This window comes from Rattus rattus, chromosome 5 (assembly GCF_011064425.1).
Source record: "Rattus rattus isolate New Zealand chromosome 5, Rrattus_CSIRO_v1, whole genome shotgun sequence".
In the NCBI taxonomy this organism is placed as follows: Eukaryota; Metazoa; Chordata; class Mammalia; order Rodentia; family Muridae; genus Rattus; species Rattus rattus.
The window spans coordinates 149,718,305-149,860,138 of NC_046158.1; the positions used below are offsets into that span (position 1 = coordinate 149,718,305).

Sequence of the window (141,834 nt, forward strand, 5' to 3'; positions counted from 1 at the left end):
ACTTGGGGTGGGTTTGAGGTTTTATAGCCTCCCCAACTTCCCCTTCTGACTGCCAAGCTACCTCACACTCCTGCTGCCCACCATTATTGGCTGTATCAATCTGGAACTGTACACAGAAATAAACCATTTTCCCCCTAAGTTCCTTTCGGCCATAATATGTTATCGAAGCAACAGAAAAGTATCTGAAGTCTTGGCCTCTTTTTCTCTGGTATTTTTTTCACTTCAGACAGCCTCAAGGTGTTGCCCCAGTTGGCCTTAAACTTGCAGTCCCTCCTGCCCCAGCCTCCCAAGTAGCTAGGATTACAGGCAGCCTGTGGTGCCAGGCTCAGTGCCATTCTGCCAACACTGATGAAGCATTTACTTTCTCAGCGCTCTACTAGACGGAGAATGCAGGTGATCAATGCTGGGAGCTACGAAGAGGCTGAGATAAACCTGTGTGCAAACGGGCAAGATGGCTTTCTCCAAGGCTCAGGGATCTTCAAGGAAGAAGCAACAGGAAGACCGTAAGAGTCAGAGGCGGAGGATAATGCAATAGGGCAGCCACACACGTGAACTCAGAGACTGACAGCACCCACAGGATCTGCTCAAGCTCAAGACAGACAGACAAAATCCCGGCATAGATTTAGGAGGTAGGCACAAAATCCCAGCCCTCCCTGAGGAGCTGTTGGCATTTAATAGCTGCCGAGAGAGGGAGCTATTAAATGTCCGTTTTCTTTAACCATACAACCTACCAACCAGGTCAACTATATATCAGGCTCCAAGTGTATGTAGCTGCATGTCTTAGTTAGGATTTCCATTGCTGTGAAGAGACACCATGACCAAGGCAACTCTTATAAAGAACATTTCATTGGGGCTGGCTTACAGGTTCAGAGGTTCAGTCCATTATCATCATGGCAGGAAGCATGGCAGCATCCAGGCAGGAATGGTGCAGGAGGAGCTGAGAGTTCTCCGTCTTTATCTGAAGGAAGTCAGAAACAGACCAACATCCTCAGGTAGCTAGGAGGAGGGTCTCAAAGCCCACCCCCACAGAGACACACTTCCTCCAACAAAGCCACACCCACTCTAACAAAGCCACATTTCCTCCTAATAGCGCCACTCCCTGGGCCAAGTAGATTCAAATCACCACACTGGGCAACGCAAACAGAACTTGATTTGTGGGGAGACGAAAAACAGAAAACTCAAAGTTGGATGGTAAAGGAAGGGCCCATGGAGACGGTGGCTCTGGGAGGAGTTAGGAGCATGGATATGATCAAAATATGTTAAACTTATATTAAATTCTCAAAGAATTAAGGAAAAATTGAGATGCAAGGTCTCTCACTGGCCCTCACATAGTCTCTCACGAGAGTTATCACACCGATAACTTTGCAGGGACGAGGCAAAGCCAAGGTGCAGAGGAAGAGAGAAAGCCACAGCTGCTGCAGAACAGCCTGGCCAGGGAAGAACTCCAGGAAAGGGGCACAGGGGAACTTCTGCAACAATGTAATACTGTGAGCCCGAATGAGGTATTGTGAGCTATGCAGGCGCCTGTGCGACCAGGCTGACAAACAGCCGGAAGACTGACTGGTCCATTTGTAGGTTCTGGAGTCAGGGCAAGCGTGAGCCTCTAGGATTTTCAGCCAGGAGAGCGGGTGTGGCAAGTCGGAAGAAGTAAAGGTCAGTACAGCTTCTTATCTCTGTGTCCAGAATTATGTACAAAACACAGTCAGGGGGTTGGGGATTTGGCTCAGTGGTAGAGCGCTTGCCTAGGAAGCGCAAGGTCCTGGGTTCGGTCCCCAGCCCCCGGGGAGGGGGGGCGGGAAGCAAAACACAGTCAGATGGAGCTCAGCTAATGCTGTCAAACACAAGGAACAATGTGTCTGGGGGTGGGGGGAGACGGATAAGGATCTGGAGTGACATCTTTAAAGGGGAGTATTCCAACTGAGACCCCAGAAAGAGAAGAAAGAGGACCCTCGAGTAGTAGTGGCAGAACATTCCAGAGAGAGCAGGTCCTTGATGCATGGCCTTCTGAGATTCTGGAGAAGAAAAAGAACCGGGTCTAACATCTGGGAGATGTCAGCCCTGCCTCTGCCTTGCCGGTCACCTGTGTGGAAACCCTACAAGTGTCTACTTCTCTCTGGACTTCATCTCATCATTTGAACACTGAGAAATAAGTTTGAAGACACAATCTAGAGGCTGGTCCAGCTATGGCATCTGGGGAGTAGGAGACTTTGATAGGCTACACACTTACAAGGTTTTGGGACTTAAAGGAAAAATCAACAAGGAGGAGTCCACTAGGCAGTCCTGGGGGTTGGGGGTGGGGAGAAGTGAGACCAGAGGCTCTGCCGCTCTGCCGGTCTTGTTGCTGCCAAATGAAGATGTTCAGTGTCTCCCTCTGGTCCGCAGGAACAAAGCAAGGTGGCAACCGCCCAGAGTGCTCGCTCACTCTGCTGTCAGCAGCCCTCAGCCACTGCTGCCTCAGAAATAAATGGTCCCCGTCAGCCACTGAGGAGGTGAACTCGGGCTTTGAGATGGAAATGAAATAAGAGGGAACGGAGCCCAGAAACAACGCAAAGGAACGCGGGAATCAAAATCTTCCACTGCAGCAAAGCCGACTTTCAGGATGGTACAAGCAGCACTGACCTTGAATGCAGGGACCTGGGCGCAGAGCTGGTGCCTGACCCGGGAGCGAGCGGAGTGGGCTGCACTTCCGACTTCTGACCCACCCCTGTGGGAGGGAACCTTTGCCTTCCTGTGCTCCCCGCCCACTAGGCCTGCCCCCTACCTACCGGCTGGATTAAGGACTCAAAGCCTTGGGCCTCTCTTCCACGGGGGAGGAGGGGAGATGACCGTCCGGGATGGAACAGGGTAGAGAGCAGCTCTCCCTTAATTCGGGGTGAGGGCTCAAAAGAAGAACAAAAGAGCGCAGCCAGGTCCTTCTGCCCTCCTGGCAACCACAGCAGGTTTGTGATCCCGACCATAACCTTCCCGTCCAGAAAACAAGGAGAATAATAAAATCTACCCTGTGTGGTCGTAGATTTAAAAATCTTAGAAGAGGGTCAGTCAGATGGCTCAGTGGGTAGTCGCTTGTGGCCAAACCTGACGCCCTGAGTTCAATCCTCAGGACCCACGTGTTGGAAGGAGAGAACTGACTCTTGAAGTTGTCCTATGACCTCACAGGCACGCTGTGATACACACATTCCCAAATGCACCCACAGGAACATAAGTATATAATTTTAAAAAGTGTGGGGGTTGGGGATTTAGCTCAGTGGTAGAGCGCTTGCCTAGCAAACGCAAGGCCCTGGGTTCGGTCCCCAGCTCCGAAAAAAAAGAAAAAAAGGGTGTACGTCTCAAGAGGCAGATGGGTACCTGTACCACAGCTGCTACCGTGATAGAGTTTTTGTTTTGTTTGTGGTTTTGCTGGCTTTGTTTGTTTGTAAGATCTCTTTACCTTTTTATTTTTTGTATATAGGAGTTTTACCAGTACTCGTGCTTATGCACGACGTGCATGCAGTGCCCATGGAGGCCAGAAGATGGCGTCAGATCCCCCGGAACTGGAGTGAACTACCACACAGATGTTGGGAATGAAACCCAGATCCTCTCTAAGAGCAGCCAGTGCTTATTACTTCTGAGCCATTTCTCTACCCTTGTTGAATTTTGAAACAAGGTTTCACTATGTAGCCCAGGCTGACTTAGAACTCCTGGGCTCAAGTAATCCTCCTTTCTCAGCTTTGGGGGATGGGGGGCAGTGGGGGGAGGGGTAGACGGGCCCTGGCTTAGGTCGTTCCCTTAGGCTTAGGTCGTTCTTCAGTAAAGAACCACTTTATGTTCCAGTTACTTAGGGTTGTCCCTGCAGGTAAAGGCAAGACCACACATCAGCCAAGAGGAGACCATGAGACTATACATATGGAGTAGGTTCAGAGCAAGCACCCTCATGTCCGGCTTTCCCTTCTCCCATCAGGTGTCCCTCCCTCTGAGGCTGCACAGGAAATCACTTGTTCAAGGCTGTATATTGTCTCCCTATCTTAAAAGTGTCAAATCACTATCGGGGACTTTTCTGAAGCAGCCCCCTCCAGAGGCTACGTGTCTAAAGTCCGGTCCCCACCCTCATGTGTTACTGAGGGCCAGGCAGGCATCCTTTGGGTGCAAGAGTCACACCTCCCAGCTGGGTTAAAGCTGCAGGAACCCTGGGCAGATTGAACCAAAACACCCTGGAACATGGATATGGGCTTGGGCTGGCGGGTGGGGGGGTGAAGGCTGGAGCTGGGAGGGAGAACTGCAGGCAGGAGGAAGAGGGGCTTCAGGAGTGGGGTTGTCAGGACTAGAGAGAGAGAAGCCACCATCCTCAGAGGGGCTGAGGGGAGCGGGGAATCTCACGGCTGGGTCCTGAGAGGATGTTCCCAAACACACATAGCACTCTCTGGAGGAGGGTGCTGTCAGGAAGGCTGCTGCATGGCTGAAGGCATCTGGAGACAGTGCTGGAAAGGTCTGCGTGGCGTGGGACTTGAGGACATCACATCTCGCCTGCAAACCATACACTGCACAGACCACACTCAGCACGGCATCCCCTGCTGGCTCAGTTCTTGCCGTGATAGAGGCCCCTAAGGGATGTCTGTCGGGTGATCTCGTGGATGAAACTGAGGGACAAACAGCAGAGCACTGAACAGTAGAGCCACCTCACGCCTCCCAAACTGCACACTGCCAGGAGAGAGAAAAAATCACATAGAGATCCCGTCTGCATGGGGTGACATTTTGTGGGGGCGCGCCAGGAAAAAATACAAGTGATATCCCTAAACAGCTGGGGCCCCCAAGGCCACAAGAGAGACTTGGTATATCTCTCAGAACTCTAGTGGAGGGGACTCTTAGGTCGTTCTAGAACCAGAGTCAGAGGTTAACCTTCCCTAGAACGATGAATGGAGAGGTTCAAGTTGCCAATGGAGCATAGACTGAACCTAAACTTGTTCTCCTGAATCCAGCCCAGAGTTGCTCTTTGTTCGTTCATTCATTTGTTCGTTTGTTTACTTTGAGGGATAATGTCTGTCTATTTAGTCCTGGCTAGCCTGGAACTCTGTATCTAAACCGGGATGGTCTCCAACTCGCCGAGATCCCCCTGCCCCAGCATCTCCAGTGCTGGAATTAAAGGTGTGACTATTACATCTGACTGTAGAGCCCTTTTCAAAGAACCCAGGCAGGAGTTCAGGAGTCAGCCAGGGGTCAAGAGCACTGGCTGACTTGCTGAGGATCTGAGTTTATTCCCAGCACCCACAATCAGGGAACTCAAAACGCCTGTGACTCCAGCTCCAGAGGGTCTGATGCCCTCTTCTGGCCTCCATAGGCACTGCACTCACACGTGCATGCACACATACACATAAATAAAAAAGAAAATAAATAATTTTTAAAGATTTACTGTTATGCTTTGCCTGTGCACCATGTATACCCAGCACCCGCAGAAGACTGAAGAGAGTGTCAGCTTCCCAGAAACAGGGGTTACAGATGGTTGTGAGCTGCCCTGAGGGTCCTGGGTACTGGAAACTGAACCCAGATCCTCTGCCCGAGTAGCCAGTGTTCCCAACCCATGAGCCATCTGAAGTGGAAACTTCTGGTTTGGAGAGTCAGTTGTGTCCAGTGATGTTTTGCTGAAGCAGACACAGGTGAAAGTGTGTTACTAAAGCAGACATGTGAAGGAACATTTCACCAAAGCAGACACAGGTGAAAGGATGTTTTGCTAAAGCGAGCACGTGAAAGGACACATGATTCTTCACTAACGACACGCACGTATTGGTTCCTCTTACATGGCGATGCTGAGCTCCACTTGTGATGATACCATAGAGAGAGAAACTTACCAAAGAGCTCGTGAGGTTCCCGCTGCTTCCTGTTGCTTCCGCAGACTCTGGGCGATTGGCAGAGTGAAGCGGAAGTTCTGGGACAGCCTTCATGTGGATGTTTGCTAAGACAGACTCACGTGGTGTTTGGCTGAGGCAAGACCCATGGTGAGGCAAGACCCATGGGAGGACATGGGAGGGAGGGAGCCTAAATAGGATTCAACGGACAGTGACAGCAGGCGGACGTAGCTAGCTTTGCAATGCTTGGTTGGTCTTGTGTCCTCACTGATCTTCACTCTGTTGAGAGAGACACGGCAGAGAACGTCTCCTGGTGTCCCTGCTGGTCCTGGCCGCTCTTGCAGACTTGTGTTGGTCTGGTTGTCTCTGCTAGACCGTGCCACCGCTGCCGACTCATGATCGCTATCCCGACACTCCTGAACTGGACGGCCGGTGTGTTTGTGAAGAGTGTGTGATGGATCGAACGGCCGCTGCTGATCCCTGTGAACTGAACTGCTCGTTTCCGGACAACGCTGGTTGGATTGGCTTCAAAGAACAATTTCTAAACAAGTTCACTTTCCCCATATTGTAATAACATTTCCTTTCCACTACCTCTGGTGGGTGGTGGGCTAGAAGGGAGGTTAAAGCATTTAAGAATTATTAATTAAAGTAGGTTTTGAACGAACTAAGCCGGGGGGGGCGGGGAAAAAAAAGAAAGAACTAAGCCAACAGCCATCTCATTCATATATATATTTTCATATATATTCATATATATATATATATATATATATATATATATAGAGAGAGAGAGAGAGAGAGAGAGAGAGAGAGAGAGATGACATCATGGTGGAATGCACCTTTAATCCCAGCACTCTGGAAGCTGATTGCAGACAGAATTCTGTGCATTCTCCTTGGCCAAACTGGTCTACATAGGAAGCTCCAGGATAGCCAGGGCTCAGGAGAGAGCAAGAGCAAGAGCCAGAGCGAGAGCGACAGTGAGAGAGAGAAGACCCCAGGCTGGAGTCAGGGTAATAAGCAACCTTGTAGGCTCTTCCAAAGAAATCACTAAGGAGAATTAATAGCATCTTGATGCAATATTTTAAAATATCGGGATTCGGTCCCCAGCTCTGAAAAAAAAAATATCAAAACTAATGCAAAATGATCGGTGTTGTGCTAAATCTCCAGGCCTGTCCTTGAGTGGGCCATTCTCACAAACTGCTCACACCCACCATGAGGGGTCTCGGGGCGACAAAGAAAATCCATGGGGTGAAGACTCTGGGTAAAGGAGCAGAGTGGGCAAAGCTCACAGGCCCAGAAAGGGGACAGAGTGACCGGAAGACAGGAGAGTGACAGGATCTCCTGGAGAGACCTGACTCCAGGCCTTTCCCTATAGCAAGCTGCACTCCTCAAGTTCCCGAAGGAGGCCCGGCACCCCCTCTAGCCTCTTCAGACTCCCCAACTCTAATCTGACCCAAACCTTTTCCTCTCGGGTGACAGATCAAAGCTTCAGACAGCTGGCTGTAGATAACGCTCGCTGCCTGGGGAAAGCAACCAAGGACTTGGTGACTCGCTGACAGTGGGTAGTGGATAAGAAGAACATTCTTAACCCGCTGACAGCAACTCCCTTTTAAGGCGAGTCCCGAGGCCTCACTCATGAGTCTCCTCCTGTCCCTAGGGATGTGGTGTTCGGTTTTCAGGGTGAGTTCAGGTTTCCGGGTCGGACTGGCATGGCTTCAGATATGGCTTTGCCATCCACCATGGGACTCTCGGAGATCTGCTAAGATGATCGGCACCGCTCTGGCTCCTGGGGATGTGGCAGTGACTTCAATGACTTACAGGATGGGAGATGGGCTGAGAAACAAACCATGGCCTCCCTAGCACTGCGGGTCAAGAGTTCAAGTGCATCTTCAGGTGGATCAAGTTCAAAGGTCAGCTTGGGCGTCAGGAAACCCTGTCTCAATCTTTTTTTTTTTTAATTAAATTAAATTCAATTTTTAATTAAATTTTTAAAAACCAAGTTTAGTGGTGCCCAAACTGTAATCCCAGCACCTGGAAGGGGGTGATGAGAGAGTCTGAAGTTCAAGGCCATCCATACATCCTTAGCTACACAACAGGTTCAAGGCTAGCTTGGGTTACAAGGAACCCTTCTCAAAAAACAAAACAAACAAACAAAAAACAAAAACAAAAACAAAAAACAAAAAACAAACACTAGCCAGATCTGCCAGCTTTTAAAAAGAAAAAAAAATGTCATATGAAATCTGATTTTTTTAATGTTAGCAATCAATTTCAAACTTATTAAAACTTAGCCCAGTAGAGAGACAATTAAAACAGGCTTGCGTGCCACAGCCCGCCTACGGAGCAAGTGTGAGCTTGTTACCTACAGGCCACCCCATGTGTCTGCACGCACGACGACAGTTTGGCTGTCATCTTCTCAAAAGGCCTACCCCAGCACCCTCGGCATCCGTCTCCACAGGATGACTTGGCCAGGGATGCTTCTCGGGAGGGAGATGAAGATAAGAACTGAAGATCTGGCAGGCAGCACAGGAGAGGAACTGCAGAGGGAATCCTTAAAAGGATTCCGAAGGCTTTTATTGGACGTGGTGAAGCAGAGGAGGGGATAAGTTCATAAATTCACCCCGAGAACAGTTTGGGTCTGACACTGTGTGGAGGTCCGGGGCAGAGGGAGGAGGGGGGTGGAGTGTTTGCCCCCGCTGGGCTGGGCTTTCGGTCTGCAGGTCAATCCCCCCCACCCCCCCAACCTCCCACCCCCCTCAGGTGCCCATGCTGGGTGTTTCCGATAGGCCCAGTCCCCTGGTCCTAAACATAAAGAAGCTAGGCTAGCTTTGGCTTCACAACCCATCTAAGTATCTCTCTCATGAGCTCTGAAGTCAGATGGAGCTGGGATAAGTCAAAGTCTTCAAAGAGCCCAGACCAGGGAACTTGCTAGAAGGGCCACAGGCATGATCCACTGGGTTTGAGGAATTCTCCAGAGGACTCTGATCACGGTAAAGTTTTGAGAACTTCTGCTCACATCCTGGTCCTGAGGTCCTCCACCGGGAAAGCTGTTGACTTGGCGAGGAGATTGGTTCTGTCATAGGACAGTGCTGGGTCCCTCCGACAACTATCAAAGAGGCTACTCTGAAGTTTCCCCACGTGGAAGCTGCCGGCCAGAGGGAAGACAGTGCAGTCCTTGCTTGGGTAGAGCATGAGGCTCAGAAGAAAACAATTTATTTGAGAAGGCAGGGGCCTGATAGAGCACCAAGGACCAGTCATCTTTTCACCATAGAACCCGGGACCACTGGGTCCCAGAGGCAATGGAGAACCCTTATCCTGGCCTCTGTTATGTCCCTCTGGTGCACTGCCTCAGGGTCTCTGCATCTCAGAAGCCTTTGTTTATCCCTAGTGAGGTATCTTTGCAAATCTTCCAAAGATGTGGTCCTCTCAGCTGCTAGCCCTCCTCAGGAGTCCGTCTTTGTTCCATCTAAGAGCCCCTCCCCCACTTCGCCCTGTTCCTGCATTTCGCAGCCGCTTCTCCTGGTGTAGACACTGCAGAAGCAGGAGAGTTCCTGGGGCAGGTCCTCAGTTGACTCTCTGACTCTGCCATCTGTCTCCACCCACGTGCTGAGTGAACCCAAAGCTTACACCCCCGAGCCAAGCTTAACCATCTCTGTAGAGAAGCCCCAGGCAGAGCCACACTCGCTCCTGAGCTTGGTCCCGGAGTCCCTCCCACTTCCCTGACTGAGGAGAAAGGACCAATCAAACAAACGCCCCAAGGTGACTCCCCCTCCTCTCAGACGGCGCTCTCACCTAATCCCAATGCCTCCTGCGACTTCCACCAACTCAGAGGTCTCCAGAGTCCACCTCGCCCTCCCCGGGCTGCCGAGAACAGGACCCAGAGACTGCCAGACTGGGTCCCACCCGAGGCAGTGATCAACTATAGCATAGGGGTCACTCTGGGACACGGGGCACTCATTCTTTGGCTTTGGTGACACCTCAAAAGTGGTGCAGGCCCTGGACCGCAGGGGCAGGTAGGGCCCAAGGCCACCAATGGAGAAGGCACAGGTATGGGTGGTGTGGTCCCCTAGAAGGAGATGTTCAGGTGGAGAGCGCGTGGGGCTCCCGGGCTGCCACACATGAAGTGCCCTCGAACGTCATGCCTGCAGTGCCGGTGAGAGTTTAACGAAGGGTCCACGACTTGGCGTGAGGTTGGATCTCCTAAGGACAGGAGACAGGTCGTGTGGCATTCTCACGATAGAGACTCACATGGGGAATGAGGCTCGGGTCCTGGCACTCGTTGACTAGGATAGAAGAGCGCCACGCACGAACCTCCCACGACCTCTGCGAAAACTGGAGAGGTGGCTGAGCCTCGGGCCAGGAGCCCTGGGAGGAGCAGCGCTGGGACTTAAAAGGTCACCACGGGAAGGCAGGGGCCTCAGGGCGCAGGAGATGGTAAGGGGAGGAGATGGTTGTGGGCGGGATAAGGAGAGTGTGGAGCTGCATTCCGCTAGGACCCAGCGTCCAGGAGGACTCTGGGCCGGGTCAGGGTGGGTGGCATCGCAGTGGCCGGTCCCGCCGTGGCTCCATCCTCCTCCACCTCCCCCTGCCGCCCGCCCCTCTCCCCGCCCCGCGCGCAGTCCCCTCCCTCCGTCCCGCCTCCTGCCCGGCCACCTCCCTCAGCTGCTGCCGCGCGGCGCTGCCGGCGCACTTGCAGCCCGGCGGGCACCAGGAGGCTGAGGCGGGACGGTCAGGGGTCCGAGAGCGCAGTACAGCGGCCCGAAGACCAAAGTTTGCCAGCAGCCCCGGCAGGCCAAGCAGCTCCCACGCGCTGCTTGCTGGCCCCTCTAGCATTCTCACCCCGGCATCGCTGCGCCGGGGGACAGAGCTGCGGCCCGGCTAGCTCCGAGGCGGGGACGCCGCGACGGGAACTTAAGGTGGGAACTTCGCGGGCTGCAGCCTGGCGGGACCCTGCTCCTGCAAGCGGCGCTCCGGGATCTGCACGTGGCCGCGGCCCCGGTGCCCCCCTGCAGATACCTAGGAGCCCTGGAGAGGCCGCCTGGGCGATGCGGGGTGTACCCACATGGCCGCAGTTTGGTCCGACCGCGAATCCTCTCCAGGGGTCCCCGGAATGCGAAGTGCGCTTCGACTTTGCATGCAGGGTTCTTGGGGTCCCCCGGGAGGAGTTGGAATGCAGGGGAATCTTTGACTTGCTGGTTCACTGTCAATATGCACGGAAGGCAGCACCCCCACCAGCGGGCCTCGTTAAGTCATTCATTAATTAGGAACTCAGTGAGGGCTTATGGACAGCCTACTGTGTGCAAGGCCCTGGTGACAATCAATGTTCTGGGGCCTTAGCATCTAGTAGGAAAGTTAGAGGTCTCCTTAACCTCAGTGTGCCTGTGATGGGTGGCCCGGCTTTGCTCACAGTTTTGGGGTGTGGATGGAAAAGGGACGAATTCCTTCATTTTCTGAGTTGTACAAAAAATTGTTTGAGCACCTGCTGTGGGCATCTCACTGTACCAAAGACTCAATGTGCATCCATTCACTTATTCAATGGCCAAGGTGGAGATAGGACAAGATGGGGGGAGAGGCTGAGACTCAGGCCCGGCCTCAGAAGGTCACAGCCTGCCAGGGTGGCCGGCAGCAACAGCACATGTGTATAGCAGCTTTAAGGTCAGCATAGCGCATTCACCCCTAAGGGGGGTTGATCCCTGGAAAGGAGGAAGTGGGCTCTTAAAAGCTCTTTAGTGGGGGTGGGAATGATGATGGGGGCTGAGAAGGTTCATCCAGTGTTAGGGAGCACAGCCTCCTAGTGATGGGGTCTATAAGCTAAGCTGTCACTTCAGCACATGTTTCATTAACCGCTTGCGATTCAGATGTACTTAAGGGGGGCTAAACACCTGAGTTCCCCAAGCGGATAATAGGTGGGAGGCAACCCCATATTTACCCCTCCTCGCTGACACCTGAGCTAAGTGCACGGGAAGGTGAGAGGAGGGGGTGGGGACGGTCTGATTCACTAGAGAAGGGAGGGCTTGGCAGACTCTATAAATCTGGGTAGATATTCGCTGGGGTCTGATTGACACCCCCTATCTCTCCAAATACACACACACACACACACACACACACACACACACACACACAGAGTCACTGTCTGGTGTCTCTTCAATAAACACACCTCCCTGTTAAGTGGAGCCCCAGAGATTAAGGCAGTGGGGTGTGCAAACGGTGGGTTCTACCTGTGGGTCTTTAAGCTTTTGTGGCTCTGCAGAAGCACCTGCTGGGGGGAGGGGAAGGGAAGTGAGGCTAGGCATGGAGGCTTGGCCCCAAGGGATTGCTCCTACCAGCCCAGCTCTGAGCCAACCCATTCCAGTGGAAAAATGTCTGCTGTGGGACACACTCCAAACCCACAGGGGACAAGTGCACCAAAAGCAAGTCACCCTGAGCCTCTTCCCAGACCTGGAGGACCCGGGCTGTGAGCGCCCTGCAGCTTAATGAGGCAGACTCCTGTGGGGGGGGAGGGGGAGTTGAGTTCTGTGCACCGGGTTAGCACAGGACTCTGGCAAGAGGTAAGCCATCTGTCCCAGGGACAGAAAGACAGAGATGTTTCCTGAACACAGTGGCTCACAGGGGCTGCCCTCTGAGACTCCACTCTGAGTCGGTTGCCTAAATCCAGAAAAAAAGAGAGCCCCCTCCCCATCCCTTCCCATGGAAATAGCGGCTGGTGATGCTGCCCAAACAGAACTAATAAAAACAGAAGGGCTGAAGGAGGTGCCAAAAGCCTTGGTATTTTTACCTGGCAGACTGTCCTTAGTGAACAAAGTCAGCATATGAATCTGCCACAGGATCTGAACTATGTTAGCCTGAAGTTATCCCTGCCCCAGGCCAGCACCTACCCCAGCAGACAATAGACATAACATCCCTTCCTTCCCGGCCTGCGGCCGAGCCCTGTGAGCAGGCCAGCTATCGGGTGCTGTCCCCAGTCCCCATCACTCCTCTGTGTGAGCCTGTGTTCCCCAACTTCTGACCACAAAAAAAGCAAAAATGAAAGCCGGTTAGGTCAACAAGCAAGCCTGAGGACCCGAATTTAATCCCCCAGTACAACAAACCAGGCATGGGACCCCAGGGCGGAGGCACGGCCTGATTAAAGGGACTCCACAACTGGCCCTGGGGCTCAGTTGTCTGCCAAGCCCAGAGAAAGGCCCTGCTCAAAAACAAGTGGACAGAAACAACTGAGGTTGTCCCTAGGTACAGCTGAAACACCACACACACACACACACACACACACACACACACACACACACACACACACACACACACACACACACACAGGCTCGCAAAGAAACTAATACAAAACATGTTCTGGCCACAGTTTTTTAAAGCTCCTGGTAGAATAACAGTATCCATTTTGCCAGCAGCAGAGGCAGGTGGCTAACCGACAGCCTGCCTATTTGATACACTTTCCCTCATTTTGCTTTAGGTGAGGTATGAGGAAAGGAGCCCACCTCCCAGCATGGAATTCCCTGGGGACTTTGACCCCGGCCCTCAGGAGACAAAGCTGGAGTGTGTGGGAGTGATGGACGGCAAGTAGCAAAGACAGACTTCCACAGGCAGCAATCCTGAGGGGAGAGGGCAGTGTGCAAGGACCCGGGGAGCCTGAGAGCTGGATCCATTATAATTAACGACTTAATTGGGGGTGAACGCAGAGTGGCCAGTCTCTGAGTCAGCCCAGCCAGGAGCCCTAATCCTGACGATGAGGCTCACAGGAGAGATGAGAGCCACCTGGGGACTGGGAAGAGAAGGGAGCGAGCCTCAGGTCCCCTCTCCAAGTTAAGGATGGGAGTCCCAAGGGACAAACCCCGACACCAGAAGCTTAAGAAACAAATGCTCTAACTTCTAGAAATCTGCCTACGGTGTCCTGTTAGGCTCCCACCTTTCATAAAGTGTTCCTCAACATCTCAGAGTGTGAGGAGATAACAAACTCCAAATCTTGTCTTGCCCAGTAACATCTTCTGGGGAGAATCCTCTCCCCCATACCTTCTCCAGGGCCCAGAGGCCTCCTGAATTCCTTGGCTCATGGCCGGGCCCTGCCGTAACTCCTGTGAGTATGGTCATATCACTGGGGGCCACAGTGATGACCCAGAACTCAACAAAAGCAGGGACTCGGTTGCTTTTCCTACCCTGATTGAGTGCAAATATGAAGATGGTGCTGTTTCCCATCCTGCATAGTCACCTGCTTCTCCCTGTCGCCAGGGGACATCTGTCCCTGTCCCCATCATGGCAGTAGAATTCAGGGATCCCGCAGACCACTGCAGTCTCATACTGCCAGCCACGGATGCTTGTTTCACTGAACCTCAGTTTCCCCATATTGTCTTTTAGGAAACAGTGCAAGCCCCTGAAGTTACGGTCCCAGCATCACACCTTGGGGCTTACTGAGTTTGCCGTGCAGGGACATCTAGAGACTCACTGTTAACGGACAGGTGTTCTTTCTGCTCCCCACCTACCCTGAAAAAAGATGCCAACATTTCCTCCGAGGGGACGAGCTAATAAAGTGGGGGTCAGATCAGCAGCCCCTGAACAGGCCCTGGGAGGCATCTTAGGGGTCAGGATCAACAGGCAGCAGTTCATGAAACCCTTTCATGCGAGGACTGCAGGGCCAGAGAGCAGATGATGTCACTGATGGCTACAGAAACCTCTACTGCCCTGCCTCAGAGCAGCTGTGCAAGAGACACCATTGCTCTCATTTCAAGGAGCAGGAGAAGGCTCTGTGAGAGCAGTGCTCTGTGGGTGTGAGTGGCTGGCGTGAACACAGGATCCTTCATAGGAGCAGTGGCCATGGTTAGCCACGTCAGGCACAGACATTTTGTCCATCGCAACTACTCCCTTCCCAGATCTGGACACCCTCCCCCTTGAGCTAATACCTCTAAGCCCCTGGTGGACCCAGTGCTACTTAGAAGTCTCCCTCTAAATGAACATTCATCTTTGGAAATGTTTGCTGGGCCTCAGTTACAGCTCCCGAGTCCTATTTTCCTTCCAGGAGGAAGGACAAGAAACAGCCTCAGGGCTGCCGTGGGTCTCTGGACTCCTGGAGGAGAATGGGATGGAGGCAACCCCAAGGGAGACAGACAGAAGGCGCAGGGGGTGGGGCATTCTCGGATTCTGCAGTGTCTGCAGTGAAGCCTTAAGATACCACGCTGGGCGGTCGGGCAGGAGGCTCCTGGCAGCTCTGGGTTCTCCCAGCATTCATGGAGCCCTCCCTCCCCTCTTCCAACATGGTGGTTGTTGCTGAAGGAGCCAGTAGGTTCCAGGGCCGAGGGAATCTCAGAGGGAGACCAGGATCTGGTGTCTCTGCTGAGCGCCCACCCAAGACGATTCCCAAGCTTTATGGCTGCTTGTGCTTTTCGTTCATCTGCTGTGGGACCCACCTGTTCACCCCCTAACACGCTTCCTCCTTGACGGGAGCGGGCTGTCTTGTCTCCCTGGTTTTTCTCCTCCCTTCCGGTTCCCAGGCCTGGTCTCCCCACCTCCCTCCAGCACATGTTACACACAGATCCTTCTGTGTGTTTGAGTCCTAGTCGGGAGTAATGTGTCCGTTTACATAAATAGCACCGTGCTGTAAACTTCTGTTGCTTTTCCCACTTGGCTCGTGCTTTAAAGATCCAATTGTTTCTCTGATCCTACACAGACTCGCATCTTCTGTCTCTTTCTCTAGCAAGATTCACCAAACCCGGTCCCGGGGGACGGACGCTGGGAACGTCCCACTGCCTCAAGTAAGGGGGGGGCATTCTTATATCTTGTTCATCCCTGGGATCAAATTCCCACGAAGCAGACCCCCAGTCAAAGACTTTAAGGGGGATGGATAATTTGTCAGTATCTCCCACCACCTCTGTGGGCCCAGAGCTGCCCCAGAGAAGGGGAACAGTATTCTTTAGTTTCCATAGCAGCCTAGAATGGCCTCCCTCCAGTCCTGGGCTATGGGAGTCAGGTGGTCCTGAGTTCGAATCCTGTCAGGTCGGTCTAGGGGAGACACCCTTGACTGGTGGGTGGCGATGGACACTTGTCAGATCTGAGACTGAGAGGACAGGTGTCTGCAGACCAGGCACTGGGCCAAGCGCATCACTTAAGTCTTCTCTTCTCCACATCAAGTGGGCAGGAACTGTTCACATCTTCATTTTACAAATGCAGCAGCCCAAAGCCATAAAGCAGCCAGCCTATCTCAAAGCTAATGGGCTCTTCTGCTCCATTCCACCCCCAAGTAAGCAAACCAACTGATTGGCCCCTGGGGAGGGAGGCCCAGCTCAGTCTCTGTCATCCCTGTATTTACTACCCTCCCCATCTCCTCTTCCCCCTTCTCCTCCTCTTCTTCTTTAATAAGGTCTTACTATACAGTCCTGGCAGACCTGGAACTCACTCTGTAGACCAGGCTAGCCTTAATTGCACAGAGATCTGCCAACCTCTGTTTCCTGAATGCTGGGGTTAAAGGCATGTGCTATTTTGTTTTTGTTTTTCTTTTTCTTTTTCTTTTTTTTTTCCCCCGGAGCTGGGGACCGAACTCAGGGCCTTGCGCTTGCTAGGCAAGTGCTCTACCGCTGAGCTAAATCCCCAACCCCAGCATGTGCTATTTTGTATGCGTATTGCCTGCACTGAATGGTTTTAAGATAACCCACCTCGGTGGCCTTGTGGTTCTGTAAACCACAGGTTTAAAATGGGTCTAATGGCTAAAACTGGGAGCTGGTGAGACCACATCCCTTTCTGGTTATTCAGGAAACCTTTGACTTATCTGTCTTAACCTCTGTTGGCTGTCCACACTGGCTCCCAGCTCCTCCTCTGTCTTCCAAGCCACTGGTAGCCTACCTTAAGCAACATTCCTCCATCTGTAGTCTCAGGCCCTCCTTGCCGGGAATTGGATGTGCCCTCAGTGACTCATGTCTTCCCGATGTATAACTCCTGTGGTGTCTGTCTGCACTGACCTCTGAGGTCAGATGTGGGGGACTTCAGTAGAGTCCTGGGGTCTGGGTACTGTACCCAGGTCAAACTCCTGCCTCTGTACTTCGAGATAACTCTGCTAGCCTGACCCCTCCCTGGATCACACACTGGTCAGGTCGGCTCTGGCCCTCTGACCTGCCTGTGAGATTCTCCCTCCTGCTGTCTCTCTCCTACACTTAAGTCGCATCCATACTAGTTTTTTTCAGAGGCTCCTTCTCACTCTCGTCTGTCTCAGCGCCACCTACTGGCCACATCTGAAATCACGCTCCTCTTGTTAGTCCCCTCACCCCCGCCCCGGTTCGCCTCCCCCACCCCCATCCCCCAGAAGCCCACCCCTCAGTATCTTCTGCCGGCTCTTCCTCCAAGCCCGCTGAAGCCATGCCAGCCCGAGTCCCCTCCACTTGTCCTACCCTTGCTCCTCTGTTCCCACTGGCGTGTCTTGACCCCCAAGTCTGCCCCTGACACTGCCTGAGAAGCCCTGCCTCACATAGATCATTCAGCAAATCAGTCCGACAACCTTCCCAGTGAGCTCTGGCTTGGAGGAAACTGTTATCTGCAGCGCTCGTCAACCACCTAACAGCCTGCTAACTCCGTGTAGGAATCCCAATGTGAGCAGGAGACCCAGTGAGACGCTAATGGGGAAGCTCTGCCAGAGGGCAAGTCGGGGTGCAAGGAAGACTCCTGGAGAGAAGAGGCTCATGAATGAGCTGGAGCTGGGGAACCAGGCTCCCAGGCTCCCAGGCTCCCAGGCTCCCAGGCTCCCAGGCTCCCAGGCTCCCAGGCTGCTGTTCTAGCCAAGCAGAGCAAGGCTTTCCTCTTGTCTTTGGTGGCAGGATGAAGTGGCAGAGTGAGAAGCAAGACACTCTTGAAGCACCTAAAGGGATTGTTCCCACGCCTCCAAGGGATCCCGGCAGGCTAGCCTGAGGACATGGGTTCCAATTTTAGGAGAAGTGAAAAGCTCTCAGCCGATCTAAAATGCAGTCATCAACTTCAAACAGGTGCAGCCTAGTTTCCCAAAACTCCCGTCTGTGAAGCTACAGCCTTCCCAGAGAGCGAGATCCGTGCTAAGCTGTTGCCGCACCTGTGGGGAGGAGGCCCCTTGAAGTGAGCACCCTCCCTGCTTGGGTTCCCCTTAGATCAGCTGTGTATTCCTGACCCTAACTGGATCCCCTGATATTGGAAATGACAGTCTCCACCGGCACTGTTTGCTTCATTTTTTTTTCCTTTTGTTTTGAAATGGGTCTTCCTGTAACGTCCAGTGGCCACCGCTTTGTTTTGAAGTGCAAGAGCACTGCTCTTGCCCCCAAAGGGAAGAAGAGACTTTAGTCTGAAGGCAAATCTCAGTGGCCCTGGCCTGGGGAAGCAGATTGAAGTCTCCCCAAACACTATGTCCCACTGTGAAAGTGGTCGTATGAGATCTTAGTAGCTACAGAAACAAGGAAAGATATAAATCAAAGTATCTACCAAGCACAGCAGTGGGGGCCACAGGTAGTGAATCAGCAAATCCAGAAGGTTAGTGGGAATGTGTTCTGAGGTCTCCATAGTCACGAGGACATTAGGTCAGACATGGGTGTGGGCAATGAATGGCTTTCAAAGGGACTAAAAATAACCCAAGATAATTGGTTCTGGTCTGCAACATTTTAACCGTCCATAGTCCTCCAAGTTCAGTCATTTGGCATCATAGAATATCTAACACGGGTTACAGCCTCCTCCCCCTCTCCCCCACCCCTCTGTTTCTTTTTCTCACCTGCTTTTTCATTTCACAATAGCAAGGAACAACCTCAAACTTACAACTCTCCTGCCTCCACCATCCAGGTGCTGGGGTTATGGTGGTGCAGCACCAGCCCAGTTTCTGTAGTGCTGAGCATAACCCAGGCCTCTCCACGCTAGGCAGGGCGCCCCACCAACTGAGCTATATCCCGGGATGTTTCATTTACTTCATTAAGACAGTGTCTCTGTGGCCTGGGAGGTGGTGGCTCAGCAGTTAAAAGTATTGGCTGCTCTGTCAGAGGGCCTTGGGTTCAATTCCCAGCATCCACACGGCAGCTTACATCCATCGGTCACTCCAGTTCTAGGGGATCAACTATACCCAGGTTAGGCTCCTGCCTTTGTATTTCAAGAATTCTGCCAGCCTGGCCCCTCCCTGGACCACACACTGGTCAGGTCTCTGGCCTGTACCAGTGCCAGGCGGTCATGTACATGAGTGCAGGAAAAACGCCCATACATGTAAAATTTTTTAAAAATTAAATTATCTTTAAAAACAAAAAAAAAAAAAAAAAAAAACAACCATGGTGCAGGCCTTTAATCCCAGCACTCAGGAGGCAGAGGCAGGCACAGCTCTGAGCTCGAGACTGGTCTGGTCTATAAAGCAAGTCTCAAGACAGCCAGGGCTACACAGAGAAAACCTGTCTTGAAACAAACAAAACAGTGCCTCCGGGGTTGGAGAGACGGCTCAGCTCTCAAGAGCTCTCTGGCTGGTCTTCTAGAGGACCCAGGTTCAACTTCTAGCAACCATATGGCAACTCGCAAACGGTCTATAGTTCCGACCCTTCCGTGGGCACTGCACGTTTGCTGTGTAGACGTGCGTGCAGACCAAACACACATTCACATTAAATAAATGTTATTTTAGATTGAGGTTTCGCCGCATATCCCATTCTGGCCTTCAACTCGGTAATCCTCCTGCCTCAGCCTCCCAGGTGCACTACCAAGCCCAGCTGTGGATGATGACCTTAAAAAGCCAAGTGTCACCTATGCATGACAGCACAGAACTGAGGCAGGGGGATCACAATTCTGAGGATAACCTGGCCTATGTAGTGAGAGTGGGATAGGAGGGAGGGATATTAAACTTTTGCTACTTTTCTATGGATCCATTTAGTTTTAGAAAAGTCTTTGGAGTAACCCAAGGTCTCAACTGCCTAAAGTGCAGGAAGGAAGCCTGTGAATGTAGTAGGGTGGGGGTGAGGGAGGCCACGGGGAGCAGTGAAGACTGCAGTAGACTAGAGCCAGGCCTACAAGGCAAAGCCATTTCTCAACTGGAATTCGGGCCACGAATACATCTTTTCGCATGAAGTTGCTTAATTACCAGAAGTATTTGTGAACCAAGCTGAGCCCACGAGCCGGAGACAGGTCAGCCCCCTCATTCTCTGGGTGTAGATTGTTCACTCTGAGGCTGGGAAGGAAGGAGCTCGCGGTTGCTGATAGTCTGACCTTTGCTTTCTAAAGCCGGCACGTGCTGCTGCTGGTTTATGCACAGTAAATGCTCTCATCCGGCAAGTGGCTCGTGGAGCCTTTGCACTGCTGGGTGCAGGGATCCAGAGACGAATCAGGCGTGGTACCTGCCCGGGGAGCAGACAGTCCACAGAAGTATCCAAGCTTGCATGCAGATAACCGTAAAACTGGATACACAGTGGGGCTAAGAGCGTGGCTCCATGGGTAAAGTGCTTGTTGCTGCAGCATGAGCACTGAGTTCAAATCCCCGCCTCCCACGTAAAAAGCCAGGCATAGATGAGTGTGCCTGTAGCTCCAGCATTGGGGGGGATGGAGAAAAGCACATCCCACGAGTTCACTGATCAGACAGCCAGGCGGAAGCAGCAAGTTTCCGGTTCAGCGTGAGGTCCTGACTCAAGGCATGCATGTATGGGAGGGAGCATGTATACACACACACACACACACACACACACACACACACACACAACAGGGGCCTGGAGTCCCCAAGGTGACATTTGGCAACAGGAGAGCAAATCGGGCCCTGTTTTGATATTCAGACATTTCTTTGCCCGCTGCCTCTTTTGAACCTGTTTCCTGTCTGTGTGAGTGATAAAGACGTTACGATAAATGCTATTACAATAACCAGCCAGGAGTGAGCACCTGGCCAGTGTCAGGCACTTTGTCCTTTCTGATCCTGTGCTGTGGGTCACTTGGTTTAAACCCATTTCACAGGTGGGTGACTCACCAGGACTATTTGGTCCAAAAGCTATCACTTCAATACCAGAGCCTCTTCATCCAGCGTTCAGGGCACTGGGGGCTAGATGACTTCAGTGGGGGCTGTGGTGGGCACTGCGGGCTGCTGAATTAGCTGCTCCCCTGGCCCTTCTGCTGGAAGCTAGAACTCGCCAATGGGTCACTCAAAACTACCTCAGGCATTGCTGCATGTCCTGTGTGAGAGCCACTGGCCAAGGCTAAAATGTCTCAGCTACGCCATTAGCTGGGCTAGGGGTGAGCCTCTGCCTCCAATTCCCAACACCAAGAAGTCAGGCAGGTGAAATGGCTCAGCAGGTCAGGCGCTTGTCAAGCAAGCCCAGTGACTGGGTTCCATCCCCAGAGCTCACGCGAAAGCTGGTGGAGAGACTCAGCTCCACAAAGCTGTCCTCTGGCTTCCATATACTCACACACGCACACACACTTGTGCACACACAGATGCACTATTGTGCACACACAGAGACACAGTCTCACATACACACACACGCATCCACTGCACGCGTATGCACACACACTCATGTAGAGTGCTGAAGAACACTGGCTTCTCTTGCAGAAGACGGAGATTTCAATCCACAGCACCTACCTGGCAACTCACAACCACCTGTAACTCTGTTTCAGAAGAACCTAACATCCTTGAACTTCCGACTAACTTCTCCACACATGTGATACGCATATAGACAAGTAAGCGCACACACATGCATATAAATAAAAATATGTAAAACCCACAGTACTATCTTTTAAAGAAAATTAAAGTACATACTTCCACAATCAGTGAAGGTCTCACTTAAGCCTCAGGGGTCACCAAGGATCTCTCCTCCTTCTCTTTCCAGGCCCAAGAGGGATGTGAAGCCTCAAAATGACCCTGTTACCGGGAGACAACTCGGACTATGACTATAGCGCTCTAAGTTGCGCCTCAGACACCTCCTTCCACCCAGCCTTCTTCCCACAGCGCCAGGCCATCAAAGGCGTCTTCTACCGCAGGGCCCAACGGTTGGGACCGCAGGACGACCTGCACCAGAGCAGCTCACTTGGGGACCGCAGGCGACAGATCATCATCAACGTGGGTGGCATCAAGTACTCACTACCTTGGACCACGCTGGATGAGTTCCCCCTGACGCGGCTGGGCCAGCTCAAGGCCTGCACCAACTTCGACGACATCCTGAGCGTGTGTGATGACTATGACGTAACCTGCAACGAGTTCTTCTTCGACCGCAACCCGGGGGCCTTTGGCACCATCCTCACCTTCCTGCGGGCCGGCAAGCTGCGCCTGCTTCGGGAGATGTGCGCCCTGTCCTTCCAGGAGGAGCTGCTGTACTGGGGCATCGCGGAGGACCACCTGGACGGCTGCTGCAAGCGCCGGTACCTGCAGAAAATCGAGGAATTTGCTGAGATGATGGAGAGGGAGGATGAGGAGGAGGTGCTGGACAGCGAGGATCAAGAGAGTGAGGGTCCGTCCACCAGCGAGGGTCGCCTGAGCCGCTGCATGAGGAGGCTGCGTGACATGGTGGAGAAGCCACACTCAGGGTTGCCTGGCAAGGTGTTTGCCTGCCTGTCCGTTCTGTTTGTCACCGTCACCGCCGTCAACCTGTCTGTCAGCACCCTGCCCAGCCTGCGTGAGGAGGAGGAACAGGTAAGACCGGGAAAAACTCTGAAGACTGGCTATAACTTCCCTAGCCATTGTCACTTTTCCTGCGAGGCTTCCCCTCACCGCGCTAGCTGAACAGCCTCTGTGGTTCTTGATGTCATACTGTGTGGGTGTTTGTATCCATCTTCTCTACCTCCCTCCCTGATAATATGTGAGTGTCCTGGAGCCAGCGGCTGTGAGTGTCCGGGTCTCTACTGCGCCCCCTACTGTCCTAGCCTAGAACAAAGCCCAACAAAGAGACCCGCAGCCTCTTCTGCAGATTGCAAGTGTTTGGATGATGAGATCTTGACTTGCCTGCCTCTGAGCTGGGCACATTCCAGAGGCCATTAAAACTGACCTCACAGACCCATCCTCTCTCTCTCTTCCTAGCTCCCTTTTATAGCAACCTACCAAACTTATTTCCTTAGTCATGTAAACAATTATTTTTAATTTATAGGTCTGTGTGTATGTGCATGGTCCCACAGTAAGAAACTGCATGTAGCTGGCTGTGGTGGTGCTCACCATCAATCCCAGCCCCTCGGGAGGTGTGAGTTTGAGGCTAGCTTGGTCTACAGAGCAAGTTCCAGGGCAGCAAGGCTACACAAAGAAACCTTGTCTGGGAGGTTGGGGGAGAGGTATTGCCTGTGAGACATTTATTCTTAGTCTGACATAGGCTGCGCTATCAAATCCATGGGATCTGGGGGAAGGGCTCTGCTTCCAACTTACCTACCGTGAAGGTCCTCCTAGAACTCCATAGGAGACATGTTCTCCACCCAGCAGGTAAGGACACTGAAGCAGACCGAACAGTTTGCCAAGTCTAGGTTCACAGGATCCATGGTCTGTATACCCCACACAGCAGCTGGGGACCCACAATAACCCCACAGAAGTACATGACTGACCTGCCCACAACTCCCCCAAACTGGACTTGAGGTCTTCAGAAATGAGGTGTTTTCCATGTGGAAATACACCCTTGGCTTTTCATACTGATGACAGAGACACGACCTTGGTGAGAGATGGGTACACAAGGGAGGTCCCCTGGACCTCTGGGTAGTGACTCCTGTGACCACGTGAAGGAAGGAACCAGGTACACACTGTACAGACATTTGAGAGGAAGTCTGACAGTGTGATGTGAACACAGATGCCAGCCGCATTAACTGAGTACCAGCTGGAGAGAGAGCCTGCGTGTGCTAAGCCTTTTGTGCTGTTTGACTTAATCTTTTTTTAAATGTATTTATGTTATGTATATGAGTACACCGTAGCTGTCTTCAGACACACCAGAAGAGGGCACTGGATCCCATTACAGATGGTTGTGAGCCACCATGTGGTTGTGGGGAACTGAACTCAGGACCTCTGGAAGAGCAGTCAGTGCTCTTAACCACTGAGCCATCTTTCCAGCCCCTGTTTGACTTAATCTTAGAAGTTCTCATGAGGGAGGAGCCCTTCCATCTACAGATGTCATGGTGGATGTGGTCATCCCAGCTGCATTTACAAACCAGAGAGGATTGCTGGCGTGTTCTTACACACCAAAGGTTTTTTAAAAGAATCTTAAGAACATATTTCACTAACAAAATTACATTGTCATAGGGACTGGGGACAAGGAGGGAGGGCTAAAGCCAGACAGTCGGAACCTGAAAGCCACCTCACCCACTCTCGCTGCATAGCTGTGGGAGACTTACTAGACCATGCTGTGCCTCAGTTTCCCCACCTGTTCAGGGGACTATGAATGCTGTTCTGAACATCCAGTTCAGTGAGGAAGTCTACATAAGGGGATCAGCACCGAGCCTGGCATGTTATTTAGTACAGATTTCGTTTTAGCTCCATCGTTTTGTGAGACAGAGCCTTGCCATGCCAAGTTGGCCTGAAACCCACAACAACCCTTCTGCTTCAGCCTTCTGAGTAATAGATTTATCACCACCAGCTCCAATACTCTTGGCCCTAATTTTTTTGAAGATTTATACTATTATTTTACATGTATGAGGTGGGGGAGTGGGGACTCTCATTCCAGCAGAGAGTGCTGGATGCCCTGGAGCTGTAGGCTCTTATGAGCCACCTGACGTGGTGCTGGGAACTGAACTCGCTTCCTCCTGAAGAGCAGTATGCACTCTTAAGCACTGCGTCATTTCTCCACCACTTCCCATCCCCCCACCACCTTGTTCCTAAATTTACCAGTGTCAAAGCCACACTGATGGAACTTTTGCCACTGTTTTGTTCTGAATTTTCCATGTGGTGCTGGAGGTGGAACGCAGGACCCCACAGGCTGGGAAAGTGTCCTATCATTGTGCATATGCTCCCAATCCTCATAGCACTTCTTTTTTTTTTTTTTTTTTTTTTTTTTGTTCTTTTTTTTGAGCTGGGGACCGAACCCAGGGCCTTGTGCTTCCTAGGCAAGCGCTCTACCACTGAGCTAAATCCCCAACCCCCCCTCATAGCACTTCTTTTTTTTTTTTCTTTTAAAAACTTAATACTCTTTTTTTTTTTAAGATTTTATTCATTTATTATATATAAGTACACTGTAGCTGTCTTCAGATACACCAGAAGAGGGCATTGGATCTTTTTACAGGTGGTTGTGAGCCACCATGTGGTTGCTGGGAATTGAACTCAGGACCTCTGGAAGAGTAGTCAGGTGCTCTTAACCACTGAGCCATCTCTCCAGCCCCTCATAGCACTTCTTTTTAAATGTGTGTGTGTGATGTATGTACATGTATGGGGGGTGTGATGTGTGTGTAGTGTGTGCATGTACGTGCATATGTGTGGTGTATGTGTGTGCATGTGGTGTGTGTGCAAGTATGATATGTGTGATATGTGTGCATGAGTGTAATGTGTGTGCATGCATACATTGTGTGCATGTCTGATGTGTGTGCATGTGTGATATGTGTGCTGTATGTGATGTGTCTGTATGTATGTGCATGAATGAGGTGTGTATGCACGTGTGAGGTATGTGTGCATGTGTGGTATGTGTGCATGTGTGTGTGTGATATGTATACGTGTATGTGGGGTTATGTGTGATGTGTGTGAGTATGTGTATGTGCATATGTGTGATGTATGTGCATGTATGATGTGTGTGCATGTGTGATGTGTGTGCATGTATGGGGTGTTTGTGTGTGTGTGTTTGCATGTGTGTGTATACATGCATGTGGTGTGTATGCATGTGCAAGAGTGCACATGTGCAGGAATGTGAGTGGAGGCCCAGAGTTGGCATCATATGTTTTTCTAATTGACCTGTGCTTTTTTCCCTGAGGGGGGTTCTCTTACTTGAACCAAGAGTTTGCCGATCCTGGCTAATCTGGCTACCCAGATTGCCTCTGGATTCTGTCTCTGCCTTCTGAGCAGAGACTGCAGTGGCTCCCACACCTTCCTAGATTTTACCTGGGTCCTGGGGATCCAAACACTGACCTCACTTTATCCCCTGGATCACTGACAGCATCCTGTTATATCTTTAAAAATCAAATAAATAAACCAGGCAGTGGTGGCATGCCTTTAATCCCAGGACTCAGGAAGCAGAGGCAGGGGAATCTCTGAGTTTGAGGCCAGCCTGATCTACAGAGCAAGTTCTGGGACAGTCATGGCTACACAGAGAAACCTTGTCTCAAAACACAAAATAAACAAACAAACAAACAAACAGGACAGGGTCCCGGGAATCTATGATCCCAGCACTGGGGAGGTGAAGAGGGAAGGGTCAGGAGTTCTAAGTCATCTTCTACCACCCTTTATTGTTGCCGTGTAGCCCTAGCTGTCCTGGAACTTGCTCTGTAGACCAGGTTGGCCTTGACCTCACAGAAACCCAACTGCCTCTGCTTCCAAAAGTGCTGGAATTAAAGGCATGTGCCACCATGCCCAGCCCTGGCCTCCTTTATGTCAGTGGCAATGATCTTTGGTTTTATTTGGGGACCATAGGATTCATTGTGGCACCTGGTCATGTACCTCAATGTGCACACATTTGAGGGCCTACTGTATACAGGCACTGCAGGGGAGACAGTGACCAAGACAAGTCTTCATACTTCCAAGTATATTGGTCTTAGCTGGGTTGGCGGTACCCCACTTCATAACCACACAACAAGGGGGCTTGTGTGAAAGGCCTAAACATACCTGGGGCCTCAGGTGGGCTGCACTCCAGGAAAGCTTCCTGGAGAAGGAAGACTTCCCACCCCAGAAGTTGGAGACCTCAGAGTCCCCAAGTCAAATCACAGGTCCAGGCTGGAGTGCATTATCAGAAAGACAAGACCACAGAGGTCCTCTGAGGACCTAGTCACAATCAAGAACCTTTTCCGCGGCTCTCAACCTTCCTAATGCTTCGACCCTTTAACCCAGTTCCTCACATTGTGGTGACCCCCAACCATAACATTGTTTCTGTTGCTCCTTTATAACTGAAACATTGCTACTGTTGTGAATCATAATGTAAATATTCGATATACAGGATATCTGATATGGGTTCCCACAAAGGGGTTCTGATCCACAGGTTGAGAACCACTGCTTTAGGAAGTCTACTGTTGGGACATCTGCAGTTCTCTAGGGCTCCAACCTCTTGAGGACTGTGTGCTGGGAGGATGCTAGCTGGGGGTGGGGCGGGGGTTGCAGGCCGCCTGAGTTTCATGGGATGTATCTTCCTAGCACCTCTATCAATATTCTGCAGTAGAGAAAAAGAAAAAAGAAAAAAGAAAAAGGAAGGTGGCTGGGTGGTAGTGACCCACTCCTTTAATCCCAGCACTTGGAAGACAGAGGCAGGTGGATCTCTGTGAGTTCGAGGCTGGCCTGGTCTACACAGAGAGAGTTCTGGGACAGCCAGGGCTACAAGAAGAAACCTTATCTCAAAGGAAGAAAAGGAAGAATGAGGGAGAGGAGAGAGAGAGAGAGAGAGAGAGAGAGAGAGAGAGAGAGAGAGAAACTGGACAGAGGGAGGAAGAAAGGGAGGGAGGGAGGAAGGAATGGGGGCCAAGCAGGGGAGTGACCAGGGGCTGGAAGGGTGGGACCACCTAAGCTGAGTTAAATAGGAAGTCCTGAGAACTGGAACCTGGAGTGGCAACTGCCTGGAGTTAGGGATCAATGGCAGCTAGAGAGATGCCCTAGGGCCTGGTGGCATGGAGGGGCAGGGGAGCTGGGTGTCCCATTTAGGCCAGAGCCTTCCTTGCTGACTTGCTGGTGTGATCCCCGCCCTGTGCCTCCCCAGGGCCAGTGTTCCCAAATGTGCCACAACGTCTTCATCGTAGAGTCGGTGTGCGTGGGCTGGTTCTCCCTTGAGTTCCTGCTGCGGTTCATCCAGGCACCCAGCAAGTTCGCCTTCCTGCGGAGCCCGCTGACCCTCATCGATCTGGTGGCCATCCTGCCTTACTACGTCACACTGCTGGTGGATGGCGCTGCCTCCAGCCGCCGCAAGCCAAGCACCGGCAACAGCTACCTGGACAAGGTTGGGCTGGTGCTGCGCGTCCTGCGGGCGCTGCGCATCCTCTACGTGATGCGCCTGGCCCGGCATTCCCTGGGGCTGCAGACCCTGGGCCTCACCGCACGCCGCTGCACGCGTGAATTCGGGCTTCTGCTGCTTTTCCTGTGTGTGGCCATCGCTCTCTTTGCCCCACTGCTCTACGTCATCGAGAATGAGATGGCAGACAGCCCCGAATTCACCAGCATCCCGGCCTGCTACTGGTGGGCTGTCATCACCATGACAACCGTGGGCTACGGAGACATGGTACCCCGGAGCACGCCGGGCCAGGTGGTGGCTCTGAGCAGCATCCTCAGCGGCATCCTCCTCATGGCCTTCCCGGTCACCTCCATCTTCCATACTTTCTCCCGCTCTTACCTGGAGCTCAAGCAGGAACAAGAACGGGTGCTGATCCGCCGGGCCCAGTACCTCATCAAAACCAAGTCGCAGCTCAGTGGCATGTCCCAAGACAGTGACATCTTGTTTGGAAGTGCCTCCTCAGACACTAGGGACAACAACTGAGGCGAGAAGACGCCCCCTGCCCTGCCTGCCAGCTGCGGCTTCATGCATTCACCGCCACTAGAGCCTGGAAAAGGACTTAGCGCTTTCAAGTCCAGCCCTGGCCTGGGACTGACCTGAGCGAGCCACGGCACAGAAAGGATACATGCCACATCTCCAAGAGTCCCCGCCCTCCCTCTAAGCCCAGAAGTAACAGGGAAGCTAGCTCGAGCCAGTGCCTCACCGACCTGGCTTCTCGGCTGCTTCTCTCCCTAAGAAGCTGACCGGCCCCATCCCACCATGTAAAGAACTTGTGCAGCAAAGTTCTTTGCGCACTGAGAGACTGCCTGGCGGAAAACACATCGGGCAGCCACATGTGACTTTAGTGTTCATCCACGGAAGGAGGAAAAAGCCTGCCACTGGGACTTTCAAGGAAGGAGCCGTGTCTCTTAGTGAAAGGACCACGTTGACGGGGTCCCTGGGCGGGTGGGACACTGGCATGATGGGAGAGAAGCAAACAGACAGACCGTTAAGGAGCCCACCACGGACGCTGTTCAGGCTCCTCCTGCTCCTGCCTCCTGGGCTAGTCCTTCATGCTTCTTCCTGCTCACACTCTCCACAGCCTCTTATGCCTTGAGGGCTCTCTTTTCAGACTCCACTCATCCCAGCCGGGGTGGGGGACACCAACAAGCCGGTCATCTCTGCTGACGTCAAAGGTGAAATCGCTTCATTCCGTGGTTTAAAATTAGTGAGATTTTAGCCTACTCCAATTATTTTAGTATTACCAAAAAAAAAAAAAAAAAGAAGAAGAAGAAGAAAAGGACTTTATACCCCTTACCTGAGCCTCAGTCTAAACCCACAGTGGACCGGTGCTTCTGGCAGGGGTGGCAGTCCCCAGGAAGTCTGGAGAGTGTGAAGGAACCTCCTCGATGCCCTCAAAAGAAGCCACTCAAGAAACGTAGTTTGGGCACCAAGAGGGACCCCAGGCCAACCTAGAAGATTCCATCTCAGACTGAGTCCTGGGTGCCTGGCACTGAGGAGCCATTGTGAACACACATCCACACACGCTCATGCATAGACATGTGACATACATATACACACACACCCATGCACAGACATGCACACACACATGCATACATACACGCATAGATGCCCGTCCGCAGCCTCCTGGGTGCAACCGCTTTCCTTCCTGCTTCCTCCTACATCCCAGCTGTCTTCTTCTCTGTCCAGCAGCAGAAATTGGGTTTTGAGACATGTCTAAGCCTGATTGCGAGCCGTGTAGCCCAAACCCTGCCTGCGGACACAGTCTCCACACCTGTTCAGACCTTCACCAGCCCCTCCTACCTCCTTCAGACACACCCAGCCTACCCTGCCTCATTGTGGGCCCTCACATCTGCAGAGCCCTGTTGTGGGCCGCATGCGGAACACTGCGTGACTTAAGGGTCAGGGTGTTCCCTTCACGACCTCGCTGTCCTGAGCACCCCGCAGCTTCATGGTTTTCTCCATTCCCTGCTGGGCCTTCTTCGCCAAGTGAATGTGCTTTAGTCCTCTCTCAGCTCCTGAACTCTTCTCTGTCTCCCGCAGGACCAACCGTGTGTACCGGCAGGTCTTAAAGCGGTTCCCTGCTGCCTCCCAGGGCCTCGTTCAGGGTCAGCACCTGCCAGGTGCTCAGAAAACACTTATTAAAAAAACAGGAGAAAAGGGAAAGAGCAGAACGGAACAGAGATGGGGAATCCGTCTATTACTGCTTAGATCCAAATGTCCCCAACAGTCTAGAGCCATACCACCCCAAATGTGCCTGATCTCATCTGAAATGTCACCCAGAAGTTCACCTGGCAAAGACTTGGTTCCCATGCAGCAGTGTTCAGAGGTGGGACCTCTGGTAACGGGATCCCAAGGGCCCTGTCCCCATCAATGGACCAACCCATGATAAACTCACAGCTTCAATGGCTCCTGGAAAATAGAAACATAGAGGGGGTGGGACCCTGTTGGAGGAAGTCTATTATCAGGGGCACGCCCTTGAAGGGTATGCTGCCCCCAGATAACTTCCTCTTGCTTCCTCTCTGGTTCCTGGCTGCAGTGAGGGAAGGACTTGAGTTCCAGCAAGCTGGCCCTCCTGGGATGCTGCACCTTGAAGTGGGCCAGAACCAATGGAGTCAAGGGACCATGGTGAAACCAGAAACCAAAATAAACCTTCCCTCCTCCAAGCTGCTGGCCTCTGGTGTTTTGTCGTAGCCATGAAAAGCTGTCTGTCACCGTGTTTATTTTTAACATTGGAGGCTGTGGAGGTCCCTAGAGCACCTCCACCTTCTTCTCCTGATCTCATGGAGAGACACAGCCGTCTCTGCCGATGGAAATCGGCAAGTAGGCAGAATGGAAAGACCATGCAAACCCCCAAAGGACCTCTTTAAAAGTTCCTCCGACACCTGCTCTCCAGTGACTCAGAGCTACAAAGTTACTACTAATTAACACCACCTTCCCTGACCCGGCAGGTGTTATAACCCTGCACGTCCTCATCGGGCTAGCGCCTCAGAGTAGTGGGATTCCTCTCACCCTCAAAGGTGGCTGTGAAAGACAGCCTAAAAATGCACTGGGCCCAGTGTACTGGGGAGCCTTCCGAAGTCAGAGTGAGAAAGGAAATGCCACTTGTCAAGGAGGAGCCCCTCAAAACTGAGGACAGGGCCTGGAGTGTGTGGAGAGGCTGAGGCCTCAGTGGCTGGGATCTCTAACCTTCCCTTTGCAGGCCTTGCTGTGTCCTGAAGCCTGGGTTGCCACCACCCAGGACCTGGAGACAAGGGCTTCAGATTCCACCCACAATGGAATAGACTCAGGTCTGAAGTAAAAAGCAGGGCACCCGGGACTGGAGAGATGGCTCAGTGGTTAAGAGCACCCGACTCGGGGCTGGGGATTTAGCTCAGTGGTAGAGCGCTTACCTAGGAAGCGCAAGGCCCTGGGTTCGGTCCCCAGCTCCAAAAAAAGAACCAAAAAAAAAAAAAAAAAAAAAAAAAAAAAAAGCACCCGACTGCTCTTCCAGAGGTCCTGAGTTCAATTCCCAGCAACCACATGGTGGCTCGCAACCATCTGTAAACAGATCCAATTCCCTCTTCTGGTGTGTCTGAAGACAGCTACAGTGTACTTATATATAATAAGTGAATACATAAATCTTTAAAAAAAAAAAAAAAGCAGGGCACCCAGGACACCCAGCAAACTGTTCTGGAACAGAGGGCAAATCTCCAGGCCAAGCATTTTGTCCTCTTAGCCAGGGACTTGATGTCCATGGGCCATCTGAGGCTACAAGACAGTTGTGATGAGAGATGCATTGGGCCGGTGTGATCTATGCCTTGCCTCACTTGGCTGGGCCTCTGTGCCGCCCCTGACAGCCTTGTGTACAAATTTTGGCTCTAGGACACTTGGCACCTGGCTTGCCAAATCGGCGTCAGTCGCTAAGTCACATGGTTGTCCCCTTCTGGGACTTGTCAGGCACTTCTCCACAGTCACAGCAGGCTAGAGTCTCTGAGCAGCCCTAGACCAAAGTGAGGCCAATGGTATCACTCTTTGATACCAAAGGGGGGGAAGGACCAGCAATCAAGATGCCGATTCATTAATGCTTCCAGCTTTAGGATTCACACAGTGCCAAAAACACACGATGAACAACATGTCAGGAGCTTTCATAAAAACAGATCTGACTTTGGCCTCCTCGATACTTGTTACCATCCTGTGCCAGTGCCCTGATGTAACCAGGTGAGACACTGTCATGCATCAGAGCCTGGCTCCAGAAGCGGGAGACAGAGGAGGGAGTTGAGGGATGTCAACATCTCAGCCGTGGGCACCGCATCCATCCTTACTTAACCTTTTAGAAGGATCAGGGGCCATCAGCAACACCTCACAGCAGCCAACCCCGGGGACCAAGGCCTGATCTTTGTGAGGTCCGCATGGTGACAGGAAAAGAGAGATGGTGAATAGGTGAATTTGGCAAAAAAAAAACCAAAAAAAAAAAAAAAAAACTGATGTTGGTGACAAGGAGGTCGGGGAGGCAGAACACGGCCACTTATGTATAGACAGGTGATATCTATTCCTAGCTACTCCAGAGGCAGAAGCAGAGGATTATAAATTCAGTGCCGGACAGGACCCCAGGGACTTCAAGACCAACCTGGGCAACTGGTGAGAGTCTCTCAAAGTAAAAGGTACAGTAACCGTTGGGAGTAGTCTCGGGGACATGGCATTCACGAGACCCAGGCTTCTAGCCTTAAAACCTCTCAAAGTATTTTATTTATTATTTTTGTTTGGGTTCTTTTTGTTTTGTTTTGCTTTGCTTTGAGACAGGGTTTCTCTGTGTGTATCCCTGGCTGTCCCGGAGCTAGTTCTGTAAATCAGGCTGGCCCCAAACTCACAGAGATCCGCCTGCCTCTGCCTCCCAAGTGCTGTGATTAAAGGTGTGCACCACCACTGCTCCTCAAAAACCATTTTAAAATGTCAGTTCAGAGAAGGACTCACAAAGGAAATTATGCTAAGTAGAGAGAGCAGTGATTCAAGCCGAAAGAAGGGCTGGCCTAAATGCCCAGAGGTAAGGATAATTCCACCAGCCTTGGAGAGAGCCCAGGGCAGACACACACACTGCTGGGCCCCCTCAGAAGACAGTTTATGATCTTTTCAGGCATTAGGGCCTGGCCCCTGGCTCCTCCCAGCATCCTTCTCTGTGCTGTCCCACCTTCTACTACCTTCCCTCACCTCTCCTTAGGTGTCATCTCTCCTCAGGTGTCACCTCTCCTCAGGTGTCACCTCTCCTCAGGAGCTCTGAGGTGCGACGGGCTCTGCCTCTCTGGTCCTCCTGTCTCCTCTCATTCCTGCCCTCCTCTCATCCACAGCCCTGGGACTCAGTCAGATCTCTCTCACATCTGCTCAGAGCCAATCCTGCCTGACACTCCCACCCTTGCCTGTGAAAGACCCATACCCTCCACTCCCACCCCACCTCCGCAACCATTGCCTGAGCATTTTCTCCTCAGCTACACCCACCTCTTCTCTAGTCACCAAAGACCAAGAACAGTTGCCACTTTCAAACCCACCTCCAGAGCTCTGACCCAACCACTTCCTGGGTAGGGTAGCCACCTCAGCATATGGTTCCCATGCTGTGAGCATTAGAATCAGGCATGAGGCAACTAGGCACAGACCTTCTGACCCGGAGACCAAGCCTGCTTGCTCTTCTTCACCTGGTCCTCACACAGAAGCTACAGAGAAAGCCCCACCCCCCCAATATGGCCTCCCTGTACCTCACACCTCCCCTGGAGGAACATGTTACTCTCCAGCGACATGCTCTCTCCCCATGACATGCTGACCCCTCATGCTTCAGTAAAAGTCAAGCCTTTGTTTATTTAGTTCATGGTGCTGGCCATAGAAGACATGGTCTCGCCCATGCTAGGCGGGTCCTCTACCCCGGGCTTCCTTCCTTTCCGGCGTGTTTTTACTTTTTGTCTCAAGACAGTCTCGTGAAGTCCAGGTGGACTTTGAACTTGTAAGTCCCCTGCCTCAGCCTCCAATATTCCATACAGGTCTATATGACAGGACCTATAGGCCCAGCTTAAACCTATATTTTAAACATCTCCTGACCCATCTCTAAAACCATCATTAACCAAATGATACATTACACAGTTATTTACTTGTGATCTTTCTGTCCCCCTTGACGCTCAACCTCTGGAAGACAGGAAGCTTCTCAGAGCAGCCTGTCTAGGACAGAGCCAGGCCCGCCCTGGCCCAGCTGTCCCTGGGCACCTGTGTCACAGCCTCCATCCTGTGAGGGTCACTGTCGATCAACTGTCTTTTGTGTCCAATCAAGTGGATGAAGGGTGCCGTGGGATTAGTGTCCCAACCATAAAACAGCTTCCTGAAGTTTCTAACTTGCTTTTCAGGGGAAAAAAAAACCAAAACAAACAGAAACAGAAACATGTTGTTTACCCAAATGACCTGGTAAATATTCAGGCTTGGCTTAAAATAGACTTAAAGTCACCAGCTAGCCCTTCTGAGAGAGAGAGAGAGAGAGAGAGAGAGAGAGAGAGAGAGAGAGAGAGAGAGAGAGGGGAGATGTGTAGGGCGCAGGCTGTGAAAGGTACTCTGATTATTCGTGGTCAAGATAGGTCGACTCCCCAGAGACCCTAAAAGGGATAGCAGGCACATTCCCAGTCTCCCAGGAAGATCAAGGCCTCAGGTAGCTGCACCGGCCCCCACAGACCCCTGTAGAGAGGTTTGAGACAGACCAGTCACGTAGAGCAATGCCTCAAGCTCCTCCTTCATAGGTGAGGACGTGACCACAGGTTACATAGGCTCAAGACAGATCAGTCGTAGAAACAGGACCACACCCTCAAATATGTCGATGAGGTCTTCCAAGCTCTCAGGCCAAACCAATAGGAAGTACCTGCTGTCAGACACTGACCCATCCAATAACTGTATTAAGTATCATGTTCAGGATTAAAAATGTGCAAGAATTCCTCCATCGTCTGAGAGCTTCTGTCGTAAGAGCTGTTAACACTACCACCACTTGTGGAAGAGATCTGCTCTCCTGAAATCATCGCTGCCAGAAGCTCCCTGCACCCCTCACTGGCTAGTCAGTCTCCTGCTGGCTCAGCCCGGCCTGAGCAATCGAAGCGGCAGTAGCAGAAAGAAGGACTGGCAGCAGGGGCAGCGAAAGCTGTTCCCACTCCCTGCCTGAGTTCTCGCCCCTTGCCCAAACCCACGTACCTAGCCGGGCAAGAGATCTCCATGGAGAGCCCCAGGCACCAGAGCCCCACAAAGATGGAGAAGTGAAGTTGGGGAGAGGAAGTGGGGAGGGAAGGGAACTAGCTCCTGAGATCAGGTACAGTTCCGCCTGTCCCAACACACTGGGCCCAAAACGACCCCCATCCCTAGTGACAGGTCCAGTTGATAAGTGGCTGGAGTCTGTCCTTAAAGGGAATAAAATACAAAGCAACACTTTAGCAGTGTAAGGGCATAAGACCATCCACCAAGGCACTTGGGGACACCACTCTAGGGGACAGAGATCCATGAGAGTGTAGCCAGGCCTTCACCCTCTGGCCTTCACAGATGCTCTATCCCCCACAGAGCTCCCATGGAGAGCTTTAGTTTCACAGGAAAATAAGATGGCAGAGGTCACCAGAAGCAGACACCCCAACACCCTGTAGTTCGTGTTTGGAAGACCTGAGTGGCCCTACCAGCCCTTCACAGTCTCTAACACAACAGCTGCCTTGTCATAGACATGCAGGTAGGGACAGTGACAGAGGTGGCCCTGCTGCAGAGCAATCTGTCCCCTGGATGAGAGTCCCGCAGGACCAGGAGAAGGCTGGAGTGGGGATCAGTTACTGTCACGTGTGTTGGCACAGCAGTGACTTTGATCATGCTGGCCACTGAACGCCGCTCTCCTCCTTCACTCTGACAGACCAGCTGAGGTAAGTCCATCTCCCCTCACCAACAAGTCACCAGGAGGACATATGATCCTGTGGCCTCCCGGAGACCCTGTGGGGAGCTGAAGCCCTCTGCCTCCTCTCTGCCTTGGAGATGTCCCTGGCACATGAGGGATTGATGAGGCCACTGCCTAGGCTGTGAGTTCAACGCTAGCCTGATGTACATAGTAAGTTCCAAACTAGCCAGGGCAACATGATGAGACCCTATTTCAAAATATAAAATGAAAGGGGATGGAGAGATGGTTCAGGAGTCAAAAGCACTTGTTCTCCCAGTGGTCCTGAGCTCAGTTCCCAGCACCCACATGGTGCCTCACAACCATCCATCCCAGGGGTACTCATATACCTTCTGGTGCACGTACACGCATGCAGCCAAACCACTCACAAAATATCTTTTTTTTTTTAAGATGTATTTATTTCATATATGTGAATACACTGTTGCTGTCTTCAGACACCCCAGAAGAGGGCATCTGATCCCATTACAGGTGGTTGCGAGCCACCATGTGGGTGCTGGGAATTGAACTTGCGTCCTCTGGAAGAGCAGTCAGTGCTCTTAACCACTGAGCCATCTCTCCAGCCCCTCATAAAATATCTTAAATTTTTCCAATTAAAAACTAAGGTGAGGAAGCCGAGCAATGGGGCCCATGCCTTTAATCCCAGCACTCAGGAGGCAGAGGTAGGAGGATCTCTGAGTTCAAGGCCAGCCTGGTCTATGGAGTGAGTTCCAGGACAGCCAAAGCTACATAGGAAAGCCCTGTCTCAAACAAAACAACAACAAAAGAACCAAACAAAATTAAGGAGTAGGACCCAGGGCTTCCAACACAATGTTCTCAAGAACCTCGACACCCCATCTCCACAGGAGATAAGACCTTTGCATCCAGAGATGCCAGGGGATGACTGCACACCCCCTCAGGGCAGACCACGGCGTGACTAATGGCCACGGATCCCAGGCTTGGTCCAGTGTTGGAGATTATTCTGGGATGCCAACTGTGTTCTGGCTCCCAGAAGGAGGCTGCAGATTAATCCCAGGCCTGGCCACCAGCCTCCTGCTTCCTGTCACTTCTCCGGATCTTCCCTATGAGCACAGCTTTAATAATTAACCCTATCTGACCCCATCTGACCCTACTTAGAGGGGTCAGATGAAGACCACAGGACCCTAGCTATATGACCACAATATGACAGGATGCTAAGGGCGTTGAGTCTGAAGGAAGCGAAGCCTCCGTGCTTACGGCCAGGAAGAGGAAGACAACACAGTGCCACCACCGTGCTCCCCTGGGAATGGATCAGTAACTTCAGTTTCCGCCAGTGAAGGAGACCCACCACTGCAGTGCACTCGTGACCTAGAAAGGCCCCACAGTGCTTTCATCGGACTTGGCTTCCCAGTGCTAACACCAGAAAAGTAGGAAGGGAGCCAGAATGAGTAGGTTCGACATCTCTCCCTGCAACCAGAGGCACACGCCCTGCTAAGGCCAGCTCCCTTTGCAAGAGAGACTTAACAAGGGACGCGCTACTGCCATGACATCTTCAGGGTTTGTTTGGGGGTCTTTGCTTTGGGCTTTATGTATGGTTGGTTGCTGTTCTTTTCCAGACAGGGTCTCATGTAGCCTTAAGTTGCTAAGTTGGTGAGGCCAGCCCTGAATCCTCTCAATCTTCCTCCCTCCACCTCCGGGAGTGCTAGGATCACAGCGGAGAGCCACCGTGCGCAGTTGAAGGTCCAGTTCTAAAGAACAGACTCTACCGCCCAACTCCGTGATGTGTCTATGAAATGAGAGCAAACAGGAGTGGGCGTGGTCCCCAGGAAATGCCCGAGGGGTAGCAGATGCCACGGGCACCCTTAACTGTTGCTCAAGGAGCAGACAGCCACAGTGGACGGTCTGGTCGCCTAACAGCAGACAGGCGGGGGCGGGGCCAGGCCGCCTAACAGCAGACAGGCAGGGGTGGGGCCAGGTCGCCTAACAGCAGACAGGCGGGGGTGGGGCCAGGGAGCAGGGTGGGGCCAGGGGCCGGGCACCGGTGTCCGCTTCAGCTGAGTTTTCGTGGCACCATGAAGGCTTTCGCACATGCTCCATCTGTTGGCGCCCCAGCTGCTAATTGCCAATGCATGTTCACACCTCAAGAGCAGACTTGGCAAAAGCAACCTGAGAGCTTTTCATTAGCACTCAGAAGACAAGGCAAGCTGCTTTGCCTGTTACTCAGCCTCCCCGTTATGTTCCCCCCACCCCAATCCACCCCCATCCCGTGGTGACAGTCAGAGTCCAGACTTGCTCACCTTCCACCATGATCTCTTCTGGTCCCTGGAGACAGGGATTCCTGGCTATCTCTCCTCTGTGAAGCAAAGCACGGTGGTATGAAGGGCTGGGTGGTCCTACCTCTGCCCCTCAGGAGCTGGGCGGCCTTGAGCTCGTTACTTAACTTCTCTGAGCAGTTTTTTTTTTTCTCATATGGAAAAGAGAGATAAAAGACTTGATCTGTAGCTTGATTCGCAGAACTCTTGCCCAGCATACATGACGTTCTAAGTTCAAACCCCAGCATCGCGTAACCGATGTAGTGGTTAGGATGTATGTATTTGTCCTCCTAGCAATTGAGAGGTGAAGTTAGGAGGTTTGAGGCCAGCCTGAGCCTCTGAGAGCCTGTTTTAAAGAGGGAGAGGGTGAGGGAGGGGGCGAAGGGGAGGGGAGGAGAGAGCTAGGAAGGGAGGGATTGAGGGAGGGAGGGATTGGGAGGGAGGGATTGGGGAGGGAGGAGGAGGAAGTTGGGAATGGAGACTCTTCTCCAAGGATCAAGCGGTGAGGACATGAAGCAAAATAAGTGAGATTCACAGCAAAGTGTCTGTCAGAGGAAGTAGCCACTCTTTCCAAAACCACAGGTTAAGGAAGGACCACTCTGTTCCCAAGTACCCTAAAATGGCTTTATGGGGGAAAGGTTGCAATGAGGGGGCTAACTCCAAAAGGGGTCAGTTGTTTAAGTTCATACAATTGAACCTCCGATGGTCACACCAGCCTCTCACACAGCAGGCTGCCACCTGGAGCTGGGAGGAGTCCCTCCTAATTGAATTCCCACCGCCTTCATCCCACTCTTGCGTCCCTCACGTCGATCACTGACAGCTCAAGACTCTTCCCTCGAGATGATAACATGGCTGCCGTAGGCCCAGACGCTCACTTCTCAAGACCAAGTCTAAGTGGAAAAACCAAGAACTTAAATAACTCCCAACCCCTGAGATTTGCTTTGACCAAAACGGCTTAACCATGTGACCAGCCCTGAACCAATCGATGAGGCCCTGAGGTGGCAGTGGGACATCGAGGGGCTGTGATCTGAAAGCAGGTAAGGCATAAAACCCAATAGAGCCCACAATGGCTCTCTATCGCCCTCTGTGGAGAGAATTTGGCATTGCACTAAGTGTAAAGGCCAGAAGTTTGGAGGAATTCTGTTCTAGACCAGAACGAAGGCATTAACTCAATCAAACATTTGCCTGACAGAAGCTGTAGTAAGAGAGAAAGGCATGGTTGCAGCCAGGAGCAAGCCTTTAGCACCATCTTTAGCCTCCCCTCACATTTCATAGACCCAACAGAAACCACAACAGGGTACTCAATCTACAAAATCCTCAAAGGTCACTTCCCCTGGGGTAAGGAATGCTGCATGGCTGTGATTTATTTCCAGGGAACTAACAGACAGAAAGCTTGGTCCTCCGAGATGCCATGTTGTAAAGGAGTATCTCCTAGAAGGAGTGTGTCATGGGGTCTTCCCTTAGTGGGGCTATAGCAACTCTTATGAGACCCTGTTTAGATCCAGTGGGAGTGAACCGTTATAAAGAGCAGGCCTGACCCACCCCTCCTCTCTGACCTCCTCACCGTGTGATATCCCCCTCTTCCACACACAATTGCCATGATGCATGCCATCCACCAAGGTGTGACCTAGACACATCATCCAGAGAGAGAGAGACCCAACTCTCTCCCCTGACTATAGCTGGCACTGTGCCCTTGAACCTCCAAAACTAGAAGTCAAGTAATTTCTTTTCAAGATATAAGAGCCAGCCTCAGGGAAATTTCTCATAGCAACAGAAAGCAAACTGGTACACCTAGTTCTGCAGACACAGTCGCCATCCCTAGCTTACTGAGGAGGCTGGCACAGGTCTGTAACCAGCACATGGAGACAGGCCTGTGGAAGTAGGAAGTCATTACTGGGACTGACGTGGGTCATATCCAAGCATTCATGGGTCCCTTTATGGCCAAACCAGTAGGTACACAGGGTCAATGTTCTTCTAACTATATAAATTAACTTCTTACACTAAGACCAAAACACCTCAGAAGACAAACTTGGGTTGGGGGGGACGATCTCTCTTGGCTCATGATTTCAGAAGTTTTCATCCATATTATGTGGCCTGTACCATTAAGCCCGCTGCAAAGCCATGGCCAGAATGGGGGAAAGTGGGGAGCAAAGCCACTCATTGCAAGGTAAGAGAACAGGAGAAAGAGTTGAGAGAAAGCAAAGGAGAGAGAGATAGTCAAGGAGAGATTTCTGTCTGTGGTGGCACATGCCTGGACTGCCAGCACCCATGAAGCTGAGACAGGAGAATTACTGAGAGTTTGAGCCCAGCCTAGGCTACATAGTGAGTTCCTGGACAGTCTGCAAACTGTCCAGAAAAATAAGAAAATCGAGTGTTTGCCAGCAACAGCTACAGGTACAACTGAGTCTCACCAACTGTCCCTGGGTTCAGTCAGTATTGCTGTCACTGCCTGCTGTCCTGGCTGTTGCAGTTTCTTGGGGATGTGAACCTCCCTAGAGTAGAAAAATATCCCTTTCCTACCACTGCCTAAAGTAGGGAAATGCATGGTGCCGGGACACAGCCCATGTTGCTTAGCCCTGACCAAAGCTTCTTCTTCTTTTTTTTTTTTTTTTTTTTTTTCCGGGGCTGGGGCCCGAACCCAGGGTCTTGTGGTTGCTAGGCAAGCGCTCTACCACTGAGCCAAATCCCCACCCCCCCAAAGCTTCTTCTTTCCTTCACCTTCCCATGCCTGCCCATATAATCCCAGGAAGAGGGAGGAGTTTGCATATGAATACCAGGAAGAGGGAGGGGTTTGCACATGAATATACCATGGGCTTCTGTTCGGCATAGTTTTATGTCAACTTGACACAGGCTAGAGTCATCTGAGGGGAAGGAACCTCGATTAAGAAAACACCTCCATAAGATAGGACCATAGGCAAGCCTATAGGACATTTTCTTAATTAGTGATTGATGGGGAGGGCCCAGCCCATTGTGGTGCTGGGTGGTACCTTCTCTGTTGGTGGTCCTGGGTTCTGTAAGAAAGCAGTCTGAGCAAGCCACAAAGAACAGTTCAGAACTCCTCTATGGTTCCTCCATCAGATTCCTGCCTCCAGGTTCCTGCCCTGTTTGAGTACCTGTCCTGACTTCCTTCAATCATGGACAATAATGTAAACCAAATAAACCCCTTCCTCCTCAACTTGATTTTTGGTCATGGTGTTCTGTTTGTAGCAGCAATGGAAATACAAAGTAATGCATCTTCCTTGACCCGTACCTGACCAGCATGTTCCTCCTCCCTCTTTAGTGCTCATATCTTAATGGATCTAGACAGCCAATGCATATGAAGCTCACGGGCTTCCCCTGCAGAGCCATTGCAATAAGGGCGTTCCTTGTCCTCCACTGCCACCTACTGGTAGTTTTCAAAGTTACAACATGGGGTAGGGCTGGCACCCTTGCTGCTTGTAAACAGCCAGATTCAGTACATCGCTTTAAAAGTAGTAGAAGCTATTTTGTTGCTTGTTTCTGTTTTTGAGAGAGCATCTTATGTAGTCCAGTTGGGCTCAAAATTCATTATGTATTGGAGAATGACCTTGGACTTCTGATCTTCCTGCCTTGACCTCCCTTGTGTGCACCGCAATTCTCCACAGCTGTCTTTATTTTCCGTATTTTTGTTCCCTTCCGGGGGCCGGGACAGTCTGGCCATCACTGACAAACATACCACTTCCACGGTTCGCTTCCTTTAGAGCAGGCGCCCACCTCCATTTAGAAGCCGGTCCCAAATGGGCCTGCGCAAGTTTTACCCAGATCTGAGAGGCCTGAGACTTCGCCACGCCAGGACATTTCTTCCAGAAATGTCTGCAAGCTGATTTTCGTCTCCTTACGAGACACTACCAACCTGCCCACCCTGCCCCTCTTTACCCGGTTGGCTTTTGCCTTGCTTGCTCTTTCCTACCTGCTACCACAGCAGAATGTCAGCCCCCACGCTCTCCGCATCTACTGACCATCACTCATTTCAGGGTCGGGTTTATCAAGCGTCCCTTGCTAGCCAAGTGTGACAACACCGGCCTGCAGTCTCAGCACGGGACAAGTAGAAGATGGGATTTTAAGTTTGTTTTCAGCTACATTATCAAGTTCAAGGCCAACCTGGGCCACAGAAGCCCTTTTTCAAAAAAAAAAAAAACCACAAAAAAAAAAAAAAAAAAAAAAAAACGAGCCTGGACCTGGGTTCCGTTCCCAATACCCACATGGTGGCTCACAACCACCTGTCACTCCAGTTCCAGAAGATCAAGTGCTTTCTTCTGGTCTCTGCTGGCACCAGGTACAAACATGCTACACAGATATACAAGCAGGCAAAACACTCACATCCATAAAACAAACAAACAAATAGATCTTTGGGCTTGAACGTAGAATATATATAGCTCAGCGGTAGAGCACTTTTCTAACATACAAGGTTAAATTTCTGTCTCCAAATGCTGGGGTTAAGGGTGGAAAGTGTTTTGTTTGGTTTCTTAAAAAGAAACTTAAACAATATTTGAGGGGAACCTAATGTTCATAGCGGAAAGAGGGAGTGTGGAGAGTTAACCGGGAAGTGGGATATCATTTGAGATGTAAACGAATGGAATAATTAATTAAAAAAAAATTTTTTAAGGATAGAAAAAAATTTTCCCTAGCGACCCAGCGCCCCCTGCTGGTGAAGCACAGCCAAACGATTCCACTTTCTCTGCTAACCACAAACACCACCTGTCAATCAAGTGGCCTAGAACCCCTCCTTCCTCTAAAAACAAGTATAAGCGACTTCCTCTGGGCGTGGTGGTGCACTTCTTTAATCACAGCACCCTAGAGGCAGAAGCAGATGGAGCTGTGGGTTTCTGGCCAGCCCGGACTAAGTAGCACATTCTAGGCCAACTAGGACTTATATAATGAGAGACTGTCTTAAAAAAAAAAAAAAGAGTCTCAATGAAACCCATTATTTGGCACATTAGCCAAAGAAAAAAATCCCTTTAATTTAAAGAACCAGCTGATAGTCCAAGCATCGGGCCAAGGTGAGCAGGGTGGGCAAAAACTGCCACTGGGGTCGAGATGCTGCTTGAGAAATGAATGAGTATGCCCTGGGCATGCTGGCATGAGATGAAGACGCAGCGAGCAGGTCCCAGCCGGCCCTCCACGCACTACCCTGATTCTGGACACTTCTGCACTTCTGGTCACAGCTGCTGCCTGCCTGTCTCCCTCAGAAGCCACCTCAATAAATGAGGAAGGAGACACAAAGGGTAAAGTCCCTTAGACAGCCCCAAGCCACCCCAAACCTGCCAGTCTTCTAGGGCAGGAATTGTCCCCTTAGCAGCTGCCTCAGACGTGTGTCTCTCACATCTCCCAGTCCTGTGCCCTGCCTGGAGGTGGCTTAGTGGTTTTGACACCTAAAGAAAGCATTTGTCACCGCTGTCCCCTCTGCTCCTGGTGATGGCAGGCACCACCACTTCTGCACAGTCTTAAAATGACAAGAGAGGCTGGTGCCAAGGGATGTGAGAACTGCTGTCACCTGCTGCTGTCACCCTCTGGTGCCAGCTTTTCTTGACAGTGAATGAAGTGACTGGCAGTGGCAGGTGGAACCCCTGAGACCTAGTGACCCAGGCAAGACCCAGTGCATTAAGGTGGCAATCACCAGGGAGTTTGGGGGTACAGGAATCTCAAGGACAAAGACTGTGCTCCGAGGGACTGGGGATAAATGGGAGGAAGTTGAGGCCCAGTTTGAGGGACTGAAGCAGCTGGAACTCTGCTCCAATGGACAACGTCTTTTGTCTGTGGGTCCAGCGTTTGTAGTCTCATCCTTCTCTGGAGAACTAGGCTGGCCTGGAACCCTCGACCCTCCTGCCTCGGTCAGGGCCTCCCGGTGTTGGGATCACAAGTGGGCACAGCAAACCAGCTGTTGTTTGGGGTCTTGGTGTTTGTTTGTTTTAGACAGGGTCTCACCATGTAGCCCAGGTCGTCCTGGAACTCCCTGTGTTGCTCAGGCTGCCTGTGTAGATTCTCATGCCTCTGCCTCCTCAGTACTGGGATTAAAGGCATGCACCACCACACCTGTCTGTGCACACACACACACACACACACACACACACACACACACGTGAGCACATGCATGCTACCCGTGTTAAAGTCAGAGCACAGCTTGCAACAGTTAGTTCTCTCCTTCAGTCATGTGAGTCCTGGAGACTGAGCTCAAGTGGCCAGGTCTGGAAGCAAGCACCTTGCCTTAGTGCTCACCTTGCTGTGGTGAGAACACCATGACCAAACGCAGGTTGTTCGGCTTACACGTCCACGTGGGTGTTTGTTGCCAAAGGAAGTCAAGGCAGGAACTCATAGGGAGAAGGAGCCTGGAGGCAGGAGCCGATGCAGAGGCCATGGAGGGGTGCTGCTTACTGGCTTGCTCCCCATGGTTTGTTCAGCCTGCTTTCTTACAGAACCCAGGCCCATTAACCAAAAGATGGTGCCTCCCACAGTGGGGTTGCCGCTCCTCCATCAGTCACTAATTGAGAAAATGCCTTACAGCTGGACTTCATGGGGACATTTCCTCAGCCGAGGTTCCCTTCTCTCTGATGATTCTAGCTTGTGTCAAGTTGACGCACAAAACCAGGCAGTACACACTTTTACCTGCTGAGCCGTCTCACCAGCCCCCTTTAGCTATTTTTATTTTGAGACAGGGTCTCACTACTTGATCATACTGGCCTTGAACCCGCTGAGTAGACCAGACAGCTTTTAAACTTGTGATCTTCCTACCTGGGCCCCTAGTGTGTATTTTTAACACTTTTTAATCTCTGACATCTTTGAACCTTGCAGACTCAGAGCAGTTAGCCAGACTCTGCAGACAGAAATCTACTCATCGGGAACTGGCTTTTCCCCAAGCAAACCAACCTAGAGCCCACACAACAACCACATCTTTGTGGGTCCCCATCACCCACCTCCCTAACGTCACCATCACTCCAAATCACCAGGCAGCTATTATAAGCCCTGCACTCCAGAGCTACCATGTGGGTAGGGTAGGTCAGCCCCCACACCCCAGATCCACTAGGTAGGATGGGTCAACACCTACACCCAGATCCCACTGAAGTTGTTCAAGCTACACGAGGAGGCAGGTCTGGGCCTCCCCATGGAGGCTGTTCCTAAGGCCCATGTTTTCCCCTTACTGGCTCAGCCTCCTGGGTATGGCAATCACCTGCAGCACCTCCCAGGCAGGACAAGGCCTATCCTTCCAAGAGCTGAGCTGTTAGCAGCCATCTTTTAGTAGTATCCTCATAATGAATTCTTTTTCCTCTAGCTGTGATAAAATAACCCAACAAAAGCAACGTAGTGGAGGCATGGTTTCTTCTGGCTTTCAGTTGGAGGAATCCGTCCATAGCCACAGGGCAGCCAAGGCTGCAGGAGCTTGACAAAGCACCACATGGAGTTTGGGTTCAGGCACAGACTGTGACGAAAGCACACAGTGCTTCTCCCAGCTCTCGGGACGCAGAGGCAGGTGGATCTCTGAGTTCGAGGCCAGCCTGGTCTACTAGGTGAGTTCCAGGACAGCCAGGGCTACCCAGAGGAAGCCCTGTCTTGGGAAAAGAGGGGGTAGGGTTATAAAATTGTGAGAACAAAATTTGAGTCCCACCAAGGGCCTTGGAGAGAGCTAGGGCGGGTGAGAGGCCAGAAGCTTAAGCACATTCGCTCTTTAGAGACTCGGCCTCCACCGGTGTAGAAGGAACTACAGCCACCACTTCCGTGTAAATGCCCGGTCTCCCAGAAGCATCTCCTGCTGGAGGACCTGACTGGGGACTGACTGCCTGAGAGAGCCAAGGACTGCTGGTGCAGACAATGCCAGCCAATCAGGAACTGCTGTTTAGAAGAGAGGCTTTCTTAGGGCCAATGGGGCACAGGTGGAGGAACTTGAGTTCACCGCCTGCTCCCAGAGTCTGTGTCGTTGACTCTGTGGCACCGCACCTCCAACCCTCAAGGGCAGTTAGGGTCAGGCAGCGAATAGTCCAGGGCACAGGCCACACACCAGGGCATGGTTTGCAATGTAATGCGATGGAGAACGTACTGAGTGCGGCTCACATCCGGGGCCTGCCTACAGTCACGTTAGGAGCGAGTGTCTTCTGGCCCTAGAACGGCCTCACCTTTAAAAAGCACAGGTACACGGGCGGTCCATAACAAGTTGCAGATGTCACTGGAGTTCCCCTGTCCCACACCAATTCTGTCTCAGGAGCATTGAGTGAATCTGGCTTTAATTACCACCAACCCCAAGTGCGCCCTGCCTAAGTGGATATCCCCAAAATTGTGTTCATATCTCGAGAGAACCACAGAAGTAGGCAGTTCTGTGAACTTCATAAAGAGATGGTGTCCTTTTAATGGCCTTGGGGACCAAATGAAGACCTTTTTGGAACTCATAGGGGTTCCTAAGTTCATTCATAAGGGTGTTACCCTCCGTGTGTCCTCCGGAGATTTTTTTTTAATTTTTGAGACAGGATCTTATGTCATCCAAGATGGCCTTGAACTTATTATATAGACAAGAGTGGTCCCGAACTTCTGATCCTTTGGCCTCCACCCCCAGGTGCTGGAATCCCAGGCCTGTGTCTCCACGGCTAGCTTTATGTCGTACTGGAATGGAACTCAAGACTGTGCATGCTAAGCAAGCAAACACTTCACCAACTGAAATGGTTTGCATATGCTTGGCCCAGGGAGTGGCACTATTAGAAGGTGTGGCCTTGTTGGAGGAGGTGTGTCACTGTGGGGTGGGCTTGGAGACCCTCCTCCTAGCTGCCTGAGGACGCTCAGTCTGTCCTGGCTTCCTTTGGATGAAGATGTAGAACTCTTCAGCTCCTCCTGTACCGTGCCTGCCTGGACGCTGCCATGCTACCGCCTTGATGATAATGGACTGAACCTCTGAACCTGTAAGCCAGCCCCAATTAAATGTTGTCCTTTAAACAACTCACATTGGTCATGGTGTCTGTTCACAGCGATAAGACCCTAAGACACCAACAGCCCCAGCCCCTCTCTTGTACATACTAATTAATTATGTAAACCATGTCTGAGACTTTAGATATCGGGCAGTCATTTCTAGGCAAGCAGTAGGTTTTTCTAATAAGTTAATTAAGAGAGGAGGGAGGGGGAGAGAGAGAGAGAGAGAAGAGAGAGTGACCTTGTTAGGTAGTATGTGGACCTCTCTGGCAGCAGTAGAGAACTCTGTGAAACAGACAAATTGAAAGGCCAAGAAGAGAACAAGAACAAACTCCCCCTGGCCCACACTTCCCAAACTCTAGCTTGGGAAATGAGAGGTGTACAAGCATGGGAGCCTCACTTTTGACATCCTATCAGGTCTGTGGGAGAGTGAAGCCAGCCCAGGCCATGACGCTGCCACCCCTCATGACCCATTGAAGTGGGCAGTTCACACCAGTGTATTCATTCTTCATGAAGAGAAACACCCCAACATTTGACGACCTGCTGGACAGGCCACCTATGCAAAGCACTGGCCTGGAAATCCAGCCCGAATCTAAGCCTGACATGATATTCATATCAATATAACTACTAAGGACATCAGTGCAGGCTACGTGGCCCCATGGGGCTACAAGCAACCAGACCACCTGGAATGCTGACGGGGCCAGCAGCCATTTCCTTCAATAAGCATATCCGATGAAAAGGAAGCAGGGAAAGGGTGAGATGAATCAGTACATACAAGACACGTCAACTGAGTACAGACCCCACCAGAACCTTCACCTACACAGATGTGCTTTCTAGCTTTGACTTTTATTTTTAATTTTTATTTTTTTAATGTGTATAGGCATTTTGCCAGCATATGTGTCTCTGTAACACATGTGTGTCTGGTTCCCATGGAGTCTAGAAGGAGGCACTGAATTCCCAGGCAGCTGGAATCACATATGGTTGTAAGCTGCCATGTGTAGTTGCTGGGAATCGAACCTGGTTCCTCTGGAAGAATAACCAGTACTCTTAACTGCTGAACCGTTTTTCTAATATTTCGAAGACCAAAGTTCACTCTTGTAGCTCAGAACATGTAACTATTCTGCCTCCAACTCCTGACTGGTGGGCCGTGCAGGCATAACCCATCCTACGCAGCTACCACTGACGGTTCCAGCAACAGCCGCCTGGTACTTGTCAGCAACAGCCGCCTGGTACTTGTTGAATGGCAACTGGGCTCTGTGGAGAGATGCATCTGCCAATCTGGACAGGCACGGCGTGGCAGTGACACAGAGTGTTGTGGTTTGAATGGGCGGAGTCAACATTGCCTGAAAGTGCATCAACAGCGGTTCCCCAGATGGGGCGCTGTTTGGGAGGTTGTAGGAACTTCAGGAAATGGAGCCTTTGGAAGATTTGTCCTGGCAAGGGCGAGCCCTGATTGGTGTTGTTGCCTTTTAAGATAGTTTCTTTGTATGTTATGTTCGTGTGTGTTTTGCTTGCATCTGCGTGTGTGCACCGTGTGTCTTACGCCCTGGGTCTTACACCCCACCCCCACTTCCTATCAGCTCTCAGCATCCAGAGAGCAGGTGCAAAGCAACCAGCGGCCTCACGCTACTGCCTCACCCATCACCACCCCCTTCGAACTGTCAGTCAAAATATACCCTTCAGGGGGCTGGAGAGATGGCTCAGCCCTTAAAAGCACTCTCTCACAAGGATCAGTAGCTCCAGTTCCAGGGGACTCGATGCCCTCTTCTGACCCCTACTGTCCCAGGGTTGCGTCTTGCTGCTGCCTTTGCACATTTATCACTGCTTTCTTCCTCTTACCCTGGCACGTTGTGATTGGGCGTGGATAGACCCTCGCCACCTCCAGTCTGGTGTGATCGCTGCCTGGGTGATAGCCCCACTTTGTTGGGCAGGTTTCCTGCAGATCACCATGGAGATAAACTCTCGTGAGTTAATGCTGTTGAGATGAATTAGCAATTTCATGGACTTCCTGATTTGATTTAAGTAGTTTTAGGGAGTTAAGAGTAGTTGATAGGGGCTGGTGAGATGGCTCAGTGCTTAAGAGCACTGACTGCTCTTCCAAAAGTCCTGAGTTCGATTCCCAGCAACCACATGGTGGCTCACAACCATCTGTAATGGGGATCTGATCCCCTCTTCTGGTGTGTCTGAAGACAGCGTCATAAAGTAAATAAATAAAATCTTTTAAAAAAAAAAAGAGTAGTTGATAAAAATGTCTAGGGAGATGGTTTAAGTTGTGTTGCCAGAAAGATAGAATAAAGTTAGAATCAAGAATAGAATGTGCCCCCTCCCTTGTAGAACAGCAAGGGCCTCGTAGGTTAGAGAAAGAGTACAGGGAGCTCTCATGCATTAGAAACACGTAGTTGTACTTGGAGGAGAAGAATGGGCTTGGGACAAGCTAATGACCAAAGATAACATTCATTCTAGGTTGGGTCTGAGTCCCTGGACCTTGGGATCTAGGGATGTGGCCACAGGTTTTGGTGTACAGCATGAAAAGACTGGGTTATGAATAAAGAGTAAAGGATTCTATTGTGAGAATGCAAAAACAGACGGGTAGCCAGTTTAGCTGAATGAGAATTCAAAAATAAGCATAAAATAGATGAGCGCCTCAGGCAGGGTTCCTATTCCTGCACAAACATCAGGACCAAGAAGCAAGCTGGGAAGGAAAGGGTTTATTCAGCTTACACTTCCAAATTGCTGTTCATCACCAAAGGAAGTCAGGACTGGAACTCAAGCAGGTCAGGAAGCAGGAGCTGATGCAGAGGCCAGGGAGGGATGTTATTTACTGACTTGCTCCCCCTGCCTTGCTCAGCTTGCTCTCTTATAGAACCCAAGACCACCAGCCCAGGGACGGCACCACCCACAATGGGCTGGGTCCTCCCCCCTTGATCACTAGTTGAGAAAATGCCTTACAGCTGGGTCTCATGGAGGCATTTCCTCAAGGGAGGCTCCTTTCTCTGGGATAACTCCAGCTTGTGTCAAGTGGACACACAAAACCAGCCAGAACAATGATGATCTGTTTCTTGGTAAATACAAATTTTTGCCATCTAAGCATAGGGAAAACACTCGCTATTATAGACTTGGCTTGCTTAAACTCAGTTCATTAATGACAAAAGAATCGTGGCTCTGGGGTTACAGTGAACTTATGGAGAGAAAGATGGACAGGGAATGTTTAGTCAGGTGTGAGTTTTAAAAGAATATGGATCAGTAATCTGTTGTAATTCCCTTTTGTGTAATGATTTTAATCTGTTTTTGAGGAATATATTTTTCATGGTGATTGGTTTTAGAGAATATGCAACTTGTAGCTATTCGGTCATCTTTTTCTTACACAGAGAACTTCATCTTAGATGGTATAAAAAGACTAAGAGGAAAAATAAAGTTGTTCAATCAATTCGTTGGAGTTTGCTCCATCCACCAAATATTTGTATGTATGTGTAAGTGTATGTGTATGTGTGTATGTGTATATGTTTGTGTATATGTATATATAGAATGTATATTGTTGGAATCTGCTCACTGGAGCTTTGCTCCCTACACCCACAAAAAGCATGTGTATGTATGTAAAATGGTTGAAGCTTTGCTCCATCCACCAATGTGTAAACATTATGTGTGTGTATGTATGTATGTGTATGTGTGAACTTGTAAGTGCTTGTCTTGCTTCATCCACTCTATGTGTGTATGTGTGTGTGACCCCCCTTTTCTCTTCTCCTTCTCACAGGTCCCCAAAGAATTTAAGAGTTCAGAGAGTTTCTAGAGGGTCACAGGAAATGCTGGTCCCAGTGAATCAAGCTTTATTCCCTCAGAGAAAAGTCTGCTGAGTGATCAATCAAACATTCAGTTTACCCTGTGGTGTCGAAGCTGGCCTTCAACTTTTTTTAAGATTTATCTATTATATATGAGTACACTGTAGCTGTCTTCACACACACCAGAAGAGGGCATCAGATCTCATTACAGATGGTTGTGAGCCACCATGTGGTTGCTGGGATTTGAACTCAGGACCTCTGGAAGAGCAGTCAGTGCTCTTAACCGCTGAGCCATCTCTCCAGCCCTCAACATTTTTTTAAAAACAGATTCTTCTACATAGCCCTGACTGTCCTGGAACTCTGTAGACCAGGCTGGCCTCAACTTTAAAGATCCATCTGCCTCTGCCTTTTGATTGCCAGGATTAAAGGTGTGCCTGGGAAGACCTGGCCTTCATATTTTAAAGCTTTGCCCCAAATGGAAACTTCTGAGCCACTGCTTTCTGAGGAATGAATACATGAATATATAGATTTTTATTTTCTCACAGAACTAAAATGAATGCCCAAGGCCAAATGCAGTCTTCTGGTGGGAACTGTTACCACACCCCACTCCATCTTTGATTTGTCACACAAATGTGTCCTTCAGCAGGGGATTTTTCTATAATCACGGTCACACAGCAGCCACAGTGGAGACCCTACATCTTGAAAACCCAAAAGCTTGGCTTTCTTCCTACTGGACTTAGATTTTCCGTGTACCATGTGTGTATGAATACTGGACACAGGCTGCCTGCTTCCTGGCAAAGCTGGGGACAGGGTTCTTTCCTTGCATTACCATTTTGTGTATTCTTATGCCCATGAGTATATGTGTGTGCATGTGTGCAAGCCAGAGGACAACCCCAAGTGTCATATCTCAAGAGTAATCCACATTTTGTCATTGTTTTTACTTTTTTTAAAGATTTATTTATCATTTTATATATGTGCGTGCACTGTCGCTGTCTTCAGGTGCACCAGAAGAGGGCATTAGATTCCATTACAGATGGTTGTGAGCCACCATGTGGTTGCTGGGAATTGAACTCAGGACCTCTGAAAGAGCAGTCAGTGCTCTTAACCACTGAGCCATCTCTCCAGCCCCATTTTTACTTTTGTTGAGACAGGATCTTTGAGTGGACTGGATTTTGCCAAGTAGACTAGGTCAGTTGGTCAGTGGGTCTGAGGGATTCCTCTCCCTACACTTGGATACCAAAAAACGCTCCACCACGTCTGGCTTTTTTTTTTTTTTTTTGGTTCTTTTTTTTCGGAGCTGGGGATCGAACCCAGGGCCTTGCGCTTCCTAGGCAAGCGCTCTACCACTGAGCTAAATCCCCAACCCCCTGGCTTTTTTCTTTACCTTGGTTCTGGGAATCGACCCGGGCCCTTGTACCCAACAAGCACTTCGCCAACCGGGTCCTCCCCACAGCTCCATGTTTTGGGTTTCTGAGACAGCTTGGCTGTTTATCCCAAGCTACCTGGGACTTGCAGTCATCCCCTGCGTTTGTGGTCATAGGCATACCTGGTTTTGTGCTGTTCTTTACCAAGCTGACTGTGGGTCTGGGTTCAACAAAGAGGAGGTTGTGTGTGGGAGCATGATTTTGCTTGGGCTCCCACCCAAAGCTGGGGAAGGCTCCTTTGGATAGATAGTGTCATGGGCAGGCAGCTGGCATGGCTCATCCTTCTGTTTCCATCCATTCACCCTTTAGAGGCCCCAGGGGCTCTGAGATGCTCGTGCTGTTGTTTAGGGGAGCTGGCCTCGGCTGCTTTGAGATTTCTTCCTCTGCCTGACGCCATGACCCCACACAGCTGGGACAGAACAGGATGATCAATTATGGAAGATAAACCTGGAGTCTGGCTGCTTTTATCTTAGAACTCACAGGGGCAACGGCATTTGAGCTCAGCCTTTTATCCATTTGGACTTCAATACATTTGCACTTTCAGTTAAAAGGCAGCCTCTAGACATGAACTAGACCCTGGGGACTATAATAAAGACTTCCTAGTGGAACCTGAATCAACGGTTGGCTTTTCCTACCCGAGTTTATTTAATCTCATTCCCAGACCTCGAATGAGCAACAACAAAGCTCAGTGTAAGATGAGGTGGGAAAAACAATAGGCAACAGTTAACTTTCAAAACAAGACTGGGTCTTAATTGATGAGCACACGCTTCTCCAGCCCAGGGCTGAGGGGGATCACTTCAAGAGCTACAGGCAGCAGCAGCAGCAGCGGCCGCTGGGGCAAGGTGAGCACACCTGTTGATCCCAGAGCCTGAGGAAGCAGGGATTTTGCAAGTTTGATGCCAGTCTAGGTTACATTGTGAGTTCCAGACCAGCCTGCCCTACATAGCGCAACATTGTTTCAAAAGGCCAAAAATCCAGGGTCTAGGGAAGTGGCTCAGTGGATAAAGTGCCTGCCTCACAAGAAGAGGACACAAGTTCAGATCCCCAGCTCCCTTGTAAAAAGCTGGCATTGCATTTCTCTATAACCCAAGAGCTGAGAAGGCAGAGACAGGCAGATGCCTAGAGTTCATTGGCCAGTCAATCCAGTCAATCCAGTCAATCCAGCTGAGCCAGGGAGCTCAAGGTAGGAAGAGAAATTCTGTCTCAACAAGTAAGATGGAGGGTGCCGGAGGATTCCTGACATGGCATCTGCATGCACATGTGAAGAGAAGACCTATGCACACAATATGCACAGACACTCGTACACTACACAAATAAGCCCAGCACTAGGAAAGCAAAGCCAGGGGTCTCTGTGAGCTCTAGGCTAGCCTGGTCTACATAGTGACACCCTGCCTCAGAATAGCCAAAGTAAAATGATGACAGGGAGAGAACACTGGCAGATATTGGGGTTCAAGGAGCCAAGACCAGGGCTAGTCTGAGTCACTTTTACCCTCAGGGTGTCCATAGGTTTGACAGCTGTGCCTAATAGTTGAAAAAGAACCAAAGGGCAAAAAGGCACATTCTAGGACCCCTGTTCCTAACTCATCCTGTCCCCTTAGCTTGCCCCCTCCCTGTCCTAGTTAGAATACAGCCTATAGTCACCTGAGAGGAAAGTTGGAGAACTGCTGTGATCAGATGGCCCTGTGTACATGTCTACTGGGAACTGTCTTAACTGTTAATGTAGGAAGATCGAGACCATCATGGGCGGCAGCAGGAGTGTCCTGAGCCGTATGAGAAAGCCAGATGAGGGTTTGTTGTCCTTCTCCGAAGGGAGCTCCTGATCAAAGGTAATATAGTTGAAGTCCCTACTTAGACTTCAGCAGAGAAGGTGTCACACAACTCTGGAAGAGGCACTTGGCTGAAAGCAGTGGTCACCCCTGTGGGATTCCTGGAACTTAGCGGAGACAATCATAAGACACTCAGCTAAATTCAAGTTTTAATTTTGTTTATCTTTGCTTACTTATTTTAGGATTCATTTATTTTATGTCTGTGGGTATTCTGCCTGCATACCAGAGGACAGTATCTGATCCCATTGGGCCACAGTTACTGATGGTGTGAGGTGCCAATGGATGCTGGGAATTGAGCCTCTTAAAGAACAGCCATCTTGGGTTCGGATTTAGCTCAGTGGTAGAGCACTTGCCTAGCAAGCGCAAAGGCCCTGGGTTCGGACCCCAGCTCCGGAAAAAAAAAAAAAAAAAAAAAAAAAGAACAGCCATCTCTTCAGCCTCATTGTTAACTTGTGTGTGTGTGTGTGTGTGTGTGTGTGTGTGTGTGTAGCTGCATGCTCATGACACCATGTGTGTCTAGATGTCAGAGTACACACCCCGTGGGACTCAGTTCTTTTTCTATCCTGTGGGTCCCAGAGACTGATCTCAAATTGTCAGACTTAGTGACAAGCACCTTTACGTGCTGAGCCCTCTCACTAGCTCTAATTGGAATCTTTAAGGCAGGTTGATTTATACATACCTGCGTTGTCTATCTGAAATATATATGTAATAAGGAATCCTATGATGTCTCTGACAACCCTGGGAAAAGGGAATCTTACAGTGACCCTAAGACTCTGGTCACTGGCTGGATGCTGCCCAGTAAACAGGACTTAGAAAACCCCAGTCTCCCTGTCGTCGTCGTCATCTTCTTCTTCTTCTCCTTCTTCTCCTCCTCCTCCTCCTTCTTTCTCCTCTTCCTCTTCCTCCTCCTTCTTTCTCCTCTTCCTCCTCCTCCTTCTTTCTCCTCTTCCTCTTCTTCCTCCTCCCTTCTCCTCCTCTTTCTTCTTTTTTATCTTCACCTGTAGAAGGGGAGTGTTCAGCCCTCGGAGACAGTTTCCTCCCTCTGGAGGCCTACACGCTGGGGTGACAGAGGCAAGAGGAAGTGGGGCATAGCCCTTCAGTGAGGCTGGCCAAGCTTAAGTGGGTACCAACCCCAACCACATTAGGACAGGGAAATCTTCACCTTCACCTGCCTGGTCCAGTATCATTTTCACTTGGTTCCCAGCACCCATCCAGAAGTCATTCACACCAACCTCTAATCCTAGTTCCAGGGGATCCAATGCCTCTGGCTTCTCGGGCTTCTGCATTAATAAGCAAAAGCCACATACACATAATTTTAAGAAGAAAAATATTAAAACCAGAATTTCCCATCTCAATACAGTCAACCTGTGCAGGTCGATCACGGTAAACATTGCAGTGTGGGGTGTCACCAATGGAACACTTCCCCTCTCCCTGCTCAATGCCAGTAGACATCCCCCTCTAACTATGATCATCTTGTCTACAGAGTGCAGTTTGCACTGTACACTTTTGTGAAGTCACAGGTGCTATGCACACAAGGGCCTTAGCTTGACGTCTTTGGTGCAAGTTTGAGGTTTTTGAACCTCACACTAACTCAGGTCATCAGGCTTAGTGACAAGGAGCTAGGTTGAACATCTTTTATGTCATTTATTAGCTGGAAATTCTTAAGTGTTCGAGCCGGGACCTAGAGTTGTGCTGCTGGTTTCTGTAGGCAAAAATTTTTTCGCAACCAACTTTTAATAAGGGTTCAACCTCTCCTCTAGCCCATCACCCAGCAGAGGTAGTGGAAGAGAAAAGTTATTAAGATCTGGGGGAAGTGGACGTGTTCAGCAGTCGTTCTTTGAGGAAAGCTCAATCTTCTTTCTCAGTTCAGTCCCATAGCAAGCATCAAATACAAGTCAGCAGCTGCAGACCAGTCCTCTGGGCAGGCAGACACCACACACAAACTGGCAGCTACAGTCTAGACCTTTCTGCTGGTAGACACCAGGCACTTACTGGCAGCTGTAGTTCAATCCTGAAGAAACCTCCAGGCTTGCCAAGTGGCCTGAGGTGAGCCTATGGAAGTGGTAAGCTGCTGTAGGAACTTCGCAAGCAGTTCTTGGGTGAGCTTCTCTTTGGAGGCATTACAAGTGGAGCTCAACAGCGCTATGTGAGGTGAACCAATATGTGTGTGTCCTTAGTGAAGTATAGTGAAGCGAAGCAAACCAAACCAAGGCTCAGTGCTCGTCTCCCACTGTCTCTGGGGTCATATTTATACTCCTTCATCAAGCATCCTTTCACCTGTGTCTGCTTCAGGAAAACATCCTTTCAACTGTGTGCCCCAGCAAAACATCATTTGACATAATTGGCTTTCCAAAGAAACTAAGGTTTCGATCCTGCCCAGGTTTCAAGGACTCTCTTCTGCAGTGCTTGGGGCTCTGGGGGAGCATGAAGTGCGTCCACCTTAATAGGTTCTGTGTCGGGGCTGGAGAGATGGCTCAGTGGTTAAGAGCACCCGACTGTTCTTCCAGAGGTTATGAGTTCAATTCCCAGCAACCACATGGTGGCTCGCAACCATCTGTAAAGAGATCTGATGTAAAGATCTTCTGGTGTATCTGAAGACAGCTACAGTGTACTTATATATAATAAATAAATAAATCTTAAAAAAAAAATAGGTTCTGTGTCCTGTTACTGGGGAATAGAAAATGGTGGAAACCTTCAGAGAAGGTGCATCAAGGCCCTGAGCTATGCCAGCTGAGGGCACCAGGAAAAGGCCAATGGCCTAAGGCACTTAAAGTGGGATCCCAACGATCAGAGTAAGTTTTAAGGGTCTGATGCATCTTGGTGAAGTGTAGCTTCATCTTGGGAAAGGAGGAACACATTAGAGTCTGTTAGCCAGGCATGATGACACATCCCTTTTATCTCAGCACTGGGAGGCAAGGCAGACCAATCTAAAGTTCCATGCCAGTCAGATCTAAACAGTGAGACCCTGTCTGGACTCCCTACAGGTTCACAACCTATGCTTCCTCCTTGGGGAAGGGGGAGGTGTGGGGGTGGGGACCCCTTAATCCCTGGCAGTAGTTGTGTCAAGGAGGGAGTTGGTGACAAGTGTGTGCAACTTGTGAAATACTTGGGCAACTCAAAATGACTTTTTTTTTTTTCCTTTTTCAAGGCAAGGTTTCTGTGTAGCCCTAGTTTTCCTGGAACTTTCTATAGACCAGGCTGGCTCCCAACTCAGAGATCCACCTGCCTCTACCTCTCCAATGCTAGGATTAAAGGTGTGCCCCACCACCAGCTCAGAATGACAGTTTTAAAAGGGTCTCAGTGTTAGAATGCGTGGGTTCCATACCCAGTTGTGTGTGTAAAGTGTGTGTGTGTGTGTGTGTGCCATACCCAGTGTGTGTGTGTGTGTGTGTGTGTGTGTGTGTGTGTGTGAGATCTCACAGAGAACTTGTGACTGGTATGCTTTGCTGTACACTCTTCAGTGTGATGTTGGCTGGATTGTCTCTAGAATACTAAAGGAGCCAACTACCATGTGTATGCCTGTGTCCACACCAGCACTTGCCCATCCTTAAAAATATCTTCTCTGTTACAGTCTGTCAGTTGTCAGTGTTCAGGTTCCAAATACAGTGAAAAGCCACCTTCTTCCTCCTTTTACTTCTTAAGGTTAAATGTTTATTTTATATGTATGTGTATGCCTGGATTTGTCTGTACACATGTGTGCAGTGGTTATGGAAACCAGAAGAAAGGAATTGGATCCCCTGGAACTGGAGTTAGACAGTTGCAAGCCACCATGTGGGTGCTGGGAACCAAACCCGGGTCCTGTGAAACAGCAGCAAGCCCCTTTGCCTGCTGAGCCATCTCTGCAGACCCTGATAACTCATCTGGCACTTTTCTCCTGCTCTTGCCAGAAACTAACTTGGGAATTCAACCTGAAGTACCCCGAGAGCAAACTTCCAGACAACTTTTGTGACCCTCTTGTCCTGTAATTTCACCTTGGCTCTGCTCAGTCTACCGGGCAGTTTCTGACACTTCTTTCAAAAGAGAAATTACTTGTAATCACCAGTTCATCAAAAGAGCAGGGAAGTCTGACATGGAGGCACAGGACTGTGACTGAATTTCAAGGCCGGCCTGGAGTGCACAGAAGATACATAAGTAAATAAAGGACTAGGAAACAAGAACATGCAGGTGCACGGTGCCTGGGAGCAGCCATGGCTCCCCTGCTCCAGAGCCCTGCTAGTCAGCCCGCCATGCTGGTCAGCGCACCTGTTCAGTGAGCTGATGCATCTCACGGCTCAGAGTGATATCTGGCCTAGCTTTGAAAGCTACACACACCCCTACGCATATATCCCAATGCTTGCAAACTGCTGACTCTGGCCTGCAGAGGGCTTTGTCTAGATACATTTTTTTATCTTTCTTTAAAGAAAAAAAATAGCTAAAAGATATGGCTACTTGAGATACTTCCCTGGTCTTCGCTTCTCTTAAGAAACAGAAGCCTGGGCCCAGAGAGATGGCTTAGTACTAGCTGCTCTTTCAGCTTCAATTCCCAACACCTTTTTGGCAATTGCACACTTTGCTATCTACAGGAAGCAGGGTGGGTTGCCTACCTGTTCATCAAACTGTTTTCTGGTAATGGAGATGAAGCCCAAGTCCTTCTGCTGCTAGGCAACTGCTCTACCACCAACCTCCACTCCTAGCTCCCTTTTTACTTTAGATTTTAATACAAGTCTCCATTAAACTACTGTCACATATTATCAGCCAGAGTGTAGGCCAGTAATTCTCAACCTTCCTAAAGCTGCAACCCTTTAATCTAGTTCCTCACATTACAGTGACCCCCCCAACCATAAGTTATTTCATAGCTACTTCATAACTGTAATTTTTCTACTGTTATGAATCATAACTTAAACATCTATTTCTCAATTGTTTTAGGCAACCCTGTGACAGTGTCATTTGATCCCCAAGGGCTCTCAACCAAGAGGTTGAAAACCACTGGTATAGCCTAAGGGAGACACTGAAGCTTAAGTACAAGAAAAAAATGCTAGCAACTTCTGAGGGAAGCAGCTCCCTTTATTTTGCTACACTGTTAGGACTGCACTCTGAATTCACTATAGGTTCTACAATGATCAATTTCCAGATAATGAAAATGTTACATATTTTATGCATCTTAAGGGGGATAACCTATCATTTGAAATAGAATTAAGACTCAAATAATCTTTTTTAAAAACTTTTTTCCTTAGGTTTTAAACCTTTGTGTTTTGACTGCATATATATCTGTGCACCAAGACCCTGCCTGGAGCTGGAGGAGGCAGGGAGACAGCATATGATCTCGTGGAACTGGAGTTACAGGTAGTTCCAAACCAACACAAAGAGTCCTGGGAGTCAAACCAGGATCCCCCACGGGGGACAGCCAGTGTTAAGCCATCTCTGCAACCTCCCAAAGAACATCGTAATTTAAAAACGGGCTGAATGCAAGTGATTCGGTTAGACTAAGACGTAGTAAGAGCTGCATCTTAATTCCAAGTAGAAGATGGATGGCCCGGAGAGCATTTTGATCGGACCACATGGGAAACAAAAATCCCGTCATATTCCATGTCACATGTCGAAGGTACTACATGAGTGCCTAAAACAAGGCAGCTCTCAGAGACGACGCCATCTTGTTTTCTCGAAAGGCTCCTTGCAAAGAAAGAGTCCACTTATTCAGAGATTGTGAATCCAGGCTCTTCTGCATTATAGGAAAGGCTACCACAGCCATCATCTACTGGGATCACAGCTCTCCCCTCAGTACTGTGGAAAAGTCCCATCAATTTTGGCAGCCCAGGCCATGAGTCCCCCCACAATGTCCTGAACCTTTAAAGAGTCTAACTCTGGCACTGCTGTTAAGGACTGCAGGACCCTCACAGCTTTCTGTGAGTCATTCCCCAGTTTGCAAATCACATACACGGCAAGAGCAGCTCCTTCCTGTGAATTTCGCTTCTCCTCCTGGAGGGCAGCCCCTAAGAGTTTCAGGCTGTCTGCATCCCTGCGTTCCAACAGACTCAAAGGGATGTGGAGAGAGTGCTGCAGACGGCAAATGTCCACCTCTACTTGAGGCCGAACGTCCAGCAACACATGGGGCACCCCAGAATCCAGAAGCTGCTTGTAGTCAGTCACAGAAATCCGCTCCTCGGGGCTCAGGAGCTTCAAGGAGCGGCACTTGTCGGTGGCTGAGGAGCCGCAGAAGGTCTCATAGTTCTTCAGGCAGGTCACGGTGGGCTGCTGACCGCACACGACGCAGTCGGGCCGGCGGCGCCGCAGCCGGATCCTGCGGAAATGGCCCCCGAGGCCGTCGAAGAGTAGCATGCTACCGCTGTAGGTGGTCCCGAGGCCAGCAGCGATCTTGAGCACCTCGAGGGCTTGCACGCAGCCTAGTACACCGGGCACCACTCCGAGCACGCCGCCATCAGCGCAGTTAGTCACCGTCTCGGCCGGGGGCGGCCGAGGGAACACGCAGCGGTAGCAGGGCCCGTCATCGTAGTGATAGACGGTCATCTGACCCTCGAAGCGCAGCGCACTGGCAGACACTAGCGGCCGGCCGGCCAGCACGCACGCATCGTTCACCAGGTAGCGCGTGGGCACGTTGTCCGAGCAGTCGGCCACTACATCGTAGCCACGGACCAGGTCGAGCGCCCAAGCCTCGCTGAGCGCGCGCGCGTAGGGCACATACTCCACCGCCGAGTTGAGGCGGCGCAGCGCCGCGGCCGCCGACCAAGCCTTGGCATGCCCTGCCTGCGCCTCCCCGTGCAGCACCTGACGGGCTAGATTGCTCGTTTCCACCACGTCGTGGTCTACCAAACCCAAACGGCCCACGCCGGCCGCCGCCAGGTACTGAGCCAGCGGGCAGCCCAGCCCGCCGCAGCCCACCACCAGCACAGAAGCGGCTGCCAGGCGCAGCTGACCTCGCACGCCCAGCTCCGGCAGCAGCAGCTGGCGGCTATAGCGTAGGATCTCGTCCCGCGACAGCGCGGCCCTGGGCGGCAGCGGCATTACCGGGATCGGACGCTCGGGCTCCGACTCAACCGCTAGGGCTGCAGCCAGCCTCTGCTTTAGCGAAGCTAGCTCTTCCTCACGCCGGGCAATCTCATCTTGTAAGGCTGCTACGTCCTCCGGGGCAGCCATGACAGCGTCTTCCGGAAACATCTGAGGAGTGACTTCCGTTTCCGGCTTCCCATCGCTTAGAGACTCGAAGACTAAAACGCTCCCTAGGGCTTGAAAGTGAAACGAATTGGTGATAGCTTGGGAAGCCTTCACAATCGACCTGAAACAATCACAAAATCTGAGTATTCCCCGGAAAACACGTTGAGACGTAGAAAAGCCAAGTCTCCCTCGTGCTCCGGGATTTGGTACGATCCGCATCAGGTGACGTAAGTCCGCTTCCGGCGCCTCGCGCAGATCCGTCATGGCTTCCACGGGGGCGAGTCGCAGCCTTGCTGCGTCTCAGCGGCCGCCGCAGGGCCGCTCCTCACGGCAGGACAAGTATTCGGTGCTTTTGCCCACCTACAATGAACGGGAGAACCTGCCGCTCATCGTGTGGCTGCTGGTGAAGAGCTTCTCTGAGAGGTAGACGGAACTTCTCGCGCGGGTGCCGGGAGCCAGCCGCGGACTGCATGTCGGCGGTTGGCTCCGCGAGGAGACCCTCCGAGGCCTGGCCTCCTCTTCCTCCCGAGCCTGCTCCAGGCTTTTTTCCCGCTGGGGAAAACCGAGGCGCACAGCCCCGCGTCTGCATCCCAGGCTCTCATTCCTGCTCGGGTCCCTAGCGAGTCCTGTGTTTACCTAATGACAGATCACTCTGGTGTCAGTCCCCCGCCTTTCTCTTGAAAGGGCTAACTTCACTTTTACTTCGGGGCGAGACTCAAAGCCTGACCTCATCCCTCTTAAGGCGGTCAGGATCTGCCGCCAGAGCCCGGAGTCCCGAGCCAGCGTTCTTACCATCGCCTCGGGGCCCAGCGCTTACGTAAGCTTGTTGTTTGCGCTGTCAGAGAACTGCTGATGAGCTGGCAGGGAGAGAGCATCTTCGCCGAATTTGATTAGGAACCGGGTGTTGTTTGTTTTGAAAAAACCACGGGGCCTTTCGCATTGCTAGGCAGAGTCCCAGACCTTAGGAACAGGAATTTTGACAGTGGAAGTGTTACGCGTTTAAAAGGGGGGTGGGAGTGGGGAGGGTCTCCGAACTAAACAGTAAATAAAATGCCTCCTGATAGCAGTACGGAGTCGATGCTTTACAGCCAGATGAGTGTCGTCATGCTGTTATAATCTTGGGTGATCTTTTCCTGTCAACATAAAAAAACGTGATTTCGCTAGTTAGAGTAGGATGTCATAGCAGTGCGCTGTTTATTTAGACCAGTGTGTCAGAGAACACAAATTGTTTGCCGAGCTTTTTGTTTGTCCATTGGCTTTTGCTTTTCAAATGGCAGTGAGGATGCGCTGTGCCCTTATTTTCTAGCAGCAAGAAAAAGTACTTGATGCCAAGCTCTGAAGTGCAAGGGATGCATTTGCAGAGGAGTTGTACTAAGTTCGAAGCCAGCCAGGGCTCCATTAGCAGCCTCTGTCTCAGAAAAGCAGAACAAAATTCTTAGAACATAGTGTCTCTTTATAGAAAGCACAACCTCACCATGCTGATTGGTAAAAACCTTAGACTGCCTTGTTTGATTGGTTTAGACAAGGTCAAAACTAGCCCTGACTCTTGCCTCCCAAGTACTGAGATTAAATTCACCACCACCAACACCCAGTTTAGCATTGCTGTTTTGGTTGCATCTGAATAAAAATCAGTTTATATGGTGGCCCCATGATGTGTGGTGCATTTTTTTAAAAGGTTTTATTTTTTTAAAAAAAAAAAAGATTATTTATCTTATGTGAGTACACTGCAGTTCTCTTCAGACACACCAGAAGAGGGCATCAGATTCCATTACAGATGGTTGTGAGCCACCATGTGGTTGCTGGGAATTGAACTCAGGACCTCTGGAAGAGCGGTCAGTGCCCTAAACCCCTGAGCCATCTCTCCAGCCTCTGGACTATCTTTTTATTGAGTGATTTGGGTGCTGGAGGATGGAACTCTGCCAGTGAGCTGCATCCTGCAACGGATGTTCTCAAGTCAAAATGGAATTTGTGTTTGGCCGAATTAAATGCCTATCCCAGAGTTACAGGAACAGAGGAAGTTGGTCTCTGTACCTACTCTCTTGTGTATGTTACACAAGAGAGAACATGCAGGAACAGAGGCTGGTACATGCAGAAACAGAGGCTGGTTGAGAATGTCTGCTGCCTTCCCCGTTCATTCTTCTCTTTGAATTGTTTGAAGCAGGCTCTTTCAGCCAAAAGCTGCCCCTTAGGCTGGTGGATTCTTGAGCTTCTGTTATTTTAGGGGTTTCAAACCCACACCCCACACCCCACACCCCCAGTACTGGAATTTCAGGAATGCCTAGTCATACCTGCTCTTTTGGATCCTGAGGATCCAAATGCATTTCTTTGCATGCATATCAGGGGCTGTTACTACTATGCCAACTCCACAATTCCCCTTGTTCTTATTCTTGAACAGGCTGGGTTTTGTTAACTTCCTGCCAAGTTTGCTGGGGCTAACTTTTGCCACTTTCAGTAGTGTAACTTTTAATGCTGTTTCCTGGATAATTTCCTAGGGTCCACATTGAGGTCGAGAGGAAGGTGTTGCTTCCTTTTCCTTCCCCTTGATCCTTGTAATAAGGGGGTGGGGCATTATGACTATATGTGTACAGTTACGCTGAAGGGTTTTCAGAATAGAAACTATTGTGGGACTATAATGGGAAGCAATTTTAAGAGTGAAATTAAGTCAAATAAATTCCAGATCATTTGAGTTTGCTAGTGCCGTTTAAAGTATTCTTTTGCTTTGTTTATTTTGAAATAAGATCTCTGGTATGGAAGGCTGTCTGTGAAGTCACTACAGCCAGCTAAAGTAGCTTTGAACATCCTAACACTCCTGGCTTGCAACTTTTAAGTTCCTCTAAAATTTAGATACTGTCACCCAACATTAATATAAACTTAAATTTTATTTTAGTGCAATCAACTATGAAATTATAATCATAGATGATGGAAGCCCAGATGGGACAAGAGAAGTTGCTGAACAACTGGAAAAGATCTATGGGCCAGACAGAATTGTAAGTCACAGACCCTTTCCTCCTCTTTGAGGGAGGAAGTCAGTAAGGAGCCAAGTCTGGAAAGAGAAGAGGCAGCAGGCCCTCTTGAGGCTAACACATGTCTTTGCTCTGTGGCCAGTGGGCCCTCTTGAGGCTAACACATGTCTTTGCTCTGGGCCAGTGATAATTTCACAGCCGAGGAGTAGAGCTTTGGCCTCTGGCTTTGTGATGGATTCTGCAGATACATTTTCTTAAAATACCAAAATGTGACACTGTATTGGCCAGAGTATTGTAGAGCTAGTCAGAAGAGAGTTTTTGGGTTTCTGTCTTGCACACTCCCTTCTCTGGGCCCTCATGCACTTTGCACATACTGCTCCCTGCAGCTCAGAGCTTATAGGTAGGAAAGGTGGCTTCCTGAATCCCACACTTGACATTCTCCTGCCCCAGGAAACCTATTGTCCTATGAGAGTGACGTGGGCAGCTACAGAGGCTTCCTGAAAGTGGTGTTATCTTTGAGGCAGCGTTGGAGCTTCTTAGAGAGTATTCTCAGTGTAGATGTTAAGCATGAGGGTGGGAGAGAGGTATCTGGGCAGGAAAGAGTTCTTGATGCCCTGTAAAGGACCCAAGCCTAGATCGCCGTACCCACATAAGGCTACTGATGTGTGCCAGTAATCCCCAGCACACAAACACATGAACACATGAAGGAAAAGATGTTGCCAATAGCTGGCAGCCTCACTGGCAGTTGCTGTGAGTTGTAGTTTTTTATTACTGGTTTGAGTTTATAAATCTTTGAAAATATTTTGTGAATTCTGCTTGGGATAATTTTTAAGACCAAAAGCACACAGTTGGATCCAGATTTAACTAGAAAACACACTGGTGCTGGTCGTGCAGATATCATTTGTGTTTACAGCCTGTTGCAATTCGGGGTTTCTTGGTTGCACGCATTGCTGGACGATTGGCTACAGGAACCTGTCCTGTGCAGTGCAGATGCTTAAGCATCGCTGTTCTCTGTCCACAATATGCCGGTAGCAGCTTCCCTCCCTTGCTAACCTGGACGGTACCTGATAGGACTTCATGACCCCTTGGGGGAGATAACGTTGTCCCCTCTTGGGCAGAGGTAAAAAGCACTGCACATCCTTCCAGAGGTCCTGAGGTCAATTTCTAGCAACCACATGGTGGCTCACAACCATTGGGTGCCCTCTTTTGGGCTGCAGGCATACATGCAGGCAGAACACTGTATATTATAATAAATCAATCAATCTTAAACAAAAACCATTGTCCCTTCTCTAGCTAGAGAACCATTATCAGAGAAATAGAAGACTCTGGAGACTCTTTGGATAATTGCTTTTCAAAAAAAATGGTAATTCATTACCATAAGAAAACGGAATCTAGTATTCTTATGATCCCAATAGTGGGGACAGTTTCTTCCCTGTGGTAATGGGGAGTTGAATCAAGGACCGTGCACATGCTAGGCCGTGCTCCACCACTGAACTGCATCCCAAGCTCTGTTATTTGAGGCAGGGTCACCACTGTGCTGTCCAGGTGACCTTGATGTCCCTCTGTAGCCTAAGTAGGCCTAGACATTTCCATCTTCAACACTGTATGTGCTTCTGAGAAGCTGAGATTACAAACCTGCCCTGGACCAGGCTTAGGGCTGTTTTCATGGGTGGTATTTCTAAGAGTTTCAAGTAGCAGATACTGACAGATGGGGATGGTGTAGGGAAGTTACACCACTCATAAGCATGGCAGGGACACCGACACTCAGGATTCTGCCTGTCTCACAGCCGATCCCTGTCATATCTCACAACTTGGCATTTCAGCTCAAGACAGGTTCATAGCCTTGGCCTATAGTTTTTAAAGTTTTCTTAGAAGCCCCGGGTCAAGGCTACTGTTCATATTGGTTATCATCTTAGAGTTTTATTGCTCTGAAGAGACACCATGACCAAGGCAACTCTTATAAAGAACAACATTTAATTGGGGCTGGCTTACATTTTCAGAAAGTTAGTCCATTATCACCAAGGCAGGAAGCATGGCAGCATCCAGGCAGGCATGGTGCTGAAAGTTCTACATCTCGATCTGCAGGCAGCAAGAAGACTTCCCCATAGGGCAGAGCTTGAGCACTAGGAGTCCTCAAAGCCCACCTTCAGGGTAGCACACTTCCTCCAAGGCCACAGCTCCTAATAGTGCCACTTCCATGGGCCAGGCATTTAAACACATGAGTCTGTGGGGGCCAGACCTATTGAAACTACCACATTGCGCTCCCTGGCTCTCAAAGGCTTGCAGCCATAACATAAAAGTTCAACATCTCTTCTGAGATTTATGCCCTTACTTAACTATAACCCCTATATAAGCAAAATCAAGAAGCAGATTGCATACTTCCAACATATGGTATAAAATATACATTACAGGTCCAAAACATAGGGGAAAGAGCACAGTAAGGAGATACTGGACCAAAACAAGACCAAATACCAGCTGAGCAAACTCCCAACTCTGCATCTCCATGTCTGATGTCAAAGTGATCTTCAGATCCCCAACTCCTTTCATCGTTGTTGACTGCAACACAGTTCCTTCTCCTGAGCTGGTTCCACTCCCTCTTAGCAGCTTCCCTTGGCAGGGATCCCACGGCTCTGGCATTTCAAATATTTTAGGGTATCCAAGGCATTTTCAACCTCACAGCTTCTTGTTCCAATGTCTGGAATCCATATATCTTGTGGGCTTGTCGCTCTCCAGCTCTGCCCTCTGTAGCACTCAGGCTCTGGCTGACTCCACTTTATTGCCGCTGCTGCTGGTGGTGGCCATCCCATGGCACTGGCATCTCTTTCATTGCAGCTGAGCTGCACTTTTCCAATAGCGTCTCATAGCTTCTCTTCAAGGTCTCAACTTCAACTGTCCCTGAAGTGCACCTTCACCAGTGTCTTCCCTGGCATCTCACATGCCAAGCCTCAGTTGCTCTCCATGACCCTTTTTCTGAGTTGTGGAGAAAGCAGGAAAATCTGCCCTCGTGTGGCAGAGAGATGAGCAGACAACCTTTCTAAAAGGAAATGGAGTGTGTTATTGGAGCAGTGAAGAAAGGTCAGTCATCCCAGGCACGGTTAGGTTGAGCCGGCAAAGGAAAAGCACTGGCAACTGTGTGCAATGTGGGAAGATGAAGACCGATACCCAGTACTTTGAATCATAGAATTGTTGGTTAGAGGCTCTGTTTATCTAAGGAAACAACAAGCACTCTTTAAACGTGGAAGATGAGGCTGCGTGAGGTGGTGCACACTCTTAATCCCAGTGTTTATCGTAAGATTCAGGCCAACTGGGGATACACGGTGAGCTCCTGTGTCCAAAACAGCACACGCAACAAAAGTCTGGTAGATATGACAATACTGTTTTCATGTAAGAATGGACCCAGAAGGGGGAAATGCTTTGTTTTTATGTTACCTGTAGGATTAGGATTAAAGAAAATTGCTTTTCCTCTTTCAGAGACTCTGGGTTCAATTCCTAGCACCCACATGGTGGCTCACAACTCTCTCTCACTCATTCCAGGGGATACAATGTTTTCTGACCTCCATGAGCATCAGGCGTGCACGTGGTACACAGACACACATGCAGGAAAACACTCAGACACATAAAAATTTTAAATCTAAATACAAAAAAGGTTTTTGCCAAGTAGTGGTGGCATATTCCTTTAATCACAACACTTAGGAGTTCAAGGACAGCCTGGTCCACAGATGGAGTTCCAGGAAGTTTAGGATGGCTCAGACTAGATGAGCTTGAGGTCCTGACTCTTGGCCCTGTCTCCCAAATTCTGTTATTGCTGGCTTCGTGCCATAGTTTGTACAGTGCTGAGAGGGAGAACTGGGTGTCATGGATGCTAGGCTACATCTCCAGCCCCCAAACACTATTTTAGCTTTGGACAAAAATGTTGAACAAACTCTGCTTCAAGGTCTAATAAATTCAACTAATGTTTTAAAATAAGTATACACTTATAGGAGTAAAATAAAATTTAAAGTGTTTTTTTCTTTTTGTATTGACATATTAATTTGCTTTTCTTGAAGCTCCTAAGACCACGGGAGAAAAAGCTGGGCCTTGGTAAGTAACATCTCCTGTTACCTGCCCTAATCAGATTTGCCGCTCTGTTTTCCTACTTTGGAAAAATAGCCAAGGACAGTCAGCTGTGATGGCCTTTAACGGTCTTCATGACATCCTAATGGTTAACTCGGGCTGCCTGTGTCAGTCTGAACCCACTGGGCAAAACAGAAACTGCTGTGGTTCTGTCCAGTGGGGAATTTAATACAGGGATTCATTGACAGGGACATGAGTTGTTGAGAAAGGTGAGCTCCTAGGAGATGAGCAACTCCAGAGGAGCTGGAGTGGGGTCAGAGGACACCGCTGTGTTGAGGGAGCAGAGCGTTGGGGAGGACGGAAGGTGGGTAAAGGAGGTGCTGTGGAGCAACACAGTGTGTGCTGCTACACACCTTGCTGAGAAGGTTGCTTGGATGTTCTTGACTTCCCTTGGCATCGTCACTTGTGCCCCTAACAGCTGTCTGGACACTAGCGACAAAAGAGCCTGAGAAATGGTCTTCCTTATAGCGTAGCCTAAAGAAAGGGAGGTACAGAGAGGGAGTCTGGAGGAAGGCGGCTTGCAAATTCTTTAAATGCTGAGTCTAAAAGGTGATTGTTTCTAAGAATGAAAAACTTTCCACCTTACACAGAACATTCTAGAGCAGTGGTTTTCAACTTTTGCTAGTGCTGTGATCATTTAATACAATTCCTGGCATTGTGGTGACCACCAACTATAAAATTATTTTCGTTGCTACTTCATAACTGTAATTTTGCTACTGTTATGAATCATGCTGTAAATATCTAAAATGCAGGATATCTGGTAATATGACCACTGTGAAAGGGTCACTTGACTCCCAAAAGGATCAAGACTCACAAGTTGAGATCCAGAATATTTCGAATGAGTCCAGTGTGTATGAGATGAGACTTGAAATGCCTTCGGCTCATAATTCTTAACAGATGAAAGCTGCTATCCTGCGAGGAGAGATGGCTCAGCAGTTAAAGCACTTGCTCATGCACAAGGACCACTCATCAGATCTCCAAAACAGCCTCGTATGCCGTAGCTCACCTGAAATTCCAGACCCACAGGAAGAGGGAGGAGGCTCACCACGTGAGTGAGCTCTAAGCTTGGTTCAGAAACCCTGCCGATTGCGTGTGAGTTCTGGCATCAACTCTCCATGCTCACACCTCCATGCCTTATAACACACAGGGAAAATATGCATACACACATGCATGTGTACTTTGAACACACATGGAAAAAGGAAAGGTTGCTATACTTGATCCATAGTAAGTGGGCACACTGGTGGTGGCTCCTGTGTACAGTGCAAGGATCAAATCAGGAGACTTGGTCTTTCTGCCACCTCAAACACGTCACTTCTTAGTGGTGGGAACATTGAAGAGCTTCCTGTAGCCAAGTCTAAGAGTGAATGCCTTTAATCTTAGCACTCAGGAGGCAGAGTCAGGTGGATCTCTGTGTTTGAGGCCAGCCAGAGCTACATAGTGAGATCCTGTTTTTACAAAAGGCAAAAAGTCTCTTATTTTGAAATGTTCAGCTGGTGTCAGCCACTGCAGCCTGATTACTATAGACTGAGGTGGTGCTAGGGTTAGAAGAGCAGAGATTCTCCTGATTAGTCCTCCGGACAGGTGACTCATAATTAGCCCTGAGTGGAAGACGCGCACACAGACAGCAGAATACTTGGCTACATCATTCTACTAGGGCCCAGTGTACCAGGCACTTTGCAGTTGACCTTCAGACAGCCTCTGGGGACCTAACTGGAAGTCAAGGGAGAGCAGGAGAGAGAATGATTGAGAAATGGACCTGGGTCAGAAGGGAATGCCTGGGGCACCCTGAGGGTGGAGACAGTAGGGAGTTAAATTAAAAGATGGTTGGGATATCAATCTCGTATGCCTTGTGATCACAGTGGGGAGTTGCAGGCAGAGGCAAGAGCTCACAGCCATCCCTGGGCACGGGGACACAGTCAGACATGTGTTGACATTTCCTGAGTAGTAGCCTGTTAGAGAGCCAGGAATTAGGGGAGTTGGGGGGTGAATTTGAGATTTCTGAACTAGGTGAGTGAGGATGGCAATGGCTGGAAGCTCATGTGTGAAGGGAGGAGCCGGCCTCCTCTGTCTCAGGAAGACACTGGCAAGGTTTACTGTTTTTTGTTGGGGGACCAAGGAGCGGAAGCATATAGTGATTTTTATATAATCTATACTTTGGAAGCTTGACTCGATGGCCCTTAGCAGCTGGAGGCTGAGGCAGAAGGATCTTCATGGGTTTGAGGTCAGCCTGGAAACCTTGTCTTAACCCCCACTTCTCCCCAAAAAAGAAAAAGACAGAGACTTTAGTATTAGACATCTCTTTGGTAATTTTGAATATACGGGTGGGTTTTTGTTTTGTTTTGTTTTTGTTTGGGTTTTTATTGTTTTTTGTTTTGGGGGGTTGCTTTTTTAAATTAAATTGGCATCAAAATGGGAGATGGCTGGCCAGCTAGCTCCCTCCGGACTGTGTTTGTAATGCACGTGAACTGTGCTACTGAACTGTGGACAGATAACCAGTTGGCAGGGTCGCTCTTGAGCACAAATGTTTGCTTTTAGGATGCTAAGTGGCCTCTTTTCCCACTTAAATGCATACCTAAGTATTGGGTGGGCTTTTGTTGTTTGTGTTTTTCAAACTTTATACTTTTGAGTGTTTTGCGTGTCTGTGTAATTTGTATGTGAAGTGCCTGCAGACCGGGCAGCTGGAGTCCCCGTGGTTGTGAACTGCTACCTCAGTGCTGCAAATAGAACTTGGGTCTCTGGAAGAACAGCCAGTGCTCTTAAATGCTGAGCCATCTCTCCAGCTCCTTCTGGTAATCTTTATTAATGAGTCTAAATACCTGATTTTCAGGAACTGCCTATATTCACGGAATAAAACATGCCACAGGAAACTATGTCATCATTATGGACGCAGACCTCTCGCACCATGTAAGTAACCTTCCCTGTCCTGTCGTGTGGTGAGGTGGTTTTACTGTGCCATCCAGCCTTTGAATGTGAAGACTAATCAATATGCTCACCTAGCACGCACACCCTGTTAGTTATTAGGTGTTACGATAAACTTGTCATGTGCTCCTGACTCACTGTTTATTCTTTCCAAATTTCAGCCCAAATTTATTCCTGAATTTATCAGGTAGGTACAGTTTATAGTATTTCTAATATTAGAGATTTTAAATTCAGATAATTAATTTAAAATATGCATGCTACTTTATTTTTTCTATGGAAATTTAACTAATGTAGAGACTTGAGACTTATAAATACAGGTCTTTGACTAAATGACTTATTTTAGGAACCGGCAATAGATGGTTCTATTCTCTTTTCTTTCAGAACACGAAAAAAAATGAAGCCATTGTTGTCAGAATTGTGCTTGACTTGTTAGAGTCAAGGACCATAGACACAGGGTTTGGTGCAGGGGTGCCAGGACTCTAGGCCTTGTAAAGCTCCACAGAGTGATTCTTCACTGCCTTCTTTCTCAGGCAGCAGCGCTGTTTAAAGAAGGAAATGAGCCAGGTGGTGGTGGTGCAGACTGCCCATCCCAACACTCGGGAGGCAGAGGCAGACAGATCTCTGAGTTTGAGGCCAGCCTGGTCTACAAAGACAGTTCCAGGACAGCCAGGGCTACAGAGAGAAGCCCTGTCTCGAAAATAAACAATAACAGAAAATGGACTTTGTGGGCTGGAGAGACGGCTCAGTGGTTAAGAGCACTGGCTGCTCTTCCAGAGGTCCTGAGTTCAAATCCCAGCAACCACATGGTGGCTCACGACCATCTGTAATGGGATCCGATGCCCTCTTCAGGTGTGTTTGAAGACAGCTACAGTGTACTTACATATAACAAATAAGTCTTTTTTAAAAATTTTTTTTTTTTAAGTGTAGTGGCACCCTTCTTTAAATCCCAGCACTAAGGAGGCAGAGGCAAACTGATCTCAAGTCCAGCCTAAACTATGTAGAATGTTCCAGGACACTGGGACTACCTAGACCCTATCTCAAAAAAGGGAGGGGAACTGGGCACAGGCAACATGTGTCATTTCAACATTGCTAACGCAGAGGTAGGAAGAGCCTTGTAAATGCAAGGCCAGCCTGGAGCACTTAGTGAAACCATGCTTTTTGTTATTGTTGGTGTTGGTGATCTTTGCCCCAGTTTAAGAATGGATGGAGATGGTTTCTATTGACTTACAGGGATTCTAAGTTTATAAGCACAACAAAACTCTTAGGAGGAAGATACCGTGTTCTCTGTAAGAAACAGCAGTCTGGAGGCGCCTAGCCTTTTCTACAGAAGGGGCCTGGACAGTAGAGGGGGCTTTGGGGTTAGCATGTAGTAAAGTCAGCAGACAGAGTCCCTGGGTTCCTACTTCAGTATAAGAAAAGTAAATAAAGGGGCTGGAGAGATGGCTCAGTGGTTAAGAGCACTGACTGATCTTCCTGAAGACCCGTGTTCAATTCCTAGCACCCATGTGGAGTCTCACTACAGTTGGTAACTCAAGTTCCAGCAGATCCAGCACCTTCTTGCTTTTGAGGCTACTGCCTACACATAGTGTGCTGACATACATGTAAGCAGAACACATGCACATCAGATTTTAATTAAAGCACAGGATCCATGTTGTCAGGTCTGAGACTCATGTGGGCAGTCAGGCCATCTGGCTTCATGCTTTAACTCTGCCTCTCCTAACACCCAAGAGCGTGGCTTATGAAGTTGCTTGTGTAAAGTCCACAAGCTTTGTCTAACTAAGCTTGTTTGGGTTTTCTTCTTTTTTTCTTTTTCTTTTTTTTCTTTCTTTACAGGAAACAAAAGGAGGGTAATTTTGATATTGTCTCTGGAACTCGCTACAAGGGGAATGGGGGTGTTTATGGATGGGATTTGAAAAGAAAGATAATCAGGTATGTGCGCATTTTTATGCAACTCAATTTGTATATAATCATCTGAAGTGGACAGAACTTGGTTAGAATTAAGCTTCTTGTTATTGTGTTACCTTCTGTCTTCACCTATTCAGAGCTTTACTCTGCTCATCTGAAAGCCGAGTTGCTGATACTGTCTGGCAAGTTGGATAGGGTTCCATGAACTGACTGGTAGCTGCTGTCTGCCCTCACACGGAGCTAGCCTTGCTTCTCTCAGCACAGGTTGGCGATGCTAGCAGCTCACACACCAGGCGCTTACAATTATTGCTAGTAGTTATCTGGCCATCTCAGTTCTGATGGCTTCTCACACAAGCAGAGTAGTGTGTGTGTATGTGTCTGTATGTGTGTTAGACAGAGGGAGCGAGAATGCATGAGTGTGCACCTCAGTGTTGTTTAGGTGCTATTCCTTAGGCACTGTCCACTTATATCTTAGATAGGGTTTCTCCTTGGTTGGATGTTGCTGGTTAGACTAGTCTGGCTGAGCACCCTGGCATGCTTCCAGTGCCTGGCTTTTCAGTGAGGATTCTGAGGATCCCTCTCTTGTCTTCATGCATTCAAAGTAAGCACTTTACTGTCTGAGCTATTTCCCCAAACTCTTCACCACCGTCCATCATATGTGGACCACTAGGGCTTCCACAAAATCAGGGTTTCCCATGAACACATAGTGAGGGAATAGTCTGGCACTTGGTGTAAAGACCCATAAGGAACTGCTGGGGCCCAATCTACCCCATGCAGGATCACAGAGATGGGAAGGAGGAATCAGCACCTACCAGGGATGTCTCTGTGCTCGCCTCATCCATCACAGATTAAGTTCATTGTGGAATCATGGGATAGCCATTTAAAACATTTAATTTTCTGTGAAACATTTCAGTTTCTCCTAAGGAGAGCACACAGCAACTCCTGCCCTTCTCATTCCTGTTGCTGACCATGTGATTGAGATTCTCTGGAGGTTGGAGGCAGACTCAGCTGGGGCTGAAAACAAATTATTAACCTCCAAAGACATTTTGAACTTGGTCACTCATTTACCTGTGAATTAAAACTAGGAAGTCCAAATCATGGGCAAATTCTACCTTTTAGTTGGGGCATTTAGTTGTATTTAGTTTTGTCTGGTGAGAATAGTTACTGTCTACATTTTGTAGGCTTCAGGTCTCATTAGTGTAGCCCACAACTAGAATTCAAACCCACAGCTGGTGGTTCTTAACACATTTTAATCAAGATACTCTAATTGAAGGTTGGATTGAACCACTTAAGGCATCCGCACCATCCACCCAGTTAACAGCCGTCATCACCAGGCAGCAGGCTAGCGCAGGCCTATTGGCCCCCCTGTTCAAGAGGCTAAAGCAGGAGAATGATTTAAATAGAGGCTTTGGGACCAACTTGGGCAGCATAACAAGATTCCATCTTAAATGAAATATGAAACAAAATGTAATAGTAATTTGTGGAGGGGTCTGGGGGGGGGTTAAAGGCGCCATGAGCACCAGACCTGCTTGAGAAACTTGCTGTTAAGTGAACATTTCTCCCACCTTCCCGGATGCAGCTCCTGTGCCCAGCTGTCTGGTCTGCCTCCTGTGTCCAAAGCTTTTCTCAGGCTCTGTGCTTGAATTTCTGCCTAGCACATTGGACACCAAATGTACTGGGGGGTCACCTACTGTGCCCCCTTTACTCCCACATAATTGCAGGGTGCTGCTATACTCACTACAAACTGTTTTAGCTCCTGAATGAACGACACAGAGACCCGGTATTTCGAACAAGCGCTATGCTGGGCAGGTTCTAGCTATTCTAACCCCTAAGGCCGTCTACTTCCCAATCACGCAGTCCTTTACCTTCAGTCTGAGTCTTGCTCTGGCTCCTCTGCTCCGTGTGTGTTCTCATGGCTACTCTTTCACTGAGACCTCATGGTCTCTCCATGCCTTCTCTTCCTCTCCTCTTCTCACCCTCTCTGATTTTTTTGATATTCCCTCACTGGGCTTGGATGTCCCGCCTTTTCTGTCATCTCCTGCCCAGCCATAGGCTGATCAGAGATGATGGAAAACAAGTACATAATGTTGTAGACCAGAGATGCTTGACCTTGCCAAGGTCTGGACTGCAAACAGATGCCTGGGCATAGAAATCAGCATCTGAATACATGGTGCTCAAGACTGTCCTCCAACAACACAATAAAACATTGTTTTGGGGCTGGGGATGATTGCCTAATACGTAGGAAGCCCTGGGTCCTGTTCTTAGCTCTTCTGCACCAACTAGATGTAGTAACCCACTACTCTAACCCAGCACTGTGGGTGTAGGGTCAGGGCTAGCCAGGGAGGATTAAGACCTTGCCTCAAACAAGAAAAAAAACCTCAAGCTAAAAATGATCTTAAGCATTTCTTACGCACTTCTGTCTTTGTTACTATCCTATTATTCTGAAGACACACCATGACCACAGCAAATTATAAAAAGCATTTAACTGAGGGCCATTTAACTGACCTCTTCAAAGGGTTAGTCCATGGCAGGAAGCATAGGACCAGGAACACAGATAAGCACAGTGCTGGGACACTAGCTACAAGCTTCCATCTTGATCAATTGGAGGCAGAAAGAACAAGACTGGGCCTGGCCTGAGCAAATGGTCTTCATTAAGGACGTCTTAGTTTTTGATTCTGGAGAGTGACTCTCCACCTTAAAACCTTTCTGTACCTGTCTCGCAAAAAATGGCTGCCATGCAAAAGTCATTTTTCTTCCTGTTCTTGACACCCTTTGAAATGTTAATACAGCAAGATAATTGGGTTGGGTTCTGTTAATCTAGAGCCATTGTTATGGTCTGAATGTTTTCGTTCACAAATGCCTATGTTAAATGAGAACCTCTAGGGTTGTAGAGTCTTCTTTCTTGGGGAGGTGGGTAGTTTGGGGGGTAAGGGATAAGCCCTTTGATGGGATTAGCATTCTTTTAAGAGATTAGAGAGTCCCCACCCTGCCCCCATTCTCTGTTGTCCTGCACCTTCATTGGAACTTCCGTTTCTCTAAGACAAGGACACGCCTCCCTAGTTTAAACCAGTGCACTGGTATTTTGTTACAGTAGCGGAGCGACAGTCTCCAACCACCACCTGAGGCGCTCCTCTGCTTTCTTCTTGTTCTTCACACCTCTGCTTCCCAGGCTGGCCCAGTGTTTGTGATCCTCCTGCTTCAGCTTTCTGAGTGCTGCCTACCACAGTAGACTTTAGCAGCATGCTAGTGTGAAGTCCATCTCTGCTGGAATCCGAAAAAGATTCCTGTTCTTTCTACCCAAAGCACTTATAAGTTTAAGAGACTGTTTTTCTTCTTAGCAAAAGTTGAGTTTGAGTGTGGGAGCGTGTGACTGTCTCTAGTAGCCCAGGCATCACAGTCATAGCCCAGACCACACAGTGATGGGAATGGAGCCCAGGCCTTTACATGCTGGGTGAACACTCGACTACCTGCCCCTCTCTCTTCCATAGGAGGGTTACTTTCAGGTCTTTTCTCTATTTCACTTGCAAAGGGTAAAAAAAAAAAAAATGCCTATTTTCTAAAAAGCATCAGATCTCATTTCACAGTCTCTCTGTTCTTAGAAAAGTAACATTTTATTAATGACTAATATTTTTAACATTCTGCTCTTGGGTATGTTTCTCTTGTTTTTGAAATATATATTTAATATGGAAAATATGATTAATTTGGCAGCCGTGGGGCCAATTTTATAACTCAGATTTTGCTGAGACCAGGAGCGTCAGATTTAACCGGAAGCTTCAGGTATGTTGTTTCTTCCTCTGTGACTTTCCCTAGATGCTTCGCATTAAGAGGTTGTTGAGAGCTGCTTTCTCAGCAGGGCATGTAATGCCAGCATGCAGGGGGCTGAAACAAGAGGATCTTGTTCACCTCAGTGTTGGGCTTTGCTGCCCATTAGGAACATGGCTGCTACTGCTGTACTTTGAAGAAAAGTACCTGCATATCCCAGCCACAGCACTGCAGCAGAAAAGTCCTAGAGTCTTACTATTTTGGCTTTTCAGTTAACTTGTTCTCTCTATAGATGAATTTGCGCTGTCAGTGTTACCCACACATAAAAGCTAAACATAGGCGCCACAGGAAGACTGGAGGAAGAGTCGGATTTCAGTTAACTCTTTTGGTATAATAGGTCCATCCACTGGTCTTAAGAATGTAGCTATGCCAGATTCCCATTTCTAGCATGTAAATGTACATATATGTGAAGAAGGCAGTACAGTAGGTAAAAATTCGTGTTACAAAAGCCTGAGACAGACACAGACCAATAAGCTTTAAATTTAAAAAGAAATTGTAACCTCCCTGCCTACTGCTTTAAATAAATAAAAACCCCTTCTAATGATACTTCCTGCTGTTGGGATTTTCTGAACAAAAGGATTGGATTCCCCACAAGCCTGCACTATCTTACTTTATAGACTGAATGAGAACTTGATAAGGTAGACTTGCCTACCACAAGTGCCGGTGACCTCCATTGTCCAGAGCAGGCTGAAGGATTGCCTACTTCCTGTGGTGCCTAATCCTGATCTGACTCAGCTCATCTGTAGTCCCGACAGTTATTCCTGAAATGACCTGACTGTCCTCAGGACCTTAGCCCATGTTAGCGAGCAGACACCGGTCAATGCTGGATGGACTGCTCGTTACCATGGCACGTGTCATCACTCATCGGCCATCGGCCATTCCAGCATGTCCCATTCAAAGGCTGATCCAAAGTGCTTGTGTATTGGGGTCTAGGTGACCAGATTTTCATAACTTTTGATAAGATAGATCTCAAGAAGATACTAAGAACCATTTTCAAAACTATTCCAAGCTCCTACCATATACTTCATGCCCAAGAGAGGTGATCACAAGCTCTGAGAAATTGTCTGTAACAGTGACTACTGAGAGCTTTAGATTACAGACACCAGTGAGTTCTGAAGGGTCAGGATACGTGCAGATAGGCGTGTGTCCAGATGTTCACAGATGCCCTGAATTTCTTACAGATTATACCGAAAAGAAGTTCTACAGAAATTAATAGAAAAATGTGTCTCCAAAGGCTACGTCTTTCAGATGGAAATGATTGTTCGAGCAAGACAGATGAATTACACCGTTGGTGAGGTGAGCAATTGCTGTTCCCCACAAAGGGAAAAGGTTTACAGAGCACGCATTCCTGACTGCTGCTTCAGCAATGTCTTAGACTTGCAGTGACTCGGTAATCCCCACACTAAAAGGTGAACATTCAGATCAGTGGATTTGACCTGCTATGATTACACTGACATGTGTTTCCTTCTAAATAATGGCCTTTCTGCACATTAGACTTCTTTGTTCTTTTTTTTTTTTTTTTTTTTCTTTTCTTTTCTTTTTTTTTTTTTGGAGCTGGGGACCCGAACTAACCCAGGGCCTTATGCTTTGCTAGGCAAGCGCCTACCACTGAGCTAAATCCCCAACCCCTAGACTTCTTTGTTCTGACTAGTACTTGTCTGCTTTTCTTCTTAGGAAATGTTCAGGGGTTACAGAACACAGGCTGGAGGCAGGGTTTGTCTCTCAGGCCAGGTGGTGAGTTATTAGAGATGGCCCCACATCTAATACTAAATGCTTACTCAAAGGAAGAAAATACTACCCTCCCAGAATGCCTCTTGTCTTGTGAACATTAGAAGGGTTGTAGTTTAACTCCCCCGTGACATTAAATTTAACAATCTAAAGGGAGAAAAGAAACTGAAAATCCATCTTCCTGGAAATACACCCTGAAATTGAGTGCACTAACATGGTGCTCAGGCCGGTGCTTTTCAGAAAGCCATAGATTTGGTCTAGACTCAGGCCGGTGCTTTTCAGAAAGCCGTAGATTTGGTCCAGATGACTGACTTTAGATAATAAGTGTGTCAAGGACAGTTACCTTAAGAACCATGATTGACAGTGTGCATATAGGCCTGTGCTGCGGGTTGAGGCTTTGCTCGTGTGTTGAGACTGTCATAGTCTGAGCTCACAACCATTGTTGGCTGAAGACTGACTTTAATGTATTATGTGTCTTTTAAACCAGGTTCCGATTTCATTTGTGGATCGAGTGTATGGTGAATCCAAGTTGGGAGGAAATGAAATAGTCTCATTCCTGAAAGGGTTACTGACTCTCTTTGCTACTACATAAAAGAACTTACTCATTTATGCTTCCCGTGTTCATTTCAATTAAAAGTAAGAGAAGCCCGGGTCACTGATTTTTATCAATGTTCTCTTAGCACATGAACCAAAGGTAAGATACATTTAATATGGATCTTTTTTCTGGAGAAACTCCATTCTATATTTCAAATTAAAATGTAAAGTTCTTGGTTTAGTGAGCAATGTCCTCAATTTTCATGTACATTATACTGTATTAATACCTATAAATAAATGTATATAGGTTTTGCATAAAATGTTGCTGCTTTCATTTAGATCATGTGAGGGCAGTTTCTTATGAGAAAGAATATGGGATACTTCATAAAACTAGATTGTTATTTCTTTATACCTAGATGTTAGCAAGGAAGCTTAATTATATTTATGAAATATAGTTAATATATGAACTAGAAGAGAAAATCTCTGATCGTAAAGTCCATCTCAGCTTTCTGACCCTCGATGAAGTGACACTGCCTCGCTACATGCAGACTTGGCATTATCCTGGGGAGGTGCTTGTTCTATTAAAGTGGACTTGTGCAGCAGAGTGTGCGGTGGGTTGGGGACAGCTCGGCAGCAGGACACAAAGCTGTGCTCTTGGTTTCCTTTTTGAGCAACAACTTCTATTCGGAAGAAAAGTTTTATCTCAAAATATTTATTTCTAAATTATTTCAATACCTCAACAAAACTTGTCTCCATGACAGAAAAATATCGATACTATTTTTCTTCATCCAGAAAAATAATCTACTTGTTAGAATGAAGGCTCAATTACTCCCTGCAGCCAGAACAGATACTTCATTTATCAAGGCAGTGAGTTTCTATCTGTAACATAGCTTTCAGATCATGTAGTATGTTTCAGGGTCTCTGTGTAGCCCTGGCTGTCTTGGAACTGACTTTGTAGACCAAACTTGCCTCAAATTCAGAGATCCATCTGCCTCTGTCTCCCAAGTCATGTTTAGGTTTTTTTTTTTTCTCTTTTTTTTTTTTTTTTTTTTTTTTTTTTTTTTTTTTTTTTTTCCGGAGCTGGGGACCGAACCCAGGGCCTTGCAGTTGCTAGGCAAGCGCTCTACCACTTCATGTTTAGGTTTTTAGTGAATACATGAGATCTGGTTGCCTGTCCTTTGCAAGAAAAAAGAAGAGACATCTGTCTCTAAGTTACTGCATAATCACATTTAGTGAACAGAGTCTGGGTGTCATATGGCCCAAGCTGACTTCCAACTTACTCTGTAGTCAAAGCTAGTCTTGAATTACTGGTCCTGTTTCGTTCACCTCTCAAGTTCTAGGACTGTGGTGTGCACAGTCACACACCCAATCTGTGTACTTGTTTTCCACCTTACTTGAGCTGCTAAAGAAACTCAAAGTCTTAAGTGTTGCTTCCATCCTTCTGGCTGATTGTAACAAGGGTGGACATTTGATAAGTAAAGCCTTCCCTTATTTTTGAGCAAGAAAGCCTTGCCAGGTAGTTCCATAGCTGGGCCCACAGTGCATGTTCCAAGCAGGGCCACTGTTCTTGTGTTCCCCTTGGCCAAAATTTGTTGAGCATTCATGGGGAAGTGACTTCTTCATCCTTAGTAACTAGAATATTTATTAGTGTTCAATTAAATTTTGTTTTAAGCCAAAGTCATAGGATATATTTTCAAGTTTCAAGTTTGTTTGAGTGCTGAGAAATCTATCTTGAAACAAGGCATTGGGTTTTCAGTGTCAAGTCCATGGAACAGAAGTTAAGCAGTCACCTCAGCAGAAGTCACTGTAGATACAGCATTGCTGCCTCACACCTCAGTGGAGCAGAGAGCCTTGATCTTTTTCCTCGTCTCAGTACTTAGCTGGCATACAGTCACTGTCACTGCTTCCATCGGGCTGGAGCAGTGAGCACCTGCACTCCGAAGCCATTTAGAGATCGTTGCCCAATTTTTAAGCTGTATTTTCGTGCTAAATCTGGTTAATAAACATAGACATTTTCTTAAGTTCTCCATCTGAACCCAGCCCTTTTGCGCTAAGGTGCATACTTGTTATCAGTGTATGAGACAAGCGTCTGAGGAGAACTACCAAGATGAGCTCCCTTTGCCTGCTGCACACAGTTTGCCAGTCTTCTGCACTGTGTAGCTCTCCATCTCTAGTCCTTTGATGAAAGGTCTTGGCCTCAGCCCCACCTCCTTTTAAACAGCTTCTATCCCTTGTTTTCCATTGTTGCGGTATTGATTAGGTGCTTGATATATATCGTAATAATTGCAAAGATTCAGTGTCAGGTGGAGGTTTCAACTTCCTGACCAAACCTTTAGACAGTGAGCTGTGTATATATAGTCTGATTTTTTTCAAAATTTGCAACTTAAACAAGTGTAGAGGCCACATATTGGGGGAGGGGTGGCCAATCCTTCACAACTGCACTTGCTACTTTTCAGAGCTTTTAGCCATCCATATATACTCTAGGGTAACAACTCTTCGTTTAAAGTGGACCCAAAGATGTTGATGTTGACATGGTATGTTGGTTGGGGCTGATCCAAAGTTTCAAAGCCAACAGTCCAGGTGCTGTCACATGTCAGAATTGTGGGTGAGTGCCAGAACTTTTCATCTTTAGCCGTTGACAATCCAATGGCCTCAACTCTACAAGTCCCACTTTTTTTTTCTAAGTGAAGAAGTGGCCATCTGATGACTTGGAAGAATATCTTGAGTCCAAGGAACACAGAACTGTAAAGCTGAGGCCTTGTCCATCTATTAGCCCATACCAATCCACTGGAAGAGCTGACATGGCCTCAGAGCTATGTCATCTCAAGAAAATCTGAGAAACACGAGGGCATCACACCTCATTTAAGGCAGGAGGCATCGGGCTCAACCCTTCGATTTGCCTCCCAGCTTGTGAAAGCAGGCTCTGTGAGCACGTGGAGCATTGGGGCAGCCCCAGGCACCCTCCTGCCAGATGTAGTTCAGGCCCAGATGGGCCCGCGCAGGGATCCCCAGTACAGCCACCTGACTGATTGTCGAGGCGTACTGCGGCCCGCTGCTTCTGCCTCCGCCGGCGTTGCTGCGGCCAGAGGAAGGCACCCAGGAGCGCACTGCGGCCATTATCCACGGCGCCTCCTAGTGGGTCAATGGCAAATCCTCCACGTTCTCGCGAGAGCTCCCCTCAGTGGGGATTATATAATCTTCCCCAGGCGAGGCTGGGGGGGGCTGGGGGCACCCTCCCCTAAGGAAAGTAGGGGTTGCTGCAGCTGAGGACCGGAGAGCACTCCCTTGGGGGGGGGTCGCCGGGTAGGGGGTACTTGCCCCCCCCCCCGCTTAGCTGGACAATGAGTCCTCTTATGCTAATGAGCCGCTTACGTCACTTCCGCTCTTTCTCGGCCGCCATTTTGGCTAGGGCAGGTTCGGGGACTTGCTCCGAGGCGCTTGTATTGTCTGCTGAGGGGAGACGCGGGACCAGCCCCCTCCCCCCGCCCGCCGCAGCCGCCGCCACCGCCGGCCCGGTCTACCCGCCGCCGCCGGGACCCATGAGCTGAGCGCCCGCCCCCCGCCCGCCGCCATCTTGGCCCCCTCCCCCTCCGGCCGCGCTCGGGGGGGATTTGGCGTCTCCTCAGACACAGCTCCCTCTCTCGGTCTCCGCCGCCGAGGAGCCGCGCGGCTGTCGCCGCCCGCCCGCGACGGTGAAGCCGCGGCCCCACGCCCTCCGCCCCTCCTTTGTCTGCACTGCCCGCGCCGCCGCCCGCCGCTCTGCTGCGCCCGCCGCGCCCCCGGCAGCAGCCGCGGCCGCGGCTCGAGCCGGAGCCCGAGCGCGACGAGGCCCCGGGCGCGTCCTCGCCGCCATCGCCGTGCCGCCGTCCACCCGCCGCCGGGCCCTGGAGCACGCCGGCCCCGCGCACGCCTCGAGGCCGAGCCAAGGTAAGCCCGCGGCCCTGCTCGCCGCCAGTCCCGGGCGCGGTCATTGTGCTCCGCGTGCACACACTGCTCTGAACCGGCCGCAGCCTTCTTGCAGCCCGACTCCCGTCTCCGCCCCGCGAGGCCGCCGGCCACCAGGGCTTTTGCGGCTGATGGCATCTTCCCGCACCCACCCCGCCCCCAGCCGAACCCCGCTCTCTTTCTCATCCCCAGAACTAATCCCCTCCCGGCCCTCCCCCCCTCCCTCTTGCACTCCCCCAGTCCCCGGAACCAGCCTTCTGCCAGGTCTGCCCACCCTAGGCTTGGGGGAAGGGGAGAAAGGCCTGGGGGGGCGGGGAGCGTGCATGGCACGGGGTGGAAGTCTTTGCCTCCCCAACAACATTGCCAGTTTCCCTCCCATCCTAACCACCACAGCCCTTCACCAGTCCCGCTCTCAATCTGGGCTACCTGGTCAGTAACTCCCTCTTTAGAGCTTTCTCATAAACTTTGCAGTCAGAAAATGGAAATCCAGAAAGCCTTAGAGAGATTTTTTTTTTTTCAAATGCAATGAATGGGGAGTAGTTCTTTGAGCACCCTCTTATTCACCTCTTCTTTCCTCTGGCTGCCTGTCCTTCTCCTCCCACCCCACCCCCCAACCTGGATGCCTATCTACTAGAAAAGGCGCGATAGCTTCTCTTCTCTCCAAGATCGAGCTCTGAAGTCTAATATTCATTTACTCTCACTCCCTGCCACACACCCCAAGTGTCTTCTCAGTGTTCTTACAGTCACCAGGTCCTCTGGACAGTTCTTGTCATAACCCCATTTCACAGACAAAGGCTTAGGAGGGAAAAAGAATCAAACTGTTTCCTGTGTTAGCCATTTTAATGCTGTCCAGCCCCAAACGCCCAGTTCCCATCCCTGATGCTTCTTGTGCCTGTGTCTTGAACCTTCACAATAGGATGTGTGCGATATGGGGTGTCTCTTGGATAGCTTTGTGCAGTTTCTTTATAAATCTGCATTGTTGCTTCTGGTTTGTGGCCATGAAGAAAATACCAGCCCCCACCCAAAAGGCACTGCAGCCAAGTCGGTTAAAGGCATTGAGTGTTGGAGTCAGTAGGGGGCGCATTCTCTGCACTGGGTAAGGCTGCAGAGGGGGGAAGGGCCCCAGAACTAGAACAGGATGTGCTTAACAGCGCCTTCTACAGACCATGGGAAAATGGGCCCAGCAAGACTTGCACTGGGTGAGCTGACAGCAACATGGCGAAGGATTAAGTGAGTCGAGAGAGAGATTTTATTTAAGAAAGCCACTTCTCCGTTTGGAAAGTTGTCTTTTTTACTTTTTCAAATATGTTCACCCTCAGACTTCGATTGCTGATCAGTCACCTTGGTGTACATCCTTGGGTCATAGGTTCCCTTTCTCAAGAATTCCTTGGCCTTAAGGTCTGATGTGTTGACATCTCTTTTCTAGGCCAGGTGTAAAGGGGGTTGTTTAAAACCTGAAAGTCATAGGCTTGGGGGATGATCACTGGCCAATCCAAATCTTTCCAACTCTTTGGAGAGTGAAAAGTCATTCTTGAGAGGTTTTTGTGGGGTGATGATTTTGATAGCCATGCGAGATGGGTGTCAGGATTTGCAAGGCTTTGTTGGTAAACACCAGGTCCCTATTGAGTTCTTCATTGTCAAACTTAATAGAGTTAATTGCAGAAGTGTGTTGCCTTCCACCTTCAGCAGCCTTCCAGCAGTACACTGTCAGTAGCCAACGCCTTTGCAAGTGTTGACACCAGTCTTCAGTGCGCACCCACCTTTTCAGGGTGTGTGGATTTCTGTAGATTTTATTCCTGTTGTTATTTCCATAGGTGTGAGATGCACAGTACGAAACCTAGGCCCCAACTTTTACACCGCGATGCACAGGGTTGCACTTTTTGTACTGAACTGATAGGTGGCCTAGTGGTTATTCCCTGTACTGCCATTTTGAGGATCTGGACTCCGTTCCCTGCCTTGCTCTTTGGACTACATTGTCAATTCACACCGGTGGGTATATCGTTTTGGAGGGTGGGGACTGCAGCATCAGGAAAGCTAGAGACTTCCTCCTGATCACCACCAAAACCTAAACTTGCAAAATTTCAGACTAGCCACATTCCTCAAGAAACTAGTTAGAGCTGGTTGCAGTAGTGGGTTCTGAGCATTTAAGATATGTGTCTCTTTTGAAGTCTGTGATGTTGTTACAATCATTTGCATTCTGCACTGTTGGGCATAAAGTTTTGAGTAGTCTAACTCAAGACTTGCTAAGCTTCTGAAAGCCTTAATTACTTGGTTAAAAGGGCCTGAGAAAAGTAGTTCATTGGTTAGAGATGTGACTAGCCTGGTAGGAGTCTCTAGATTCAATCTGAAAGTGCCCTGCCATGCACTTGTTCTTGTTTGGGAAGATGACAGTGGATGCTGGTGTCTGAATGCTTTATCCTACTGTTACAGACATTACCTTGGCATGCCAAGATAAATTACGGGATATCAAATAACTATATGTAATTAACTATTTAATACTTGATGAGGTTTTTTGGTTTGGTTTTTTAAGTTGCTGTCAGGTAACATTTTGCTGAGTGAAAAAGAGGCACCTTGTTACCGGTATGGCTCTTAAGAGACTGCATTGGATTCATGGTTTATTTATTTATTTTTAGTATTTACACAGTCCACTATTAAATACAAGTAAGATTGCTTGTGATCTTGAAGTCCTGTGATGTTAGTATTTGTTAGACACATAAAGTGAGTAATAAGAGAACAATCTCCTGTTAGAATATGTGTTTGAAATAAAGTTTGCAAATGTGCCTTTGTTCGTTCTTATAAATGAAATGAGAGTTAGCTGGTTTCCTTGTGGTGGTCATTTTAACTTCAGGGAACTTTGTGGAATGTGAAAATGTATGTACTTGCAGTTTGAACAGTTAGCTGGGTTTAGCACAAAAAGAGAGGGTTGGAAAATGGAAATTTGTTTTTATCATATGTGAATGAGTGTTTTGTCTACATATATAGAAATGCTTTGTGTGCCTGCAATGCCCCTGGAGACCAAAAGAGAGCAATAGATTTCCTAAAATTGGAGTTACTGATGGTTAAGATGGTGAGGGTGCTGGGAACCGACCTTGGTCCTCTGCAAGAGCCGCTAAGCCATCTCTAGCCCCGTAAAAGCTGAAGTGGATAGTATATGAACTAAAATTCTTTTGAGCAGCCTTAATTAACCTGAGCAGGGAAGAGAGTGTTCTGTTTAAGTAGCTTTGTTATCTTGATTTGCTGAAAGATTTTCTTCTGACTATTGTAATAGTCTACTAGACAATGAAAATAACCAGATCTTAAGTTTTGGTTCTCAAGACCTTATATATGAAACACCAATTACAAACTGATTTTTCTTAGATTCTTTTTCTTAAACCAGGGTTCAGAAAGAAATCTGATAGCATTTTAAATTCACAATAATGAGCAAGTTTTATTTCCACAAAAACGCAAAAGTAACTGAGCAAGAGGTTTAATTACTGAAAGTATACAGTATACCGTGTATGAGATTGTTCCCTGTAGTAAACTTTAAAAAAAAAAAAAAAAACTATTAAAAAGAATTGAGTCCTTAGAAAGCAGAAATGTTAAGCTCAGCAGTGGTAGTGCATGCCTTTAATCCCAGCACTCAGAGGCAGAGACAGGTGGATCTCTGTGAGTTCCAGACCAGGCTGGTCTACAGAGCTAGTTCTAGGACAGCCAAGACTACACAGAGACCCTGGCTGGAAAGAAGCAGAAGTGTTCAGAATTCTACTACAGTTGCATAGGTTTGTGCTACAAATTCAGTTGTGAAAAGTTGCAACTTAAATAGCTGGTTTATTATAAGGGGAAAAGTAGAAACTAAGATTTGATAGATTAAAAAAAACGAGAAAAACTTGGGCTGGAGAGATGGTTCTGTGGTTAAGAGTACTAGTTCTTCTAGAGGTCCTGAGTTCAGTTCCCACCAACCACATGATGACTCACAGCCATCTGTAATGGGATCCGATGCCAATAAATACAAGATGGCAGACTTGGAGGTGTGTCTAGTGTCTTTTTGTAGTTCTTTGTTCCTTTATTTTAGTTGAAGCCGTGGGATTTCGAGCTCATTAATTGGATGTATATGAATGTATTCTTTTTTAAGATAAATTTATTTATTTTATGTCTGAGTTCACTATCACACTAGAAGAGGGCATTGGATCCCATTACAGATGGTTGTGAGCCACTGTGTCATCGTTGGGAATTGAACTCAGGACCTCTGGAAGAATAGTCAATGCTCTTAATCACTGAGCCATCTCTACAACCCCTTATCCGACAAAAAAGAGGACTTTTAAGTTGTGAATGATTGTCACATTCGATACAAATAAGATATTTAAGTACTAGAAATATAGTTTATGGTAACTTTTAACATGATACTTAAAAAAACTTTGGTGTTGGGGTTGGGGATTTAGCTCAGTGGTAGAGCGCTTGAAGGTCCTGGGTTCGGTCCCCAGCTCTGGAAAAAAAAAGAAAAGAAAAAAAAAAAACTTTGGTGTTTTATTTATTTTTTTTCAATTAAAAGCTTGTTCCATATTTTCCCCACAGTGTCTATACTATTTTATCGATATAAACATAGGCTGTTTTACAATAAGCTATTTGTTCAACCTGTCAAAGAACTTTTATGAGTGTCATAATGCCTCTTGCACTTTTGGGAAGGTAAAATACTTGTAGTATTTTAAGTTTCATTGGCTTGTCCAGGAGACATGTAGGAAAGGTTGCTCCCTAAGTGGGTGGTTTTAGTGAGACTGAAGAACTTGGCACTTTGTTGCTACTATGTAAACTTGGATGTTGCAGTGTCCGCAGCTAGTGTCATCCATCCCTTACTAAACTTGTATAGCTTTTCATGTTATCTGTATGGAAATGTGGTTTATGAAGCTAATATAAACTAATGCTAACTAACCAAATGGGTACTTCAGCAGAGTTTTTGACTTGTTGACAAACTATTTCCTGTCTTGGTGGTGAAAAATGCCATGTAAGCCATCTATGTCTTGCCCAGCCTTTGTGGCCATGGGTTTTTGTTTGCTTATCCTGTTGCTCAGATAGAAAGTTAGCCGCCCCCCCCCACCCCCCCCCCGTCTCTAGTGTCTTAGTGCTTTTCATACCTGTCCTTTTGATGACCCACCTGCCTTTCTCCAAGTTCAGTGAGATTATATTCTATCCCACTGGAAGGGAAAATTTCCATATATTATTAGCCTGCTTCCTAAAAGTAGGGGTAGCTATATATCAACTTGATCAACAGAGGATGTTTGAGCAGGGAGGGGGTCTCAGAATGTGAGACACATTCTTGTCCTTGTCAGTGAAACATGCAAAGTGTACCATTCGGGTTCTTTCATCTCAGTCTGTATGATCATAGCCCTTTACTTTTGAGAGGCACTCCCATCTGTCCATAGTGTTGCTTCTCCTTCCCTTCCAATACAGTTGCTAGAACAATCCTGGAACTTGGGAAAGAGGATCAGCAATGTCCCAGAACTGTGTTTGGGAGATAAGAGGACTGCAAAGAAAACAACCTTTGGCGATAGCTTTTGAAGAGAGGGCTGAATCTCTGTATATCCTGATACTTAATCCTTCAGCCAGAGTCTACATTTGTTATTGACTCCTGGCGGTGACTTAGGTGTCACTTCTAATGTGACTTGGCTGGGAGCCTTTGGTAGGGATAAACTGTTAGGTATCAAGGGACCCATTACTTGATTTTAGAGTACTGAGTGAGATTAGGGCTGCAGAGGTTGTCAGTGGTTAATGATATGTCCTATAGGGAACCAGAATTCCTAGCACCCATGTCAGCTGTCTCCAAACCACCTGTAACTCCAGCTCCAGAGTATCCAGCAACATCTCTCCTGGCCTCATGCCCCACACAGACACTAAGGACTCCACCATTAAAAAGAAGTCCAGAGGAAGAGTAAAAGATTAGTGTCTCAGCCAAACGGAGAACACTTGTAATCCCAACACTTGGGAGACAGCGGCAATGTAATCTCTTGAGTTCAGATCAAGTTCCAGGACAGCCAGGGCTACACAGAGAAACCCTGTCTGGGTGTTGGAGGATGACGACTAATGCCTCATCAGTTTGGCTTTCTAGCTAGAAACCATTCTCTTGACAATGTCTTTGTCGTGGTGTCGTGGTGGTCGTCGTCGTGGAGGTGGTGGTGGTGGTGGTGGTGGTGGTGGTGGTGGTGGTGGTGGTGTTTTAAGTAAAGAAATCAAAGTACTGCTGTGTACAGCAGCAGCACAGTGAGCTATGGTCTTTGTCAGATGTCCAGGCCTGTGGTGCTTGGGTCACTTTTATGTGTCTGAGTAGTTTGCCTGTAAGTATGCCTGTACCATGTGTGTACCTAATACCTGTGGAGATTCAAAAGAGAGTGTTGGGGCCCCTAGAACTGGAGTTCGGGTGGTTGTGAGCTGTGGGTGGTGGAAACTCATCATGGGTCCTCTAGAAGAACCAGTAGCAGTGCTTTTGCTACTAAACCATCTTTGCAGCCAGTGCTCAGGACACTTTGGTGCTTCTGTGAGTGCTTCACTAGTGTCTGCGTATACCAGTGGTCCTGCATGGATGGGTTCTGGTCACACCCAGCAAGAAATTGATGGGTTGTATGTACAGTTTGCATTAGTGCATCTATAGTCGCTTGTCCAGGGTCTGAGTAAGAGAACTTGCTCAGGTCCCGTTGCCGCTCCAGTGCTCTGGGTTGTCTGGTTCCTGTTCTCACTTTGCTCAGTAGTGACTTTGTTTAGCAATCATAGCTTTTGTCCTTTCTTTCTGAAAACTATGGAGCTTTGTGATTGGTCCCTTCAGAAACTGTATGTGGTGAGAAACTTGAATGTGGTGCTGCGGCGGCTTTCGACTTTAAATTGCAGTTGTGAGTTCTAAGTTGGTAAAATTGTTATTCCTGTGAAAAGTGACCTGGGGCTGTTCTGATTCTGGAAGTGAAGTGCCCCAAATCATGAATGACAGCAGACGCAAAAGGCAAACGCAGTGCCTCTGGTAGGGCCGGCGAGTGACTCCCAAGTGCTGGAGAATCCATCGATGGGTGGTAGTGCATGGCTCTCCTGTAATCTCAGCACCCAGGAAGTAGGGGCAGGAGGATTGGAAAGTAATGGTCTTCCTCAGCTGCATGTGACATTGAAAGTTAACCTGTGTGGGAAACACACCTTTTCTTAAACCTTGACCCTGGGAGAGGGCTTAGAAAAACAGCTTGACAACATTGTTTAAATAAATGATTCTGTTATTTTAAAATGGTGTAGAAAATGATTTCTCTTTGCTGTGGAAAATTATTCCTAAGTGGTTTTGGAAGATTAGAGAATTAAAATAACTTAGTTGCAGAGCATTGAGATCCAAGGATGTTTTGCTCTTGTGATTATAAATGAACATGTCTGCTGTGCTTAGGCCCACTGAGTATTTGAATTTCCTTTTTGGGGGGTTCCTCGTAAACCAGACTGTACTGTACTGACAGGAAGGAGGCCTCTAAGCCTGTGGAGCTCTTCACAAGCAGCTCAGCTTGTATATGGACACATGGAGACATCATCTTTTCAAATAAAATATGAGCTCTTAAGTTGATGGAGGTTAACGAGTGAGACCTGGCTTGCATTGCGGCTTTCTCTCTGTTCCTTGACATGGGGTGGCAATATTCGTTGTAACGGTTACTTGCTTAGGTATATGTGTGTAAAGTCCCATTAGATAGATATTTGAAGTATCTTTGAAAGTATAAAGGAAAATATGCTAATTTGAATGGCTTGGTTATGTGTATCCAGATTATTGCCAAACCCACTGCATTGTGTCTGTGTGAGTGCAGACGCACAGTGTGCAGTACACAGAAAGATGTTTCTATGGCAACCCCGGCTGGTTCTCAGGGATACGATAGCCGAAGCTTTCTACAAGGTCATTGCACTTTTCAGAGTATCTGGTCTGAGGAATTAATGAGAGCTAGTTTGGCATTGACTCACTGCCTGGCTTAATCCTGAGCACTTGAACGGTGGGATGCATGGTCTCACTATGTAGATTGTCCTGCTGGCCTTGAACTCACAGAGTTCCACTTGCTTTCTCCCAACTGCTGGAGTGAGGTGTGTGCTACCATAGCAGAGCAGAGATTTAGAGTTATTTTTCGTGTGTGTGTGTGTGTGTGTGTGTGTGTGTGTGTGTGTGTGTGTGTGTGTGTGTGTGTGTATGCTACATATATGTGGATGCCTATGGAGTCTAGAACACACATCGTAATCCTTACGTGCTGGGAACCAATCTTATGCACTGATGGAGCCATCTCTCCTGCCCCTCACTTCATAGAAGGAAGTAGACTTCTAGAGGCTAAGTAACATTTTAGGGTTACAAAGCTAGTACATGGCAGAGCAAGGAATTCAACACCCATCTGTTTAGTTTGTGGGTAGATTCCCCGTCACTCACTGGTTTCACCATCTTTAGCAAATAGCTTTCCTGACAACCCCACCTCTGAGAAGTTTGACACTGAGGTCTAGATAGCAAACCAGGTATGTCTTGTCTGGGGCACAGCTGTCTTACTGGAAGACAGATAGGCTTTTCGTCTCAGCAGTGTTGGCTGAGTCTCAGAGCTTGAAGCCAGTCTGGTCAAGTAAGTTCCAGGCGGGCCAGGGATAGTGAAACTGTATCAAGAAAATACAGTTTTTTGGTTTTGGCTATAAGTTGTGTTCCTGAAATGGCTCTGTTTCCTTCCTTTGCTGTGCCCTCACTGTCCTATGTCTAAGGCACTAATGGCTTCACAGACCTTTCAGAGAAGAGCTGTGTCTTAGTGATACTCTGAGTTCTCACATTGGCTAATTCCTGGTATTAAAATGTCTTCAGACTTTTCTTAATAAACACTACTAACCAGACTAAAACTCTACTAACATGCCTTTAAAATGCCACTTCTCAGATCTCAGGAGAATACCTTAGTCCTTGCCTGACTTTTCCAGGTTTGATCTCACACATACGCGCGCGTTACTGTGTCTGTGTGTACAACTTCTCTTTCTACACCTGTAACTGTGTCCCTAGCTTATCCACGTATCCACTTTTCCAGCAGGTTTTGCCTTCGAAAGGTGGCTGTTCACATCCAGTGCAGGACTTGCTAGAACTTGGCTTCCCTGCTTCTGACACCAGGACCCCAAAAGCAGCTACTTCAGAAGATTTTTTGACATAACCTGTCATAGCCTTCTGTGGGTGGGCAGTGTTCATCATTCAGCCTTTTTTTTTTTTTTTTTTTTTTTTTTTTTTTTTTTTTTTTTTTTTTTTTGAGCTTCTACTTGTGGCAGCCACTGGTGTAGATGATAGGGAGGCCAAGAATGTATGTCTTGAATAAGAAGATGGTGTCTCACATACCTTAAGGCAGTAGGTTGCAACCCCAGGAGGGTTTCATATCACATATATACATTAAGATTCCTAACAGTAGCAAAAAACAGTTATGAAGTAGCAACAAAATACTTATGGTTGGAGGTCATCATAACATGAGAACTATATTAAGTGGTCTTAGCACTAGAAAGGGTGAGAGCCACTGTCTTAAAGTCTTTTGACTCCACAAGTTGGGATCAAAAAAAAAAAAAATCTGAAAGATAGTATGTTGTGCCGGTGAGGTGAGGCACAGACACAAATATCTTCAGCTCATCAGTTTTAAGTCATTTTTCTGAATTTTGGAGCCTCACCCATGGCGAGCATTCAGAAGGAAAGCTGCTGCATCAGTGTCTGTCATTTTGTGGAACAGGCTGTCATCGGCAGGTAGTTTCTTGGTAAGCTAAAGCACTGTGCAGCATTTGTTGGGTTCGGTTCCCTTTCCTAAAATGTCCCTTCTATTGTAGTCTGTTATCTGAGGCAGAGTGCACTGAAACCTGCGTGGTTAATGACACACTGCACACACTGCACTGGTTTCTGGCTTCTACAAGTGGGGCCAGTTTGCCAAGAAAGCTGACTAGTGAGCTTATGGGTTTTGGTTTGAGTGTGGTTGTGGATTTGTTTTGTTGTTTGGGATTTTGTTTTGTTTTAGTAGTAAAAAGTTTTGGGGCTACGGAGACAGGTTCCATTTGCTATATTACACAAAGCAACTCACTAACAGTGACTAGAATATTCTGGAACTATGCCAAAAACATCATTCTAGATTGCATCCAGGAACTTGGTATAAAGATTTATTCTAGTCTAGAAAACTTTAACAGGTATATAGTAGTTGTAAGTGATAAAACCCATCAATGATAAATTCCCCTGGTTTTAAACACCAACTGCTTTTTAAAATTATCTCTGCTCTACAAAGTGAGTTCCAAAACAGCCTGGGCTACACAGAGAAACCCTGTCTTAAACAAATTGGCCCGCCCTTCTAATCCCACCACTTGGTAGGCAGAAGAAGGTGGTGGATCTCTAATAGGAGGAGGCCAGCCAGGACTATGAATACATGTGTAGTTTTGTTTTTTTTTTTTTAATAGGAAAGCACGGCTTTCCTATTAGTGGGTCTAGTGTGATGCCTATGCAACAGCCTGTCAGTCTCTTAACACCACAAAAAGAGAATCATTCATGCACATAAAGATCTAAAAGATGCTGTATTTTGGTGTTGTGCCTCTGAGTGATTGACATAAGAGTTTTGCTTTATATTTAGGGTTCTTGTTGTTTTGGTAACAGCTTTCCCAGTTTTAGTATACATTTCAGTCGTTTAGTTGGAGTTACAATAGGCAGGGAAGAGGGGACTGCAATCAGGATGTAAAGTGAATAAATTAATACATACATAAATAGGGGCGGGGAGAACAATAGGTAAAAATCACTTTCATCCACCCCCAGGAGGAAGCCTGGTGCCCATCAACAATCTCCCTCCTGTTCTCCCACCTCCCAGGCTGCCCTGATCTCCACATCAAGATCCGCTGCTTCTACATACTTCATAGAAACAAGGTCAAATAACAATGGCCTTTTATGACTGGCTTCATTCACCTACCATGTTTCAAAAGTTTGTCTGCGCTGGGGCAGGTTTAGTACTTTATTTAGAAAGATGGGGACATTTAGAAAGATAGCCTAACACCCCACTAACAATCCACAAATACAAACTATCAAAAGCCTCTGCCTTCTCCAAATAACCTTCAGAAAAACACACTTAGTGCAGTGGTTCACACCTGTTACACACAGTGAGTTTGAGGTCAGCCTTACTTGTCTACAGGAGAACTCATCATCTCCAGAAATGTTAACAATGGCAAGGTGATGGAGGACATTCCCTTTTTAAAGGCTGTCATGTGCTGATGTGGTGCCGCTTGCTTGTTTGTTTGTTTGTTTTCTTTTTTGGGTTTGGAGACAGTTTCTACGTGGAGCCCCTGGCTGTCCTGGAACTAGCTGTCTAGACCAAGCTGGCCTCAAACTCAGATCCACCTGCCTCTGCCTCCAAGTGCTGGGATTAAAGGTGTGTGCCACCATGCCTGCCGAGAACTAACTCTTAAAAGTTCTCTGACCTACACGAGTGCCTTAAATACACAAGCTTAACTCTTTTGTCTGTCTTTTAAACAAAAAGGGAAAGACCCTTCAGTGTGGTTGGTTAGTGGCCGTTAGTATTCTAGCTGATAGGAGAGCATGCCTTGTCCTCAGCTGTATCCTTGTTTCTCTTCTGGGTGTTGTAGGCTCATCTGGCTGGCTTAGATGTGTACAGATTTTAATCTGTGTGTGCTCCCACAGGCTACTGGACTAAGCTCTTCAGTTTTGATCTGGCTAAGCTATGGCAGTAGCATTCTGACATACCATCTCAGTGTGGTATTGTCTCTCTTCTTGGTGAATGAAGTACCAAACAAATGGACGTTTTGGTATTAATTTTGGTATTAATTTTAAAATAGTATTTCTCACATCAGAGTAACTAGTTCACACAAGGCCAAGCAGGAAGATTGACAAGCTGTAGCCTCTCTGTTGGGGAATGACTTGAAGATCACTAGGCAGCTGGCAAAAATAATTGATCACAGTTAGTTGGGAGAGAGAGAAAACTTGGAAAAAGGGAAAGAAATGTCTTTAATTTGATGCCTAGCAGTACTAAAAACAATACATTTGTGTCATTTGTTTAAATACATTTGTTTATTTTCTTTGAGGTGCCATGGTATGTGTGTGGAGGTCAGAAAATTGACCTGGTTTTTTTCCCATCGTGTGGAATCCCAAGGATTAAACTCAAGTCACCAGGTTTGATGGCAAGTGTCTTTTTACCCAGAGAGCCAGCTGCTGGCCCTAAACCTAATTTTTTTTTTTTTTTTTTTTTTTAAATTTCTTTATGCGGATGTGTTGTTCCACCATGTTGTACCTGGTGCCCTCAGAAACCCAAAGAGTGCTTCAGATCCCCTGGAGCTGCAGTCAGAGACAGCTGTGAACCACCATGTGGGTGCTGAGAAACCAGCCTGGGTGCTCTCAGCCTCTGTCTGAGCCATCTCTCATATTCTTCTGTCTTGTTGCAGTTTTATCTAATCCAGAACATTTTGTCCCTGGGCAGCCAGAATTGACTGCCATGGTGTTTGAGATAGAGAAGAGCGATGTTAGAGCAGCCCTTCTGTTGGTACCTGAAGGACTTTTTCTCACTGACAATCCTGAAAGGGGGACTATTTCCTGGTGGCAGCAGTGTATAGGTGATGACTTCCAAACTGAAAGGAGCCTCTTGATAGGGGGCCTTGCTGGATGAAAGAGTCTAGCAAGGCCTTTTTAAGGTTTATTTGCAAAAGATAAAGATAAACAAACCCGAAGTACACATACCGATACAGGATTGTCAGCCACTTTGGCATAGAAAAAAATGGAGTAAAGGAGACGGAGGGTGGCTTAGGTCTGTGGTCCTTGTACTTAGGACATGGATGCAAGTTCAAGTTCAGCTTAGGGTATATGTGGCCCTGTCTCAAGAACATATCAACCGTTTAAAAACCACTAATGTGGAGCAGCTCCTCATTTTCTGTTGTGTGAAAAAGTGACTGTCCTCGTTGGCCCTTCCTGCAGTGCTGGATTAGTCTTATGAACCAGAGGGCCATATCTCTCCTTCCAGTAACTTGTGCATGTTCAGATTTTGGTTCCCAAATAGTTTTGGAAAGTGGTAGAAAAAGATAGATGCTTGTGGTTGGCTGTCTGTCATGTTTGCCATTGTACTGTCAACATTTAGTTAGCCCAGACACTCATGAGTGGTCAAGAAAGGTCAAGTAGCGGTACGTACTGAAGCAAGCTGGCTTTACTTTTAAAGACACCGTTGTGTTCTCTGGCTGCAGTGTAACCCGGACAAGTTGATCTGAGAAGTATTTGCCTTCTGTCTGTTTGAGATGCAGGGACTCAAACCCCTGGCTCCCTGGACACAAGACTCTACTCACTGTGTTTTACTGTTTGATCTTTTGTAGTTCTAAAGTAGGAGTCAGTGGTATCGCCCTGATTTGGTAGTTCTGTAGGACGGTGAGACAGACGAGCCTCGCTGGTGCTTCATGTCCTGCAGACCTTCCCTTGAGCTGCTAAACTGTCACTGTTGTGGTTGTGCCCTCCTCCATCTTCCTGAGAACCTGTTTAGTATTGCCAGGTACTGATAGTGGGTGACAGCCCTTTCCCCTGTACAGGTTGGGCCTACAACTGGGCTGTTTTCTGTTTACCCTCTTGGTGCGTGAAGTAATTGCTTATGGTATCTGAAAGGCATAGAGGTTCAAGCATACTATGCTCTATGCATGGTTTTAATTCATCTGTAGCCTTGGGCCTAGATGAATCTGATTTTCATTGCAGCCATCAGACTCTTGATTTCTAATAAAACACAAAAGTAAAGGTTTGGCTTGGGTTAAACTGATGCTCCTGTTCTACTCTCCAGGTGTGAGTGAGATTGAGAAAGGGTAGGACTCACTCATTCCAAATGGATTTTTAAGACAGTCTCAAAAGGTGATTATGAGCCAGAATTGGTAACACATGCCTTTACTCCAGCTCTCAGGAAGCAGAGACAAAGTAAAGGCTGGTGGGACTCTCTGAGGGTCAGCCTGCCTTATACTGTTTAGCTTTTCCAGTTATTACATAGCTGTGAATAAAACACATGGATTGAGCATTCCCAAAATTAGAACTATTAGCACCTCGTTTCTTAACCAGCTGAGCTAATTGGCCTGCCCCAAAATTATTTTAGAATTTAGCAATGACTGTAGTGTTTTAGTTGTGGTTGTCAGGGCCTGGAGGTTTTGTAGAATTACTGAATATTTTTGACAGACTTCTTTCTAATCAGTCCCAAGTTCATTTGACTCGCTTCTTTTGTGTGTCCTGCTGCCCATTATTTCTACAAAGACTTTTGGTGCAACAAAGCTTGAGCACCTGTGCTTGTGTCTAGAAAAGGATGTGGACACAGTGAGGAGAATGCTGCCTCAAGCCTCTTTCCCTCTCTGCTTTCCAGCACACCTGACAGCCATGTTTTGAGCACATAAACAGTTTTGTGTACTGATCAGTATCTGCCGAGGGAGATGAAACCTGTTGCTCATCCGAGTCCTCACTGACAGACTGCACATCATTTGTGGCAGGAGTGGTTTCCAACCGAAGCTGAACAAGCAAGCTTTGTGTGAAATGTGTTGCCCAAGGACCTCCTATGTGTTCCCAGCACTGTGACCTACAAGGCTTAGGTGTCTTGGAAGTGATTGATGAACAAGAGGACAGGTCCATTAAGTTGGACAATTGGCCCTGTTTGTGCCATGTGAAAGGAGGTTTTCCTGGGCAAGAACCTGTTAGAAACTGCCATCATAAGGAACAGAGGCTGGCAGGGGAGATTGCTGACCCAAGGATGGATTTGAGGAAAGTACACCCAGCCCGCCCTCCCTCTGCACTGCAGGGTGTTGTCTTTGTTTTCAAAATATGGTCTGTTTGTTGAGGTTTCTAGTTCAACATGGTTTTGAGGCTATTGGGGAGGTCGGGGTGACTCTTTAAAACTTAGGCAAAAAACCTGGATGGGTGACAATGGTAAATCCTGGAGCTAGTTACTGACTTGAACTACATTTTTGAGCCAAGGTATCAGCTGTGCATGGCTTCTGCCATTTAGGGTAGAGGTGCCATCAGCTCATGATCCTCCTGAGTGCTGGGATTCTAAATGTGCTATGGCCTAGCCCAGCCTGACCTCTAAGTGCTTTAACAGGTAGGTAGTGGCCCGAGGAAGAGGTGGAGGTCATGTGTATTAATTCTGACACCGACTGGTGTTTTATTGAAACCTTCTTGCTTGGTTTGGTGTAAAGACCAGAGAGTATGAAGGAAGAGATGGTTATGTTGCTCCTTCTGGGGAGAGAGCACTGTCAGCCCTGGTCTTAAGCTCATAGAAGTTTATCGAGAGAATGATATAAGGCTGGGAAGTGCTGAGTTTTCAGTGAATATTTTGGTGTTGGGAGACCCAGCTAAGTTGGTATTTCATAATGGGGTGTTCTGGGACCTGGGTCTTACAGCAGCATCCCCAGATTGAGGCTTGCTGTCAGTAAGGGTGATGGTTTACAGTTAGAGTGCAGGTTTATGAGATCCCAGTTGCTGGTGCTTTGGGGTCAGTTTGTTCGTTTTGTTTTTTGTGGCTCTGGTCTTAGAGCTACTTTATTCTGCGAAATTATGTTGGATTTAGATTATTATAAAAAAGTCACATTCAAAGCCTTAAAAATCTCACCTTAAATTTTACTAATTCAGTTTTCTTAAATAAACGTAAGTGCCTTGGTTTTTAAGAAACTTGGGAAATGGATCTACATTTTACCTTTAGTGAATGTGGGACAGCCAGGCAGCTTTTGGTTCCTTTAAGCACAAGTGCGCGCACTCACAGGCATTACACTTTTTTAAGGATCCCAGAAAGACTACAGCAATTGCTGTATCTTCTGGTGCCACAAGCATGGCTTTTCCATCTATGTGTTTATTCTGTGGCCTACGTGAGGCCTTTGCCCTGGTGTGTTGCTACTCAAGGAGCCAGTCCCACTACCATCTGGGACTTTGGTTTGAGGAGGAGACAGAAACAGTCACTGAATGACATGTTGCTTCTGTGAGTGTCATTGCCTTGATCGGGACATTTCAGATGGCACACTCGTCCCCTCATCACTGAAAGCTGAGCGAGCGAGCAGTGCTGTGAAGTTCGGAGTGGTCCCAGCTTCTTTGGTCCAACATCAAGAGGAGACGTGCGCACTTGATTTGGTTTTGAGATAGCTGATTGATATTGTTGCTTTCATTTTCCAACTTCAAATTCATCTCTGAACAGATTTTTACAGCTTACTGAGACTTGTGTGCCTAGACTTGTGGTCTAAAATGTCCTCTTGTAAAATAGGACTCACCTTCTTGCCTTCGACTCAAGTGTTCTGTGCTAGGCAAGGGATTCTCAACTGAGGGAGCCAGGGTTTGGGTCCTGTCATCAGTGGAAGTAGTAACTTTTACAAGTTGTACATGTTTTGACTTGACTTAAATTTTTTTTTCCAATAGAAACTATGTTCCAACTTCCTGTCAACAATCTTGGCAGTTTAAGAAAAGCCCGGAAAACTGTGAAAAAAATACTTAGTGACATTGGGTTGGAATACTGTAAAGAACATATAGAAGTAAGTAGCATGCCATTTTTAAATTTTAATGTGACTCGGCTTCTGATCCATCACTGTGTCCATGGGCAAAGGTTCACTGTTAGGTGTGGTAGTAAATTTTAACTAGACCTTGAGCTTCTCCGTACGTAACCTTCTCACTTAGGATAGCTTACATCGTTTTCCCAAAAACCTAATCATCTTCGTAACCTGAGGCAAAACTAGTTAGAGCACGGAGAATACATACAAGTCAGACAGTGCACGAGGTGCTTTAAAATTATATATGAGCTTTGTCCTTGAGTAACCTTTAGGGGGCTCTAGGAATTCTTATCTCCAGTCTATGAAAGAGGAATTGGGGCTGCAGAGCCTGTTTTCCTTCTGACAAGCCTGAGTGTTTCTGTTGACCTGACTGTTGGCACAGGTGTCTGAGTGTGTGTCATCTCTTTCCTCAGGATTTGAGCATTTGTCAGCCTTCTGAACTGTCAAAGACTTATCTTGCCCTGTGTAACAGTTTGGCCTTTCCAGACTGTTTGCTATCCTTTTTATTCTGAGCCTTCGAAGCCCCGTAGGCTAGATAGAGGCGTCTCCTCCTTTTCCAGATCTCCTTGTTCCCAATCTTACGGTTAGTTAGACACAACCTCCCATTGAAGTGCTTACAGCTATTTCCCTGACACGCTTTTAAGTTCCTACTGACCGGGCCACAGTTGGCCTTGGTTAGCCATTTATTTCCCACTACCTACCTGGCACAATGCTCAGCACAAAACAAATGCTGGGGACACAGGTCAGGGGTGGAATTGATGTATGTTTTATTTATGGAGCAAGTTCTCTTCTCCTGAGTCCCCAGAGTAATGAGAGATGTAGCAGAGTTTCTCAGAAGTGGGCTTCTGGTGATTTGTTCACGGGGTGGAGGTAGCTCTTCTGCCCCTCAGATTCATATGGATCTGTACTTGGGGGTGGGGGTGATCCTTACCAAATAAATATGCAGAGTGTCTTTCCTGTCCCGTGCTGGGTTTGCTCTTCCCCCTAGACCCATTACACACTCTGAGGTTTTCACACATTGAGCTTTCCACCTATAGCTATTTACCCTGCTTTCTTCTTAGTCATGAAGGGGAGCAGTACAATTCCACGTCACAGAGTAGAAACTGGACGGCATGTTGCTTACTTTCTTTCTAGGTTTAAAAGTCTGAGTTTTATTTCAGATCCACCCCTCCTTCCATTTGTTTGTTTGTTTGTTTATGAACCCAAACTAGACTCTTACTCCTACAAGGGTACTACTGGCACACGACCCTCCTTCACCCAGTGTTGACTGGTGAGTTGTGGTTAATAGAGCTGCTGTGGGACTGCTGCAGCCGCCATCTGCGCTCGCAGCACTTTATTTGGAAAGCTGGCCGTGTGCCTTGTCTATGTGCTGAGCGCCTCAGCACCAGTGCGTTCATTAGTCTCAGTGGGTTGACTCTCTTGGACCCTTCCATACTGGTTAAAGAGATAGGATTTGTGTGTGGGGTCTTCTGGGGTTGATGCCACTGTGTTTTTGTAAATTTCTCTCACTGTCTTCTAGGATTTTAAACAGTTTGAACCTAATGACTTTTATTTGAAAAACACTACATGGGAGGATGTAGGACTGTGGGACCCTTCTCTTACGAAAAATCAGGTAAGTCTCACAGGAATGCCCAGCACACCCACAAACCATTGATAGTGACAACTCCGTCTGGGCAATGGCCTGATGTGGAAAGTGTCTAAGTACACGTCTCATTTTCCTGAGTGATAGGAAAACCACGTTCCTGGACTGAAACTTGCAGGACTGAAACAGACAGATTTCTGAAGTCAGACTGCAGCTCGGTGGTTGGAGCACTCCTCATCCTGCACACAGCTCTGCAGTTCCAGAGCTTGGGAGGTGGAGGCAGGGTCAGAAGGTCAGGGGCCAGGCCGGGTAGACGAGATGCTGTCTCTAGAAAACTAAAGTAGCAGGGCTGGGGAGATGGCTCAGTGGTTAAGAGCGCTGACTGCTCTTCCAGAGGTCCTGAGTTCAAATCCCAGCAACCACACGGTGGCTCACAACCATCTGTAATGGGATCCAATACCCTCTTCTGTTGTATTCGAAGGCAGCCATAGTATGCCCATATAAACAAAAATACATTTTTTTTTTTTTTTTTAAGAAAAGAAAAGAAATAGCAAAGGTGGCTGTGGTATATAAGTCTCCCTCCATGGTGCATGGTGCCTTCCTGCTTCCGTTTCTGAGTGCATTGTGCATGTGGCCACCTGCCTGCTTCCTGTCTGTGTTAATACAATCTTGTCTTCTAGAGAAAAGTCATGCTATCTTCATCGTTGTTTGAGACAGTTTCAGTTCCAGCTGTCCTGGAACTCACTCAGTAGACCAGACTAGCCTCAAACTCAAGAGATCTGCCTGCCTCTGCCTCCTAAGTTGCTGAGATTAAAAGGTGTGCACCATCACCTCCACCACCTGGCTGCAGTCACCCTTCTCTATTACACTCCTTTATCCCCCTGGATGATGTGTGATGTTTATGGGAAGGTGTGGTAAGTGACCCCGAGAAGGGTAATGACAGACATGACTTGCACCTCTGTGTTCAGAAGGATGGTTCCTAGTGAAGATGTGGTGATAACTGTAAATGGTGCCTCTTTCCATGGAGAGAAATGCTTGCTAACTCCCATTGTAATTCTGTACTCTGCTTTTGAACTCTACTCAATACCCCAGGGAGAGGTGCTGAGCAGCATTCTTAACATCAGAAAGCTTTCCTAGAGAGGGCTTGTGTCTGAAGATAGGGTCTCTGTTACTTACCTTGCTGTGCTTAGACACTTGTCTCTGCCTCCCCTGCACTGAGATTAAAGGCGTTCACCACTGCACCATCTGAGGAGCCTGAAGGGAACATGGGGAGACTACTTTTGGTTCCAAGCAGTTCATGAAAAAATACGGGAGAGATGATTGTCTACGCTGTGTGTGCTCACCTGTTTTGGGTCAATTCTGAAAGCTGATTTCTAATGTCACTGTACTCACATTGTATAGCACACAGTGGCTTTTAAACACTCTGCCCTCTGTCTATAAGGAGGTCATAGTTAACTTCTTAGCTGGATTAAAACAGCTGCTACTTCATTGCCAGTTGGTTGTTTGTTTGTTTGTTTGTTTTGAAAGTTTCTTGATGTAGTCCTGGCTTCACAGAGAAAAGACCTGTACCACTATGCCTGGCTTTTAATTGGCAGTTTGAATGGAAAAAAAAATTATTTTTATAATGCGTGTTTTGCTTGAGTGGGTTATTTATGCGCCATGTACATGCTTAGTGCCCTCTGAGGTCGGAAGAAAGCAGTCCCGGTCCCCTGGAGCTGCACCATGGATAGTCGGTCATCAGCTATAGCTACCTTGCAGTAGCTGGGAGTCAAACCCTCTTTGAATACAACTACTGCTTAACTGCCGAGCCATCTCTCCAGCCCTCATTGACCTTTGAAACTGTTCTGCCCCAGAAGAAATAGAAAGAGGCCAATGTTCCCAGTTTGGACCTTTTGGTCCACAGCAAAGTCTAAATAAATACACTGCTTTAGAATGAAGAAACTTTGAGATTTTCCTTTTTCTATGAAAATTGTTGCATAGTGGGAAAGAGTGCCATATACCTATGTTGCTTATCAAGGTCTGCATGCCCTGCAGCAGTGTGAGTTCCTGTGTCTGATGCCAAACAGATCCACAGAATGAGGGTTTGCCATAGTTGATTTGCACTTTTAACAAGAAAATGGAGGGGTTTTTTCATTTGTTTTTTGTTTTTGCCTTTGCCTTCTCTCTGAAACCAGCCAGCAAGTACAACTAGCAATTTTTTTTTCTTTTTCTTTTTTTTTTTTTTTCCCGGAGCTGAGAACCGAACCCAGGGCCTTGCGCTTACTAGGCAAGCGCTCTACCACTGAGCTAAATCCCCAACCCCACAACTAGCAATTTTTAAAGATTTAGCAAGAACTTAGCACTGAGTTTTAATTTATAGGGACACAAATAAAATTATTTGGTTCAAAAATGCATCTGAGTTCTTTAATTTTCCTGCAGGAGAAACCTCAAAAAAAATAAATAAATAAATCCCTGCCTTGGAGACTTTCTGGGGATTCCTGGGGGGAGATGCCTAAAGACTGTAACTGCTGGCCTTGAGTGGCCTTCTCACTCTGGTGTCTGTTGTTTTGTTTTATTTGTTTTTAGGACTATCGGACAAAACCTTTCTGCTGCAGTGCTTGTCCGTTTTCCTCAAAATTCTTCTCTGCCTACAAAAGTCATTTCCGGAATGTCCATAGTGAAGACTTTGAAAATAGGATTCTCCTTAACTGCCCTTACTGTACCTTCAATGCAGATAAAAAGACTTTGGAAACACACATTAAAATATTTCATGCTCCAAACTCCAGCGCACCAAGTAGCAGCCTCAGCACTTTCAAAGATAAAAACAAAAACGATGGCCTTAAACCTAAGCAGGCTGACAATGTAGAGCAAGCCGTGTATTACTGCAAGAAGTGCACTTACCGAGACCCTCTCTATGAGATCGTCAGGAAGCACATCTACAGGGAACATTTTCAACACGTGGCAGCACCCTACATAGCAAAGGCAGGAGAAAAATCACTCAATGGTGCAGTCTCCCTGGGCACAAATGCCCGAGAAGAGTGTAACATCCACTGCAAGCGATGCCTTTTCATGCCCAAATCCTATGAAGCTTTGGTACAGCATGTCATTGAAGACCATGAACGGATAGGCTATCAGGTCACTGCCATGATTGGACACACAAATGTTGTAGTTCCCCGAGCCAAACCCTTAATGCTAATTGCTCCCAAACCTCAAGAAAAAAAGAGCATGGGACTCCCACCAAGAATCAGTTCTCTTGCTTCTGGAAATGTCCGGTCTTTGCCATCACAGCAGATGGTGAACCGATTGTCAATACCAAAGCCCAATTTAAATTCAACGGGAGTCAACATGATGTCCAATGTTCACTTGCAGCAAAACAACTATGGAGTGAAATCTGTGGGCCAGAGCTATGGTGTTGGCCAGTCAGTGAGGCTGGGGCTAGGTGGCAATGCTCCAGTTTCCATCCCTCAACAGTCTCAGTCTGTCAAACAGTTACTTCCAAGTGGAAATGGGAGGTCCTACGGGCTAGGTGCTGAGCAGAGGCCCCCGGCAGCTGCCAGGTATTCCCTGCAGACTGCCAACACCTCCTCTCTACCCCCAGGCCAGGTAAAGTCTCCCTCTGTGTCTCAGTCACAGGCATCTAGAGTATTAGGTCAGTCCAGTTCTAAACCTCCACCAGCAGCCACAGGCCCTCCTCCAAGCAACCATTGTGCCACTCAGAAGTGGAAAATATGTACAATCTGTAATGAGCTTTTTCCTGAGAATGTCTACAGTGTTCACTTCGAAAAGGAACATAAAGCGGAGAAAGTTCCAGCAGTAGCTAACTACATTATGAAAATACACAATTTTACTAGCAAATGCCTCTATTGTAATCGCTATCTGCCCACAGATACCCTGCTCAACCATATGTTAATTCATGGTCTGTCTTGTCCATATTGCCGCTCCACCTTCAATGATGTGGAGAAGATGGCAGCACACATGCGAATGGTTCATATTGATGAGGAGATGGGGCCTAAAACGGATTCTACCTTGAGCTTTGATTTGACATTGCAACAGGGCAGTCACACCAACATTCATCTCCTGGTGACCACATACAACCTGAGAGATGCCCCAGCTGAATCAGTTGCTTACCATGCCCAAAATAATGCTCCAGTTCCTCCAAAGCCACAACCAAAAGTTCAGGAAAAAGCTGATGTCCCTGTTAAAAGTTCACCTCAAGCTGCAGTGCCCTATAAAAAAGATGTGGGGAAGACCCTCTGCCCTCTCTGCTTTTCAATCCTAAAAGGACCCATATCTGATGCACTTGCACATCATTTACGAGAAAGACACCAAGTTATTCAGACAGTTCATCCAGTTGAGAAAAAGCTAACTTACAAATGTATCCATTGCCTTGGTGTGTATACTAGCAACATGACAGCCTCAACCATCACTCTGCATCTAGTCCACTGCAGGGGTGTTGGAAAGACCCAGAATGGCCAGGACAAGACAAACGCACCTTCTCGGCTCAATCAGTCTCCAGGCCTGGCCCCTGTGAAGCGCACATATGAGCAAATGGAGTTTCCACTGCTAAAGAAGCGAAAGCTGGAGGATGAGAATGACTCCCCAGGCTGCTTTGAAGAGAAGCCGGAAGAGCCTGTTGTTTTAGCTTTAGACCCCAAGGGTCATGAAGATGATTCATATGAAGCTAGGAAAAGCTTTCTCACAAAGTACTTCAACAAACAGCCCTATCCCACCAGGAGAGAAATTGAGAAGTTAGCTGCCAGTCTGTGGCTGTGGAAGAGCGACATTGCCTCCCATTTCAGTAACAAGAGGAAGAAGTGTGTCCGAGACTGTGAGAAGTATAAGCCTGGTGTGCTGCTAGGTTTTAACATGAAAGAATTAAATAAAGTCAAACACGAGATGGATTTTGATGCTGAGTGGCTATTTGAAAATCATGACGAGAAAGACTCAAGAGTCAATGCTAGCAAGACTGTTGACAAAAAGCTTAACCTTGGGAAAGAAGATGACAGCTTCTCAGATAGTTTCGAACATTTGGAAGAAGAATCCAATGGAAGCGGCGGCCCTTTTGACCCTGTCTTTGAAGTTGAGCCTAAAATTCCCAGTGATAATGCAGAGGAGCCTGTGCCGAAGGTAATTCCTGAAGGTGCTTTGGAGTCTGAGAAGCTAGACCAAAAAGAGGAGGAGGATGGTTCAAAATATGAAACCATCCATTTGACTGAGGAACGAGCCAAACTGATGCATGACGCCTCTGATAGTGAGGTAGACCAAGATGATGTGGTTGAGTGGAAAGATGGTGCTTCGCCATCTGAAAGTGGACCTGGTTCCCGACAGGTCTCAGACTTTGAGGATAATACATGTGAAATGAAACCAGGAACCTGGTCTGATGAGTCTTCCCAGAGTGAAGACGCAAGGAGCAGTAAGCCGGCTGCCAAAAAAAAGGCTACAGTGCAAGATGACACAGAGCAGTTGAAATGGAAGAATAGTTCCTATGGAAAAGTTGAAGGGTTTTGGTCCAAGGACCAGTCACAGTGGGAAAATGCATCTGAGAATGCAGAGCGCTTACCAAACCCACAGATTGAGTGGCAGAATAGCACAATTGACAGTGAGGATGGGGAGCAGTTTGACAGCATGACCGATGGAGTTGCCGATCCCATGCACGGCAGCTTAACTGGAGTGAAGCTGAGCAGCCAGCAAGCCTGAGGCCCTGGCCTGCCGTAGCGTACGGGCCGTGTCGTCCTGGACTATGCTCTCCTTCCAGTCTGACTGCAAAGCTGTCTTCTACTGGAACTACCTTGTAAGGACTGGTCAGTCAGCAGGCTGTGGGGATATGTGACCACTACAGTCCCAGTGGTCATTTCCAAGTCATGACATATGTTGGTTGATCTTGCTTCAGACTCTTCTCTGGTAGACTGGGTGATGAAGTGTGAAAAACCAATAAGCTGGTGGCTCATGAATGCACACAGGGAGGAGGAGGAGTTCATTACCTATCTGCCTTCCCAGCATTTCTTCCCCTCAGTAAGATGTTTGGTTGGATGTCCTGGGAAAGCCTTACCCTGATTCACATAGTAGTGCAGGGCGGGCATACACACTACCAGTCAAATGTGTCTACTAGACGTGGGAACATGGACTGGGTTTTTTTTTTTTTTCATGTATTCATTCTGAATAGTTGAAATGTATATTTGTACAGTCTTTTAGACCTCAAGTGATGCTTATGACACTGTTACTGTGTGCCCGTCATAGATTGGTTTTTAGTGTTGCCCTTGCTGTGTGATAAATGCTATATCTAGTTTACCTAGCAGAAGCTTGACCCTGCGATAGTATGGACCTTTGGACAGACTTAGTTTTTGCACATAACCTTGTACAATCTTGCAACAGAGGCCAGCAACATAAGATATATATCTGGACTCTCCTGTATTATAGAATTTTTTTCTTGTTCTGAGTATCCTTGACATTACAATTGTCAAAAATGGTATTTCAGATCTCTTTCTGAGACCTTTTAAGCTAAAATAACATGCAAGAATTGATTTTACAGCTACTAATTTTGACACCTTTTAGATCTGTAAGAGTGTTGTGTCAGAGCAGCAAGCACAGTTGAGCGCTGCATTTGGGATATTTAGTTTTTCTCTTTAGTTGAGCACCACCATCGTTTATACCATCTAATATATGACACACTGTTGTGGTCTGTATGATTCTGCGGTCTTTATTTCCCTTTGTATTCATTTTAAGCATCTAAATAAATTGCTGTATTGTGCTTAATGTAAATATTTGCTTTTATTACACACCACAGTCCTGTGTGTCTGTTAACATCTTTTGCTGTTTGATGCCGCAGCACCCTGGGCAGAGATGGAAGCCACGCTCACAAAGTACTGTGGGAAATCACGATCTATCATTTGCCTAAAGCATGCTTTCTCTCCAGGCACCTGCTACAGATTGTGTTCATTTGTGTATGTTTCCTTTTTGCTGCAAAAGTAAACATTCTTGAGGTTTTCAATTCCCCTTTGGATAAGGACCAGAGCCTGCCTGGGTCTCTATGTAGATCATCATAGTGGAGGACAGAACTCTGTTGGCCCTGGTGGTCTTTCTTCCCTGCGTCCTGTTCATTCCCTCCTTATGGCAACACTTGTACCAAGCAGGCAGCTGCTCTGTCTCTGGAGTCCTTTGACTGTTTTGCCCTGAAGAGAGAGGCTGGTGAGCACACAGTTGGGGCACTTGGCACTGATGGAGCTGGTACATTGACTGAGCAAGAGAGTTCTGAGAACAAGCTAAATGCAGAGTGCAGTAAGGAGGCAGAAGTGGCAGAACATACAGGGTGGGACTTCTCCGTGCTGGGGGAGGTCAGCCACCTCTCAGCTACCTTGCCTTAGAGAAGTCAGAAGTGGCTACCTTCAGGACTCCTGAGCCTCTTTCAAGAAAAGACCTGTTTCCTGACTTAGTAAAGGAGAATGTGCAGTTCTAGCATGAGCTGCTATAGCTGGCTTGGAGCTTTTCTAGTCAGTTGCCAGGATACATTATAAATGTGTGCAGCAGCTCTCCCCCGGGGAGGGTTATCTCCATGTCCACATGCTAAAGACACCCAATCAGAAACACCAGCTGACTTTCTTTTTAAGCCACCTCCCATTTGTGCAAATTTAGGTCTGCAAGGACCACTAATGAGACCAGTACAGGTAGAATGGAAGTGAGGTTGTGGTCCTCCCTGGACCTGTGCAGCGTCCAGGTGCTTCCCTGCCAAGTGGATGGATGTGAGACCTCAGCACCAAAAGGGGTGTAACTGCTGTGGAATTTGGTTCCCAACTGGAAATCATGCTGAAGCTCTAAAAGTGTCTCAATAAAAGCCATTTTGAAAGAAAGAACCCCATTGCTCCTGTTTGCTTTCGGCTGAATCTAACAGACAGTGAACTTAAAGAGCCATACAGACCGCCACCTTGCACTTTAGAAACTTCCTGGAACCCTAAGCTTAAAGGTTCTGTAGACTTTTCAAAGAAAATCCCAGAGACCCTTGTCTTCTCGCACTTGAAATTTTGTGTGGCTGTAAATTCTACTTCATGATTGTCTCTCCTCTGAACATCTCCCATTATCACCGGGCATAAGAGTAGTCCAAATGTTTCTCAAACCCAGATAGGAAGGGTCAAGGTTCCTTGCTTATCTAAGTTGTCCCGTTGGATCTCAGTGCTTGTTGGCAGTTCCAAGTGGGAACTCACCAGCTGACACATTCCAAGAAGTGAGTACTCTGGTTATTTGTCAAGTGATCTCTCCCACCCACAAGAGAGCGCTTCCTCTGCTGGATACTGAGCTCTTAAAATGGGGCCCAGAATATGCCTTCCACCTGAGTAATATATCTAATGTTCACTGAACTTTTTACATAAGACTGTCAAGCAATGGTTTGTTCCTGCTTGCTGATTTTCTAACCCTGCTGTTCAGAGCTGGTACCAACTGGATGCCTGGTTCAATACAGCATTGGTATAAAAGATCAGGAAAATCCTAAACACAGTTAAAGGGGGAAGACTGACACCATTTCAGAAGAAGACTCCAGCATAACCGCGATATCCCCCCTCAGCGACAGGGAGCCTGGCTTCCAATGGTACCCAGTTTTGTCCTGAAACCTTGACGAGTGACTGTGAACTTGAACTTAGACAACAGTTTGGTGTGGTCGCAGTGTAGACAGGAATCTGTTGAGACTGACAGAAGGCAAAAGGTACTCCGTGCTAGAAATCCTTGGGTTGCACTTTCAAAGTTCTTCAAAAAGGAGGCACAGACGCTTGCCTAGCAAGGGCAAGGCCCTGGGTTCGGTCCCCAGCTCCAAAAAAAAGAAAAAAAAAAGGCACAGAAAGACACCACTGCAAGTCATTTTTGCGTTCAGGTACTGTATTCATATGACCCTTCTCCAGATGTATGCCCCAATAGACTAGGTACTTTTGGGGGCGCAAATAAAAACTGGGGGTTTGGGGAAGTATTGCTTCTAAAGGGCATCCCTGGAACTATGGGACACGGAGTTCCATTTGAGTTCTCAAAGCAGCCATGCCCTGCTCCCTGCAGCCTCTCTATAGGAATGAAAGCTTTGGAGCTGACCACAAGGTTCAGAGAATTGTGGCCCCTCAATCAAGAAAAAAAGGCAATTTCAAGAGTCTCTGGGGCTGGAGTTCCCAGCCACACCCTGTGCAACCTTGTACTGCAAGAAGATCAGTTGGTTGCATGAGAAAGGCTTCCCTGGCTGCGACTGACAGGAAAGGTCTGAGAGTCTAAATCCTCCCACTGAACTTCCTGCCGCCTGCTTGAACCCACGCCTCTTTTCCTAGCACGGGCAAAAAAAAAAAAAAAAAAAAAAAAAAAAAAAACCTGGAGAGAGTTCTGTGCATGGGAGACAAACTCATTCGTCTCACCACCACCCCGGCGCCTTTTGTCAGGGAAAGGAGACAAAGTCTTACACCCCATCCTTGACTTTAGCTCGCTTTGTAGCCAAGAATGAACAATTTCTGATCCTCTGGCCCCATCTCCCAAGTGCTAGGATGACAGTTGCTCACCAACTACCATGTGGTTTGTGTGGTACTGGGAATGGAACCCAAAATTTCTTGCATGCGGGCTGAGGGCTCAAAGCCTGAGACCTGCTCTGCTTAAAAAAGAAGCAATCAGCCCAATATGGTGGATTTTAGACTTCAGTCTGAGCATGTAGAAGGCAGAGGCAGATAGGTCTCTGAGTTTGAAGCCCAGGGATACACAGACTTTGTCTCATCTAAGGAAACGATATGAAGGTAAGTCAAGAGTAGGGTCTAGGGTTCATAGGAGACATCTCCTTGATTCTGGCAGGTTAAAAGGGTCTGAGGAGATTTAGCAGCTGAACTCTGACTACACTGCTGTGGTAGATGGCCCTGGAGTCAGATTGCAAGCCCAGCTGAGGCTACAGCTCCAAACTTTCCAGAAAACTTCCTTTTGCAATGGTGACACAGATGCCTTAACCTGCACATCATGATCCTTGAGGATGACTGATGTCAGCCAACTCTGGTCAGTAGGCTTACTCGGGAAGTGCCTTTATCCACTGAGTCGTCTTCCTAACCCTGAATCTCTTAGAGATAACCAGGGGCCTCCCTGCAGGTAACTAGCTCATGCTCAAGGAAACATCCGTTTGCTGCGCCAGAGGGGCTGCTGCTGGGTTGCTGTCAGCAACAGCTCAGAGTCTGCAGTCTCCCACCTAAGGGTCACCTTCATTCTAGACAGACACCTGTTTGTCATTCACTACCCAGAGGGGCTTCCTCCCCAGTACTGAGCAAAATACCTAGAGTGACTCATTGTCTGGACTGTAGGATGGGCTAGTATAGAGCCAAGAGCCACTAGTAGCACAGTGGACAGAACATCCTAGCTGCCTGCCATCTCTTAAGTCCCTTCTCTGGAACTAAGGGAGAACGTATAGACACAAATCAGAAACAGATTCGAGCCAGCTCCACGTGAGCCCCAAGAAAATAAAAGACAGGGATGTTACAGTTGCAGTCTTGGATCCCTTGCCTGCTGGAAGTAGGTCTCCTAGGCAGCCTAATGACCACTATGGTTCCCTTCCAGAAAGCCTATTGAATTGGTTGAGGTGCAACAAGAACCAGGACAGACAGGTGCCAGCCAGACTGCCAGCTGCTGGAACTGCAAAGACCACATGTACAGATCCCACCCCAGAGACTCTGCCCAAGTGTCTTCACCAGTCTCCTTGGAGTCAGGTCCCAGGAGCTGAGGATGCTGAATCCAGTACCCACAGGGCCAGGCAGGTGGAGAAAGGCTGAAGAGACTGTTGTCCTTCTAAATGGACGTTGCCCAGATTATAGACATGGCAGTTAAGAATGCTTTCTGCAGGCCCCAAAAGGAATAGGAACTCCACGGGAAGACCAAAAGAGTCAACTAACCTGGACTCCTGGAGTTCTCAGTCTGAACCACCAACCGAAGAACATACACAGGCTAGACCTAGGCTTTCCTGCACATGCGTAGCAGACGTGCAGCTTGGTCTTCCTGAGGGTTCCAAACAACTGGAGTGGGGTCTCTCCCAAAAGCTGTTGCTTGTATGTGGGGTATGTTCTACTAGCTGGGCTGCCTTGTCTGGCCTCAGTGGGAGAGGAAGCGCCTAGCTTCACAGAGACTTTAAGTACGGGAGTGGAGGCTGGGGAGATAGCCAGGGCAACCAACCTACTGCTCAGAAAAGAGGAAGGGGAAAGGATTGTGGAAGGGGGTGATGAGGAAGGGAGCAGTGAGCAGGATATAAAGTGAATAAGTTTCTTTTTAAAAAAAAAAAACAGGCTGGGGACTTAGCTCAGTGGTAGAGCGCTTACCTAGGAAGCGCAAGGCCCTGGGTTCGGTCCCCAACTCCAAAAAAAAAAAAAAAAAAAAAAAAAAAAAAAAAAAAAAAAAACAAAGAGTGCTTGCTTTTCTTCCAGAGGACTGGAGTTCAGATTCCAGAACCCATCCATACTCACACAGATATGTACATGGAAAGAAAAGCTGTAAGAAAAAAGATAACTGCCTCATATCTGATGTGTAGATACTCTCTAAAAAAAAAAAACAAACAAAAAAAGAATGTACGTACCATGCATGCAGCTGCCCACAGGGGAAGGTCAGAAGAGAGCCTGGGCTCCCCTAGAGCTAAAGTTAGAGAGAGTTGTGACTCAGTGTGGGTGCTGGGAAGGGACTCTGGTCCTCCGAAAGACCAACCAGCACTTTGTTGTTTTTATTGTTTTGTTGTTCTTTTTTTTTTTTTTTTTTTTCTTTTTTTTTGGAGCTGGGGACCGAACCCAGGGCCTTGCGCTTTCTAGGCAAACGCTCTACCACTGAGCTAAATCCCCAACCCCTTGTTGTTCTTTTTTTAAGGCATAGTTTCTCTGTGTAGCCCTGGCTGTCTTGAAACTCACTCTAGACAAGGCTGGCCTCGAACTCTGATCCGCCACTGATCAAGTACTGGCTGGGATGGAATGTGTGCACCGCCACTGCCCAGAAGCAAGAAAGACTCAGCCATCTCCCCAGCTGCAGAGGTACCTGTTTTTACATGGAATATCCTGGGGAGGGGGTGGTTGGCAACTGGTTTTGAATTGAAGTTTTTGAGTAGGAAAACACCGAAATGTCAGAAAGGAAAGGAAAGGAGATAGCAATGAAAAAGACGCCTCGTGGAAGCAAACTGCTGTGTGGAATTTTATCCTGAGAGCTCGTCTCTCTCGCACATGCTCTGTCTGTCTCCCTATGCTTGTTTTTATACAATGGGACTCCTAATCCATCTTCTCCACATTATAGCACGGCACCCTGTGGGCCAGCTAGGACAGGGGCATTCCTGTAAAGAACACTGGGGCTTGGGTTGGGGCTGGGCTGGCAAAGGATTTGCCTAGCATGCAAGAAATCCCAGGTTCCAGCCACAGCACCAAGTGAACTGGGTGTGCTGGTTCAAACCTGTCATCCTTGCAGTTGAGAGGACATGGAGGGACCAAGAAGTCAAGGCCATCTTTTGCCTGGGCTACAAGATGGTGTCTCCAAAAAAAAAGAAAGACTTGGGCTCTGTCTTGTGTTTTGCTATTCAATGCATGGTGGAAAACCTTTTATCATTTAAGGTTCCCCGATGAATCCAGGGCATTGAACAGACTAGGCAAGTGCCTTTGGTTTTTCTGAGACAGTTACACCATGTAGCCCAGGCTATGGCTTTGTCGTTCCTGTTTTACTTAAGGTCTTACCATGCAGTCAAGATCTGCCTGGAATTTACCACGTGGCTGTCTTTGAACTCACAGTACTTCTACCTGAGCCTCTCGAGTAGATCAGGTGTTGAGCCACCATGCACAGCTGGTGTTTGTCACTTCCTTGTCATATGTGTAAGCTGGATTTCTAGAGGTGAAATTCCACAGTCCTCATGCTGGCAAGACACTGCCAGTTGTTCACAGAATGGTATCATCAGAGGACAGCAAGGTGCTTCCTGTGACTCCAAACGCCCGTCAACGGTGTTCAAGTTAGTTAATCTTTTCAGCCTGAAATGCTAAACATCTAAGCTATTTACAGAAATTATAGCCAGCACCCGACCATTGAGCCACATTCTGGGTCCATCACACTGATTTCGATATTGTCTCATACCAGCCAGCCTGGGCTACACTGGAGACTGTCAAAAAAAAAAAAAAAAAAAAAAAAACACACACACACACAGCACAAAACAGCACAAGTAGTGGTATACACCTATAATCCCAGTCATGCAGATCTTTGAGTTCCAGGCCAGCCAGAGCTACACAGGAGACTCAACCTAAACGAGAACTGGTAAGATTGCTCAATGGGTAGAGAGCTTGTCATTCAGGTGTGAGGACTCCCCAGACCCACGTAGCCCCAGGGCTCCTGTGATGAGCAGGAGAATCCAGTTCATGGCCAGCATACACAGTGGCAAATAAGAATCGCAGAAAGGGGGGTTGGGGATTTAGCTCAGTGGTAGAGCGCTTGCCTAGGAAGCGCAAGGCCCTGGGTTCGGTCCCCAGCTCCGAAAAAGAACCAAAAAAAAAAAAAAAAAAAGAATCGCAGAAAGGACAGCCCCTCTCAGACAAGACACAAGATGGGGACTGACACTGGAATGTGACCTCTGAGATCTACACCTGCCCCATGGCACACCCATACTCTCGCAGAGGAGCAAAGGATGGAAATGAAGAGGCTTCTTAGAGTCACTATGGCTAAGTCCCTTAATTAGCGTTTCTGTGGAATGCCTGCCTATATACCCTCTGCCTGTTCTCCTTATTTTTTATTTGTAGATGTTTTATACATATTAAATTATCCCTTTTAGTGAATGTATTTTTTTACTGTAATATTTGTCTGGAATTTGCTTAACATTAACATTTTGTTGGGGTCAGGAAGATAGCTCAGAAGGAAAGGTGTTTGCCACCAGAGCTGACCATCTAAGTTCAGTCCCCAGGGCCCTTATGTTAGCAAGAGGGCACTGGTTCCCACAGTTGTCCTCTGACTTCCATACCTGAGCAATGGCACACCACACACACACCACACACACACACACACACACACACACACACACACACACACACACACACAATGCACACACTATGTGTGAATATAGAAATAAAGATCTACTTTTAAAAACTATGTGGTGTGTAGTGTGTAGCTGTTTTCTCTGAGATCCAAACACTCCAGCCAGAAGACAAGAGTAAAGACTGCTGAGAGACGCTCCCAGACCAGCCAAGCTGAAAGACTCTTAGAGACCAGCTGAGCTGCCTAGGAGAGTATCAGAATAATTGAGGCACCAGGACAGGACACTCTGACCTGCCGTACTGCCTCAGCCTGCATGGTGTGCTTCCAGTTTCTTTTATGAGCTGTCACTTGTGCTGGGGTAGACACTTGCTGGTGTGACTTTGTGTCATTTCTGCTCCTGTAAGTAACCCCTATCCCACAATCTTGTAAATAACCCCAATAAAACTCATTGGCTCCCAAGTTGGGCATTGGTGCAATCGTAACTTTGGTCTGTCCAGACTTCCTTTCTGAGGTGAGTAGACGTGTGTTGTGTCTCCCCAGGAGAAGTCTGTAACAACAGCACAGTGTGGGGTACCCAGGAGCTACGGACAGTGGTGAGCCACCTGACAGAGATGTTGGGGATCAAATTAATGTCTACAAGAGCAGTGGGGACTCCTAATTTCTATGCCATCCCTTAGGACAGGTTGGGTTTTTTTGTTTGGTTGGTTGGGGTGTTTGTTTGTTTGTTTGTTTGTTTTTAAACAGACGATGTAGCTCTTAGTGGCTTAGAACTCAGCCTGTAGACTGACTTGGTTTCAAACTCAGGGACCCATTTGCCAGGCTCCTAATAACCAAAATCAGCACAGTTTCAGGTTTATTCATATATGAGTGTTTTACCTGCATGTCTGTGTGTGCCTGGTGCCCACGGTCCATTGGATCTCCTGAAACTGAAGTTACAGATGGTTGTGAGCCACCATGTGTGTGCTAGGAATCAACCCCAGGTACTCCACAAGAACAACAGCTGAGCCCCCCAGCGTTTACTACTTTCAAGAGTCCAATTTAGGCCAGGCATGGTGTCCCAGATCTTTAATCCCAACTCTCAGGAACTATGAGTTCCAGGCCAGCCTGACTTACATCGCAAGTTCCAAGCCATCCAGGCTACATAGTGAGAGCCTATTGCCCGAACAACAATAGTAACAGCAACAAAACAGTACAATCACAAACCAACTCCTAGCCTCAGGGCTCGGAGAACAGCTTGGAAGCTGTGACAGAGAACTGTGACCTTGTGTCCTCTTGATGCGACAGTTCCTCTACACACAGGACCTCCCTGCACTGACTTAAGACACTTGTACAAAGTCTGTTCACACAGAGCTTGGTACAGGCAAGCCTGTAGAAGATTTTCTTAATTACTGACTGATGGGGAGGGCTCAGCCCATTGTGGGTGGTGCTACCACTGGGCTGGTGGGCCTGGGTTCGATAAGGAAGCAGGCTGAGCAAGCCATGGAGAGCAAGCCAGTGAGCAGCACCCCTCCATGGCCTCTGCATCAGCTCCTGTCTCCAAGTTCCTCCCCCACTTGAGTTCCTGTCCTGACTTCTTCCAATGATGAACAATGATAAATCCCTTTCTTCCCCAGTTTGCTTTTGGTCATTGTGTTTCATTGTATCAACTATAACCCTAAGTCGTTTTTTACTGCTGTCTCAACAGGTTCATTATTTTGGACTTTAATTTCATTCTCCAATCAGTGTGTGTGTGTGTGTGTGCGTGGGTGCATGTGTGTGTCATTTCCAGAGGATCTGATGCCCTCTTCTGACATCCTCTGGCACCAGGCACACATAGTGCACAGACATCCATGCAAGCAAAAGGCCCACATGCAAAAGAGAAATAAAGGCTGCACACGCAGGCTGGAGGGGTGGCTGAGCAGTTAAGAACACTGGCTACTCCTCTAGAGAAGCCAGGTTCAGCTCCCAGCATCCACACGGAGGCTCATGACTGTAACCCTAACCCCAGGGCATCTGGCAACACTTCTTGTCCTCTATGAACTTGAAGCATGCGCATGATGCACAGAACTGTATGCAGACAAAACATGCATGCTCATAGAAATAAAAAAGCAGCAGCCAGGTGTGGCAGAGCACACCTTTAGTTCCAACCCGAAGGAGGTAGAGACAGACAGAACTCTGTGAGTTCGAGACCAGCCTGGTCTACATAGTGAGTTCCAGGACAGTCAGGACTACCCAGTGACCCTGTCTCAAAGTAAAGCTGTACATACTCGAGCCTTCTTCCCTCTAAAAGGAATGCCACATGCCTAGCCCAGACGGAAGCTTTGTAAGGGGACCTGGAGGGCAGGGATAAGAACAAGAAGGCCGGGGTTGGGGATTTGGCTCAGCGGTAGAGCGCTTGCCTAGCAACCGCAAGGCCCTGGGTTCGGTCCCGAGCTCCGGAAAAAAAAAAAAAAAAAAGAACAAGAAGGCCCTCTGCAGAAGAGATGGCCCAGCACCCAGGGACAGGGACCTGTGGAGGCCCAGCCTGCTTGGGCAGGAAGAGTGACCTGCAAGAAACACTAACACAGGAGAAAAGGAAAGCTTAGTCTGCACAGGTCCCATCTGGACCACTGGAGAGCTCTTGACACCTTTATTGGGGTGACTCACATGACAGGGTCAGACTGAGATCTGCCTGCAACACTCCCCCGCCCCCTGCAGATCCTAGGGACTGGCGGAAGATGCCTTTGCAGGCTGATTCAGGTGCTACTCCTTTGTGAGGTCCCATGGCTGCTCAAGAAAAAATCCTGAAGCAAGCACAGAGAGCAAGAGAACCCAGCAGCTCCTGTGAGGATCACTCCACACCCCGGCCTGGTAACAGTCAAGGGGCTTCCGGGCTTCCAACATCCATTGGAAGATAGCCCTTGGTCCTGTGCAGCCTGGGCAGCTCAGATGTCAGGGATGCTGACAAAGCTGGCTCCTGGAATGAGAAAGGCCAAGGTGTCTGTCACAACAGGGATCCACTGGCTCCGATCCCAGGAGTTACCCACCACCAATAGAGAGTCTCTACATAACCAGGCAGAAAGAGCCAGTCACCAACATGTCCAGAGCTACCTAAGTGAGGACCGGACCATACCATAGCAGAAGATTCTGAGGGTGTTGGTTAGAACCAGAATCCCAAGGTCTGAAGGAGAAGGACCTGGAGCTTGCAGTCTTTGGTGTGTGTGTGTGTGTGTGTGTGTGTGTATGTGTATGTATGTGTGGTGCATATGTGTGTGTGTGAGAGAGAGAATATATGTGTGTGTATGCACATATGTATGTGTGTGCATATGTATACATTAGCATACATGTACATGATAGACACCTTTGCTGTGCTAAGACAGGCATTCATTGTACTGTCTGTGGCATCTCGTCTCTGGAACACCCACACCCACCCCCCACCCCCGTCCCCTGCCTGGGCTCAAGGCTGTGGCCTATTCACTCACATACTCCTTTACAAAACATGAAACCCTTAGGAAGAGTGTAATGTTGGGAGGGGAGATTACCCATCAGGCACCTCTGCCTAGCTGGTTGGTGGGCTCCAACAATATGAGTGCCAAGACCAGGGCAGTGTCAGTGTCTCAGCTCCAGGTGAGCTCCACAGAGCCCCTCCTTTTACTTTTAGGGAAGGGTTGAGCAGGACTGAAACAGGTTCTCGTGTATCCAGGCTTGGTCTTGAACTCCCTAGCAGAGGGTGGCTTTGAAATCCTGATCCTCCAACCTCCACCTTCTGAGTGCTAGCCAAAGGCCACTACCACCACACCCACATCCTCTGTTCCTCATGAAACGGTTCTACCAACAGGAAAACAGATTTCCAGGAGAGTTGAACCCAACTCTGCTGGAATCCAAAAGCAATGGGAGGCCCAGGCATCTTCTGCCAGGATCCAACTCCAAGTCTACTGAGCTAACGCAGCAGCAGGCTGGCACCAGGCCTTTCTCTCGGTGATGGGAAGAAATTCCACTGCTGGCTTCAGGAAGCCAGGAAAAGAGGGAGTGGGGGTGTGGAGGAAGCTTCACCACCAAGAAATATTACACGCTGGAGCTTGTGAGCTTGGAAAGGGGGAATCTAACTATGAATTCCAAGGGCTCCCCCAGAAACAAGCCCCTTCAACCGGGCTGGATTTCTTACCCAAAAGTGTCTCCACCCTGGACCCCAAGAAAGTCTGTAGAGCTGGTATGGCTCCATTCTACTAGAAGCAGGGCCCCTGGCATCATCTTGGGGGTCATATTGATGTGATCTCCATGTAAGTAATTGGAGAACCCGCCGAGGAGCAACCAGGGGGCTTTGCCCTACCATCTTTAGCCCCTAAAACCCTCCTGGGCGCCCTCCTGCAGAAGATGCAGGCCGAGGGCTGTCCTGGTCTGTGCACTTCCGCTTCCGGGATGGTATCCCTGTTTCTCTAGGCCAGGCTGGTCTTGCCCAATTCTCCAACAGCAGGGCCTGCCGCTACCCACAGAGATTGGGCCAGCTGAGCACATGACCCAGTCAGGCCCAATGAGAAGCCGCCTTAGGTTCCTCAAGCTGTCGCCGGGTTACTCTCCCTGAGGTTGCAGGAGTGCCACCACCCACGGCCCGCCCACGAACACAGTACCCAAGGGACATAGAGTGAGGCCATGAGCAAGAAAGAGCCTGGGTGTACCGCTCTTTGGATCTCAGGATCCGGATCTCGGGATCTGATTCGGGCCCCACACTGGAAGTTTCTTGTTCCGGAATCACAGAATTTCTTTGCATAAGTCAAATTGCCCGGGAGTCATTTGTCACTTTCAGCTCAGACTCCCGCCTGCCCGAGACCGTAGGGAATCCACCTGGAAGTGAACGCTTTCACTAAAGCCTCAATCACAAAAGCTCCAAAAGCCAGGTCCGCAAGAACCTGCAGGTCCAGGATGCTGCAAAGTGAGCCCAGACACTGTAGGGGTGCAGACACCCTTTAAAGGGCTTGGCAGCTCCACCCCAGCCAGGGAAGCCCTGCCTGCCACCCACCCCTTAGGCTCCTGGATAACAGAGTAACAAACACACACCCTAAGTTTCACCCGCAGTCGGCACCCCTGGGTTCCTCAGAAAGGACTACAGGTGGAATACCCAAGGTTATGAGCTCTGGCTCCCCACCCCCACCTCCAGACTCCTAGGCAAGAATGTTCCATAGCTCAGGGGTGGGCTAGGTCAAGACTAGAAACCTGACACCATCCTGCCCAGCCTTGGGGCCACGGCCAGGCTGCTGTTGCTGCAGGAGGGACTCGGCTGGGCCCATACTCCAACCATTCTCTACCTACCCCACCCCCAGGTTCCCTACCTCGGAGCAAGCAGGCCAGGCATTTCTGTGCCTGCTCCCTTTGAGACTTCATAAAAACGCAATTAACTATCACCGGATAAAAACCAGATCTCCCAGAAAACCCAGTGCAAGTTGGCTTCTCTTGGCAAATCATATGGCCTGATCCTCTAGGGCCACAAGCCCAGCGCCTTGTCTGAGCTGTTTGCTCTGAATGCTGCCCCTGGCAGAGGCAGAAGCCCCCAGTGTCTGCACCCTGTGTCTGAACCACTGAGTAACTTTTCTCACACGGCCCGCAAACGGCTGTCCTAGCCTATGACAAGCCGGCCTCAGGCACTGCTGGGAGAGAGGGGTTTTTGAATCTGTACTAAACCAAAGCCAGACCTCAGGGACTTCACGATCTCCCAAACCTTCCCTAGGCCTCCCAGCCCATCCTGGTGTCTCGCTCTTGGAAAGCCCCGCCCACCGATCCCAGATGCCAGCTGCTTTCCCTACAGGCCAGGACCGGCAGCTCTGTCTGCAAAGGGCCAGACAGTCGGTATGCTAAGCCTTGTGGGCCATGTGGTTGCTGTCCTAACTGTTGAACTCTGCCCTTGTGATCCTAAAGCTGCCTTGGTTAACCCAGAAGCACAGGCACAGCTGGAGGCGGGCATGACAGCACAGGCTTCTAATCTTAGCACTCAAGACCCCGAGGATTATGAATTTGAGGCCAACCTGGGCTCCACAGTGAGGCACTGTCTTCAAAAGGCATGGCTGTATCCCTATAAAACTTTATTTACGGGGGTTGGAGATTTAGCTCAGTGGTAGAGCGCTTGCCTAGGAAGCGCAAGGCCCTGGGTTCGGTCCCCAGCTCCGAAAAAAAAAGAACCAAAAAAAAAAAAACAAAAAAACTTTATTTACAAGAACAGTGGTAGGCCAGACTTGGCCCCAGAGTTTTGTCCTCCTAAAGAGATGGCCACACCCTCCCCCTGCTTCCAGACAAAAGAGCATTGCATTGTGGGTCCCAACCATGGCTGCCAGATGGGGAGGTGGGAGGGAGCGCTGCCTTGCCAACTAGGCTTAGGCCTGAATGCACTCTGCCCAGAAGTCCCTGGGTAACCACTGCAATCCCATATTCTCTGACTCAAGGAGACCAGGCAAGAAGCCCAGGTCAATGCTTTGCTGACCCCACATCCTTTACCGTGCAGCTCTCTCCTAGGCCTGGCTGAGGTCTCCAGGGTCAGTCTCCATTGCTGACAATCCACTCACAGCCCTTGGGTCAATCCCTGGGGGTTGAATCTGCAGCTTGACCACTCACAGGAGCTGGTACCAAATACCTGGGACCCATGCTTACTGCCTCCTCCCCCCAGGTCACCAGGCACCCCAAACCGGGGGCCTTGGGAGATGCCCACCCCACTATCAGGGAACAACTAAACTGACTCCATGCTGGATACAGCATGCCTCATCCCCAGAGCCTTCTTCAGGGGAGCTCACAGCCTCCATGCCTCAGTGGGTAACCATCAACCTCCCCAAGCCTGCCTGGAATATTGTAGTGATGGTGGAGGTGTTGCAGCCACATTGAGCTGAGGAGGACAAACACCACAAGCTAAGGATATCAGAACAGTGGCCAGAAGTAGGTGTCTCTGTCTATTTCCTTAAGAAGCCCAAAAGACTCAAATGGCCACTTCAGGGCTTTATGTTACAGAAGGAAAACACAAAACCTAGCTGGTTGAACCACCGAGTGGGGTTTCTGCCCTGTTGGACCCTGCAGAGGCTGACCATAAGGCTGCTAGGATTCACCGAGCCTTGTCAGGACGAGTCACCTGGACCACAGAGACCAGCATGGCACAGCATGGGGTCGGGTCACGGAGGGTCTCCAGCACAGAGAACCCTTGAGGCCTGATGACCTGAGTTTGATCCCTAGAATCCGTATAAAAGGTAGAAAGATGAGAACCGACTCCATCCAGCTGTCCTCTGACCGCCACACATGCGCGTGCGCGCACACATCCTGTACATAGATAATAATAAATAAGTATCAAACCCCAAAAGACGCAATAACAAGTCGCAGCTCTCAGGAGGTGGAGGCAGGAGTTTATCACGAGTTTAAAGGCAGCCAGAGTTACATACACTGAGATTCCGGTTCCCAAAGGGCTCGGGGTGTGGCTCGGTGGTAGAGAGCTATGGCTTTCACCCCTTAAACAAAGCAAACACTCAAGAGGCCAGCCGGACCAGAAGCCCGACTGGCCTGCTCCCTCAATTACTCCAGAGAGCCAGTGAAAGGTGGGGGTGGGGTGGATAACCCAGCAAACATCTCCTCAGACACACACCCCAACCACGTGACCAAGTCCCGCCCCGACTGAGCCCTTGCTGTGATGGGGGCAGGGGCACCTTTCTCTAGAGGCTTCCTAAATCTAGCCAGGAGGAAAGGTCAGAGAGGTTCTGGAGGAGCACACTGTACAAAATGTGCAAACTATACTCCTCTCTGCACGTGGAGATGTCCGGTGAAGTTCAGAGACACCAACCATCAGAGGCCGGAGGAGGCCAAGACCTGTTTCGCTTCTAATACAATTAAGTCTCACTAATGACAGTGATGTGGTGTCCTGGAAGAGAAGCAGCCCAGGGAAAGCAACAATATTCATCCACTCCCACCCCCACTGTGGTGGGCTGCGCTCGCTGAGACGGTGTTCTCAACCTGTGGGTCGCGACCCCCGCGGTAACCCTCTATCACCAGAAATGTTCACATTACGATTCATAACAGCGAAATTACAGTTAGAAAATAGAGTTCAGATAAGTTTTTGCTAGGGGTTCGCCACCACGTGAGGCACAGCGTTAAGGGTCTCTGTGTCAGGAAGGCTGAGAGCCAGTGCACTAAGGGATCCAGGTGGCATCTCAGCTGACACTCAATACTACAGGGAATAGGACAGTCAGTGACAGCCCATGGGACACTGCATGGCCACAGCCAAAAAAAGCTCCTCTAATTCTACAAATGTATTTTTAAAACAAACAAAACAGAGCAAATGAAACCGAGGCTGGAAAGACGGCTCCGCGGGTTAGAGTATGTGTTGTTCTTACAGAGGACTCAGCTCAACTGCGGGTACCCACGGGGTGGCCCGCGACCAACAGTAACTCCAGTGGTAGTAGGTCTCACACCTTCTCAGGTACCAGGCACAGGCACGCACATAGTACGCATACGTACATGTAGGCGCACACATTCATACAGACAAAGTAAAATAAATCTTTATTTTAAAAAAGATGTGCTGTCTAGTTTATGTCACAAGCGAGAGTCGTCTTCCCAGGAGAGTCCCTAGAGAAACTGCGGCTGCAAGATCCAGTGGTAGGTAAGCCCGTAGGGCATTTTCTTAATTAGTGATTGATGGGGGAGGGCACAGCCCATTGTGGGTGGGGCCATCCCTGGGCTGGCGGTCCTGGGTTCAATAAAAAAAGCAGTGGGAGCAAGCCGTGGGGAGCGAGCCAGCAAGTGTAGAGAGCCATATTGGATTTGGACCTGGTCGCTCAGTGACTGTATGGCCACAGTTAAGATTCTTGAGATTGTTAGACAAAAAGCCTCTCCCATGAATTTATGGCCCAAGAAGATAACAATCAGCTGGAACAAGACCCCTCTGAGTCTCTTGCTGGGTTTGACCCCTGCTGAGCCCTGCTGAAGCTTTTTGTGCCTAACTGGGAGCAGTCTGGCCTGGTACTTCTCACCTGAGTCAGAATTAGGCTGGCCTTCCCGGTTATTTCCCTAATTAATTCAGGTCTCGTAGTCGGTCTTTTGTTACCGAAGTCACTCTCAAGCCAGGTAGTCAGAGCCAGGGTTTCCCACTGTGCTTCCCAGTTATTTTCTACCTGGGGAACTTGGGTATATAAGTGGTGAATAAAGCTACAGGAGTCTAGAGCCTTTCCTCTTCTGGCTTCACAGGAATAACCTGTGTGTGTGCGTGTGTGTGCGTGTGTGTGTGTGTGTGTGTGTGTGTGTGTGTTTCTTTAATCCCACAGGCTTTTGCCCAAGCAGCACCCCTCCATGACCTCTGCATCAGCTCCTGCGTCCGGATTCTTGTCCTGTCTGAGTTCCTGTCCTGACTTTCTTCAATGGTGGCCTAGAGTGTGGAAGTGTCAGCCAAATAAACCCTTTCCTCCCCACGTTGCTTTTGGTCATGGTGTTTCATCCCGGCAATAGCAACCCTGACTAAGACACTGTGTGTGGCAGCGCACTCAGGAGTTGAAGGCTACACAGCCAGGTCCAGGCCAACCTGAGCTACAGGACAGATACCCTGACTCTAAATAAATAAAGAAATATCCGACAGTCTGGTTACTCAGTCCTGTAATCCCACCTACTTGGAAGGGCGAGGTGGGAGGAGCACTGTGAGTTCAAAGCCTGCCTGGGTCCCATAGGTTGTTCTCTGACCAACCTGACACCAGCACACCACACACACACTGCACACACACACACGCACACACACACACACACACACACACACACACACACACACACGAGTTAATAACAACATAATTTTAACAGGAGGCCAGGATGTCGCCGTAGCTCTGTGGAGCGCTTGCCGAGTGAGCAAAGCCCTCGTGTCACCCTTGGTGTCATGTGGGTCAGCTATGACGGCGGCAACACACACCTGAATAACCCTAGCCCTCGGGAAGGAAGCAGGGGCAGGGAGGTCAGATGCTCAAGGATGATGGAGTTCGAGGCCAACCTGGGTTACATGAGACCTGTCTCCAAGACAAAACACAAGAAAGAAAACTTAAAAATCCAGAAGAGCCCACAAGACAGACACAGCCGTGCATCAGCCTCCAGCCATTACCCAAGCTGCTCACACACCAGACCCACGGGCAACTGTCCGGTGCCAAGACTTCTTGTTGTTGTTGTTGTTGTTGTTGTTGTTGTTGTTGTTTTGGTTTTTTTTTTTTTGTTCTTTTTTTTTCGAGCTGAGGACCAACCCAGGGCCTTGCGCTTCCTAGGCAAGCGCTCTACCACTGAGCTAAATCCCCAACCCCTGGTTTTTTGAGACAGATTTTCTCTATGTTCCTCAATATCTAGAACCAACTGTGAAGACAAGGCTGGCCTCGAACTCACTGAGGTCAGCCTGCCTCTGTTCCCCATGTGCTAGGATTAAAAGCATGCACCACCCCTACTTGGCCAATATTTTATGTAAGTGGAATTAATTGCAAAATCTCTACAAATCAGATATCCCAGGAAAGCCAGACCCAAACCTACTGAGTAGGGTCGGGGTGGAGAAACGTCATCTCTGGGAGAGACAGATAATCCTTCATCTCTGTGGGACAGAAGGAAATGAGGCACAGAGAGACCCTGGGCCATAATCACCCAGTCCCTCAACTGGTGGAGCTGTGATCTGAATCCAGGCCTACCTGGCTGCAGTCTGCCTCGCCATGCACCCACCTGGAGCCCAGCGGGGTTGGGATGAACTCCCTCTAGGACCCAGAGGTTCCAGAGCACGGGCAGCAATCTTGGCTCTGAGCTGGACAAAGTTTGTTAGTCTGTGGTACATGCCTGTAGTCCCAGCACTCAAGGAGTGGAGGCAGAAGGATCAGGAGTTCAAAGCCATCCTTAGCTACATAATGAGTTTGAGGCCAGCCTGAGCTACATGAAACTGTTCAAATAAATAAGCAAAATGATAAAAGCCCAGGATGGCACCTAACTCTGAAGAACTGACATGTTCCAACAACGAGCCAGTGTCAATATTCCTTCAAACGCTCAAGCCGACAGAGAGGGGTCATCCCAGCTCGCAGAGGCTGGAGACCAAACGTTTCCAACCACTCTGAGCTGGCTACATAGTCAGTTCAAAACGAGCCTGGGCTATACAGAAAGGCAAACAACAGAGACCCAGCTTCCAGCTACAGGGGTGAGCACACCTGTGGGGTGCACAGTCAGACCAGCAACTTCTGCCCAGCATGCCGATCTATCCATCCAATCTCAATCTATCTACCTGACTAACCTGTCTATAGGCTCTGTGGAGCCTGAGGGCTCTTCCCTTGAGGCTGTGGAGTTGGCTGGCTGGAGGCCTGGGCTCCTAGCCCCTGCCCCCTGCCCTAAGCCGGGGGGTGGGGGGCTGGGGTGGGGAATGTGGCAATCACAGTCCTGTCACACGGTGTCTGCTGGACCACAAGACAGGCATGTGTTTCATGGATGAGAACAGCTGGGAAAGACTGGGACCACACAGCTGCTATGTGACTGGGCTAGCACTTGTATCTCTGGCTGGACCTCCAATCTTTCTTACCCCCTGACAGCTCTAGGCAGGTCCCTTCCCATTCTCCAGGAGCCTCAGACCCTGCATAAGGAAACCGTTTCTGGCCCTGCAGACACAGGAGCACAGTCGTGTGGAAGGCCAATGGGGTACCCCAAGCATTGACCCCTGCAACCTGCAAAGAATAGGTGTCATCTCACCAGGCAGTTCTGGAAGGTTCCTAGTGCCTCAGAACTCTGCAGAACACTGGCCAGTACACCCTAGGCATAGGGATATCCATCCAGGTATCAAGACTTCTGTGGCTTAGTGGTATGTTAACACTGCAGGCCCCAAGTCAGGTCCGCCTACCTGTCCTCACTAAACCAATTTAAAGAATCAAATTAAAAATGGAAGGCAGATCCCCAGCTCCGAAAAAAAGAAAAGAAAAGAAAAAAAATGGAAGGCAGAAAGGGAGATTTATTTAATGTCGCCACATTGGGAAGAGAGACACAGAGATCCAGCAAATGCCACCAAAATCCACCGCTCTACAGAGAGATCAAAGTTTAAATAGAAGTCAGAGATTTACACAGCTATGCAGTTCCGGCCAAGGTGTGCTCCCGCCCACCACTGAGTCGTCTGTGTCTGTGCTTCAGTCTCCTCCGGGGAGGAGCTGTGGGGAATCTCTTTCCAAGAGTCCTCCTATGGGCTGTGCCTTTTCCCTCTCTCCGCATACCGTTCCTGGGGGAAGTCCCATATCTCTGGTGCCCGTCGTCGTCGTTTCATTAGCCTGATAGATTGAGACACAAGCGTGTCTTCAGATACTTTCTGCTGTACCAGGTACAGAGAGCGAGTCTCGCATGCACAAGGCCCTGAGTTCCCTTCCCTCCTTCTACCTGGGGCCAAACTCTGGCTCCCAGCACAGCGCTGGCTCTCTAGTGTCCTATGACTGCAAAGAGAGGAAGAGTGGGGGCGGGGAAGGTCCTGGGACTACTCCAGCCCTGTCCCCACCCCCACTTCCCCACCCTACCCCTACTCCCGCCCCAGTGGCTCCCCAGGCACCGAGCCCCTCCCACCGCAAACCCTGAATTGTCTTCACCACCTCAATGCTTTGGCCCCAGTAAGAAGGCCACCTATAAGGTCTAACAAGTTAGGCTCTGGTCTTTATCCCAGCACTTTAGAGAGATATCGTTTACCCTCTCCATGACCACGTGACTTGGGGGGCTTGGAGGGTTGGGCTGCTCCTTGCCCCACATTCCACCCTCAGATTCCTCCACCTGACGGCGCATGCTCCCAGGCAGTTTCCCTGACTATACCTGCAAACGTCCAGACAGACTGGACTCGCATAGCAGCTTGGGAGAATCTCCAGGGAGATCTACCCAGACAAAAAGCTAGTCCCAGCAGACGCCAGGCTGCGGGCTCCATTTATAGAACAGTATGAAATGGTGACATTCTAGAAACGGAGGGCTGGTAGGTGTTGCGAGGGGCAGAGGAAGGAAAGGGGAGGCTGGAAGGCTGGCTTAGCGTCTCAGCGATCCTTCTGTTGAGAGGCAAGTTGGATGGAGGCAAACCAGTCACTAGGGAGATCCAAGCATCAGAGAGGTAGAGGCAGGAGGATAAGACTTCAAGGTCATTCTCCCTGAGGCCAGCCTGGGCTAGAGAGGCTCCGCTCAAAAAACAAAAACCCGGTACCGCTAACTACAGGAGATGAAAAGCAGACTACCTGGGAGGTTGAACCACCCGGTGAGGAATGGCCAATGTGGGGCAGAGGTCAGAGCCAGAGGCACTCACCGCGCGGAAACAAGTCAGACAAGAGCTTTGATAAGCACACAGCACAAGGCTGTCTGCACAGCCAGGCTCATCGTTCTGCTGCAGCGATCAGGCCTCGCTAGTTAGATCATGTTGACCTGGAGTAGCCCAGGCTAGCCCTAACGGTCTTGAGAACCTCATGCTGCCCTTCCTGCATCAGCCTCGGGATTCAGCCATGAGCCACCGCACCCAGGTTCCCAGGTTTCCTTCAAATCACATGCATATCTGAAAATTACCACAGCCGTTTCCAGGCATGTCCCCCCTGCATGTCCCCAGTCCACCTAGCTCAAGCTTCCTCCTCTCATCTCGGATGCCCATGGTTTGCCCTCTATGCCAGGGAGGCCACAGCTGTCTGTCAGCACACAGGGCAGAGAGTGGCTTAGGGCCCCAGGGACAGGGCCTCGCAATTACCAAAAGCCGCTCTGTCTGCTGCCTAGAGCCTCTCTCTGTTCCTTCCTTGATCCCTCCCTAAGGTCCAGTCTTCCCAGTGTTCTCTCGGCCACCAATCTGCCTTGACATTACCTTCAGCCTTCCACACGATGCTCTTCCTGCTTAGTACAGAACACACGGCTCTGAATGAATGAATGAATGAATGAATGAATGAATGAATGAATATCTGGGAATTAAAAGTTAAACCTGAAAAAAAATTTTAAAAAAAGTTAAACCTGGCCCAGGGGCTAGGGAAAGCAAGGCTAAGGGGCCTGTTCTATCTAGAAAGAATTACAGGATGTGGGGAGAATGAATGGCCGAGAGAGTAGCCCTGCTTGGGGGCATTCAGGGTCAACCCCACTATGGATTCTCTCATTGAAGATGAGTTGGGGAGCTCGTGTGAAGAAAACAGGGCTGGGAGCTGCTTCACTATCTGTCGGCCCAAAACATCCTGTGTGGTTCACAGAAGGACGACAGGAATGGAGACCCCGGTCACAGAGGACTTCAGATCTGACCCGTGAGACAGTTAGCACCACAAGTGGGGTCCCTTGACCCACCTCAATGAACTGTATCCCACTCCCAAGACCCCCCATATTGCAGCTGCCACCTCCTTTCTTTGGAAAAAAAAGTTTCACTTCAGTGTGTGTGAGTGTGTGTGTGTGTGTGTTTTGAGGGAACGACTTTAGTCAGTTCTCTCCTTCCACCATGTGGATCTATGGGGATCAAACTCAGACCTGCAGGTTTGGTGGCAAGCAACTTTACTCTCGGAGCCGTCTCACTGACCCAGGGGCCCCCTTTCTAGCTGTGCGACTTTGGCCAAATTACCAACCTCTGTGTCTGTTCTGCAACCTGGAAGTCAGGGCTGACTGTGGCACCTGCCTCATTGAGTGTAACAGCCACCTAAGTGCAAGGTGCTGAGGCGGGCACGTTCAGTAAATGCTGCTAATTTCATTACTGTTACAGCCCCTGAGTTCATATCCGCGTTAAACGCCATCATTGGCTTGGGAACGGGCCAGGTGTGCCGTTTTATGATGTTGCATTTTTAGAATTAAAATGAATGAGAACACTTAGACTAAATCGCACTTGCGGGGTTTGGTTCTGGCTTCAAGCTTTAATTTACAAGGCGCCTCAGAAGGAGCCGCTCCGGGACGCTTCTCAGCTGCTAAGCAGCTTAGCTCTGTATCATGAAGGTCTGGCCAGACGGGGAGAGCAACAGCAGTAGAGTCCTCCTCCCCGTGGCCTCTGTGTCACCAAGGCTCCTCTTGAATGTCCCCAGGACACACCTAAGGAGCCCTGCTCAGGGCCTCTGGAGTGGGGAGCACGAAGGCTAGGAATAGCCAGAGCTGAAGATGGAAGGGGCGGGGTGGAGGCTGGGGCGCGGAGGTGCTCAGAGCAGGTCAGCAGCGAGCACCTTAGGGTCTGCAAACAGCAGCTTCTCTGTTCGAGTCTCCCATTCCACTCAACCCCCGGGGGATCCCGGGTTAATTATTAGGAATTCCCAAGTTCCAGGAACTTTGGCCTGGACTGTGGGCCTGGCAAAGGGACAAGAGTCCTGCCAGAAGAGAGGCTTGGGGACCCGCTGCAAAACGGGATGTGGTTTATTTTCCCAGTAGAGAGTTAAGCACGAACAAAGGGAGCCCAGATACCTTCAGGGCACCCAAAAGAGCAAGCAGGCTGTTTCCAGGTCCCCACACAGACCCCTGCAGCATATCTCCACGGAAGGCGTGCCTGGACGTCACTGGTGGACACCTGTGCCCCGGCAGCCTCTCTGAGCTGTGACACTCAAGCTAAGCCACACCTGGAAGTGGGCGTGTCCCTTCCGGTCTCTGTCTCCTCTCTTCCTTCTCATATTGTCCTCTTCTCTCCCTCTCCTTCTCCCTTCCTCCACCCACCCACCCCCACCCCGCTTCCTGGCAACCACAGAGAGAACATTTTTTTTAGCTCTACAAGCTCCTAGCTTCCCATAGACCTAAAGCAAGCAGGCCACGAGACCACGGGCTGAAATCTCTGAAACCACAAGAAAAAGAAATCTCTCCCTTTGAGTTAACTCCTCCCAAGTATTTTGTATGTTGGAGAGAGGGGCGGGTGGAGGGAGGGAAAGAGGGAGGAAGGGAGAGAGAGAGAGAGAGAGAATGTGTTTTGAGACAGGGTCTTGAGTATTCCAGGCTAGCTTTGAATTCAGTAGATGGCTGAGAATGGCCTGAACTTCCGATCCTCTTGCCTTTCCCTCCTTAGTGCTAGGATCACTCGTGTGTACTCTCGGGTGTGCGTACATCACCTCCAGATGATGTGGTGCCGGGAGGGGGGGGGTGTCCAGAGTTTCATGCACTCTAGACAAGCACTCTGAGCCTCGGCTCTAACCCTACCAAGTTGACAGAATCCCTAGTGTGCGCTACGGATCTGGGAGCTCAGAGGGCGGTGAGGTCAAGGTCGGTACCCAGGGGCACAGTTCCTGTTCCCTGGGCTCAGGAAGTCCTGGTGGGCCTCCACACAGCACGGTGATCAGGGGTAACAGCTATGTTGTGTGTACCTCAGGAAGTTCCATCAGGGGCTGACCTTATAGCTCCCATGTGCCATCCAGGGAAGCACCACACACCAAGCACATCCCTATGGGAGCATCACACACCAAGCGCATCTCTACAGGACTCTCTGGATGTTAGGATTCAGGGAGGGGCTGTGGGTGCCCATGTGCCATTGCCTTGTGGAACTGTCCTGACCTTGTCCTGGCAGCCGGATGGCCGGATGGCTGATAAGGGGATTGGGGGGAACTCCAGTCTTACATCCTTCCTCTGTCAGCTTGTGAGGAACAGATTCCCAGGAGGCCACGGGGCAGAAAGGGGAAAAAAAAAAAAAAAAGGACATACAGGTCTTTGTGCTTATGTGTCTGCATGTGTACATGTGAGTGCCAGAGGTCAACCATGGGTGTTGTTGGGAATATGTTCACGGTCACCAAGAAAGGAACACCGCTCCATTCAAGTGTCAGGACACTTGATTGTTGATCGGAAAAGCAAACACACAAGACAGAAAATGCATTTGGCTTTTATTCTAACTGAGGTGAAACTGTGTCTTTCCTTCATTGGCTGGGCTCCGACCTCAGTCTTATTCAGTTGGCTAGTCTGAGACAAATTAGCTCACTGGAATTAAAAAGGATGGGAAAAGTCTGAATTCCTGGACTACGGCAGTGGGCTGTGTGTCTGAAATTATTTACATAAAAGGTAGGGGAAACAAAAAAATTTAATTCCTTGTCTTGGACACAAGCGTTATAGAAATGGGTGGAAAGGATTCATATGTGATACTTCTCACAGGGGTCTTTCCCCAGGTGCCATCTACCATGTCTCTCTGTGTAGATCAGGCTAGCCTCAAACTCAGAGATCCTCCTGCCTCTGCATCTGGTATTAGAGGTGAGTGCCACCATGCCCGGTTCACTTCAAAAAACAACTTTAAAGCCCTGCGGTGACAGCACTCAGGAGGCAGGGGCAGATGGATCTCAAAGTTCACGGCCAGCCTGGTCTACCTCTAAGTTCTAGGACAGCCAGAGAGCTACACGGAGAAACCCTGTCTTCAAAAAACAAAACAAAAAACTTTTAAAAGTATATAAACATGCTTGGGACCTGGGGGAAAGGCTTCTACCTGCCAGAGGCGGTCTCCTTGTCTCTGGGAAAAGGAACCTCCTGTTTTTCTATTAACATATGCCTGCGGTGCATATTAGCATATCAAGGTCTGTGCTGGCGGGCTTCTAAGCTCCTTGAATCTCCACTCAGCAAGTCCCTGCTATACATTTCAAAGTCCTCCACCCCAGTTTACAGGATCCCCTCCTCCCAGGTGTCTGTTCCCCTTAAAACCCTGGAAACACCCACCACCCCACTACCAGACCACTGTCTTGGCTGCCAGCAGTTGCTTCTCTTTCCCCAGAGAGAGGGAGAGAGAGGGGAGGGAGGGAGGCAAGAAAGAGAGGGGGGAGGGAGGAGAGAGAGAGAGAGAGAGAGAGAGAGAGAGAGAGAGAGAGAGAGAGAGAGAGCGAGCTTCGTGGTCTGGAATAAACATTTCCCTTTATCCTAGAGTGGCTACTTTGAATTCTTTACTGCATCCATTTCATTCATCTGGTGCTGAAATCCGGGAGCGGTCTTGTTCCTTCCCTTTTTTATTTCTTCTCTTTAGTCAATGTGCTTTTGGGGATCAAATAGACCCCTGGGCTTGGTGGCAAATGCCTTTGACTGGCTGAGCCATCTCGCCAGCCCAGTTTTCAGTTGTGTTGATACAGGGTCTCAAACAGCCCAGTCTGACCCAGAACTCTGTGTAGTTGAAACTGGTCATCATTTACTGACCCCCGCCCCTTCATTTCCCTTCCGGTGTCGGGGGTATCTGGGTATCAGGCCTAAGTGCTCACAGCTGAGCCTATGTTTTGAGAAGAGTCAGTCACTGTCCGGGAGCTTACCCATAAGGCTATGCTGGCCAGCCAGTGAGCCCCAGGTCTGCCTGTGTCATCACCCCAGCCCTGGGATTACAACAGGTCACCACTACTGACTGGTTTAATTTAGACAAGAGTCTCCAGGGTCTCAGGCTGGTCCTGAGCTTGCTATGTAACTGAGGCTGACCTTGAACTCCTGAAGCCTCCACTCCACTGGCCAAGTGCACTGTCCTATTTGGTTGCACACCCTGCTTTTGAAATTCGGGTCTGGGGATTGAACTCAGGTTCACGTGTTTCTGAGGCAAGGGCTTTACCTACTGAGCTGGCTGAGGGTTCATTCTGTGGAAATTACCACAGCTAGCTCAGAGGGAACAGGGTGGGTTCCTTTGCCTTGGGCTGTTCTCCACAGCTGTTGCCCATCTGGACTGATAACCCAGGATGGATGTTTGGCCTCCAAGGGGCATCTGGCTATGTGTGGACACCTCTTTGGTTGTTACCCCTGGGATGGATGCTCTTGGGAATCCCAGAGGTAGAGGCAGGAGTGCCCCAGACATCAGAGGGCGACACAGATTTGGAAGAAGGAAGTTTTGAGCGTGTCCCACCAAATGATAAGTTGGGAGTGCTTCTCAGTAAACTTACACCAACAGACCCAAGTAAAAACTTCTGGTCATAATGGGCATCCGACTCACTGTCCCAAAACTTTAACAAGAACACAACCGTGGGATAACACATTTCGGGCCAGTGAGATGGCTCAGTGGGTAAAGGTGCTTGCTGCTATGCCTGACCAATGGAGTTCCAGCTCCTAAGGACCCACAGGGTAGAACTATCCAACTCCCTCAAACTGTTCTCTAAGCCAGACGTGGTGGTGCTTACCTTTAATACCAGAATTTGGCAAAAAGAGGCAGGTGAGTTCAAGGCCATCCTGGTCTACAAAACAAGCGTTCCAACCCAGTCAGTGTTACACAAGCTCCTGTCCGGAAAAAAAAACAAAAAACAATTTGTCCTCTTGTACTCTGACCACTACAGGTATGCCGCTGTGGCATGAACATAACGCACACGCGCACATGCACGGTTGTGTAGGAGGTTGGGTGCTGGGGAGGTGTGGGACTCCGGGGCCTCCATCCGTGCTTCAGCATTAGCCATCTGTCCGGCGGCGTTTTTACCACTGAGACTGTGGAGGGCAGGAAGAGAAAGAAGCCGGTTCAGAGCTGCCAGCAGGCGCCTGGAACCTCCCCTGGCTGCTTTGTGTTTGAGCAAGAGCCCTCCCAGTTCCAGCCAGGCAGGCTCCTCCCCATGGCCCTCCAGGGGCCCCCCGCTGGGGGAGGAGGCCCCGCTAAGCCTCTCTCCTGCTGGTTGGGGGTGGGGAAGGGAGGGACTCCAGGCCTAGCACCCGAGGACGACCCCTACAGGCCAGCCACGGAAGGGCAGCATTCCCTACAGCCGCCATTTCTTCTCTGCCCCGTTCTCTGCTGCCAGACATAGCCAGACAGAACTGGAAGGCTGGCAACGGCTTCAAAAAACGGTCGGATAACTAGAATTTATTGAGCACCTACTGGGTACACAACCTTGCAGAAGAGCACATGCCCTCGGCAGATACTGGAAATGTTACTGGATAGATGGTAGTGGAAGGATGCTACCCCGGGTCCTTCTGGGACTTCATAGCTGGGGGCAGATCCTTCCTCCCACTTGACACCATAGGCAGGACAGAGGCTGTGGTCCACCCAGACAGAACATAAGCAAGGAGAGGGACACTATGAGGTCATTGAACCTAGAAGCCTCTTCCTTATAAAGTGGATTCACTGTCTCTGGAGTTATTAAAGACATCAGAAAACGGGACCAAAGCTAAAAGCTGGGAAGTCTGTGCTGGAGCTAGTACACCCTCGTGGACAGATGTCCTTCGGTCCGTGCTCCTGGTCTCAGAGGCCTCTGAAGGGGTAGAGCCTGAGGCAGGAGGATCAGGAGTTCAAGGTCTTCTCTAACTAATCTAAGGATGACCTGGAACTTCTGGTCCTCCTGCCTCTGCATACCAAATGCTGGGATTACAGGAGTGTCCCAGTGTACCCAATCTTAGCCTTGCTGGGGGGCCCAACATGCCGGACAAACACCAATCTTAATAAAATGTAAAACTCCTCAGTTTGAAGCCAGCCTGGTCTACATGCTAAGTTCTGAGCCAGCCAGGGCTGCAAAGTGAGACCTTGTTTCAAAAAATCAAAAAACTCCTGACGTCCAGCTTTTAACCAAATGGGAGAATCTGCCCCATCTTCCCATTCGTCTTTTCTGGCCCTGCTGGATCAGGGTGAGAATCTAGGTTAGGCCACCATGGCCAGACTGTCTGCCTATGGGAAGTAGGTGCGGCCCAGCTGGCTCTGCCCTGAGTCCTGGACCCTTCCTTCCCTGGAAAGTACCCTTCGTGGAGAAAACTAATCAAGGTGACGCCTCCTGAACAAGATGTTTTGGCTTGACAGAAAACAAACAGTGTTTACAACACATCAGTGAGCTTCCGAGCTGCAGACCCGAGGGTACACACTCGGCTACGGACCTGCCGGAAAGCTCCCTTCACACAGACCGGAGGTGCGGCTTAAGCTCTGGCCAACTCCTCAGGCTCCGTTTCCCAGAGCTTTGATCCACTGATGTAAGGCTGGGCATCTTTTCTCTCCTTTGATTGGACAAGGGGCCCAAACCCCTGATGCGCGGGGGGGGGAGTTCAGGGAGCCCAGAGCTCAGCGTGAATGGTTTCCAAGTGAAGACACTCCTAGGAGCAAAAGCCTATTTGGGGGGGTGGGAGTGCCCTCCTCAGCTCCCAGGTGAGTGTTGCCACCAGCACTGAAGTCTCTACTCCCACCACACCCAACCTGTCTGGCAGGAGGGGACACATTCTAAAGAGACGCTCATGACACTTTCTTTAGTTTTCAGTCTAGTGAAAAAAAATGGACTCCCCCCAAAATTAAAAGTTCCCCAGTATTCTCCTGTTGGGAGAATAAATGGCTGGAGTCTTGGGGTCAGCCTGAGAGGGTGACTGGTCACCCGGAAGAAGATTAACAACTAATCCTGTGACCTGAGACTGAACTGAGAAGATGACAAACAGGGTCATTCCTTGACTGTGATGCTATTCAAATCACTTGCTATTTAAACCCCACCCTCAGGTCAGGATTCCTAAGGACTTAGGAAGTCCCTGGATCTCTGGGTATCCTCCTGATGTGGCCACACTAAGTACATTGCCCTCTCTGCTTTTCACTATACATTAGGTACTTTCATTGGCTTATTGAGGTCTGGTATCCCAAACCTGGCAGGCTGTGGCCCCCAGCCCAGTAACCCTGCTATAAAACCCTCTGTGGCACCCCATTATCCTTAGAGTAATACTAAACTCCAAGTGCCTCTGGCTCTGCCCACTAGGCTCTCTCACCAGCATTTGCCCTCCAGCTGAGTCTCAAGCTTCATGCTCAGTTGCACCTGCGTGTTTTCGCACACACAGGCCAGAAGTGGCCCCTTCCCCTGATTCTAAACAACTCTCATTTATCATTCCATTCTGTGTCCCCAGCCCTTCCTACAAGCCACCCCTGATGCCCTCAGACCAACCAGATTGGATCCCTATAAAAAGAGCCATCACTGAATCACCTTAGAATCTGGTCACTCTTGGTTTCCAAGATACCATAGACTAAGAACAGGGTTGCCGGTACCCAGCTGTGTGACCTGGGGCCAGTTACTTAACCTCTCTGTACCTCCATTTCAAGTGGGACACACACAGCACATATCTCGAGAAGGCGACTGGCGAGCTGAGAATCAGAAGGAGCCTGGCCTTGTCCCCTGCCACTGTCACCCACCACTAAGTGCTGAGAGCTGAGTCTGTCTTGGCTCACCCTGTCTCCTGCCCAGTGCTGGCCTTTCAGATCTTTGATGTCCCTCATGCTTGGAGGCCCCATTTAACCTCAAGAACATACAGGGTGAAAGGAGAGAACCAACTCCTACAGACTGTCTTCTGAAAGCCACATGCACTGTGGGACACATATACCCCCAACACACACACACACACACACACACACACACACACACACACACACACACACACACTCATACACATACTCACACATAAATAAATGTAACACAAAATTCACATAAAAATGTCTATTCTATCTTTTTTTTTAAAGATTTACTTATTACATGTAAGTACATTGCAGCTGTCTTCAGACACACCAGAAGAGGGGCATCAGATCTCATTACAGATGGTTGTGAGCCACCATGTGGTTGCTGGGATTTGAACTCAGGACCTCTGGAAGAGCAGTCAGTGCTCTTAACCACTGAGCCATCTCTCCAGCCCATGTTTATTCTATCTTATTGTATGTTTTCCCTGTGTGCATATATGTGAACCACAGGCATACCTAGTGCCCATGGAGGTCAGAGGGGGCATCAGATCTCCTGGAACTTGACTTAAGGAGGGTTGTGAACCACCAGGTGGGTGCTGGACATCGAACCCAGTGTCCTGGCTAATGGCTTTCAACTCGACACAGGTAAGGGTCGTCTGAGAAGAGGAAGCCTCCACTGAGAGCATGCCTCCATCAGATGGGCCTATAGGTATGTCTGTGGGATGCTTTCTTTTCCTTTTTGTTATTTTTTTTCTTTTCTTTTTTTCAGAGCTGGGGATCGAACCCAGGGCCTTACGCTTGTAGGCAAACGCTCTACCACTGAGCTAAATCCCCAACCCCTAGCTTTTTTGTTTTAAGATTTATTTATTTATTTCATGTGTATGAGTACGCTGCTGTCCTTGACACACCTGAAGAGAGCATCAGATCCCATTGCAGATGGTTGTGAGCCACCATGTGGTTGCTGGGATTTGAACTCAGGACCTTTGGAAGAGCAGTCAGTGCTCTTAACCACTGAGCCATCTCTCCAGTCTCAGGAATGTTTTCTTGTTTGGTGATTGATGTGGGAGAGCCCAGCTCACTTTGCGTGATGCCATCCCTGGGCAGGTAGGTGGTCCTGGGGAGTACAGGAAAGCAAACAGCAAGCCATGAGGAACAAATCAGTGAGCAGCTCTGTGTCAGTTCCTGCCTCAGTCCTGCCTTGGGTTCCTGCCCTGGCTTCCTTTAGTGACAGAGACTAACCCGGAAGTGTAAGGTGAATTAAACCCTTCCTTCCCCAAGTTGCTTTGGTCATGTGGTCATTTTTATCACAGCAACAGAGACCTTCGCACACTTGGTTCCTTGGTTCCTCTGTGAGAGCGGCCGGTTAAGGTTATTGGGTTTTGTTGTATCCTGTTGTTTCTATAACATGGATCCATCTCGCCAGCCGCCCACCCACACTTTTTAATTAAAAACTTTCTTTTTTAAGTAGTAGCTCTCTGAACCTTCACCTTACTCCTGGAGCAGGAGGCTGGAGGCTGGGCAAGCACGGACATGAGCCCGATTGCCGCTTGACTCTGGGGGAATCCGGGGAAGACAGAGCCTTCTTGTGGTCTCTAAGTCAGGCCCGGGGCTCAGAATGTCAGGCAGCAAGCAAGGTATCGACCACAGCCAGGTGACCCAGGTTCAAACCCAGCTCTGTCGCTGATTGGCTGGTGAGCCACTCCAACCGCCCACCCTTCCTTCATTTGTAAAAGAGAAATGTGAGGACAGGAGGTGTACGGAAGGGTGGGGTGAGGGTCAGAGGCAGCACCTGGGGACAGTGACAGCCTGGCCACCAGGTCTCTACACCCACTTCCCTAGTCAAACCTTCAGGGACCGAGATCAACAGCTCCTGTGACTCACCTCCCTGGCAGGATGCTTCCTGAGACAGACAGGTCACTACAGGAAGGAGTAGGGGCTGAGGAGAGAGACCTGCAGGTCCCAACATGAGGATCCTGTAAGCCAGTGACAGGGAGGGAGAAGGGGACTGTCCCTGCCAGGTCTGACCTCCATCTCCACCCTCAGATTCCTCTGTGCCTGTGAACCCTGTGCAGTTGTGGGCATGGTGGCATGGGGGACACACAGATGACAGGAGGACCCTAGATGCAGAAGTCAAGGAGCCAGGCCACCACTGTCAAGGCATCTGCAGCTTAGGAGTAACTCCCTCAGGTTCTTTGTCCCTTCTCACTGGGTTTACCCCTGGCTGTCCTGGAACTGACACTGTGGACCAGGCTGGCCTTGAACTCAGAGATCTGCCTGCCTCCCGTGCTGGGATTAAAAGGATGTGTCAACACCGTCCCTTCTCTTTCTAATGCACTCCTAAAACAGCAGCTCTCGACCTGTGGTCACCCAGGAACACACACAGAACTCAGGGTCTCCCGTGACTTCCCTGTCAATGGCTGACAGAAAAGGGCATCTGAGAGGATTTCAAGAGCAGTTCCTGACCTTGAGCCACAGCCGAGGCTACAGTGTAAGCTATTGCTGGCCTCCAGAATCCAGTGAGCTAGCAAGACTGGGGGCAGGGAGCAAATGCAAGCCCAGGGTGAGGGGCAAACCCAAGACTGGGTCTCCCAGTTTATGTGCACCACCAGCCAAACAGGCCAGGTTCTGCTCCATTCAGGAGGCAGAGGCAGGAGGACTAGAAGTTCAAGTAGGTTTTGAAATCCGTCTCAAAAAGGGGAGGTGGTGGAGACGTGACCAAGCAGGTAAAGGCATTTATAGCTCAAGCCTGAAAACCTGAGTTCAATCTCTGGGACCCACGTAAAGATGGAAGGACCCAATCAACTCCACAATATTAGCTTTTGACCTCTGCACGTGGCATGATGTGTATACTCGAACACACTCACATACACACACTCGCACACATATCCACATATTCATGCATACATACACACATGAGCACACACACTCGCACATACACAAACACAGGCACAGAGACAGCCACACACACTCACACAGAAACACACACTTCCCACACACTGGCATGTGTGCATACATACACATATGCACTTACACACACACTCACACACATACACATACACGCACTCGCACATACACATATACAGGCACACATACATGCACACACAAAGACACAGACACCTTCACACAGAGACACACACATATACACACGCACACACATGTGTGTGCACATACATACACACGTGCACATACACTCACACGCATACGCATTTGCACACACACACAGGCACACACACACACACACACACACACACACACTACAATAAGTAAATGAATAGATTTAAAGTTTCAGTGTGGAGGTCAACCCCTGGTGGCCACTGTGGCTGCAAAGGCAGACCTTCAACAGGGTACATGGATAATACCACAGAAGCTGGACACTGGAAGTGGTAAATGAGCCACTTAAAGGACACAAAACACAGGGGCTGGAGAGATGGCTCAGCGGCTAAGAGCACTGACTACTCTTCCAGAGGTCCTGAGTTCAAATCCCAGCAACCACATGGTGGCTCACAACCATCTGTAATGGGATCTGATGCCCTCCTCTGGTGTGTCTGAAGAGAGCAGCGGTGTACTCACATACATAAAATAAATAAATCTTAAAAAAAAGAAAGAAAGAAAGAAAAAAAGAAAACAAAACACAGCATGCTTGTAGGGTAGGCAGAAGGGATGACAGACCCGGTGGAATCCTAGAAACATGAGACCAGATTGGCCAGTGAGGCAGACACGGGTGAAGCCACTCCTGTCACTTCCATACCCTTGGTAGCCATGGGTGGGCCCTAAATACAGCAGCAGCCAAGGCAGGTGACCGGCATGGACCACAGCGTGAGGAACAGTGGCATCTTTACAATCACTGACATGACACACGCTGGAGATAAGGCTCTGTCTTGGTGACCCATGCACTATATGTATTTGTGGGAATCCACGATCCCCACTTGATGCCAGTAGCACCCCACGCTATTATGAGCAAGGCTCTGCAGGCACAGGGCAGGTTCCCCAGGAACGGGGGCAGAGGACAGTGACCGGGAAGCATGGTGTCCAGCACAATGAAGTTGTCCATCACACTGCCTTTGGCTTCTCATCAGTGAGAGGACAGGATGGTGTTTCCTTGTGAGGTCGTGGGAATACCCCGGAGCAGCGGAGATGAGAGACAGAAAGCTCACAGAGTCAGGTGACTTCTACCTTCCACCTTCCCTGGCTCCCGTCAGTTACGGCTGAACTGTGCTCAGGAAGCTGAACGCTACCCACTGATCCCTAGATGTGCGACCCTGGTCCTTAGGCAGCATAGACAGGTCAAGAGGGTGATCGATGCTTTTTCTGCCTGCACGGCACAGTATCTGGTGAGCAACTGGCCCTCAGTAAATGGAGGGCCAGCAGGACGGCTCATTGGGGAAAGTGCTTACCACCAGACGACCTGAGTTCGACCCTTTTGGAGAAGAGAACCAAATCCCACACGTTGTCCTTTGACCTCCGCACGCGTGTGCCCCACAAGAAAGTAAATAAGGGAACAGATGAAGATGGGTGCTGTGTGACAGTCGCGTCATGGAGCAAGCTGAGGAGACCCAGGCGAAGAGGAACAGGCAGGGTTCCCAGCCAGTCCTGCCTGCAAGGCAGAGCAAAGTGCCCTTTGACCCCCTACTTCTTACTTATTTCCAGAGGCTTCTCCTCTGCTGTGTCTGGAGGTGTGGCTGGAGGCAATTTCGATGCTGGGAGATATTCACTCTTTGTGTTGCCCACAGAGCCCAACCACCTCCACAGGCCTGTGGACGGCACCATGGACGGGCTTTGCCTGAAGTCCGTTGGGATGCCACAGCTGACAGCTCTGAGCGCCCCCAGTGTGCTCCCTCCACTGAGACCCAGACTCCCAGATCCTGGGGTTCTC

General features: G+C 48.9%; 4 protein-coding genes and 1 long non-coding RNA gene across 8 annotated transcripts; 3 read left to right on the forward strand and 2 right to left on the reverse strand.

The window, feature by feature from the left end:
* Window positions 1-10,519: 10,519 nt before the first annotated feature.
* Kcng1 (potassium voltage-gated channel modifier subfamily G member 1) lies at window positions 10,520-29,066 on the forward strand. Its single transcript, XM_032904739.1, has 3 exons — window positions 10,520-10,726; window positions 21,585-22,383; window positions 27,542-29,066. The coding sequence occupies exons 2-3, from the start codon at window positions 21,610-21,612 to the stop codon at window positions 28,310-28,312; spliced, it is 1,545 nt and encodes a 514-aa protein (XP_032760630.1). The 5' UTR covers window positions 10,520-10,726; window positions 21,585-21,609; the 3' UTR covers window positions 28,313-29,066.
* Window positions 29,067-58,969: 29,903 nt separating this feature from the next.
* Window positions 58,970-61,400, reverse strand: Mocs3 (molybdenum cofactor synthesis 3). Its single transcript, XM_032904745.1, has one exon. It carries the CDS (start codon window positions 61,358-61,360, stop codon window positions 59,702-59,704), a length of 1,659 nt encoding a protein of 552 aa, XP_032760636.1. The 5' UTR covers window positions 61,361-61,400; the 3' UTR covers window positions 58,970-59,701.
* Dpm1 (dolichyl-phosphate mannosyltransferase subunit 1, catalytic) lies at window positions 61,345-79,400 on the forward strand. The gene is made up of 9 exons (XM_032904746.1): window positions 61,345-61,519; window positions 63,984-64,083; window positions 68,106-68,139; window positions 71,000-71,076; window positions 71,253-71,278; window positions 72,925-73,020; window positions 76,705-76,773; window positions 78,000-78,114; window positions 79,034-79,400. The coding sequence occupies exons 1-9, from the start codon at window positions 61,359-61,361 to the stop codon at window positions 79,136-79,138; spliced, it is 783 nt and encodes a 260-aa protein (XP_032760637.1). The 5' UTR covers window positions 61,345-61,358; the 3' UTR covers window positions 79,139-79,400.
* Window positions 79,133-108,912, forward strand: Adnp (activity dependent neuroprotector homeobox). 4 transcript variants are annotated; one of them, XM_032904740.1, is made up of 5 exons: window positions 82,873-83,007; window positions 84,840-85,014; window positions 99,377-99,489; window positions 101,024-101,116; window positions 103,652-108,912. In XM_032904740.1, exons 3-5 carry the CDS (start codon window positions 99,382-99,384, stop codon window positions 106,760-106,762), a joined length of 3,312 nt encoding a protein of 1,103 aa, XP_032760631.1. In that variant the 5' UTR covers window positions 82,873-83,007; window positions 84,840-85,014; window positions 99,377-99,381; the 3' UTR covers window positions 106,763-108,912. The 4 variants fall into 4 exon arrangements, with proteins under 4 accessions (XP_032760633.1, XP_032760635.1, XP_032760631.1 ...); XM_032904742.1 differs by lacking the exons at window positions 82,873-83,007; window positions 84,840-85,014 and adding an exon at window positions 79,133-79,240; XM_032904741.1 differs by lacking the exon at window positions 84,840-85,014 and having other exon boundaries at window positions 82,901-83,007.
* Window positions 108,913-117,590: 8,678 nt separating this feature from the next.
* On the reverse strand, window positions 117,591-119,386 carry LOC116900760. Its single transcript, XR_004387950.1, has 2 exons — window positions 119,148-119,386; window positions 117,591-117,959 (listed from the first exon to the last, which is right to left on the reverse strand). It is a non-coding gene; the product is annotated as an uncharacterized LOC116900760 (long non-coding RNA).
* Between the last annotated feature and the right edge of the window lie 22,448 nt (window positions 119,387-141,834).

Coding starts and splice junctions, on each gene's coding strand:
- Adnp (XM_032904742.1), top strand. CDS start 99,382: ATGTTCCAACTTCCTGTCAACAATCTTGGCAGTTTAAGAAAAGCCCGG. Junction 99,490..101,023: donor ACTGTAAAGAACATATAGAA/GTAAGTAGCATG, acceptor ACTGTCTTCTAG/GATTTTAAACAGTTTGAACC. Junction 101,117..103,651: donor CTTCTCTTACGAAAAATCAG/GTAAGTCTCACA, acceptor ATTTGTTTTTAG/GACTATCGGACAAAACCTTT.
- Dpm1 (XM_032904746.1), top strand. CDS start 61,359: ATGGCTTCCACGGGGGCGAGTCGCAGCCTTGCTGCGTCTCAGCGGCCG. Junction 61,520..63,983: donor GTGAAGAGCTTCTCTGAGAG/GTAGACGGAACT, acceptor ATTTTATTTTAG/TGCAATCAACTATGAAATTA. Junction 64,084..68,105: donor TCTATGGGCCAGACAGAATT/GTAAGTCACAGA, acceptor CTTTTCTTGAAG/CTCCTAAGACCACGGGAGAA.
- Kcng1 (XM_032904739.1), top strand. CDS start 21,610: ATGACCCTGTTACCGGGAGACAACTCGGACTATGACTATAGCGCTCTA. Junction 22,384..27,541: donor TGCGTGAGGAGGAGGAACAG/GTAAGACCGGGA, acceptor GTGCCTCCCCAG/GGCCAGTGTTCCCAAATGTG.
- Mocs3 (XM_032904745.1), bottom strand. CDS start 61,360: ATGACGGATCTGCGCGAGGCGCCGGAAGCGGACTTACGTCACCTGATG.